This window comes from Solenopsis invicta, chromosome 2 (assembly GCF_016802725.1).
Source record: "Solenopsis invicta isolate M01_SB chromosome 2, UNIL_Sinv_3.0, whole genome shotgun sequence".
Classification (NCBI taxonomy): domain Eukaryota; kingdom Metazoa; phylum Arthropoda; class Insecta; order Hymenoptera; family Formicidae; genus Solenopsis; species Solenopsis invicta.
In genome coordinates this window covers 14,556,532-14,700,710 of record NC_052665.1, presented here as the reverse complement: position 1 = coordinate 14,700,710, position 144,179 = coordinate 14,556,532, and the positions used below count along the sequence as shown (strand labels likewise).

At 36.0% G+C, this 144,179-nt stretch overlaps 6 protein-coding genes and 3 long non-coding RNA genes across 10 annotated transcripts in view; 5 read left to right on the top strand and 4 right to left on the bottom strand.

Annotated features, from left to right (window-relative positions):
• LOC105197536 (cytochrome P450 6k1-like) overlaps positions 1–8,923 on the top strand; it is an 11,438-nt gene extending 2,515 nt beyond the window's left edge. The window contains exons 2-7 of the mRNA XM_039445820.1: positions 3,942–4,126; positions 6,292–6,661; positions 6,812–7,143; positions 7,605–7,835; positions 8,119–8,370; positions 8,721–8,923. Of these exons, the coding sequence (XP_039301754.1) occupies positions 3,961–4,126; positions 6,292–6,661; positions 6,812–7,143; positions 7,605–7,835; positions 8,119–8,370; positions 8,721–8,887 (1,518 nt within the window). The 5' untranslated portion in view covers positions 3,942–3,960 and the 3' untranslated portion in view covers positions 8,888–8,923. The remainder of the gene's footprint in view (positions 1–3,941; positions 4,127–6,291; positions 6,662–6,811; positions 7,144–7,604; positions 7,836–8,118; positions 8,371–8,720) is intronic.
• Positions 8,924–12,818: 3,895 nt separating this feature from the next.
• Positions 12,819–14,313, top strand: LOC105206318. Its single transcript, XM_039459682.1, has one exon. It carries the CDS (start codon positions 13,411–13,413, stop codon positions 13,909–13,911), a length of 501 nt encoding a protein of 166 aa, XP_039315616.1. The 5' UTR covers positions 12,819–13,410; the 3' UTR covers positions 13,912–14,313.
• A 2,650-nt stretch (positions 14,314–16,963) lies between these two features.
• On the bottom strand, positions 16,964–18,005 carry LOC120356918 (putative cytochrome P450 CYP13A1). Its single transcript, XM_039445819.1, has 2 exons — positions 17,698–18,005; positions 16,964–17,468 (listed from the first exon to the last, which is right to left on the bottom strand). Exons 1-2 carry the CDS (start codon positions 18,003–18,005, stop codon positions 16,964–16,966), a joined length of 813 nt encoding a protein of 270 aa, XP_039301753.1.
• Positions 18,006–22,143: 4,138 nt separating this feature from the next.
• Positions 22,144–25,902, top strand: LOC120360064. The gene is made up of 2 exons (XR_005576718.1): positions 22,144–22,624; positions 25,593–25,902. It is a non-coding gene; the product is annotated as an uncharacterized LOC120360064 (long non-coding RNA).
• Positions 22,649–25,594, bottom strand: LOC120360063. Its single transcript, XR_005576717.1, has 2 exons — positions 25,226–25,594; positions 22,649–24,854 (listed from the first exon to the last, which is right to left on the bottom strand). It is a non-coding gene; the product is annotated as an uncharacterized LOC120360063 (long non-coding RNA).
• Positions 25,903–37,675: 11,773 nt separating the features above from the next.
• On the bottom strand, positions 37,676–41,298 carry LOC105197535 (cytochrome P450 6k1). The gene is made up of 6 exons (XM_039459678.1): positions 41,072–41,298; positions 39,780–40,311; positions 39,310–39,678; positions 38,972–39,156; positions 38,574–38,862; positions 37,676–37,995 (listed from the first exon to the last, which is right to left on the bottom strand). The coding sequence occupies exons 2-6, from the start codon at positions 40,297–40,299 to the stop codon at positions 37,820–37,822; spliced, it is 1,539 nt and encodes a 512-aa protein (XP_039315612.1). The 5' UTR covers positions 40,300–40,311; positions 41,072–41,298; the 3' UTR covers positions 37,676–37,819.
• Positions 41,299–46,431: 5,133 nt separating this feature from the next.
• LOC105197403 lies at positions 46,432–57,173 on the bottom strand. The gene is given in 13 exon segments (XM_039445817.1): positions 46,432–46,871; positions 47,455–47,743; positions 48,476–48,660; positions 48,801–49,169; positions 49,271–49,722; positions 49,724–49,795; positions 50,623–50,776; positions 53,559–53,738; positions 54,274–54,562; positions 54,672–54,856; positions 55,009–55,377; positions 55,479–56,010; positions 56,516–57,173. Coding segments are annotated over 12 exon segments (3,240 nt in total). The 5' UTR covers positions 55,999–56,010; positions 56,516–57,173; the 3' UTR covers positions 46,432–46,695.
• Positions 57,174–93,576: 36,403 nt separating this feature from the next.
• Positions 93,577–101,151, top strand: LOC113003131. 2 transcript variants are annotated; one of them, XR_005574194.1, is made up of 3 exons: positions 93,577–93,835; positions 98,117–98,377; positions 99,499–101,151. It is a non-coding gene; the product is annotated as an uncharacterized LOC113003131 (long non-coding RNA). The 2 variants fall into 2 exon arrangements; XR_003268272.2 differs by lacking the exon at positions 99,499–101,151 and having other exon boundaries at positions 98,117–98,800.
• Positions 101,152–120,566: 19,415 nt separating this feature from the next.
• On the top strand, positions 120,567–135,568 carry LOC105197402. Its single transcript, XM_039459359.1, has 2 exons — positions 120,567–125,775; positions 127,932–135,568. Exon 1 carries the CDS (start codon positions 122,603–122,605, stop codon positions 125,702–125,704), a length of 3,102 nt encoding a protein of 1,033 aa, XP_039315293.1. The 5' UTR covers positions 120,567–122,602; the 3' UTR covers positions 125,705–125,775; positions 127,932–135,568.
• Positions 135,569–144,179: the final 8,611 nt, after the last annotated feature.

The following is a 144,179-nucleotide window of genomic DNA, read 5'->3' as shown; positions in this document are numbered from 1 at the left end:
GCCCCTTTCTCTTCCCCGCCGCCCCTTTCACATGTCCTCACGAAATCGTGAATGTAATCAATGAATTCTTTACCTTCCCAACATATAATGCTCCTCTCCACCCGCATGTCTTCCGCATTGGTCCCGGTCCTGTGAACCTCGAAGAACTAAGGGACACCGTTGTTCGGGCACCACAGGGCGCGGCTATCCCATTCTTTTTCCCTGGCCATCCCGACCCCTTCTTACAAGAAAACACAGGGAAGTGTATCTTTTATACTGCATTTATACAATTCAATTAATGTGTTTATTAAATTCGATTAGTGTAGAAATATGTATAACCACGCTACTGGCGCGTGCACTTTGGGTCATTTCCTTACTGGTACGTAACTCTTTCTAGGAAATGACCCAAGTGCACTTTGGGTCATTTCCTATCTTGAAATAGAATGTTTACGTCTCGGCAGTATTGACATGTATAGATTCAAGAGTTGTAAGGAAATGACCCAAACGTATGTAAGGAAATGACCCAAAGTGCACGCGCCAGTAGCGTGGTTATGCATATTTCTACACTAATCGAATTTAATAAACACATTAATTGAATTGTATAAATGCAGTATAAAAGATAAAATTTCTAACTAATTTTTTAATTAGTTTTATGTTAGTTCTCTTGTTGTTAGTTAATGAGCTGGCGTTAGATAGTGAAGGTATGAAATATGTGAGTAATAATTTTTTGTAATCCAAGTCTCCTTATCTGTAAAATGTTGAAGAAAACAAATATTCTAGTCGAATCATGTAGACCAGTAAATAAATGTTTAACTTATATTAATTACATATTATTTTCTAAACAAGAAATTAATGTCTTACATTACACCGTAATTGTTGTTATTCTTCAATGTAGTGTGGTTTTATTTGGTAGTAAATGTTTTTCTTGATGTCTGCGTTTTCATGTCAGACACAGACTGTCCTCGAAATGTTTTTGTCATCTTATGCGAGAAAAACATGCATTCAACTTTTATTGAGAACATTTTTCTCTATCTCTTATAATTTTGACGATACACGCTTCGAAAGAAAAAACCCGATTTTCTTCAAAGAGGTGTTTCACCTTTAAAAATGTATTAGGGCACATGTAAAAAAATACGTCCCTTATTTTAATCTGTACAACATATTAAAGGCACGTCGAAATCGGAGGGAGTCACTTCCATAGCGCACGAACACGCGGACGGGTGCGCGTACCGTGCATATAGAGAGGTTTTTAATTATTTTTAGAAAATGGGAATGTTGTATCGTAACTTTATCAAATACCGTTGAATTCGTAATAAAATAAACTTTATTTTGCTTATAAAAAAAAATAAAAATTTTGAAAAAAATAAGTAAGTGGTGGGAGAAAGTATTTAAAAAAATTAAAAGAAAAAAAATTTTTTTTTCCTGTTATAAATTATTCTCCGAACCATTCAACTTTTATTTAAAACATTTTTTTCTATCTCTTATAGTTTCGACGGTATACGCTTCGAAAGAAAAAAAACGATTTTCTTCAAAGGGGTGTTTCACCCTCTTAAAGTGCGTATGGGCACGTATAAAAAAATACGTGTTCCTTATTTTTATCTGTACTACAACATATTAAAAGCTCGTTTTAATCTGAGGCGGACACTTCCCTGTGTTTCCTTGTTAGTTCCCGTCACCAGATTCCATTCCATGTTTCCCCCTCCTACGGTGGAGATAGAGGAACTGTGACTCACCCACACATGTACATCCGCACCAACACAGTCATCTGGGTTCTCTGCTCCCGAGCGAACTCCATCACACACCATGAATCATACATTCATCAATACACACACTGCTGTACATATGTTAATGATTAAATCAATGTAACTTAATTTGTTTAGAGAGTCAGTCGAGCATAATGTTAATCAAATATAATATTTTAGTTAAATATAAAATTCTTTTATAACACTTTTGTGGAGTGAATTTCAACGATCTTCGCATATTTGACGTCAGCTGACGAAACCTCTGCCCATAAACGATGATCGCCGTTCGATCAGTCTTTCTTTTAATAAGTTACATATAAATTGTACAGCAATACTGATGATGTGCAACTGCCATACTGATAATGTGCAACTCTTCAAAATCATCCGTTTCTTAAATGCACGCATTAAGCACGTAAAGCACTTATAGAATACGGAACGGTTTCCTGTGCGACATATGAGTTGAGTGGACTCTTTATAAGGACACACTATTATTTAATATTAAATAATATTTCTGAAATATTATTTAATATTAATAAAAAGTGGTTCTATCTCTACTTTTGATAATATTGTAAAAATATTATAAAAATATTATATATTAAAAGTAAATAATATTAAAAACAATTAGTAATTAAAATAGGCTAATGAGAGTCAGTGCGGGTAAAAGTGCGCAATCACAAGTATTTGTAATACAAATTATTTATTCATTTCTAAAATACAAACATTCGTTTCGACTCGCTTTGGAGTCATTTTCAGCATATCAAAAAACTAAAAAATAATATTATTATAAAATAATAAATAATATTATTTATTTCAATATTTTAAATTATCGAAAATATTATATAGTTTAAACGTAATAATTGTAGCTACGCTTAAGTTTAGTCACATATTTCTACTAATCGTATGTGTTATCTTTATCGTAAAATTAAATACATAAATCTTCCACAATCTAGCTTGTTTATTACTTTTTCGTAACAGTTTATTGATGAATTATAAAGTAACACAGATTTTATTAGTTCTGATTAATCAATCGAGTATTTTGAAGTATTAATAGTAGACATTTTTTATACATACATATATCAAGTTGTTACATTAGAAACGGTCAATTTTTATGTTAAGTAAAAACATACTAATTCCAACTAATTTATATGCAATAATATAACAATTTAGAGAATCTGATATTATAGTTATTTACATTTTAAATTAATATTTTATATTTTTAACGGTTATATTCACCAAAATGTTGATTAATAGATTCTAGACTCAAAGTTATTGTTTTTTAACGGGGAGAAACTTAATCTCCTCACTACAGTTTCGTTTGGTTTAGTTTATTTAATAACATACATTCGACAGTATAATAAACGTGTGAATTCTTAGGAAATGCTACAATCGCAACAATGTTCTATTTGTCACATTTGTGTGTAAGATGCTCGTACATGTTTCGGACGTTTTGGTCGCGACAACATCTGGGGTGGCTGTCCTGAGTCGCTCATGTCACCTTGATCACGCTTGATGATAGAGGAGTAAACGGCTCGGATCTCCGTGTCATAACTCGAAAAGTTTTCAACTTTTTTGCGTTATTTACAGTTCTTGTAAAAAAGAACTTGTAAACAGTGTTTTGGAAACATCTCAATGTCAACTACAAGGATATGCTATGAAAAATAGTTCAGGAACTCCGAAACGGAGTCCTTTTCAGAACTTTTATCACGCGCTATAATACTCAATTTCTTGGAACCTATGACCTATACCGTCTCGCTTTTTTTTTTAATTTACATTTTAAGCTGTCAACTATTACTGATTTCAAGGATTTTCATTAACTTGTTGTACAAACCAAAACAGTCCCCAAAACTTGTGAGTGTAACTACGCCGTAACCAACCGTGAGACAATTACATTTATTATTTGAAACCACTTGGACTCCTTCTTTTCTTAACCTTCTACGCCGGACCTCGAGATCCCTAGTGTCCGCGAGCTTAGACTCGCCTCGTGCGTTCGCACAACATAATTTATAAAAATTTTATGACACTGAATAATAAGTCGAAGAAAAAGAGGAGTAGTAATCCACAAAAATAAATTTAAAAGATAGTTTTGTTTAAAAAATAAAATATATTGTTACAAAATAATGTATTTTTAATATTCTATGGGTTATATTATAAGATAATACTACATTTTGTTTTTAATTATAAAATTTTACGAAAACAACAATGTTAATTGATATGTTTTAGATAAAGATATTCATCCGACATGTTAAGTAAATTAATTGGAACTTTAGTTACCGTTTTCTACGTTTTGTACATTCTTTACAAGTATGTGTGCTTTAACTTATGGACAAAAGAGGAAATTTCTGATAAAAAACCCGTTGCACCTATAAATGATTTAATATCTCTTTTGAAAGGAAATTTATCAATCGGTGAGTACCTTTATAATAATAAATAGTTGTACTTGCAATTTGTTTTACCCCTTTCTTTCTTCATCCCCCCTTCCCCGTTCTGTTTATCTCTCTCAATGTTCCTAGTTATCAATTATTAAACAGTAAAGATGCGACAAATATTCGATATTGTGTCTATTCAGTAATGTTTTTACTATTCAACCAACAATCAAATATTAAAGCTATTATTCGACCATATACCAATTTTTTTACTTTTAAATAATTTTAAAAGTAAAAAAATTGAAAGAAATTTAGAAAATAATAGACTTATTACCTCAACTATAAATTTATTTTATGCTAGAAATCTTTGTATTTTTATATCTAATAAAATTAAATTATGTAAAGCACAATTTGTTATACATATAATGTATATATTTATTTAGTACAGTTTTAAAATAGTAATATTAATTAAAAAAAAAACAAATTTAAACTTATCACATCAATCAAGTAAGATTGCAAATTACAAGACAAATTTTTTATACAGCGAAATAATCGCTATTCATTCTAATACATTTTTTCATCTAGAAATACAAAAGTTAAAATTTCTTTAACAATAAATGTTTAAGAATAAAATTTTCTTTTTAAATAGAAACAATAGTATTCAAATTAAATATAAATTAATTTTTATTTTTGATTATAAAATTAATCATATATTGTAATTAAAATTAAAAAGCGGTAAATTATGATGCATAAAAAAAAACAAATTTCTTTGAATTGGAAGAGAGCAGTCTACTTCTTTTTTTCCCATAATTTTTATCCGTGCCAAATATTCGCCAAAAATTCAGCTATTCGGTTTATGACTTTGCCAAATGTTCGGTATTCGTTTAAGTGCCGGATATAGATATTTGTCATATCTCTATTACGTAGTCAATGACGTTAGATAATAACTACAATCTTTGATCTCAAACCTCTTGTTATCTATATTAGTTTTATTTTTCTTATCTATGATTAGTTTTACGATAGAATAAAGTCACCATGTAGCTATTAAAATGTTTCTCATAAGTATATAAATTGAAAAATATATTTCAATTATTTCAATTAATTTAGATTAACAATTTTTTGAAAATTGGTTAAAGTCAATCTAGATAAAATCCATAAATTTTTTGTATAAAGATGTATAAAAATAACTAAGGATTATGCATACATGAAATTTTTTACATGAATTACTCTTACATTTTATGAGTATACAAAATATACACCGATTTTTATCAGATCGATGATTTAATAGTTATCGCTACATTATTACATCTTTAGAGGAGAAAGGATATTATGGCCACTGTCGACAATAGGGCTATCCCTATTATCTCAGGTTATCAAGTATTCTAACAATTGCTTATGGAGTTATTCGTTTAGTAGCTCACCTTTTTTTAGTAATGCTAATATGCCAATACATAATAACTGACAATTATTATAAGGCATTTTTACTTTTGAGCACTTCTAAATTTTTTCAAGGTATACTTTTAAACTTTAATTACACATATTTTCTTGTTATTCTTAAACTCGAGCGTATTATTACACGAACGTATATACGCTCAAATATTTTTTTTATATTTAACTGTTTATTCGGCTGCACATATTTTGAATTATACAAAGTTAAAGCGATAACATGGAATTTTGTTAATATAATTTTTTTAAGCAAAATTTTTATATCGAAATATTTCTTCGATAAATCGATTGTCATTGTAAAAAGCACTGTTCAGAAACATTAGAGACATCATTTGATGTTTATTGTTTAATGATAAAATGATATTTCGAATAAATTTTCTAATGGTATTTCTGAAGTTTCTGAACATAGGAAAATTCTAAACAATAGACAATTAAAAATATATAACTTTTTAACAAGGTATTGTGTTTTTTTTAAACTAAACTAATTTTTTAAAATTATTTTTATAAATAACCACATTACAACCACATTTTTTCTTTCACCAATTATGCAGTGCATTATTTTTATAAATTACGTTCTAAATAATAAATATTTCACTTTCTAGAATCTGTCAAACAACACTCTGATGAATGTAATCGTTCAAGTTTCAATAGAAAATATTAATTATAAACAATCTTATTCAATAAAATGCAAATGGGTGTGCCATATTATCTTTTTCTCCTCTATTTAAAAAAACGCGCATTAATAAAAGATTTGTCAACAGGTGAAGTCTTCCAGAATGCATATTTAAAATATAAAGCTTGTCGCATTTTTGGGATGTACGCATTTTTCAAACCTACTCTGATCATTACTAATCCACATATCATGCAAACAGTGCTATCAACAAAGTTTAAGTGTTTCCAAGATCGCGGAGTGTTCTGCGATGAAAAAGTCGATCCTATGTCGACGCACTTATTTTCAATGAGTGGCCAAAAATGGCGTAATTTACGATCAAAATTAACTCCATATTTTACATTAGGAAAAATAAAACAATCTTTTATGATTATAAAGGAATCCAGTGAAGAACTTCAAAAAAATTTAGAGGGCAAAGCGCAAAAAAAAGATTGTATAGATATTAAAGATATGTTCGAAAGGTACTTTTTTTATTCTTAAGATTTTTTATTCTTAAACAATAAAATCATATTTTTTTTATTTAATTTTTAGGTTAAAGTTATTTTTAACTACATAATTTTAAACCACATAATTTATACACGAGCATTAATTAAAATAATGTGAAAAATTAGGTATACAATGGATATTATAATGGCCACAGCATTCGGCATTCAATCAAATTGTATAAAACAACAAAATAATAAATTTAAGTATTGGGGAAAACAAGTCTTCGGAGAGGAAAGCATTTGGAAAACTCTCTTCATGTTCACACCTAATGTAATGAAATTTTTTTCCATACCCTTTACGGACAGAAAGACGAGTAAATTTTTTATGGAATTATTTCAAGAAAATGTGAATTACCGACAAAATAATAATATTATCAGAAAGGATTTCATGAATGTGCTTATACAATTGATGGAGAAGGGATTTGTTAACAACGAAAAAGACGTTATCGGCGATTTATGTTAGTATTTCAATCATGTAATATTATTTTAAAATAAATCGCTTTTTTTGCCTTGAGAAAAAAACCTTCAAGTTTGTATATTACACTCACGAAGAATACTAAAATTTGAGTGTTAAACTCTTAAAAAAACGCCCAAATTTGGGTGTGATTTCGGACACCATCAATTGATGGTTACGCTCAACATTAAGGGTTAACGCAAAGAAAGAAAAACCGTTACGACAAAATACACCCAATTATATAGGTCTTGACGGATCAAAACGATAAATTGAATGTTAACCCTCAAGTGGAAATCTATTTGGAAATGAATACTCAATTTATGTGTCATTTCGGACCGCGAATGCCTAAGTTCTAATCTGAAAAATTGTGAATATGTGTAATAATCATGTAATTAATTTCTTTTAACGTGTCCATGTAACATTAAAATAAAAAAATTGTTGAAAAACCGTTTTATTTGTCTACAGCAGACGTAAATAAACTAACCATAGCTGAAGCGGCTGCACAAGCTTTTGGTTTCTTTTTGGCTGGCTACGAAACGTCAGCCACAACAGCTTCGTATTGTTTATACGAATTAGCTTGCAATTCTGATATACAGAATAAAGTTCGCACAGAAATTGATGAATTATTAGAAAAACATGGTGAGATATCGTACGAGGCTGCAAATGAAATGATATATTTTCAAAACGTAATAAATGGTAATTATATTGATCTGAAAACAATTACTCGTTTATGTGAATTTTCATACAAAAGATATATCTGTTCATGTTTATGCGTATGTATTATATGTGCTTTATATATTATACTCTTTCTACTATATTTATTATTTTGATTGTATCGAACAGGTATCTATGTGTTCAATACAAACAAAATAATAAATATATTAGAAAGAGTGTAGATAATAAATGCATAAAGCACATATAACGTATATGCATACACATGCACACGAATAATATCTTTATATGCTTTTACTTATTGCAGAAACTTTAAGAAAATATCCCCCACTATCCATTTTATTTCGGAAGTGCACTAGAGATATGGATCTCTCAGATACAGATATCCACATTTCAAAAGAAACTATAGTCATTATACCGGTGCTTGGATTGCACCGCGATCCAACTATATATCCGGATCCGGATAAATTTGATCCGGAACGATTCACCGAAGCCAATAAAGCAACAAGGCACTCGTATGCATATTTACCATTTGGTGAAGGACCACGAATGTGCATGGGTGAGAACAATCTTATTTAACTTGTACATATTTTCTATTAAAAATTTTTTTAAGCATACAACTTAATTCTAACAGAAATTTTTTTTACAGACATACAGGGTGTTCATTAATGGTTGTTACACCTTTTACCATAAGAGCGCGCCTTAACTATGACTTACTAATTTATGTGAAGTGAAGTCGTAAGTTATTTCTTATGGTAAAAGGTGTATACTACCATTAATGAACACCCTGTATTTAATTAATAATCGTCTAAGGTATTTTGTACCTAAGACGTTTACACATGTACGCTAAGACATACGTATAAAATCTGGAATGTGTCTGTAAGTTATATCATTATTTTTTGTTTTCAGGTATGAAATTTGCCTTCTTGCAAATAAAGGTGGGACTTGCAAAACTGTTGTTAAAATATAAATTCAAACCACATCCAAAAACTTCAATCCCGTTAACGTTAGATAAAAAGTCAGTTTTAATAGTTACGGCAAAAGGCGGAATACATCTAACAATTGAGCAACGATAACGGTCTTTGTTCATTTCTCCTAAAAAAGTTTGAAATATAGTTAAAAATAATATTTACAAATGTTTCTTGTAATTAGTTTTAAGTATTACTATATTATAGTATAAATAGTATTACTATCTATACTAAAATAATAAAATGTTTCGTAAATATATAAATGCAATTTACTTCCAATTTACTTTAAACCTATTATATGTAAATAAATAATAACAAGATTTTTAGATTATTAAATACCTCAACTGTTTGAACAGCCGACAATTAAAGTTATTTTTTTTTTTTTAATTTTGGAATATCATCTTTAAGATAAAAAAGTATTATTCTTTAAGTCATTTTTATATTCTTCTGAAGTAATGGCGAATGCCGGTTCCGGTGGGCGGCCAAATGCTATAACTATGCAAATATTTTCTAGAAATGTTAAAGTATATGCAAGAATTGTTGAAGAATTTATTTATGTGTGTAAAAGTAACAAAAATTAATTTTAACACAAATTCTCAGTCGTACGCAGAAGATAATGTGTGTATAAATATGAAGAAGGTAACACCTAAAAATACTATGATGGACAGTTAATATACACCGAGAAAAATATCTAGAGAACGAATTATAAAATTAAAATTATCCCTTTAAAAGTAGCGTATAAATTTTTATGAAAATTTAAATCGGATAATTTTTTCAATGTGTGAAGATATAAAAAACAGTATGATATTTGAGTAATTTAATATAAAGTTTAAATAAATCTTATTAAAGAGTACAATGTTATCTTTTCATACTATGTTTTTTATACGATGTTTGCATACCTTATCATATATTATATATGTGATTTTAGCATCAGTTTTGTAAAACGCACCAAGAATTTCTTTTCTAAGTCTTGTACTTTCGGATGTATCGAGATTTCGTAGAACGCCATTACCAACCAAGAAGTTTCGTAACCAACCGTGAAAATAGCTGCTTGTGGTACTACTAAAATTGCAATTCATACGTTTTCAAAAGTTCCCATTTGTTATTATGATTAATTTTTAACTATTAAATTTATTGCTTTAACAAATTAAATTCTGATCTTTTTAAATACAAATTGAACAATTTATGCATTAAGAATGTTGAATCATTTTGCTTACTAAATCCTCTAATGTTCTAATCTTTATGAGTGTTTCTTAGTTCGATAAGAGCAGGCATGGCCCACAAACTATAGTTCGAGTTTCTCCGCTTTCTCTTCCACACGCGCGAGTCACGTGCACATACTGTAGCATAGTAGGGACTGAAAGCGGTCGTATGGAGGGGATAGATGGATCGCGGAGTCAGAAGGAAAGACGGGAAGAAGCAACCGTGGAAAGAGGAAGCATGTTCTCCTCCTCGCATGCTTTTTGGGCGCCCACAGGGTCATGCCTGGATAAGAGTATCGATGAGATCATTCCTGTGATTATACTGTCAGTTAATAAGTAATTTTCTTCTTTTAAACGGTACTTTTTTTACGCAACTTGTTTTATGTTGTCAGGAATTATATCTTTTTATTAAAATTATTTGATATCAGTCAGCCAAAAAATTTAATTTAAGTATTCCTGTTATAATGATTCATTGCTATTGAATATATTACTTACGGTTACACATAACAAATCAAATTCAAATTTACTTAACTTTTATCAATATTATTAACTTCTTAACTTTTATTAATACTGTTTTTGTGCAAATAGAAACATATATAAGATCCTGCTCGCCAGAAGGGCTTCTAAAGAATTAATATTATATATTCCGCCTTCATGACTATGTTTCAAGTCCAACGAATATGCGGCGCTCAGTTTGAATAAGTTGAAGATTGTAAAATTTAAAAATTATTATTCAGTATTAAAAACCACTATAATTGACATAATAGGTTTTTCCATTTTATAGTTTATAAATGTAGCTACGTGTAAGTTTAACCACACATTTCCACAGAGTCGAATTAGCTCTCAAGCCTAATTTAGGTTATTGTCTAGAAGCCGTAAATTTAAAAGAGCGGCATTTTGTAAAACAATTTTTATTAAACTTATTTTGTAGTGACGCGATTAACTAAAATTTTTTAAATAAAATAAAATTTATATTAACTTTGGGTCAAACCTGACATTTGCAACATGTTACTATATTATACATTAAAATATTAAAAGACTGTATTAAAATATTGTAATAAAACTAAAAAAATTAAAAATTTAAATTACATAGTTTTATTTATACGTGGTCTACACGTTTAACATTTTAACATTCATAATTATAATTAATCCTTGCAATCTTTTACATAAAATAATGTAAGAAGAAAACACCATCTACAGAATATAAAATTTGATTAATTTAAGTCACACTTGAGACTTGAATAAAGGCGGCAAAGATTTAATAGAGATGTCTAGGGGCGGCATGAGTCTTAAATCGGTCTTGCATTTCCACCATCGCGGCGTCCGAATGATCCCAATGATATTGAACCTCAAAAAATGCTGTGTGTGTCCAAATTACCGGTATGCTCGAACCGTTCAACCGATCTCCGCCTTCTATTCGCTTATGCTATGTAACAGTTATGAAATATTTATTACTTAGGATGTAATTTATAAAAATTTGATGACAGTGAATAATAGGTCAAAGAAAAAGAGGGGTAGTAATCCACAAAAATAAATTTAAAAATTAGCTTTGTTTAAAAAATAAAATATATTGTTACAAAAAAATATATTTTTAATTTTCTATGGTTTATAATTTTTCTATGCTCAAACACGTTAGAAATTTTATTTGATTCTTATTATTTAATAATATTAAACAAGTATAAAATGGTATCTTATGTTTACAAAGTCTTTTAGATAATAACCAATTTCTTGAAAAATTATTTTGACATGAAAATTTTAATAATGCCCATGTAGGCACTACCAGCACGCTTCTACGCCTACATTAATAAAATATTATATATTGAATAACTTTATCGTTATATAACACGAAATGTGTATTGCCAAATATTAAATAACAAAAAATCACTCGAGTATACATACGAGTACATTAATATGATAATACGTTCAAGTAAAAACAATTTGTAATTAAATATTATAATGTATTTTGAAATACACAAAAGTAAAAACGCATTATAATAAATTGTCATTATTGTGCATTGGTGCATTAATGTCACTATAAAACGGAAAACTACTAAATAAATGATTCCATAAATAGTAATTAGCAATTCGTCACCTAATAACGGAGATAATATGGATGCTCATATACACAATCTAAAATATGTGCTTTCTCCTCTATAAAATAGCATTAGTGATGAATAAAATACTTTTAAAATGTATTTAGGTACAAATACAAAAACATATAGAAAAATATATCATCAAGTGTTTACTATAAAATTTTGAGTACATTTGATACTCTTCGATAAAAGTTATGCTTCAAAAATCGAAAGGTAATATAATTTTGGCCAATACTTAATTTATAAAATTGTCAACGACAGTATTCTTATGGGATTATATAGGTCAGTGATAGATACTGGAAAACTAAGTCTTGTAGGAAGGAAAGAGACAAATGCGGAACGACAGAGAGGGTAAAAAAAACACACCCACATAAAAGATAATTAGACATATCGATATACATATATTGATCAGTAAGTACACTTTTTCTGAGTAAGAAATTGCACAAGGTCCAAGCACATTTTTTTGTATACAGTCTATTAAATTTACAATTTCTAAAAAACTAATAGAAACTTGAAGAACAACAATTAAAAGAGTGCAGTAACGTAATTAATACTTTTACCTTCGTTTGTTAGCGATATTAACATTATTATAACAATGGAAAGTGTGGAAATTGTTTTCATCAATCAAAAGCAAAAATTATCGGTAATCAAAAGCTATTATAATAAAAAAAATTATGTTTGTTTATAAATAATCCTGAGATTTCTTTCACAATAGAGCTGTCTACTTTATTTCTGACTATTTTAACAGCGAGTATTTGTTTATACCATTTTATTTTAAACAAGTTAAATTATTTCGATCGACTGAAAATCCGGTATGTGCAACCGATTTCAGTTTTTGGCAACATGGCACGAGTTATTTTCCGACGTATGTCCATGGCGGAACATATACAAAGCATTTATAATCTCTTTCCGGACGAAAAGTATGTTGGATTCTACGATTTTACCAGGCTCACCTTCATTATTCGTGATCCAAAAATAATTTCAAAGATCACCATCAAATGTTTTGATAACTTCTGCAACTACCGTAGCGTCGTAAACGAATCTATTGATTTGAGAGCCAGTAGAAATCTGGTCAGCTTGCAAGAACACCGTTGGCGCGAAATGCAAACGCTGCTCAGCCCTACTTTTTCATCCGGAAAAATAAAGATGATGTTAGTGTGCCGAAAATACGATCAATTTTGTAATAACGGAATCTAGAAAAACTGGCGAGACGTTCGACATAAATGATTTATTTTTGAGATACGCCAACAATACGTTGGCCACCTACGCTTTCAGCATCAGTATAGATTTGTTCAAGCATCTGAAAAACGCATTATTTGTGTTTGGTAAAGAAGGAATGACGTTTAATGCTTGGAAATATTTAAAATTTTTTATGAACAGAAATTTCCCACCATTTGCGAAACTTTTGAAGCTGAGAATGATTGGCCCGAAGATAGTAAATTTTTTCAAAGATATCGTTACCAACGTTGTAAAGGCCAGAGATGACCAGGGAATTGTTCGTTCGGACATAATACAGTTAATGATGAAAACCAGAGACAAAAATAGTGGCCCTGAGTTCGATATCAACGAAATGACTGCCCAGGCATTTGTTTTCTTTGTCACCGGATTTGCTGTGGTAAATGAAACTCTCAGACTATATCAAGAAGTTGCATTCATTAACAGAATATGTGTCACTAAAACCGAATTGCCACCAGGAATTCCAAATGGCGAACCGATTATTATAAAGCCTGGAGACACTGTACAGTTCCCGAGTTTTCTTTCCATCGTGATCCAAAATACTACCTGCATCCACAAACCTGCATCCGCAAACACAAGTTCTATTCAGAAAAATTTTTGAATAATATTGTGGATAAGTTGGTCTATATCGGCCCATTTGATATTGGGCCTAGAATCTGCATTGCTAATATGTTCGCTCTAATGGAAGCAAAAGTAATACTATTTTATCAACTTTGGATTTACGATCTCAAACCCGATGTTAAAACTAAAGTTCCTCTGGTGATTAACAAGATATCATTCACCATAACAGCAGAAAGAGGCTTCTGGTTGAAATTACTTGCAAGAAATTTGGAGGCTACTGTTATATAATGTTTACCTATTGGATACAAAAATGAAAATCAAACATGAAGTTGTAAGTTGTACGACGTTCGACATAAATGATTTATTTTGGAGATACGCCAACAATACGTTGGCCACCTACGCTTTCAGCATCAGTATAGCATCGTTCAAACTGGTTGTCCACACTGCCGCTAAGAATCTTTCAAGTTTGAATTTTCCTTGATGCAGATATCTGGAAAATTTTTCAAACAAAATAACATTGCAATTAAAATATTTATAATCAGAGTTTAATATAGATAGAGACAAAATATATTTGTTTAAGTTATTGTTAGTTTATTTATTTTATAGATAGTTATAGTGATATCACGTAACTTTACCGATGTAAAGATTTAAAATCTCATCAAAAATTTGAAATCATGATCATTTTCTTTAAACATTTTAAATAAATTTTTTTATACAATCGTTTTTTATATTTATTTTAATCATTAGATTTAATTGAAAAATATAGCATTTATATATATATATATATATATATATATATATATATATATATATATATAAAATAACTATTTGCAGCGTTGGCAAAATTACTTTATAAAAATAATTCGTTATTGTTACCGTTCTTCTATCTAAAAAGTAACTCGTTACAGTTACCGTGACTCAAAAATTAACAAATTGTTACTATTTTCGTTACTTTTTTTACATTAATAAGATGTATACAAATTTCTAAGATAAATATAAATAGAATTTTTTTATTTCCTAAAAAGAAATAAGGTTCAAAATATATGTATACTATTATACTGAATACACGTATAATTTTAAGTCAACGTCTTTTTATTATATGTACTATAATAAAATTATATGTACTTAAATGTCACACATATTTGTATCCAATATAATCACAGATAGTCTAGCTTTGATTGCATTTTTGCATCGAACTTCATTAAAAACAGATCTGTTAATTATTTTTAAAAGAAGTTGATGTTTTATAGAATTATTATTAAGATGATCTTTTTGTTAATACAGTATCTCTTACGCTGAATAGTTTTTCTACACTTGCACTACTTGGGAGTGCAGTATTGTATTTAATAAAAATTGATTTAACTTTTGGATAATTATTTAGCATCTCAATATTAGAATTGTTTGATCATAAAAATCGTTTGCTATCATCGGATTGCTATTATCTAGTAAATTAATACACTCCATCTATACAAAGTAACGATAAAAGTAAATTCAAATTGTTACAATTTCCGACGAAATGTAACTCGTTACCGTTACCGTTACAAATTATGAAATGTAACTCCATTACTCATTTGTTACCATAAAAAGTAATTGTAACAGTAAAGACGTTACAAGTAACGCGTTACTTGCTAACCCTGACTATTTGTAATATCAAGTAAAGTAAATATTGTGCATTTTATAATATTTTTTGATATGTTGAATTTGAAATTTAACCAGAAAAACCATTCAATATTAATTTGGATTACTATGTAAACTTCTAAATCAAATCATATTTTAAATTTTCTTTAGATACGTTATTTATAAATTCAAAATAAATTCTTACGTCTTGAAATATAACTCGTTACAAAATATTTCCGTATGCGGGCCATTCCTCGCGGCTGGGCAATCCACCAGTTTCAAAATCAAGGAGCATTGTTTCGCTAATTAGGCAAGCTGACTTTCCAGTGACATCTCCGTCAAAGGCGGAATAATACGTTCACTGTGTTAAAATTGAACACAAGGTGTAAGTAGACTTGATTACACTGTTCCTTCACACGCTGAATCACCAAAGAGAATCATGCACGACGTCAAATTACCAATCACATTATCAAACTTTATAAGTTTGACTGGCAATAAACCAAAGATTACTAAAACAAATCTAAAAAAAAAGAAAAAAAAACGTGTCTGTTAAATGACGCATTTTTTCAGCCAGCTTATATTCAATCAAAATAACATCGAAATGGTACTTTTAAATTGTCAATAGATTGGAAATATAAAAGCTAATAAAAGTATATCACGGTTGTTAATGGGCAAATTCAAACAATTTATTTACTTCTCACAATGTAGAACGCTTTGACTCCATTCGAGTCTTCCTCAGCTACCAAACTACATTACAAAATATTTCTGCATGCGGTCCACTCCTCAAAACATTGCTCTTTGATTTCAAAACCAGTGGATTACCCAATCAAGAAGTGGCCCGCATACGGAAATATTTTGTAATATAATTTGGTAGCTGAGGATGACTCGAAGTGGAGTCGAAACTTTTTACATTGTTACAAGGAAATAAATTGTTTCAATTTACGCATTAATCGCGATATACTCTTATTAGCCTTTAGGTTTGTTCGCTTTTATTTAATTTTAGAACTAATGCTGCGATTGGTGATAAAAGTGATCCAAGTTATCTAAGTGCTCTTGGAGCATGCGACGCGAACCAATCTTTTATATTTTCAATCTGTTGACAATTTGAGAGTACCATTTCGGTGTTATTTGGATTGTTATATTTATGTTAACAATATTACAATTATTGTGTCTTATAAGAATATTATTAATGTAAATAAATTTTAAATAAATTCGCTTTTTTAAAATGTAACGATATTTATTTAAAAAACAATTTTACTAAAATTTTTATTTTTAATTTTTTGCGTATTTAATATGATTGAAGAAAAAGCTGAATTTATACAAATATATTTTGGAAAATAAACTTTATGTATCTAGTACAATTGCAATAAATTATGAATATGCTACTTACAACTTCATGTTTGATTTTCATTTTTGTATCCATTAGGTAAACATTATATAACAGTAGCCTCCAAATTTCTTGCAAGTAATTTCAACTAGAAGCTTCTTTCTGCTGTTATGGTGAATGATATCCTGTTAATCACCAGAGGAACTTTAGTTTTAACATCGGGTTTGAGATCGTAAATCCAAAGTTGATAAAATAGTATTACTTTTGCTTCCATTAGAGCGAACGGGAACCGTACAGTGTTTCCAGGCTTTATAGTAATCGGTTCGCCATTTGGAATTCCTGGTGGCAATTCGGTTTCAGTGACACATATTCTGTTAATGAATGCAACTTCTTGATACAGTCTGAGAGTTTCATTTACCACAGCAAATCCGGTGACAAAGAAAACAAACGCCTGGGCAGTCATTTCGTTGATATCGAACTCAGGGCCACTATTTTTGTCTCTGGTTTTCATCATTAACTGTATCATGTCCGAACAAACAATTCCCTGGTCATCTCTGGCCTTTACAACGTTGGTAACGATATCTTTGAAAAAATTTACTATCTTCGGGCCAATCATTCTCAGCTTCAAAAGTTTCGCAAATGGTGGGAAATTTCTGTTCATAAAAAATTTTTAATATTTCCAAGCATTAAACGTCATTCCTTCTTTACCAATCACAAATAATGCGTTTTTCAGATGCTTGAACAAATCTATACTGATGCTGAAAGCGTAGGTGGCCAACGTATTGTTGGCGTATCTCAAAAATAAATCATTTATGTCGAATGTCTCGCCAGTTTTTCTAGATTCCGTTATTACAAAATTGATCGTATTTTCGGCACACTAACATCATCTTTATTTTTCCGGATGAAAAAGTAGGGCTGAGCAGCGTTCGCATTTCGCGCCAATGGTGTTCTTGTAAGCTGACCAGATTTCTACTGGCTCTCAAATCGGTAGATTCGTTTACGACGCTACGGTGGTTGCAGAAGTTATCAAAACATTTGATGGTGATCTTTGAAATTATTTTTGGATCACGAATAATGAAGGTGAGCCTGGTAAAATCGTAGAATCCAACATACTTTTCGTCCGGAAAGAGATTATAAATGCTTTGTATATGTTCCGCCATGGACATACGTCGGAAAATAACTCGTGCCATGTTGCCAAAAACTGAAATCGGTTGCACATACCGGATTTTCAGTCGATCGAAATAATTTAACTTGTTTAAAATAAAATGGTATAAACAAATACTCGCTGTCAAAATAGTCAGAAATAAAGTAGACAGCTCTATTGTGAAAGAAATCTCAGGATTATTTATAAACAAACATAACTTTTTTTATTATAATAGCTTCTGATTATTGGTAATTTTTGCTTTTGATTGATAAAAACAATTTCCACACTTTCCATTGTTATAATAATGTTAATATCGCTAACAAACGAAGGTAAAAGTATTAATTACGTCACTGCACTCTTTTAATTGTCGTTCTTCAAGTTTCTATTAGTTTATTAGAAATTGTTATAGATTTAATAGACTGTATACAAAGAGATGTGCTTGGATCTCGAGCGATTTCTTACTGAGAAAAAATTTCTTCCTCCTCGATATATATATCTAAATCTCCAGTTATCTTTTACATGGGTGTGGTCTTTTCCCTTTCTCTCGTCCCGCATTTGTGCCTTCCTATAGGACTTAGCCTTCCACTACCGCTAACCTACACAATCCTATAAGAATACGCAAGGCTGTGCGTAACATATACGTCGAGTTATGACGCAACACCATAGCCTAGTTTACACCGAGCACTAGATACACGTACTAACTCGTAAATTTCTATTAAATTATCTTACTTTCGACGATGCGTGTATACATGATACATATATTTAATTATCTCGATTCATATTGTACCAATTTAATATACTATTAAATAGATTTAAGGCCAATAAACGAGCAATAACGGTTGTCATATATAAAATATTTATTCTGTTATAAAGTCAATGGGACGTTTCGGACTTACTTGTCCTTCTTCAGCAGTGTACAAGTTATTTACATGATTTCGAGTCGAGACAAATTAGATTCCTCTGTATTAAGCGTGTCCGGATGTTGCAATCTGTTTGTCGTTTTTATCAAGGTCCGTGGATTAGGGTTGGAGGTCTTGGAGGGGAAGGAAGGTCGTTGCATCCACTTCAACGATGTGGAACGAAAATGGCGGCCATACTTTTACTGCACACTCGCTCACTCACACAACTAATAGCTGTAGTACCTTACTATCTACGTACATACACTAACACTGACTCGCTGTCTCAAAAATGGCGGCTATGCAATGACCTTCCTTCCCCTCCAACGCCAATCCACGGACCTTGGTTTTTATCATGTTGACATGATGTAGATGTTTCGTAACGCTAAGTCATTGGTGAGACGACATTTCGTAAATGTGTGTCTCTGTGTGCAAGTTTTAGTGTCAACCGATCCCATGATAATAATTTGGACAGACTACAAAGGTTAAAATAAATAATAATTTAGACGCAAAAATGGTTGTAATAAATAACATTGATATAAAATTGAACGAAGAGCGGAGAAATAAATAAAATGAATAAAACTCACTCAACACAATGCGACCGTTTAAGAATATATAATAATACTATGGCAGAAGTAACGAACACAGAACAAAGCGTGTCCGTTTTGCTCGACGTTAAATCTAAACTGAGTTCAAGGAGACAGTGGATCGAGATCAATACGTTACAATGTGTTTTTAAACTTAGCAAACCAATCTGTTCAGTAATTCAAAATAAAACTTATGTAGAAGCTCAGTTTGCAAGTTGAAACCGTTAGTTTATTCTTTTATGTGTATCATTTCTGAAATTAGTCTTTTGTAGTATCTGGGTTCTATATCTAAGATTGTTGCATTATTCCAATCTATTGAATGACTATGTTGAATGATATGATCTGAAATTACAGAATGCTTCGATGAATCCGATTTTAAGTTACTCGTGTGTTCTTTGATTCTCGTGTTCAGAGGCGCCGACTTACGAATCTATCAGGTGTGGAGTAACGGCGAAGAGATCGTTGCGCGGTAGTCTCGCAAAGTAGACGGGATCTCTGCTGTTCCCCCCTCGGGGGAGCGGGGGATTGGGAGAATATCTACAATAGATTTCCTTATGTAAAAGAAAGTGTGGAGTAGCAAGAGGGGGGACATTGGATCAATACTTTAAAATATATAAGGGAAAGTGGAGTAAATCGGACCTCGGAAGGCGCCCGTTGGTTGAAATGCTTGAGATTCCGGAACGCCCCTCACATCCCCCCCTAGGCAGGATCACAATGGGGTTTTAACCGGTAAGTGTCCAGTATAACCTTTCCATCTGTCCCGGGATAGGAGGTATCCTTGAGAATTTCTCCATGAGAAAAAAAACGGTAAATCGGACCTAACAGTTTTTGCTCTCTATAAGGTGCAAATAAAGTCCGATCGTAAAACTGAAGGTGCCAATGGAAAGATAATTTAATTTTCTTCATTTTTGCTTTAGATTATTTTGATGTATCTCTCATCTGTGTTGAACTATAATGGAAAATGTAAAAATGCTTTATCCGGTCTGATTTGAAACTATTGGTCCCAAATCAAACACTCTTATTTTTATGAACTTTTAAATAAAATTTTAAAAGATTATAACGTATTTTTTTAGTATTGAATAAAAACAAGCAATTTGACAGTAAAAAATAAAAAAATTTATTACAAACAAATTAGTATCAGTAGTAAACAGTTTATATTAGATGTTTCCCGATTATGTTATGATATTGTTACTATATAATTAAAGTTGAAATTAATAAAATTTAAATTACAAATATGTTATTGGACCAATAGTGTAACAACACAATAATAGTAAGAAAGCCTTCATCGGTCGTAGCTAGGTCTTAGTGCTTTTATTTTTATTTATGTGATTTTATATACTTCTCCGAACTCAACCTTTAATAAAATTTAATTATTCCGAGTCTGATGACTTATAATATTTTACTAATTTAATATTTCTAGGACCAGATTACCAGTGCTACGATCAGGTTGCAATCCGATGTAAAAGTCGGATTTGGACACAAGTTTCTTTCAAACTTTGGAACAATTTTTACAATAAACCGCAAAAGAGATCCCGTACAGCGCAAAAGCTTGTAGCAATATTGCTGCAATGTTGCAATGCTTGCATGTTGCAATGCTATTTTGCAGAAACATTGCAAAGATATTTTTTTGCAATATTACTTCAGCAATATTGCAACATTATTTTAAAAAATATTATAAAAAATATAATGACCTATTCTATTGTATTATAAATGCATGGTCATTATAATAAGAATTACTGTTATAATTTAATTATAATTATTTTTATTAGCTCCAAATTTAATTGAATTCTTAAATGAAGCACGTTATGTTACGAGTATTATACATATAAATTGGCATATTAATCTTAATATATCAGTAATACTAAAACTTCCCATAACAGATTGATACGTTTTTTTAGAACAATTTTAATTACTTTGTGTGTTAAGAATATTATGTCAAGTTGTATATAATACATGAGTAAGGTCTTGCGTACAATGGAGGAATAGAAATAATTATTAAATATTAAAAAATTAGAAATACAGATTAAGGAGGGAAGATCAGGAAAAAGTAGAAAAAAGTTGATGTTTATAATTTTTTTTGCGGCACAAGACTTTCAATGAACTGTCCATAACTTTTCTCACATATTTCTCATAATTTGTAGATATAGAAAAAAATTTTTTGAACCAAATTAGTTTCAATATGGCAACATAATGACGCTCTTTCTCCAAGACCTAGTTTTCGAGGGAATCAAAACGGCGTACAATATAATTAAAAAAATATTTGATCAATACAGCTGAGACAGTGCACGTTTATTTTTTACTAAATTTTCTACCAGGTGAGCCTATAAAACTTGTAAGAATAACTATTTAAACGTTTTTTTTACAAGATAAAAATAAAAGTTTTTTGCAAAAATTTGATATTTTTTTCAAAACTGCGTAGAATTTTTATTTTAGTACTTTTTACTATCGGATTGAGGTTCTTCCAGTTTCATCCAATTTCATCAAAAAGACAGATTTGTTCGATTTTTTTATTTTAGAATGCGATAAAAAAAGTACTACATTGTACGCCATTTAATCCCTTCGAAAATCAGGACTTCGAGAGCGAGCGTCATTACGGCGCCATATTTCAATTAATTTGTTTCAAAAAAATTTTTCTACATCTACAAATTATAAGAAATATCTGAGAAAAGTTATAGACAGTTCATTAAAAGTCTTGTGCCGCAAAAAAATTAAAAAAAATCAGCTTTTTTCCGCCGATTACGTGACTTTCCCCTCTTAAATGTAAAACGCACAATATAATATTTTATGCCTTATAAGAGTTCGCAACGATCTGCACATTTCGAGCCGATTCCTGAAACGACGCCCACTTCTCCCCCCGCGACCGCTCGCCGCTCGAAGGTCGAGCTCGCAACACGCGAGCGGTGCTCTGCCTCAGGAGCGTCCCTAAGTTGAAAATACGCTTATACCTTTGTTGTGCGCTCGAACGCACGATGTTGGACCTAAGTCCGATTGACGCCGGGTAGGGGGAATAAGGACCGGTGAGAAGACTTACTGAAGGAAGAATCCGTTTGGAACAAAGGCGTTTATTTTAGCACTGTCCATTATCACTCACGAGCGTAAAACTCGTATAACAACGCAGGGACGCGGACTTCTGATGTTTCTGGGTGTGGAGTACCTCATTGAAGCAGGGGTGAAGGGTGTAGGTAGTTTCAATAATATCGCTTTTGTTATATATATGAAATATATTTTCTGTATAAGTTTAAGATATCACAAGAAATCTTATCCTATTTTTTAGATATATATATTATTATATTTAACGCTATAATTATATTTTAGCAATATCTACTCGTAGAAATAAACTTTGTAAACACAACAGAAATATTTGGTGTACGTTATAACATATTAAAAGAAAGTAAAGTATACTTAATGTTACATAATGAACTTTCAGTCAAAAATCCAGTAGCGTATAAAAATTTTTTAAGATTAAATAAAAAACAATTTAAAGATTTATTTAAGTAACATTTTAATTTAAAGAAATCTTTTCTAATGTAATAGAGGTAAAAAAATTTCTCATGTTCAGTTCAATGAAGAGAAATGAGATCTCGAGCACGAAATAGGCACGCACGATTAACAACAAAAGTATGGGAAGTTTAGGTAAGATATGTAAAAAGTGGGGGGATACGAGATATGAGAGTTGGGTAAGCAGAGCGGTAGCATGCAGCGTGGGCACCATAGTCAAATATTGTTTTTTGTCAAAAATTCTTGAAATTTATTAAAAAATAAAATATTTTTTTTAAATACCCCAAATTCTGGGTGTGGAATTCCACACCAACGGGAGCTCTGGGTGTGGAATGCTCCACACCCAGCATAAGGAAGTCTCCATCCCTGTAACAACGTTTAGGTCTCAAACGGGCGAGAGTGTACGCTTGAAGCTGTGACTGGAGTGTTGGTGTTGGTTTTTCATACGTGTGGTTCTTGAGGTGGTTGACTACTTCTTGTATATTGCTTACGGATTGGTGCGTAACGTGTAGATACGTAAAAGCTACTCCGCTGCTCGATTTTCGGGCGCCCGTACAGTACAAAGTTGCAGCAACATTGCTGCAGTGTTGCAATATTGCACGTTGCAATACAATGTTGCAGAAACATTGCTAAGATATTTTTTTGCAATATTACTTCAGCAATATTGCAGCATTATTTAAAAAATATTATAAAAAACATAATGACCCCTATTCTTTTGTATTATACATGCATGGTCATTTAATAAGAATTACTTCTATAATTTTTAACCTTTAAGAATTCTTAAATAAAATACGTTATATTATTATACATACAAATTGACATATTAGTCTTAATATATATCAGTAATACTAACTTTCCATAATAGATCGATGCGTTTTTTTAGAACAATTTTAATTACTTTGTGTGTTAAAAATATTATGTCAAGTTGTATATAATCTATTAATAAGGTCTTGCGTACAATGGAGGAATAGAAATAATTATTAAATATTAGAAACAAAAAAATTAGAAATACAGATTAACGAGGAAAAATCAGGAAAAAGTAGAAAAAAGTTGATTTTTATAATTTTTTTTGCGGCACAAGACTTTCAATGAACTGTCCATAACTTTTCTCACATATTTCTCATAATTTGTAGATATAGAAAAAAATTTTTTGAACCAAATTAGTTTCAATATGGCAACATAATGACGCTCTTTCTCCAAGTCCTAGTTTTCGAGGAAATTAAAACGGCGTACAATATAATTAAAAAAATATTTGATCAATACAGTTGAGACAGTGCACGTTTATTTTTTACTAAATTTTCTACCAGGTGAGCCTATAAAACTTGTAAGAATAACTATTTAAACGTTTTTTTTTACAAGATAAAAATAAAAGTTTTGCAAAAATTTGATATTTTTTTTCAAAACTGCGTAGAATTTTTATTTTAGTACTTTTTGCTATCGGATTGAGGTTCTTCCGGTTTCATCCAATTTCATCAAAAAGACAGATTTATTCGATTTTTTTATTTTAGAATGCGATAAAAAAGTACTACCTTGTACGCCATTTAATCCCTTCGAAAATCAGGACTTAGAAAGCGAGCGTCATTACGGCGCCATATTTGAATTAATTTGTTTCAAAAAATGTTTTCTACATCTACAAAATATAAGAAATATGCGAGAAAAGTTATAGACAGTTCATTAAAAGTCTTGTGCCGCAAAAAAATTTAAGAAAATCAGCTTTTTTCCGCCGATTACGTGACTTTCCCCTCTTAAATGTAAAACACACAATATAATATTTTATGTCTTATAAGAGTTCGCAACGATCTGCACATTTCGAGCCGATTCCTGAAGCGACGCCCACTTCTCCCCCCGCGACCGCTCGCCGCTCGAAGGTCGAGCTCGCGAACACGCGAGCGGCGCTGTGCCGCAGGAACGTCCCTAAATTGAAAATACGCTTATACGTTTGTTGTGCGCTCGAACGCACGATGTTGGACCTAGAGACCCTATAATAAGAATCGTGCCATCAGGCGATCTTGGCAAAATCCAGTGAGCGAGAAGTATATATACTCTTATCTCTTTCTTTCTTTAATCTAGGTTAAAGAAAGAAAGAGATAAGAGTATATATATTTCTCGCTCACTGGATTTTGCCAAGATTGCCTGATGGCGCGACTCTTATTATAGGGTCTCTAGTTGGACCTAAGTCCGATTGACGCCGGGAAGGGGGGATAAGGGCCGGTGAGAAGACTTACTGAAGGAAGAATCCGTTTGGAACAAAGGCGTTTATTTTAGCACTGTTCATTATTACTCACGAGCGTAAGCTTGTATAACAACGTTTAGGTCTCAAACGGGCGAGAATGTACGCTTGAAGCTGTGACTGGAGTGTTGGTGTTGGTTTTTTATACGTGTAGTTCTTGAGGTGGTTGACTACTTCTTGTGTATTGCTTACGGATTGATGCGTAACGTGTAGATACGTAAAACTACTCCGCTGCTCGATTGTCGGGCACCCGTACAGCACAAAAGCTTGCAGCAACATTGCTGCAGTGTTGCAATATTGCACGTTGCAATACAATGTTGCAGAAACATTGCAAAGATATTTTTTTGCAATATTACTTCAGCAATATTGCAACATTATTTTAAAAAATATTATAAAAAACATAATGACTTATTCTATTGCAGGCATGGCCCACAAACTACAGCTCGAGCTTCTCCGCTTCCCCTTCCACACGCGCGAGTCACGTGCACATACTGTAGCATAGTAGGGACCGAGAGCGGAGGGGATAGGTGGATTGAGGAGTCAGAAGGAAAGACGGGAAGAAGCAATCGTGCGAAGAGGGAGCATGTTCTCCTCCTCACATGCTTCGTGGGCGCCCACGGGACCATGCCTGTTCTATTGTATTATAAATGCATGGTCATTTAATAAGAATTATTTCTATAATTTTTAACCTTTAAGAATTCTTAAATAAAATACGTTATATTATTATACATACAAATTGGCATATTAGTCTTAATATATATCAGTAATACTAATTTCCTATAATAGATCGATGCGTTTTTTTAGAACAATTTTAATTACTTTGTGTGTTAAAAATATTATGTCAAGTTGTATATAATCTATTAGTAAGGTCTTGCGTACAATGGAGGAATAGAAATAATTATTAAATATTAGAAACAAAAAAATTAGAAATACAGATTAAGGAGGGAAGATCAGGTATATAAATAGACTCAACGTTCTGTGAGGTTTCCCTCATCAATGTTATCGACGTTCCCGCTCCAAACCGACAGAGTAACGGAAACAGCACTTGTATCGTTCTGTCCGTTAGAAAATGCGGACAACTCCTTTCAGACAGAACGTTGGGTCTATTTATAGATATATAAATCTATGGGCACAAGTGTAATGAGATTTAACAATATATACTATGATCTTCAAATTTTTTATTAATTTTTTCATAGTTGCACTTTTGTGTTTTCTTCATTTTTCGTGTCGCAATTGTTTTTACCATCATAATTTAGTTTTAGCAGTTAGATTTAATATTCCACATTATTTATACTTGTTATAATTCAAAATTAATTATGATTAAAATTTTACATATTTTGGAAATTTTAAATAAAAATAATTTTTTACAAGTTGTTGTTTTCATTATTTGATAAAAGTTATTATTTACGTAAGTTATACTTATCATCAAAATATATTATGATTTAATAAACATTTGTTTTTGTTAAAACAAGTTATATTTAAAAAAAATCGAAAGGTGATATAATTTTGGCCGGTACTGTATATAATAGACTTATGTGAAAAAGAATAATTATAGACCTCGTTTTGTCCCTAAAGAAGGTGAACCTCACTTTGTGTGGAAAGTCGTAAAACTTTATCCGTAAATATTTTATAATAAAAAATTTATACCTCAATCTTTTTGTTAATAATTTTTTAATAAAGAATAAGCATTATTTAAAACCTTTTGTAAGTCACTCGGCACCATCTCTTGAATAATATATGTCAAGATCAAGATTGTTAAAGGCTGTTTTAATTAAAAGTATCTAAACATTATTGGAAAGCAATCGTCAAAGTGTACCAAATGGCTCCAATAAAGTAAATAAACGCATATGTGATTTTTTTGTGAAAAGTAGTTCTCAAAAAGCGGTTCCCATGAAATGACGTTGGTTCTACTACTTATGTCAAATAGTTCGTATAAAATATAAATAAATAAGAATAAGAAGGGAATACACTTAAGCAAAATAAAACATCAATTTATTAAAAAATATGTATAAATTATACCAATTAGGGACGGAGACTTCCTTATGCTGAGTGTGGAGCATTCCACACCCAGAGCTCTCGTGGGTGTAAAATTCACACCCAAAATTCGGGGTATTTAAAAAAAATATTTTAATTAATAAAATAAAATACAAAATAGAAAAAATTCCCGAAACTTATTTAAAAATAAAAATAAAAATGAAAAAAATAAGTTTCGGAAACTTTTACTTATAAAGTATGAACTAAGAAATGTGTATTTCTTAGTTCTCTTTATATTAATAAAGTATTTTTAATATAAAATAGTTTTTTATTCAGTTTATTTATTATAACGTGAATTAACGGAAAGAATCTGTAGATTCTGTAGTAAAGTATTTCATTTATAAAAATAATAAAAACGTCTTACATTTAAAATTCAAAATATGCAATCGTTAAAAATTAATTAAATTGTTAAATATACATTGAGAAAAATATTGTTCAAATATATTAAATAATTATTAATATAATTTATTATGTAATATAATTTTTATGTGCTTTAACCTTTAGACGGCCGGAAAGTCTAAATATAGACGCTACGGAGGACTCCCTATTATATAGGTTGTATCAAAGATATAAGTACAATATTTCGGGAATTTTCTAAGGGAATTATAATAGATCCAATGCCGGCCGTTTAAAGGTTAAAAAAACTAGAATGTCAACCAAAAATAAAAAATATATTATAAAAAAGATCAAAAGTAATGTATAGTTATTTTTACTTTTAGATGACAAATCACCACCATCGTTTAGTCGTTGGAAAGTTACTTACGAATGGTTGATACTAAATTCCTCAAACAAAGCTCTATGCACAATATGTACAGAAGCAATTAAAAGGAAAATGCCTTTGCCAAATTCTACAAACTGCAAATCTTCTCAGGAAGCTTTTGTAGAAAAAGAATTTGATTGCTAGAAAAACGCTTCTTCAAGATTTAAAAACCACGAGAGTAGTCAAATGCATCGACAAGCAATCTTATTATTAGCAACAGTAAAAGGAACAAATGTTGTACAGAAATTATCCAGTGTAAAATTGAACGAGATGAAAGATAATCGGACAGCATTACGAAAAATCTTCTCAACTATTTTAACATTGGCTAGACAAGGCGTAGCACTGCGGGAAACCCAAAATGATGAACAATCAAATTTCCAGCAAATTTTAAATATGCGCGCAGATGACGTGCTTGAGCTGAAGAGATTATTAAATCAAGGAAGTTATAGTTTCACATCTCATCATATTGTAGATGAAATACTTACTATGATGGCCGATGCAGTAATAAGGCAACAGCTTCAAGTCATCAAAGCTGCATGCTATTATTCTATATTATTGGACGAAACTGCAGATATACTACTGTGTCCAAAAAGTAAGGTGACATTGCATTTATTTCGAAAATTCTTTATTTATTCTTGCAAATCAATTTCGTCCCCTTCAAAGTAATCCCCCCCTGATATAATACACTTATTCCAACGGATTTTCCAATCTTCGAAACAGTTGTAATAATCGATTTCAGGAATGGCCTTTAGCTCCTTCTTCGCAGCGGCTTGAATCTCTTCTATCGACTCGAAACGGTGATTCGTGATTTTTTAACCAAAAACTCGACTAATATCGTTCCACAACCACCGTATTCACCTGATTTGGCTCCATGCGACTTCTGGCTATTCAGCAAACTCAAGCGGCCGCTCCGGGGACACCGTTTCGCTGCGAAGAAGGAGCTAAAGGCCATTCCTGAAATCGATTATTACAACTATTTCAAAGATTGGAAAATCCGTTGGAATAAGTGTATTATATCAGGGGGGGATTACTTTGAAGGGGACGAAATTGATTTGCAAGAATAAATAAAGAATTTTCGAAATAAATGCAATGTCACCTTACTTTTTGGACACAGTAGTATCTTGATCAGAACAGGTCTCCGTTTGTTTGAGAATAGCTTCCAATGATTTAAAAGCATTTGAAATCTTTCTGGGATTTTATAAAACTAAAGATACAAAGGCAGAGACATTATTGAAAATAATACAGGACATCTTAACGCGGTACGATTTGGATATTAAAAACTTGCGTGGACAATGCTATGATGGAGCAGCAAACATGAGTGGACGGTTTACTGGACTACAATCTCGGATAAAAGAATTGGAACCTCGAGCCCTTTTTGTTCATTGTAATGCTCATAATTTAAGTCTTGTAGTCCAAAATAGTGTTGATAATGTTCTGCAGATTAAAAATTTTATAGGGATTGTTAAAGACTTGAATTTGTCACCGTTTTGTCCAACGAAGTAGGTATAATATACTATAAATTATTATTAAGGTTTGTACTTGCCCTCATTCACTGTGCTTTATTTTATGGTGCATGCGGATTAAGTCATTAAAAACTATTTACAAAAACTACAAATCAGTATTGAACTTCTTGGATGAAATGATGAACGATTCGGAACTTGATCATGTAGTATCAGCAAAAGTTTCAGGATTCTTTAACCATTTATTATCATTTAAATTCTACTTCTTTTTAATACTAATGATAGACATTTTTGAAAAAATTGAAATGTTAAATGCATCGTTGCAAAGTTCGAATCTTTGCGTAAATAGTTCGCATGAAAAAGTGAATTGTTTTGAATAGTCTATCAAAAGCGCGAGAAACAAAATTTGAAGAGTCCTGGAAAAAAGCAACTGCAGGTGCTAAGGTATTGGATCTGAAAGATCCTAAATTGAAGCGGCAAAGAAAAATTCCTAAACGCCTGGAACAAAAATCCATTGATAGTATCGGTCATGTTTTTCAATCTGCAAAAGAATATTATAAAAAAATATTCTTTGAAGTTTTTGATTATGTTTTGTCATCTTTAAATCATCAGTTTAGTTCGGACACCATAGATTTGTTAAATAATTTTAAAAATTTTGCAACGGGAAAAACTAAAATGAATAAAGCCAAAGTGATACATTTTTTTAATAATTCAAAGCCTAAAAGTTCTGCGACACCGTCAGTTGGTGATTTCAACGAAGATAAGTTAATACTACATCGCGATATGTTTCTGGACATAACGAAAACCAAAAATTTAAAAATGAATTCGTTGAAAAACGTCGTTAATTTTTTGAAAGAAAATAAATCCGTAGCTGACCTTCTGTATAAATACAAAAAAATTTTATTAAACTTCTCTTGACAATACCGAGTTCAACTTGCACTTGTGAGCGCTCTTTCTCGGCATTGCGACGTCTCAAAACGTACCTTCGAAATCTGATGGGACAAAAACGACTAAATGTGCATGTGTATAAGCATGTTGCTGCGAACTTAGACATTAAAGTGATCATGGATGAGTTTATATCCAAAAATAATGTTAGAGCAAGTACCTTTGCGAAATCATAAAACAATAACATCTAAGAATAATACAAGCGCAAATTCCTCTGTGATAAATAATAATAATAATAATGTATATATATATCTAAAAGGTGTAAAATCATGTAGTCATTCTTTAAGCCCATTCTACACGATCTATAATTTGCGACAAAATTCCATTTATAATTTGATATAGAAAACGTGTGAACAAATGAAACGTATAAAATAGGTGCATTTTAGTGTATAAATACCCGTGAATTGTAAATGACATAGACTACAACTTAACCTACTGTCATCTCTGATCATCATATGTGGCAATGTCTTGGTTCTGGGAGCAAATGACTTGTTCATTAACTAAACATAAGAAATTTTTTTACCTTCACTACATTAGAAAAGATTTCTTTAAATTAAAATGTTACTTAAATAAATCTTTAAATTGTTTTTTATTTAATCTTAAAAAATTTTTATACGCTACTAGATCTTTGATTGAAAGTTCATTATGTAATATTAAGTATACTTTACTTTCTTCTGATATGTCATAACTTACACCAAATATTTCTGTTGTGTTTACGAAGTTTATTTCTACGAGTAGATATTGCTATAATACAATTATAGCGTTAAATATAATAATATATATATCTAAAAAATAAGATAAGATTTCTTGTGATATCTTAAACTTATACAGAAAATATATTTCATATATATAACAAAAGCGATATTATTAGAACTACCTACACCCCTCCCCCCTGCTTCAATAAAGTACTTCACACCCAGAAAAATCAGAAGTCTCCGTCCCTGATACCAATATTACATTAATAAGTGATAATAAGTAATAATTAACTTTTTGTATTATCACTTACTGATAAAATATTTTTATTAAACTTATGTGTCAGCAGCTAAAGACAATTAAGTAAAAATGTATATATAATATTATAGGGCATTAAATAGTGTGGAATGATTTGCTAATTACGAGCGTGTGCGTGTGGTGTGTGAACAGGCACGAATGTCTTAGATAGCAGCGAGAAAAATCAGAGCAACGCGTCTAGAGCTTGTGATGATTATGAAAATTAGGAACTACAACTCAAGATGCTAAAGAAAACGTATCTTTCTGACCACTATGTCAGGATTCTGATAGGCATGCGCTTAAAGGGAAAAACTGCCGAGTGGCTTAGGTTAAAACCTGAGCATATCGAGTTATCTCTCGATGATTTCCTTGAAGAGCTTCGCGGGAATACGATCGTCCAAGTAAAATAAAATTGCGCAAGCGATTTGAGGAGCGTGTGTGGAAATCAAGTGAAACATTTCATCAATACGAAAAGGTTATATTGGCCAACCAAGTACCTACACCAAAGAAGACGAGGTGATGGAATACCTCATAGACGGAATACCAGAGACAAATATGCGAGATCAGGCGCGTATTGGGCAGATTTCGACGAGGGCAGCGTTACTGAGAGCGTTTGAGAAGGTGACTCTAAAGGACAAGGTTTCAGTCAGCAATACCGGTGACAGTGCGGAGCGGCAACGACGGAATGACGGAGATCATCATCGACGAACGGACGAGAAAACCAAGAGTGAAAAGAAGGAGGCGGCGAGCAACGAGACGGAGAGACGGTGCTTTAACTGCGGTCAGCGAGAACACACGGCTGCAGATTGTCCTATGAAAGCGCAGGGTCCAAAATGTTTTCAGTGTGGTGAGCGACACATTGCCGCGAAATGCAGTAAGAAACAAAATATTGTGCAAAGCGTAGAGGTAACCGTGAGTAAAAAATGTGAAAAAAAATGTTAGCGTAGGCGGGTGCATGTTTACTGCTCTTATAGATACGGGAAGCAACATTTGTTTAATGCGAGCTAGTGCATATGTTCGATTAGGCTGTCCGAAATTAAAGTTAAAAGAGATTCGATTTCGTGGCGTGGGTGCGACCGGAAATTCAACGATGGGCGAATTTGACACGAAAATAATAATAGACGATCACAAATATCCCATCCTTGTGCGCGTCGTGCAAGATACGTTATTAAAACAAAATTTGCTTGTCGGCACTGACTTTTTGAATTCAGTAGAGTTAATAATAAAACCGGGAAAAATCGTTATTAATCCGTTACCGGAGACAGAGTGTGTCGATGATTTTCCAGAGATCTTAAAGATAGATATAGATGTCAATGATAGTGATATTGATTTATCCCACGTCCCGGAAGCGAAGCATAGAGGAAAAATTGTGAAACTCGTGCGTAATTATAAACCGAATAAAACGCGAGACATAGATTTAAAGATGTCGATAACAATAAAAGATGACGAACCTGTCTATCAACGAGCGAGACGTCTAGCGATGCCTGAAAGAGAGATAGTCAAAAAACAAATGAAAGAGTGGGTGCGTGACGGTATAATTCAGCCATCGCTATCGGATTATGCGAGTCCGATTGTATTGATGAAAAAGAAAAACGGTTCCACAAGACTGTGCGTAGACTATCGGCAGTTAAACAAAAAGATAATAAAAGATAGATATCCGTTGCCATTAATAGAGGATCAAATTGACGCGCTGCAAGGAGCAAACCTTTATAGTACTCTTGATTTGACAAATGGTTTCTTTCATGTCAGAGTCAATGAACAGAGTCGTAAATACACTGCTTTTATCACTCCTGATGGGAATTACGAATTTTTGCGTGTTTCTTTCGGATTGTGTAATTCTCCGGCTATTTTTCAAAGATTTATTAACATTGTATTCAAAGATTTTATTCAAGAAAAAATTGTATTATCATATTTAGATGATTTAATTGTGCGAACAGTTGATTACGAGAGTGGAGTACAAAATTTGGAAAAAGTTTTGCAAGTTGCAAGCGAGGCTGGTTTAATAATTAACTGGCGAAAGTGTAGCTTTTTGAAAAAGCGTGTTGAATTTCTCGGACATGTCATTGAGAACGGATATGTATCTCCGAATGAGCATAAAATTGAAGCGATTAAAAATTTTCCTGAGCTCACGAGTATTAAGCGAGTACAAAGTTTTTTGGGTCTTAGTGGATATTTCCGTAAATTTATACCGCAATATTCACTCATCGCGCGACCATTAAGTGATCTTTTGAAAGCGAACGCTAAATTTAAATTCGGAGAAAAAGAAAGACAAGCTTCTTTCTTCAATTAAAAGAAATATTATATACAAAGCCTTTATTAAAGATATATAAGATAGGTAGTGAGACGGAATTGCATACAGATGCGTCTATGCATGGATTGGGCGCGATACTGTTGCAGAGAGATGAAGTTGACAATACATTGCATTCTATTTATTATAGCAGTCATAAAACAACGTCTGCAGAACAGAAGTATCCGAGTTACGAATTAGAGGTATTAGCGATAAGCACTAAAAAAAGCACTAAAAAAATTTAGACCTTATTTATTAGGGATTCCATTCATCATCGTAACCGATTGCCGCGCCTTTGTAGCGACATTGAATAAAAAAGACTTATGCGTACGAATTGCCAGATGGGCATTGTTGCTTGAAGAATTTCAATACCGCGTCGAGCACCGTCCAGGAAAAAGTATGAAACATGTAGATGTCCTGAGTCGTTACCCGTTACCGGAATGTAACTTAATAAATAGAGAAAGAGATAGTTTAACAGTACGGTTAAAAAAGGCACAATTGGAGGATAGTGGTGTCAAAAAAATATTTGAGTTAACAGAGTCAAATAAAATGACTGACTATGTTGTCAGGGGTGGATTACTTTTTCGCGAGAATAACGGTGAATTATTAGTGGTAGTACCGAAAAATATGCAGTCACAAGTAATTAGACAAGCACACGAAGTAGGACATTTTTCTGTAGCAAAAACTGAAGCAATATTGCGTAACGATTATTGGATACCAAATGCGAAAGTAAAAATTGAAAAAAATAATAAGAAATTACGTCGCGTGTATCTTAGCGGAGAAAAAACACGGTAGGCAAGACGGATTCTTAAATCCAATCGCGAAAGGGGAGGTTCCTCTCGATACGTATTACGTGGATCATTTAGGGCCTCTTCCTTCTACGAAGAAAAATTATAAATACATTTTCGTTGTAGCAGATGCGTTCTCTAAATTTGTATGGCTTTATGCAACTAAAACTACGAGTACGAGTGAAATCTTAGATAATCTTCGTAGACAGGCGTCTATTTTTGGAAATCCGCGTAGAATAATTTCTGATAGAGGCACTGCCTTTACCTCCAAAGACTTTTCTGAATATTGTACAAGCGAGAACATTGAACACATTTTGAGTACAACTGGAGTGCTGAGAGCAAACGGGCAGGTCAAGCGCGTGAACCGTACACACATACCATTGTTAATAAAATTAGCTGATCCCAAGTGCGATAAGTGGTATCTAGAGCGTGCGTAGCAGTATATGAACACTACTGTACATAGAAGTATTGGTACGGATCTGTTTCATTTATTATTTGGTACTAAAGCTCGATTACAAAATAATCCTGAAATTCGTAGATTAATTGAAACTGAGTGGATAGAAGCATTTCAAGGAAAACTTGATGAATTGAGAGAGCGTGCGACAGAAAATATGTTAAAGATACTACAAGAAAATTGGCGAGTATATAATAAAAAAAGAATTGCGGCGATAGTTTATAAAGAAGGTGATTTAGTAGCAATCAGACGAACTCAGCAAAAACCAGGTTTAAAATTAGCAACAAAATTCCTTGGTCCTTACAAAGTAACTAGAGTTTTGCGAAATGACAGATATCTTGTGCAACGAGAAAGTGGAAATGAGGGACCATATACACTTCTTCTTCTTGTGATAATATGAAGCCCTGGATGCCAAGTTCGTCAGATAATGAATTAACGATAAAGAATAATGATATTCGGGGTCAAATATCATTGCATATCATGCAGAATGGCCGAGTGTGGGATGGTTTGCTAATTACGAGCGTGTGCGTGTGGTGTGTGAACAGGCATGAATGTCTTAGATAGCAGCGAGAAAAACGCGTCTAGAGCTTGTTGTAGCAACGATATAATGTGTGTGATTTTTATCATGTTGCATTTTCTTACGTTGTCTTGTGCGATTTCGTTTTAAAATATTGTGAGTGTGAATTTAGTGAGACTTAAGTTTTGATTTCGATGCGCATTTTCCAAATTTGCACTAAATAATTTAATTTCCTACAATAGTGTATATATTTTGTAACAAAATATCTTATTTTGCTATTTTATATTAACCTTTTTATTCTTATTTATAAATTTAAGGTGAAAGAAAAGTTATTACTCAAAAAATAAAACAAAAATACAACACAAGATAAGAAACTTTTTACTACAAATTCTCAATTTTTATTCAATGAGAAAATGAGATATTTTTTCTATACTCACAATTAGAAATAAAAGTTTGTGACAAACCAAATTTGAGAAGTTAAAAGATAAAATGATAAAATCATGTTTTATTTAATTTAAAGGACTTAGCTTTAACAGAATATTAAAATACATATAATTATATTCAATATAAGAACATTAATTAAAATAATGTGAAAAATTAAGTATACAATGGATATAATTTTGTCAACGGCATTTGAAGTTAAAGCTGACTGGCTTGGATACACTTTCTATTTTTTTACGACTAATCTGATTCTTAATTTTCTTTTTCGACTCGCATAGTAAGTCGAAATAACTAGATGGATATTCGTTGTTTGTAAAGATTTTTATCATTCGCAGTTTTCAATATGTACAATATTTAGTAAAAGAAAAGTGTGGTAATTTAAAAAATTACAAGAAAGTAATGTATAATTAAATGGTATAACTATAACTTTTTTTAAACGGAAGATATAGTTTATTATTGTTTATAATTTTTTACATAATAGTAATTAAACTTTTTGTTTTAAAATACAGCATACAACGAGTATAATAAAAAAATAAGAAAATACGACCAAGAAAATTTTCTTTAAATGTATTTGTATATCACTGCATATGTTAGTGCGTGTACTTACTGTAAATATGTATAGTAAACAGAAATCGACAATTTCTTATCGGCATACTTGATAATATATTACATACTTGACATGACTCGACAATTTTATTTATATTTATCATGATACGCTATATCGTCAGCGTATAATGCTAAATACAAATAAAATTGAAATTATCGTTAATATTATTATCTTCACGTTATACGTTTCTTATCTGTTTTTTTTTTTGCATTTTTCTTTATCATATCATCATAAATTTATAATTACGCAATATAAGAAAAATAAGAATAACACTTGTACATCTTTACGATAATATTAAAATTTTTAGATTACATTTTTAATCTCGTTTATCTAATTTCGTACGAGGCAAAGATTAGACTATTAGTTTCTCAATAAAAAGAATCAACAATCAAAATCATAACAGCTGTATTTATTTTTGCAACGACGTACACAGTTGTGATAAAAACAACACATTTGCTTCTTATACATGTCGTCTAAGCTAGATGCGCACGATGACATGCATAAAAATTAAAATAAGTTTTTATTGTTCAATATTTCTTCGTGTGATAAGAAAAGATTGACACAATCTTATTTTTGAATCGGGTTTTGATAAAATTTAAAAAGATATTAAAATTGTCATAACTAATATCAATTATAATAATTCAATTCAAATAGAATTTTTTACATCCAAAATAATATAAACAGTAATTGTCAATTAGGATAATCTCCGTTCATGTTATTTTTCTTGCTTTTTTTTTTCTTTAAAATAATATAAGCAATAATTATCAATTATGACAATTTTCGCTTATATTAATTAATTGCATTAGAAATAATATAAGGAGATATTATGAATTATGATGAAATCTGCTTCTATTACTTTGATCGCAAGAATTTGAGTGACCAGGAAAAAAGTAAATTAATTTTTTATTTTATTTCATTAGCTTATATATTTTTTAACATACTGCGACAGAAATAATTAAAATGATTATATATGTGTGTGTGTGTGTGTGTGTGTGTGTGTGTGTGTGTATTTGTGTGTATTTGTGTATGTTATTAATAAAAATTATTTATTATAATTACACTTTTCTTAATTCTTACAATGGACAAAAATAAGGCATTAACAATGAATACATTTGCAAACATTTTTTTATTTATTTACAATTAAACTAAAAATATAAATCGTACTTAAAAAATAAAAAAATAAAAGAAATCTCTACATAAATGTTTTAAAATATAATTAAAATAGAATAAAATCTTTAAAGTTATATATTATATGTATGTAGTTTAATATGTACACAAAATATACAAATTTATTACAAAAATTTAAATATCAGGCGAGTCGTATGTGACTTCCTTTGACTTAAAAAGAGTTCAGTGACTACACATTTTAATAAGTGTTAATTTTTCTAATATTGAGACATATGTCTCCACCCATTGGCGACGTTAGCGTACCTTTCGGATCGAGAACCATTGGTATTAAGGTTTTCTCGCATGGTTCCACCTCGTATTTGCTCAAAATAGTAATAATTCCCAGTTTTGTTTGTAAAAGCCCCATACGGGCACCTGTGGAATAATAATATATGAGATGTCTCACAATTCTAACAAAAAAAAAAAAAAAAATGAACGGCATTAATAAAAATCAAATGTTAAAAAATTAATTCTTTGTAATATTGTAATTAAGATTGTAAAATTCGTAACTGTAAAATTGGACAAAAGGTAAATTATTCAGATTGTTGTGTATAGCATAAATGTAGGCGTGGCGCACCGTAAAAAGGTATTTAATAAATAAGTTAATTAACTCATTAAAGAGAAAAACACTTGGCCGACGTTTCTTCGCAGTTTTGATCGTAGAAATTATTTGCAGTTTTTAAAACACCTTTTTGATAAAAAAGGAACAGTAAAAATTATTAGTGGGTATCGCCCCTGCAATAATTGTATTAGAAAAAAAAGGAGCCAAAAAATATTCTGCTCTCTCTCTCTCTCTCTCTCTCTCTCTCTCTCTCTCTCTCTCTCTCATAAGTCAGCGACATATACAAAGTAAGTATTTTTGATTTATGTACACGGGAAAATTAAAAATTCGAATTTGTACATTACTCTGTTGGTTCTGTTAAAATTTCTATAATTACTATTAATGTTCTCACCTATACATATGCGTGGACCCTCTCCAAATGGAAAATAGGTACATGGCTGTATGATACGTTTGTTTTCTTCGCTGAATCGCTCCGGATCGTATCTTTCTGGATCAGGGAAGAATTCCGGGTTATAGTGCATGCCTTGCATCGAAATATAGATTGGCGTGCCCTTTTCGATAACCAAATCGGAATTTGGCACCTTGTAGGTATCAACCGCTACGCGATCTAGAAATGCCAGAGGCGGATACATCCGCAAAGTTTCGGACACCACCATGTCGAGATACGGAAGCGACATGACCTGAGAGCAGACAAATAAAATATATACTTTAAGCTTGACAGTAATATTAAAATAATTCGTTTTATTCAATTTTTTAATAATAAAAAAATGATTTATGATGTTTGCATACCATGTCATATGTAATTTTGCCATCAGTTTCGTGGAGCGCATCAAGAATTTCTTTTCTGAGCCTATTTTGTATTTCCGAATGTATCGCAATTTCGTACAAAGTAAAAGCCATAACCGATGAAGAAGTTTCGTAACCAGCTGTGAAGAAAACAGCTGCTTGCGCTACTAGATCATCCCCGTCAAACTCTAAAATTTTAAATTAACTCATTTTACAAAATTTGTAATTGTTATGATTAATTTTTATCTATTGAAATTATTTAAAACAAATTAAATTCTGATCTTTTAAATGCACAAATTGAAAAGTTCACGCATTAAGAACGTTTAAATCATTTTGCTTACTGAATCCTCCAATGTTCTGATCTTTATAAGTGTTTTGTAGTTCAATAAGAGTATCAATGAGATCATTCCTCTTTTGACCAGTTTTTATACGTTCAGTGAGAGTCTCCCAAAGGACACTACGTAAGAAACCGGTGGCTTCCTTGCCGAACGTTCTCATACCGGTCCAACGAACTATCGTTGGAAAGAAGAACATCGAAAGTAACTCAAAACCACGGATAATGTTATACTCAAAAATCTTTTTGCCGTATTTTCGGAACTCGGCGTCTGGATTATTCAACGAGTTCACATTGAGTCCGTAAGCAGTAATACCAATTATGTCCGTAGCAAATTTGGCAGTTAAATCTTTCACTTGAATGTTCATTCCTTTATCTGCCGCCAACATTTCAATTTAATATTAACAATGTTGTTCCAGTTATTTAGTAGTAATAATTTTTCTTTCAACATTTGTAATTCCATTTTAGCGCACTTACCTTCCAATATCAGCAAATCAAGATATGCATCAAGATTTTTACCGCATTCTGTCATTAGCTCAAACATCTTTTTCAGTTTGCCCGATGTGAATGTTGGTGTCAACTTCGTCCTTAAAAATTTCCAGACTGGATTTTTTATAAAGAAAAGATTAGCATAACCCAGTCGATCATTTGTATCTGGTGAACCGTATCGATCAGAGAAATAATTAAAATCCTTCACTAAGACGTTTTTAACGATTTCCCGATCGCGGATCATCAAGCACGGTTTGTCTAATAAGTAGAACCCGATATAAGGCACTCCTTCCCCTTGATCATATAAATCTTTCATAAGATGTGAAGGATTTTTCTTCATAAGCATGCAATCCGTGAAATTGCCAAAAAATGGAGTCGGAGTCGCTTCTCTAACACCTCGTTTCCTCCAGTACCCAAATTTTCGTGTCATATAAAGATACAGAGTTATAAGGAGAGTCGCCAGAATTATTATGCCATCCAAACCCCAGTAAGCCGTGATGAGTGCCATTTTTTACTTTGCCTACAAAAACACATTTTTGTATTGGTCTAAAAAAAATAGATGATAATTTAAGCAGCTCGTCACTAATATTTATTTGTTTAGTAATTATATTACAAATAGCTGAAGATTCGATCAATAATTTACACAAGTATTGAGAATTAATATAAATATTAATTTATAAGATATGATTACAAAGCAGATTTTTATTATAAAGCAACTTTAAGTATATTGTTGCATGCCCGCCCTGAAGAAGAGACTAATATCGATTCGACTAATATCGAGACGATCGCGATGTATGTAACAGGAAAAAATTGTTCCCTATCAACGGTTGTTGTGATTGTCATCATCTGGATCTTTCTTACAAACTGTCACATTCTTATATTAAAGTTATTTTTTTAAAAGTCTGTCTTATTATCTCTCCATGAGTGCGCGTGTTATTGAAGAGCATTAGTGCGCGAATACGAGACGACCTTCCCGATCGTAACAATATCATAAACACAATTAGATATTAATACTCGGTTAATTTTATACTCAAAAATTCGTATTAATTAAGAAAAATACCAACTCCCGAGTATTTAACATCTTTTTAAACTCGAGTCTGTGTCATTAAAAATAAATACTTAATATTTAATAGTCACTCAATAAGTTATCGCAAAAAAATATCACGTTGATGAAAAGATCGTAATAATTTGAAGTCGTAACTATAAAAATAAGAAATTTAATAATGAGTTTTCGCATTTTCAAATTCGTCACCACGTTATATAAAACTTAGGATACTTACGTAATCAAACGTTGCGTATCACTTGTAAGAACTGAATGACACTTTTCTACTAAAGTGCGTTGAATTTATACTTTTGCAGCAGTGTCGTTTTCCAATAGCGGCTTGGTCTCTCCTCCACTGCTCCTTTCAAAGTGATAATTGCCAATATAACTCACGATAGCGTGTATTGCGCAAGAAAAAGAACAACTTCACCGATTGTTTATCCGCTATTCCTTTTAATTGTTATTGAGAGTTGGTGACACGATAAACATACTGTCCATTTAAAAACATTATATTTAACTTCGCTTCTATAACTATCGTAAACAGTAATTAAAATCTTGTACTTATTTGTTCATAAAAGTGCATGTAAAGTTGGACTATCATTTGCTATACTTGATAGAATGTATAATTACACATTATGATCCACGTATATCAAGAAGCGTCACGTGTCGGTGCCAAGTCCAAGCGCAGCTAGCAAACCGCCTCTGTTTACGCGAATCAATGTTTTTCATGTACACAAGATCTGATGATCTCAATAAATTTTAGTAACGGCAGAATCGATCGGGTTCCCAGTAGTCTCAGGGTGCTTTCCAGCTACGACACAAGTCGACACTGTGTAAGACAGTGTCCATTAGCATGAGTAAGACAACTAAAATTTTCTCTCTTACACTAATGGACACTGTGTCACACAGTGTCGATTTGTGTCGTAGCTGGAAAATACTTTCAAACGATAGCTTGCGGAAAATTACATTATAAAATGTTTTATTCTTTCTCTCCGTGCCCTACAAGCGAAGAAATCGCGTGTATAATTACACCAATTATTTGACTAAAAAAACTATGATACGAAATTGAAGGGCTCATTTTTGTTTCCAATAAATATGTGCCGCTATAAAAGCACCTATTAAAGTTAAAATATAAGATTTGTTCGCATCGCATGCTCCAAGAGCACTTGGATCACTTGGATCATTTTTATTACCAATCACAGCATTAGAACTAATGCTGTAATTCGTGATAAAAGTGATCCAAGTGATCCAAGTGCTCTTGGGGCATGCGACGCGGACATACCTACATTGTCTTGCTTTCAAATAAGATTAATATTCTCACACCATGGAGGTATTGTATAGACTTTTGTATTGTGTGGACTATTGTATGACGGAGCACAAAATATTAGTGTATTAATAAAATCAGCTTCACTCGTAGATATTAATTAATGTAAGCCAACTGGGAAATAATAAGGTTTCCTTGAACAAATTGTTTATTTTATCAATTATACATCTTTTCTCAAAATGTATCCTTTTCCCGAGACATAAAAGAAATCTTTGTAATAAGTAAATCAACTTCTTATTAGATTTAATAATCAAATAATTGTATTAATAATAGCGGAAATGTTTAAGACGGCTTTTAGTCGTCTTATGTTCAGATTTTAGACAACCGTGATGTCTGTGTACTGAGTGTTGTGTGTATCGAGAAATAAAGTCCTTAAAAATGAAAATATATTACGGGAATTGCTTGAGACTCACCGTCAAATATAAAAATAGAATATTTATAAATATTATAAATATTAAAAAATATAAATTATAATATTATAAATATTTATAATACAATAGAAAATATTCAGTGCAAGTACGAGTTACAAATTACAGAAGTAGCAAAAACTTCAGCATCATGCACGTAGCTGTATTTATAGGCTGCAAATTCCCTTCTATTTCCACTTCATTTTATCTTATTAGTATAAACATTTTTTTATCATTATCAATGTAGGCTTGAGATTGTACACGCAAGTAGTAATTATTTTTCTTGATTTTTAAGATGTCTATATCGTTATCATATCAGAAGTGATGTCATTTTTATAATTATTCTTAAATGCTTATAAGCATAACATTAGTAAACATTAACTTGAATCGCGTAAATAATTTAATGTGTTTTAATATCACTGAACAACGATACTTGAACGTTTTTTCTTTATTACAAGTGTAAATAGTCATTTTTGATGTACTTTTGCCTGTTAAATACAAATATAAATTTAATTATTAGCTCACAATTTTTTTACAACTTTGTGAAAAATGGCGTCGAAGAGACTAAAAATAATGAATTTGAGAGTTCTCATAATATTATTTTATACTAATCGGTATAAAATTTTTTGTCTGAATTTTGTTAGTGCCACGTGAAAGTATCAATTTTAATGATTTTTAGTTTTCAAGATATAACTCTTTTCCTATGTATGTACTACATATACTGCTCAACAAAATTTGACCCTTTTTATGTCACGAGTGTAAATATCATTTTCAATATTTTTAATTGCTACACACAAATCCGTTGTCGAAAGTATATTTTATTCTTGAGAAAAGTGACGATTTGAAGAATTTATCATTTATGGCTCGACAAATACAAATAAAACATTATTTCACGAGACAAACGTCGCAAATATAAAGTATCAAATACAAAACAAATAATTGAAAATAAAAATATAAGAACAAGTAATAATTTCTTGAAGCTCTCACCGTCGAATGGAAAAATTACGGAATGTTAAAAAGTACAAAACACATCTGACAGAATATAAGCTTTAATTTATGTCTCAGTTATCAATTATATACATACGCGAAATTATTCATTAAATTTGTTTGATTTTTCGTAAATCGCTTGCACACTAAATTCCGCACTAACTCACATTTCCTACCTTTTTTTATAGTTCTTTTCGTTATATCTTAGAAACTATACAAAATTTTCAATGCGAGTATGATTTGCCCGACGAGATCTTCAATGCGAGACAATTTGCCCAAGTTACTGAAATGAAATAAACATCAGTGTTATTTACGTAGTTGTATTTATAGATTCCGATATCTATTTCACTTCGTTTGCTCTCATTGCATCAATGTTTGTTATTACTTCAAAATGTAGATTCCAGATTATAACACGTAATTTTCACTGCTTTTAACATTTGAAATACATCTACCGCTCAAAAGATGTCATTTTCATAATTATCCTTAATTGTTTGTTAGAAAATCAAACATTATCTGGCATGTGCGAATAGCTCAACATAATTTTAATAATCGCTTTGCGATACAGGATGTCTTCAAATTTCAATTAATTCAATTACTGATTTATTGCACATAAAAAAAAGATTCAATTACGGATGAAGGGAAACCATGCAGCCTTCAATTTTAATGTAAATAATTGTGTCGTGGAATTATTTGTCGATTAGGGAGTTAATTCGTTAATCTTAACGATGTCGTTATGGTATCGTTGCGCTTTACGTACCATGTAATATCTACGCAACGATACCTCAACGATACCTCATCGTTAAGATTATAGAATTGCACCCTAAGTTAACCGGATTTTGATTCAAAGTCATTCATAGATATTCGTCATAAAACGTTAATGTGATATACAAATATTACTAAATATTATTTAAGCACGTGTAATACCTTTAATAAAATGTGTTTAAAAATTCTCTAAACACATTTTATTAATAGTATCACACTGGCTCGAATTGGCACAAAAATTCCCTGTACCGCCAATACTAAAAAAACACACAAATAAAACATTATTTGACGTTTTTTTAATAAACAAATAATTTTTTAATAAACTTTGAATTAGCTTGTTGTATTTGTACATTCTATTTTAAACTGAAATGCTTCCTCTTTTTTTTGCAACAAATTTGATCCTCTTTTCTTTTTTGAGTTACCCAATACCAGTAACTGGGTCGATATTTGTAGTTTGCAAACTTTTTTATTAAATTTTTTATCATTTTCAGCTTTCAATATGTACAATAAAAATTTCTTCTGAGAGATTTATTATTTAGCAAATTAATTCATTATTCTTCTGTAAAGTTTATTTCTGAAAAACATTCTAGAGCTTTGCAAAAATGTTCCAAAAATAAAATACTGTTTTCTCTTTTTAAATTTGCATCTTCTCTCTTGGTACGTTCAGTGTTTAGAAAGATACCATTTTGCTTACAAATCACACTGCTAATTTAAAAAATTACAAAGAAGTAGCGTATTAAATGGCATGACTGTAACTTTTTTTAACGGAAAGATTAATTTACAATTGTTTATAATTTTTTATCATAATTGTAAATAAACTTTAATGTTTTTCCGTTTTAAAATACAATTTATATCAAAGAAAATAAAAAAATACGATCAGAAAAATTTTCTTTAAACGTGCTTACGTATATAACTGTATATGTTACCACATATATACATGTAGCAAACAAAAATCAACAATCTCTTATTGGTATATTTGACAATATATGTATATACTTGATATGACTCAACAATTTTATTTATATTTAGCATGATATACTGTATCGCTGGGGTAACAAGATAAATATAAGTAGAAATAAAATTATCGTTAATACTACTATTTTAACATTGCATGTTCTGTTTCTGGTAAATATGCACAAAAGTGCATCAGCCTTTGATAACCTTGATTTTGACGTACTATATGCTATCACGGAGATGATCCTGTGTGACTTGCAAAAGGTTTCAAGTAATGCGCAGTTCTCATTAAACAAATTTTTACGGATAAATGCATCATTTATATTTCAATGATAAATAAAAGTGTATATTAAATCGTCTTTGCGGAAAGTAAATGCTTGGGCGGGGATGGAGCTTATCAGAGGCTGCTCTCCTTTTGTACATATTTATACCCTGTTTTCTTACAGTTGGTTATACATTATCATATATTTTATATTTTACATTACATGTATGCAATTGCGTAAAATAACAAGAATAAGAAAAACTTCTGTATATTTTTACGACGATAACAAAATTTATAAAATATGTTTTTTAATTAATCTCGTACGAGACTATTGGTTTAGCAATCATAAAAACAGACAATCATAAATCGTAAGAGTTAAATTTACTTGTGCAATTACGTACGCAGTTAAATAAGAAAAACACTTCTTACATATATGACGCTTGTATAAAATAGTATTTTGGAAACTATTAATAAAGTACTCCTTGGATTATAAAGAGCCAATGTTTATACGTATCATCTAAGCTAGATGCGCACGATGACGTGCATTAAAACTTTTAATCCAAATAAATTTTTATTTTCCAATATTTTTTCGTGCGATAAGAATAGATTGACACAATCGCAGTTTTAAATCATGTGAAAAGAAATAACACTAAAAAAGATATTAAATTTTTTGAAACTAATATCAATTAATTATCATAATTCAATTCATATAAATAGAAATGCTTACATTCAAAATAATATAAGCAGAAATTATCAGTTATGATAATCTCTACTTATATTATTTCAAACACCAGAATTTGGGTGACCAAAAATGTAATAAATTAATTCTTTATTTTATTTTACTAGCTAATATATTTCTTAACATAATTCGACAGGAATAATTATATTAATTATACACATTATTGATGAAAATTATTACAATTATTCTTATCCTAATTTTTGCATTAGACAAAAATAAGGCATTAATAATAAACAGAATTACAAATATTTTTTCTATTTATTTATAATGCAACTAAAAATCATAATTAATAAATGAGAATTTAGAAGAGATCTCTACATAAATGTTTTAAGATACAATTAAAATAAAAAAAATCCTTAAACCTAATATATTATTTTAATATGTGTTTACACAAAATATACAAGTTTGTTGAGTGAGACTACACATTTTAATGAGTGTTGATTTTTCTAATATTGAGACATATGTCTCCATCCATTGGCGACGTTAGCGTACCTTTCGGATCGAGAACCATTGGTATTAAGATTTTCTTGCATGGTTCCACCTCATATTTGCTCAAGATAGTAATAATTCCGAGTTTTGTTTGTAAAAGCCCCATACGGGCGCCTGTGGAATAATACAATAATATATGAGATGTCTCACAACAATTTTAACAAATAAGAAAAATTAACGGCATTAATAAAAATTAAATGTTAAAAAATTAATTCTTTGTAATATTGTAATCAAGATTATAAAATTCGTAACTGTAAAATTGGGCAAATTATTCAAATTGTTGTGTATAGCATAAATGTAGGCGTGGCGCACCGTAAAAAGGTATTTAATAAATAAGTTAATTAACTCATTAAAGAGAAAAACACTTGGTCGACGCTCCTTCGCAGTTTTGATCACAGAAATTATTTGCAGTTGTTAAAATATCTTTTTGATAAAAAACGGAACAGTAAAAATTATTAGTGGGTATCGCCCCTGCAATAATTGTATTAGAAAAAAAAGGAGCCAAAAAATACTCTGCTCTCTCTCTCTCTCTCTCTCTCTCTCTCTCTCTCTCTCTCTCTCTCTCTCTCTCATAAGTCAGCGACATATACAAAGTAAGTATTTTTGATTTATGTACACGGGAAAATTAAAAATTCGAATTTGTACATTACTCTGTTAGTTCTGTTAAAATTTCTATAATTACAATTAATGTTCTCACCTATACATATGCGTGGACCCTCTCCAAATGGAAAATAGGTACATGGCTGTATTTTACGTTTGTTCTCTTCGCTGAATCGCTCCGGATCGTATCTTTCTGGATCAGGGAAGAATTCTGGGTTATAGTGCATGCCTTGCATCGAAATATAAATTGGCGTGCCCTTTTCGATAACTAAATCGGAATTTTGCACCTTGTAGGTATCAACTGCTACGCGATCCAAAAACGCCAGAGGCGGATCCATCCGCAAAGTTTCGGACATCACCATGTCGAGATACGGAAGCGACATGACCTGAGAGCAGGCAAATTAAATAAATACTTTAAGCTTGACAGTAATATTAAAGTAATTCGTTTTATTCAATTTTTAAATAATAAAAAAATGATTTATCATTTCTTTAATAATAAAAAAATGATTTATCATTTTTTTATTATTAAAAAATTGAATAAAACAAATTACTTTAATGTTTCTGTCAAGCTCAAAGTATTTATTTAATTTGCCTGCTCTCAGGTCATGTCGCTTCCGTATCTCGACATGGTGATGTCCGAAACTTTGCGGATGTATCCGTCTCTGGCGTTTTTGGATCGCGTAGCAGTTGATACCTACAAGGTGCAAAATTCCGATTTAGTTATCGAAAAGGGCACGCCAATCTATATTTCGATGCAAGGCATGCACTATAACCCAGAATTCTTCCCTGATCCAGAAAAATACGATCCGGAGCGATTCAGCGAAGACAACAAACGTAAAATACAGCCATGTACCTATTTTCCATTTGGAAAGGATTTCTAACCCAAGATAACTAAATCGGAATTCGGCACCTTGTAGGTTTCAATTGCTACGCGATCCAGAAACGCCAGAGACGGATACATCCGCAAAGTTTCGGACACCACCATGTCGAGATACGGAAGCGACATGACCTGAGAACAAACAAATAAAATAAATACTTTAAGCTTAACAATAATATTAAAGTAATTCGTTTTATTCAATTTTTTGATAATAAAAGAATGATTTACGATGTTTGCATACCATGTTGTATGTGATTTTGCCATCAGTTTCGTGGAGCGCATCAAGAATTTCTTTTCTGAGCTTATCTTGTATTTCCGAATGTATCGCAATTTCGTACAAAGTAAAAGCCATAATCGATGAAGAAGTTTTGTAACCAGCTGAGAAGAAAACAACTGCTTGTGCTGCTAAATTATCCCCGTCACACTCTAAAATTTCAATTAACCCATTTTCAAACATTTTTAATTGTTATGATTAATTTTTATCTATTGAAATTATTACTTTTTCTAACTAAATTAAATTCTGATCTTTTAAATACAAATTAAAGAATTTATGCAATTTTGCTTACTAAATCCTTCAATGTTCTGATCTTTATAAGTGTTTCGTAATTTGATAAGAGTATTGATAAGATCATTCCGCTTTTGACCAGATTTCATACGTTCAGTGAAAGTCTCCCAAAAGGCCGTACATAAGAAACCGGTGGCTTCCTTGCCGAACGTTCTCATACTGGTCCAACGAACTAGCGTTGGAAAGAAGAATATCGAGAGAAATTCGAAACCACAAAAAATGTTATACTCAAAAATCTTTTTGCCGTATTTTTGGAACTCGGCGTCTGGATTGTTCAACGAGTTCACATTGATTCCGAAGGCAATAGTGCCGATTATGTCCGTTGAGAATTTAGCAAATAACTCTTTCACTTCCATTTCCATTGATTTATCTGCCACCAACGTTTCGATTTAATGTTAACAATGTTGTTCCAATTATTTAGTAGTAATAATTTTTCCCTTGACATTTGTAATTCCATTTTAGCGCACTTACCTTCTATTTTCAGCGAGTCCAGATATGCATCGAAATTTTTACCGTATTCTATCATCAGCTTGAACATCTTCTTCAATTTGACCAATGTAAACAATGGCGTCAACTTCGTTCTTAAAAATTTCCATGCTGGATTTCTTATAAAGAAAAGATTAGCATAACCCAGTCGATCATTTGAATCTGGTGAACCGTATCGGTCAGAGAAGTAATTAAAATCTTTCACTAAGATGTTTTTAACGATTTCCCGATCGCGGATCATCAAGCACGGTTTGTCTAATAAGTAGGACCCGATATGAGGCACTCCTTCCCCTTGATCATATAAATCTTTCATAAGATCTGCAGGACTTTTCTTCATAAGCACGCAATCCGTGAAATTGCCAAAAAATAGAGTCGGGTTTGCTTCCTTAACACCTCGTTTCCTCCAGTACCCAAATTTGCGTGTCATGTAAAGATAGAGTTATAAGAAGAGTTGTCAGAACTATTATGCCATCTAAACTCCAATAAGTCGTGAAGAGTGCCATTGTTTGCCTACAAAAACACGTTTTTTATTTTGATCTAACAAAATAGATGATAATATGTGTTAGAAATGATAATTCAAAGTTGAAGCCAACGCCCTCTGTGGGCACTGATCCGAGCCTTCTGCTCAACACACACGCACACACACGCACACACACACACACGCGCGCGCGCGCGCGCGCGCACTCTCTCTCTCTCTCTCTCTCTCTCTCTCTCTCTCTCTCGCATTGTATCAAGCCGAACCTTTGTAACAAGGAAATACTGTATCATAATAAATCTTTTTCTTCATACTATTAATCAAAAGCGCGTGTAATTATTCTATCGCCAGCAACCGCATGTATCAATAGTTTACAATTTTCTATCAATATGAGTAACCAATTGCTAATATTTATTTGTTTATTAATTATATTAGAAATAGCTAAGAATTGATTAATTATATGCACAAGTATTGGGCATTAATACAGATATTAAATTATAATATTTAATTACAAAATTTGATTACAAATTTTTATTATAAAGCAAATTTAAGTATTTTATAAATACAATTAATACTCGGTTAATTCTATATATAAAAGAGTATATTAATTAAAAAATACAAACTCCCGAATACTTAACATCTTTTTAAACTCGAATCTGTATGTCATAAAAAATAAACACTTAATCTTTAATAGACATTCAGCAAGTTATTGCAAAAAAATATTACGTTGATGAGAAAATTGTAATAATTTTAAATCATAACTATAAAGATAAAAAATTTAATAATGAGTTTTCACATTTTTAAATTCGTTATCACGTTATTAGATAAAACTCAGATACTCACTTTATCAAACTTAGCGTACCACTTGTAAGAACTGAATGACACTTTTCTACTACAGTGCGTCGTATTTATGCTTTTGCACCAGTTAATTATGTAATAGCGGTTTGGTCTATATTTCTTCCAGTAATATGTCCAGTAAGGGTCTCTGCCCACTGCTTCTTTCAGAGTGATAACAGCTAATATAACTCAAGATAATCATGTAAGAAAAAAACAGCGTTACTTCGCCGATTTTTTATCCGCTGTTGCATTTAGTCGTATTGAGACACGATGAACACACAGTACCCTCTCAAAATAACGATGATAATTTCGACGGTAATTATGACTTTGAATCAGTTGACTCGAATCTGTTTAAAAGCACTATATTCAATTTCACTTCTATAACTATCGTAAATAGTAATTCAAATCTTGTTATTAGTACTTATTTGTTCATAAAAGTGCATGTAAAGTTAGACTGTCATTTGAATATATTTGGTAGTCTAAATGTATAATTACAGCATTACGGTTTACGTATATGTATAATTACAATAATTTGACTAAAGAAACTATGATACGAAATTGTGGCGCTTATTTTTATTTCGAATAAATATGTGCTGATGTAAAAGCACCTATTAAAGTTAAAATATATTGTCTTGCTTACAAATAAGATTAATATTCTTAAACTATGGTGGTATTATACTGTTGGCAGAGCACAAAATATTAGTGTATTAATAAAATCAACTTAACTCGTACTTATTAATTAATGTAAACTAACTGGGAAGTAATAAGGTTTCCTTGGACAAATCGTTTAATTTATTTATTATACATCTTTTCTCAAAATGTATCCTTTTTTCGAGACATAAAAGAAATCTTTATAATAAATCAACTTCTTATTAAATATAATAATCAAATAACTGTATTAACAGTAATAGAAAGTTTAAGATGGCTTTAAGTCGTCTTATGTCCAGATTTTGGGCAACCGTGATGCCTGTGTATTGAGTATGGTGTATCAAGAAATAAAGTTCTTAAAAATGAGAATATATTGCAAGAATTGCTTAAGACTCACCGGCAAATATAAAAATTTAAACTATTAATAAATATTATAAATATTAAAAAATATACATTATAATATAAATATTTATAATTACGAAATTTTCAGTGTGCGAGTAAGAGTTACAAGTTACATAAGTGGCATGAACTTCAACATCATGTACGTTGCTAAATTTATACATTGCAACTTTTGTTCCATTTCTATTTTATCTTATTATTTTTAACGTTACTTCATTATTATCAATATGGGCTTGAGATTATACAAGCACGTAGTAATTATAGTTCTTGACTTTCGAGATGTCTATATTGTTATCTTATCAAAAGAGATGTCATTTTTATACTTATTAATTCTTAATTGCTTATTAGCATAACAATGGTAAACATTAACTTGGAACGTGTAAATAATTTAATGTGTTTTAATAACACTAAGCAACAATACTTGAACATTTTTTCTTTATTATAAGTGTAAATAGTCATTTTCGATGTACTTTTGCCAGTTGACCACAAATCCAAATTTGATTATTAACTCACAATTTTTTCACAACTTTGTGAAAAATGGCGTCAAAGTGACTAAAAGTAATGAATTTGAGAGTTCTTATAATACTATTTTATACTAATCGGTATACATTTTTTTCTCTAAATTTTGTTAATGCCACGTGAAAGTAGCAACTTTTAAATTTAATTTTGTTTCTTTTGACATGATTTTTAGTTTCCAAGATATAACAATTTAAACATAACTTTTTTTCCATGTATGTACATACTGTCTAACAACATTAGACTTTTTTTATGTCACGAGTGTTTTTATATCACTTTTAATACCATATGTTTTTAGTTGCTACACACAAATCCGTTGTCGAAAGTATATTACATTGCAATCTTGAGAAAAGTGACAATTTGAAGAGTTTATCATTTATGGCTCGTTGGCATTATTTTTTTCAAAATTATAATTGTAATTGTAAACTAATAATCAAGCTTGGACAACAGATTCATACTCAGCAGGAGGAAATACATAAGAATAGCATAACATTTTAATATTATACTAGCTTATTAATATCGAGCGTACTTCATTATCCGTATGTACACCATCAGATTGTCTTTAGAGAGCACATCTTGTTATGACAACGGCAGTCAGTCTCGTACGAAATATCTTAGCATAAACATCTTAATAAACGTCTCTCTTCTAATTAATATTGAACCTGGATCTTTTTTCTTCCTTTTCGACCTTCCTATCTACTACAAGAATTACAATTTAGTTGTTGAAATATAAAAAACTTGTTGCTCATAATGAGTGTAATCGCTCCACAATATTAAGGGTGACTTCGAATTTCGATTAACTTAATTGGCGATTTAATATACATTATAAAAAGGAAGATGAAATTAAAAATGACAAATTATGCTGTTGAAAATTTTTATGTAAATAATCTTGCCGGTTGAATTGATTGCCGATTAATCAAAGTTTGATTAAAGTCATTCATAGGTGTTTATCATAAAATATTAATGTGTAACTGCACTCAAGAACATATGATTTTTTAACAGTATTGAAAGAACTGTTGTGTCCTGTCGGTACAAAAATCCTTTGATCGAAACTCGGCAAATACATTCACAAATAAAACATTATCTCACGAGACAAACGTCGCAAATATAAAGTATCGAATACGAAATAAATAATTGAAAATGAGAATATAAGAACAAACAATAATTTCTTGAAACTCTCACCGTCGTATGGACAAATTATGGAATGTTAAAAACTACGGAATGTTAAACACATTCGACAGAATATAAGCTTTAATTTATGTCTCAGTTGTCAATTAAATGTATACGCAAAATTATTCATTAAATTTGTTTGATTTTTCGTAAATCGCTTACACACTAAGTTTCGCACTGACTCACATTTCCTACCTTCTTTTATATTTCTTCTCGTTATGTCTTAGGAACTATACAAAGTGTTGATTTTTCTAATATTGAGACATATGTCTCCACCCATTGGCGATGTTAGCGTACCTCTCGGATCGAGAACCATTGGTATTAAGGTTTTCTGGCATGGTTCTACCCCGTATTTGCTCAAGATAGTAATAATTCCCAGTTTTATTTGTAAAAGACCCATACGGGCGCCTGTGGAATAATGAGATGTCTTACAACATTCTAACAAATAAGAAAAATAAACAAATTGAATTAATAAAATTTCAATATTATAAAATTAATTTTTTGTGATATTGTAATTAAGATAGTAAAATTGTAAGTGTAAAATTGAACAAAAGCTAAATTATTCAGATTGTTGTGTATGACATAAGTATAGGCGCGGCTCAACGTAAACAAGTATTTAGTAAATAAATTAGTTAACTCATTAAAGAGGAAAAAACTTGGCCGACGCTTCCTCGCAGTTTTGATCACAGAAATTATTTGCAGTTGTTAAAATATCTTCTGATAAAAAACAAAGAAGTAAAAATTATTAATGTGTATCGCCCTTGCAATAATTATATTAGAAGGGAGAGGGTCAAAAAATACTCTGCTCTCTCTCCCTAAATCAGCGACATATACAAAGTAAATATTTTTGATTCATGTCAACACAGAAAAATTAAAAATTCGAATTTGTAATTTACTCTTTTAATTCTATTAAAATTTCTATATTTACAATCAATGTTCTCACCTATACATATGCGTGGACCCTCTCCAAATGGAAAATAGGTACATGACGGTATGTTACGTTTGTTCTCTTCGCTAAATCGCTCCGGATCGTATCTTTCTGGATCAGGGAAGAATTCTGGGTTATAGTGCATGCCTCGCATCGATATATAAACCGGCGTGCCCTTTTCGATAACTAAATCGAAATTCGGCACCTTGTAAGTTTCAATTGTTACGCGATCCAGAAACGCCAAAGGCGGATACATCCGCAATGTTTCGGACACCACCATGTCGAGATACGAAAGCGACATGACCTGAGAGCAGGCAAATAAAATATATACTTTAAGCTTGACAGTAATATTAAAGTAATTCGTTTTATTCAATTTTTTGATAATAAGAAAATGATTTACGATGTTTGCATACCATGTCATATGTGATTTTGCCATCATTTTCGTGGAGCGCATCAAGAATTTCTTTTCTGAGCTTATCTTGTATTTCCGAATGTATTGCGAGTTCATACAAAGTAAAAGCCATTATCGATGAAGAACTTTCGTAACCAGCTGTGAAGAAAACAGCTGCTTGTGCTACTAGATCGTCCCCGTCAAACTCTAAAATTTCAATTAACTCATTTTCAAACGTTTTTATTTGTTATTATTAATTTTTATTTATTTAAATTATTGCTAAAGCAAATTAAATTCTTATCTTTTAAATGCAAATTGAAGAATTCATGCATTAAGAACGTTTGAATCATTTTGCTTACTGAATCCTCCAATGTTCTGATCTTTATAAGTGTTTCGAAGTTCGATAAGAGTATCAATGAGATCATTCCTCTTTCGACCAGATTTCATACGTTCAGTGAGAGTCTCCCAAAGGACCGTACGTAAGAAACCAGTGGCTTCCTTGCCAAACGTTCTCATACCGGTCCAACGAAATAACGTTGGTAAGAAGAACATCGAAAGAAATTCGAAACCACGGACAATGTTATACTCAAAAACCTTTTTGCCATATTTTCGAAACTCGGCATCTGGATTGTTCAACGAGTTCACAATGAGTCCGTAAGCAGTAATGCCAATTATGTCCGTAGCGAATTTGGCAGTTAACTCTTTCACTTCCATTTCCATTCCTTTATCTGTTGCCAACGTTTCGATTTAATATTAACAATGTTGTTCCAATTATTTGGTAGTAATAATTTTTCCTTCGACATTTGTAATTCCATTTTATTGCACTTACTTTCCAATTTCAGCGAGTCAAGATATGTATCGAGATTTTTACCGCATTCTGTCATCAGCTTAAACATCTTCTTCAGTTTGCCCGGTGTGAATACTGGCGTCAACTTCGTTCTTAAAAATTTCCAGGCTGGATTTTTTATAAAGAAAAGATTAGCGTAACCCAATCGATCATTCGTATCTGGCGAACCGTATCGGTCAGAGAAGTAATTAAAATCTTTCACTAAAATGTTTTTAACGATTTCCCGATCGCGGATCATCAAGCACGGCTTGTCTAATAAGTAGAACCCGATATAAGGCACTCCTTCCCCTTGATCATATAAATCTTTCATAAAATGTGAAGGATTTTTCTTCATAAGCATGCAATCCATGAAATTGCCAAAAAATGGAGTCGGTGTCGCTTCTCTAACACCTCGTTTCCTCCAGTACCCAAATTTGCGTGTCATATAAAGATAGATAACTATAAGGAGAGTTGTCAAAACTATTATGCCATCTAAACTCCAGTAAGCCGTCAAGAGTGCCATTGTTCACTTTCCCTACAAAAACACATTTTTATGTTGATCTCAAAAAAATAGATGATAATATGAGCACAACCCGTCGCTACTATTTATTTGTTTATTAATTATATTACAAATAGCTAAAGAATCGATCAATTATGTACGCAAGTATTGGATTTACATTATTACAGATATAAATTTGATTGCAAATCAGATTTTTATTATAAAGTAAATTTAAGTATTTTAGAAATACAATTAGATATTAATACTCGGTTAATTTTACATAAAACTGCTATACAAAAAGGCGTATTAATAAAGAAAAATACAAACTCCCGTATACTTAACATTTTTTCAAACTTCTGTATCATTAAAAATATACACTTAATATTTAATTACACTCAACAAATTATCACAAAAAAATATTACGTTAATGAGAAAATCATAATAATTTTAATTTTCATAACTATAAAGGTAAATATTTAATAATGAGTTTTCACATTTTTAAATTCCTCATCACGTTATTAAATAAAACTCAGACACTTACGTAATCAAAGGTCCCGTACCACTTGTAAGAATGAGACTTTTCACTAAAATGCATCTTATTTATGCTTTTCCAACGGCGGTGGAAAGTCTTTTTAGACTGATAACAGTCAATATGATAACTCAGGCACGATAATGTGTATGGTAAAAGAAAAACAAATAATACACGTTAACTTCTCTGATTTTTTATCTGCTTTTCCTTTTAACTTTTAAAGTTAAGTACACGATAAACGCACAGTCTCCTTTCATAATTGCATCGTAATAACAATGATAATGTCAACGGCAATTATGGCGTTATGTTATTTGTGCGCGACAAAAGCGTTAAAAGTGAGCGAGCGAGATAGTGTAAGAGAGAGTTGGAGCGACGGAGAGAGCGATAGCCCAGCAATAAAGAAAGTCTCGGGTTGCGAATAGCGTGATTTATTTCCCGCACTACAGTTGTGTCGAGCGCGCGCGAAATGACTACGTTTAAAGATATACAGAAAGTACCAAGAGAGATGCCAAAATCAATGTCTAATCATAAAAGCCGATTTGATTATAATTGTGCGTATATGTTCTTTCTCTATAATCTCGCAAGTGACTGAGGCACACGCTCGATGCTTGTGCCTTATAAAAGCTGTGATCCTTCTCGAAAAATCCAGGCGGGAAAACAGTAAATGGACAACGATCTCTTCGTCCTACAGATCTTTCGAAAAGGCTCGTTAATTGCTGTTAGACAAGTATTTATTTATTTCAGCCTCGCGCTCTTCCGCTCGCGCGCGTCGACTCGCTGAAAGAACGGAAAGAGCGTTACAATTACAAGCGCGATGTTTTTACATTGCCATCGTCCCAAACATTATTTTTTATAAATAAGAGTCCATATAAAAGCATCTGTTCAAGTTAAAATATTTTGTCTTGCTTTTAAATCAGATTAATATTCTCACACCGTGGTAGTATTATACTGTCGGCGGATCGCAAAATATTAGTGCGTTAATAAAATCAGTTCAACTCGTAATTATTAATTAATGTAAACTGGGAAATAATAAGTTTCCCTTGAAAAAACCGTTTATTTTATTAATTATATAACTTTTCTCAAAATGTTTCCTCTTTTCAAGACATAAAAGAAATTTTTGTAGTAAATCAATAAACTTTTTATTAATTTATTATTATTATAAGAAAAATATATTCTGAATGAAAGTTGAATGGTTCAAGAATTATAGCAACAATTTGGAAATTTTTTTTTTAAATTATTATTTATATTTCCCCCGACTTTATTTGTTTTCTTTTTGATTTTAAATTATTTTAATGACAGAATTAAAGCTTATTTTTGTACAAATCTAACCATATATAATAAAATTTCTTTCCGCTATATTATTTTTGAAAAATAATTACGAACCCTATGTGTATATGTACGCTGTATGTATGTACATACCTGTTCATGCGCTCGATTCTTTTGCGCTGGAACGGATTCGTCTCATGCGTTATTACACGCAGAGAAAAGATTAGCCAACAAAGCTAAAATTTAGTTGTAGCAACTAAGATGTGTCTTTAAAATAGGGACAGCTAATATCGTTGCTGCCGGAGCTAAATTTATTAGTTATTAAAATTAGCAGTTACAGCAAGAAATATTCACTGCCAGAATCAAATAATGTTTAGCAAATGCGTATATAGTTTCACGCTCCTAAGTCCCGGTCTACAACAGGTGTAGTAAGCCTTAAGCCGTAAGAAATTGACCAATCATAGTTGAATATGAGGAGAATAATCGACCATGGTTAATTTTTACGATTTAAGGCTTGCAACATTAATTGTAGTCCGGGACTAAGATATTGAGGAATAGCTGCCACTTTTTTAGCTACACGTGTTAAAACACACATTTTATTTTAGCTAATAAAACTGTGATTCACAGCAAATATATTTTATCTTTAATAGTCAATTTTTAGCACTGATAGAAAATATCGAACTAGCTACTAATATTTAGTTACCACTTCTAAGTCATTTTTTTCCGTGTAGGCGAGAGAGCACAAATTGAAGGCGAATCAGTACATAGTATTGAATGAATACTGAATTAAAAGTTTTCTAAGTATATAATAATAATAATAATTGAAATAATAAAGTAATAGTGAATTTTTTAAACTCGAATGCCAAAATTAGTCAAATATTTTTGGTGATGTCAAAGTATGTAGTCTGTTAAATAAGAACGTGGTCGCCTTATTCACTACTGGTAAATGTATTCCTCTCAATTTTTTGTTGCTGTTAGTCTTTTGTAAGAAAAACACATTAAGCGTCATGAGTGTCAAATACACGACGCGCTACGAGGTTGCGTTTCTATGCAGCTATCCGAAAATGTCTCGAGATATTATATGCTTGTTGAGATTGACCAAATTTGTTTGACGCTACTATACGCATTCGTATAGAACATTCGTCAGTAAAAAATACGTCACTAAAATCTCGATTGATGTTCTAGCTCGTCGAAGCGAGTCACTTGTTCACATGTTTTTCACGCAACAGAAGTTTATTGTACTGCGGCATATCATGTCATGAGCACGGATATGGGTTTGAATAGTTACATACGATATATCAAACCTCTTTGAAATTGAATCTTTCTTCAAAGTGCATCGAAGACATAGGTTTCCTCTATCGGCTCACAAAAAATTAAGAGCGATATTTTTACCAGTTGTGAATAAGACTGACCACGCTCTTATTTAACAGACTGTAATACTTTGGAGACAATTAAAAACAAGTTATGAATAAAAAAATTATTGTATTATTTTTACAAAATATCGATAATTTAATTTTGACTGTAGAGCAGCTAATTGCAATGATCAATGTATTCCATTGACGAAGGTTAGGCAATCCAGAAATTCCTATAATGCCCCATACCGACAAAGCATCGAAGCGCGTTTATTTAAACAACGTATATGAAGAATAACAATAGCAACATACATTACTTCAATGCTATTTTATGCAAACCGCACGATAAATAAGATATTGAATAAAACTCTATTTTTTAATTTTTACAGCAGCTCCAAAGCATAAAATCGACTTAAATGATGACGTGATTGGTTAAATTGCCATTCGTGAGAGCTCGCATTTTCCAAACCTACATGCAAGTAAATCCTCCGTACACGAATCAGTATACACAGGGTGTCTCGAAGCTGTTTCTTTCGATTAGATATTAGAAATTTGTGAAATTTAACGGTCAAAGCTTCACAGTTTCAAAGAATGCGCAAAGAATTTCTTCTTCAAATGACATGAAATAAATCTTATTTTGATAAAAAAATATAATTTTGTCTTAAACATTTAAAATATTTAATATTTTAATATTTAAGATTCAAAATTATACAGTTTGACTTTATTGAATCCATTTTCATGTGAAGTAAATGATAAGCAAAGCTAAGTGTGTTATCAGCTCATAATCTAAGAGATAAAAAATACAAAAACATCTCGATAATAGCGATTATCTATGGAAGATTCAAATCTAAACTAGAAAGAATAACAACAGCTAAAAATAACTGTGATTTGGGACGCCTTGTACATACGCACGTAGCCGCGGGAGAACAAACTCGGATACACATATTTGGTAACGTACTAGCAAGTATTAGTAATTTCTGTTACCAGGCGATGTATACTTATCTTACGGCACGTAATGTGCCGTGCTGTACGTAAAAAAGTTAAACACGCATCTCGTTAATTTTAGAGCAGAGGTTGAGTTAATGACGATAAGAAGTGATGTCGACTGGAACATGAACGATAATCAATACACGATGCATGATAATTGATAGAAAGTGCCAACGTTAGCGAACAGTATTCTATTTTGCGGATTTACGAGTTGATTGATACTAAGACGCAACCTGTAAAGAAATCTAGTAATAGCAAGATTATTAGAAGGTAGACAGAGGAAGAGAAAATCATGTCCACTTTTGACATTTAATATAACTTTAATACTAGATATAATTCTGCATAGAGACTAGCTAACTGTAAATATTTAATACATTTAGAAATGCTGAGAAACTCGAGCCAACATCCCAGCCGGAATTGATATAAAATTTATGCCAATTCGATGTTTGTTTGACAATTGTTTGTTTCAACGTCGATTTCGTTATCATTTTCGGATAAGATAGTAAAGTTAGCCTTTTTTTTCTTCGCCAGATAATATTACACTCGACCATTCAGTTTCTACTTTAATATGTAATTCTTTGAATGAAAAAAAAAATCTTACAAATCTTTTCTGATATATTAATAATATAACGTTTTTTCTTTATAAGAAAATCGTTTTGTAAAATATTACTGCGTTGTTTTATTACTTGTTACATTATTTGATAATATTATATAATTGTGTAAGATACATATATTACTTTATTTTAAAAGTTTAGAGTTAATTATTTCATTAAAAAAAATTAAACTTGGTATTTTCATCAATTTTCACTATTTTATTTTACTTTTTTAATTAAACAAATTGGGAGAATCTCTTAATTATTATTCAGTTGGCAAACATTGATTTTCAAATGTACGTCAGCATTGTTTTTTTCGAGAGAGCAGGAAGTTTCGCGTTTGCTATCATTATCTTATTTACGCAAGTAAGCTTGGAAAGTTCCGTGCAGCCTAATAAACGTACAGCTCTGTCATTTTCTAATCAAATATAATAGCACACTGTAATATGATTCGTGTCCGCGCGGCTGCAAGATACACGCGCGCGTCAAACAGTGCCAATATCCTCTTGCATATATTGCGACTCGCAATCTATAACGCGAATACATCAACTACAGCATGACAAGCACATATAATAGCACATATAATCTATAATTACATAATTTTTTTTTTTTTCATTTCAAAACCGGATCATGCTACTGGGAGTTACGTGTTTATTATCGAATTCCTATCAATGAAGACGAGGCGAAGATGGGAGCTATCTTCCCCTCTTCTGATAGCAACGCAGTTTATCATTTAGGTCTCGTGAACCGTGTAAAATAATATGAGCTTGAAGAGAGATTGCGGGCCCGTTCTCCGGGAAAAGGCGGCAACTGCAATCCGCCACCGTGAAGCAGCGTCGGGTATCCGCGTCGAGTCACGTGAGGTCACCTGAAAGAACCCTGGCTACTGTTTCCGCGCACGCGATCGCCTTGCGCGGCACGCAGGGCCCTAATTCCTCGCGCATGGAATCTCCCCGTCGCGGCCGTCGCCTTCTCGCGGGAGCAACCCTTCCGCGAACGGACTCCCGGCGGCGCATTGCGCGATCAGCAACAAAGTATCTTGCTAAATATATACTCCGTCTCCTCTTTCGCCTCTATCGAGTCCCTGTGTATTATGAACTTCTAAGAGAAGAAAGAGGACAGATAAGAGAGAGAGAAAGCGAGAATGGAAAGAGGAGGGAATCTTCTCGTGCAAGCTGGCGCACGCGAGAGGTCCCGCATACCCGCGAGGTCCTTGCGGACCTTCACCCTCGCTCTCACCCTCGTTGTAATGAGACCTGTACATTATATATCCATTGGTGCACGCAGGCAACGCGCGAGAAGACGAAATTGCGAGAAGGCCGATGCGCTTCTGACAAGTGAAAGACGCAGAAGAAGATAGTTGCACGAAGAGACGAAGAGCGAAAAGCGAGGAGGTTGCGGTTTAAGTAATTCGCTAATGATTATCATTTCGCGACTGATGCTCTTGTTTCTATCCATCAAGATCGATACTCTTGTTTCTATCCACGGACGAAAATCATCTTCATGTAGGGGGAAAGTAGGGTTATTGTACGCTTCGTGGTTTGGCATCTTCCCGATGAATAGAGATTATATCACGCCGATATTTATAGACTGAAGGTATTTTTTAAATATATAACCATACGTTATATCATTTAAAAACGTAGTTAATTATGAAAATAAGAAAAAGTAAAATTATGATTTTTCTTGCAATTTCGGCATTCAGAAAATAAGGCAATAAGTCCGTATTTTTACTTTATTCATTTAATCTTGTTATACCTATCAAAAGTACGTTTTTTTCCTGCGTTTTTTGAGCTATTGTTTATTAAATTTACTTAAATAGTCATCAGATAATTGTTTTTTTATCAAATCAAGTCCGCCGTGGACAATTTTACACATCCATCTTGAAAGGCGTGAGACCACGTGAGACCAACTATAGTGCAGTGTAGTGTAGTGTAGTGCAGCTAAAAGAATGGACTATAACCTCTGCGTACATTTATCCCATTATCCAACTGCGCGTACAATTATCCAAGACGCGAGAAATTTTTTCGTTTATTTACTTGCCTCTTTTTGCTAAATATAGCATTACCAAATGAAAAATTGTTCAATATGACAATACATAATGATAAAAAAATGTTTAAAGTTTCTACTTCTGTACTCGTATTGATTTCAACTTCAAAAATCATTTTACTGCGATAAATTTCCCTTAGGTGCGTGCAATTTCCCTACTTTCCCTTACGTGGTGTCGATAAAATCACGCTCTACCGTCGCATAGGTTGCGAACTGTAATTTTTGTCTTGATATCGTGGAAATCTTACGATTATTATCTCGATCGCGCAAGACGTCAATACGTGGAAGGATGTCGGTAAGAAATTGCAGCTGGTATTGAAGTCCCATGAAAAAGCTGTTAGTTGAATTCACGATGAATAGGTGGCGGGAAAGAAAGGATTCTAAAGCGTTGCTGCTAAAACCGGTTTAAATAAATTTCTTTTGTTTAATCGACGCATTGTCTTGTTATCTGCATTTATAACCGGTATAATTAAATGTTGATAAGTTTTAACGACAACAAACTCATGAAAGATTCATTAAATTTTTTTCACACAGATAATTCTTATAACAAATCTCTTTCTTGAAGATTTCGGGGAAATAAATAACGATTAGTAAAGAAAAATTAATAAGCACAATGCGTGTGCCTATGTTTTAGAAAGAATTTAAAACATTAATGATACAAAGAATTCATATTTTATTTAAGAATTTTACTGACACGATATTTAAGTAATTTTAAAGAAATTTTGAAGCAAAATGAAATAGCAATGATTGTTTTTGTAAAATAAAAAAAAAGGCAAAATATTGTTTTAATTTAAAACTTACAAATGCACAGAAAAAAATTAATATCAAATCAACAATTTTTGTTGAGAAAGAATTTATAATCTTAAACAAGCATAATTTGCTTATATGAAGAAAATTTTTCTCTTCATGTAAGCAAATTATGTCTGTTTAAAGTTATAAATTTTTTCAAGAAAATTTTATATTCTTGTTTATATATGAAACAAAGATTGTTAATTTGATACTAAATTTTTTTCTGTGTAAGCTAAATGTATTAATAAATATTTAATTTATCCCATAAGCGCTTGAGCACGTCGTTTCAAACAGACTTTGAAAATGCGAACGTTTGACCTGAATGAGAGGAATAGACATCTGATCTTACACGTATATGAGCCAGTAGATAAATGTTGAAGGAACGAAACGATAGTTCCTACACGCGAAAGAATTAGATACCGTCAAAATGATGATTCGGAGAGCATATCGGGATGAAAACGAGCGATTTCACGCGTCAGTCGAATTTCAATTCCAGTCGTGCTTTCGCATCCGCAGCCGAACGCGAGATCATCTTTATTTCATTTCGTACCTCCGAAATCATTTCGCCGATTGTCCCGGCCCTCCCCCTTCATCCCCCTTCAGCTGCCCTCTCGCCGCTGCGCCGCCCGCGGAGCCTCGGGCGCGGATTATACGGTATCGCGTCGGTCCGTCTCTCATGAATTAGGCATCGGACAAGTTAATGAAAGTTTTCCCAGGCAATTTCGTGTAATAATAGAGCAGACCGCCGCGCCTCTCGGATAGAAAACGATGCGCGTGTATGCGTGAACGGGGCGCCTACCAAAATGTGTCCGGAGTAATGCGACCTGACTGCAGGATCGATCAAAAAGCAAGATTCTTTATTACCACTGATTTCTAAATTTGCATTAGGTGTCTGTAACAACTATTGAAATTGAAATAACCGATTACAAATTCTATGCGGTAAGTCCTTATTTAAACGAGAGAGTTTCACACGTGTACCTCTTTTTTCTCTGTCTAACTTTATTTTCATTAAAAATAATTAATTGGAACAACTCAGAAGATCAGAAAAAAGATTATTAAATTACAATTAAAATGAAATTGAAAATTAAAAGAAATTTGATTATGCAAGCGCTCTTGATTCGATACCTTATTTCAACGAAGATCAACGCGAATTATTGATAATAAAGTATCAAGTCGTATAAAATCGTGAAATTGTATTCCAATTACGTTTGCGATTCATTGATGTTATTTTATAAAAATAAATTTCATGTATAAGAAAAGAGAGACCTATATTTAAAACGCGCTTATAAAGATGTTAGCGCGTTTTCTTTCTGTCATTCTATCCTTATGGTTCATTTTTATGTAAAACAAGAATAGAATGACAAAAAAGCGCGCTAACATCTTTGTAAACGCGTTCTGAATACGGGCCAGAGTTTTTTTTTTGCTTCGAAATTTATCGGCGAGAGCGGTGTTTTAAATGCTGCATTATTTCAATTAGAATTTTGCAGTCCCTTGACAACGTCGCGCGATACCGATATTGAAGCCAAAGTGATAAACGGAAGATAAGCACCGATAGAGACCCCGATAACGTCATAGTGTTGCAGCTATCCCTAATGTCGTGTCCCGGTTGACGCATTTATGCCCGACGTCGCCGACGATGGATCAGTGCGCCGGCATGCGTGATGCACGATGTTTAATGCATGCCGTTTCGCCGTTGCGCTACGTCGCGTCGGGGGCGTAGAAAATTGAATCGGGATTCGGATCGATACGCGACGCGACGGTAGCTCGAGGAGATGTCCGCTTATCTCTCCTACCTGGACCCTGAGAGAGCGCATGCCGTTGCCTCGAATAGAAACGACCGATTCGTTTAATCGACTGCGCTCGATCACCCCGCCAAGACTGCGCGCGCCCCACGAGCCGTCTCTGCAAAATAATGCGGACGGACAAAATCGTATTTCCTCCATTGCGCATTTAATGGCGAATCTATCGCCATCTGATTCTCTCATTTCAGAGGAATCGAATGCACGCCCGAGCAGCAGCGTTTAGCGACAAACGAGAAGCGTTTGCTCCGCTTAATTACCGAGATGTTCTCTCGCTTTGCTTAAATCTCCGCTTGATCGTGAGATTTTTGCGCAAAGACCGCGGTAAACGGAGTAAGCGATAATAAGAATAATAAACGCGATGCCTCCGAACAAAACACGACGCGATAGTAAGAAATTAAAAAGCAGCGTAACGCGCTCTTTTGCGAGTGGTTACGATATAAAGGAATTGAGAATTCCTATTTACAGCGGAAGTCGATGAAAAACAGATCAACGAACGTAAATGGTAATGTGTTCCTAACGGACTCCGTTATACGGGTCGTGTGTACGAGAGCTGAAAGCTCGAGCGAAATGTAACGTGTATGTGATATATCTCATTGTACAATTTCGACCTGACCTTTTCCTTCCTCGTTTCGTGCGTGCCGATGCGCGCAAAGAAATTTCGGTCGACGCTTCATATCTCTTTTCTCGACCTTATTGTAATGCAAGATCCTCTTGGGCCTTCGGACTCGCTCGGGGCAGCCCTTTCGCGCGGTAGGGTTTGTGCCTGAAGGATTTATAAGGGAAAACACACGCAATCATACGGTAAACGCCGTTAACGATTCTTTAAGTTTCGCTCCTGACAAGTTCTTATTGTTGCTATTCTAACGGATCACCTGCAGGTAGATGCACGCGAAGACAAACGCGCAGAGTTCATTGCAGTATCGCGAGACCTTATTTCATTTTCAAAGTGTGCCACAGTAATTGTATTTGAATATGTGAAGAAATAAAAGAGTGATGTCAAAAGTACAAAGTGTAGAAAGCTGTATGGAAAGATATTAACCTAAGGAAATACAAATATACAGAAAAAAGTTAGGTATTAAATCAGCAAGTATATATGAAACAATGCATTGTTTCATATATGAGCAAGAATATAAAATCTTCTTGGAAAAATTTGTAATCTTAAACAAACATCATTTGCTTACATGAAGAGAACAATTTTCTTTGTGTAAGTAAATTATGCGTATTTGATTGCGTATTGTTGATTTAATATTAATTGTTTTTCTGTGTATAATTAAAAACAGAAAAAGTATATGAGTAGAAAAAATTACATCACTTCTTCTGAAATAAGTGCAATAAAATGAAAGATATGAATGTTATAAGAGATCCTGATTTATGTAAGGCCATACGATAAATTCGTATTTTGCTTGCGTACACAGTGATATCGCTTTGTGGACGTGAAATAATCGCAATAACAAGTAAGATACTCATGTATATTGACATTATATAACAGTGTTCATTATCTCTCAGTTTAATATTACTTTTGAGACAAGTCAATGTTGTAAGATTAAGAGACAGTAAACAAAGTTAATCAAAAACAATTCGATAAACTAATCTGAAAACAAGCTAGTCAAAGATCAAGGCAAACACGAAATGCCATAAACATTTTTTAAACGTTATCTCTTTTTTTACATGTTTCTACTCGGGTGTACTACGCATCTATTTTTCTGTTGAAAATATGCGTACGCAATAAAATACTTCTTACGTAAGCTGAGCTCGTACTTGTGTGACACAGTTTTATTTCACCCAAGTTATCGCGATGCTACCGTAGTACGAGAGTTAAATGTGTAATATGAATTACGGCCTCAATTTCGCTTTTGAACGCCATTGTGTTGCTTTTGGATACAAAGCACAATGCGATTCCGACATACCAATCTGAAATCCTCGACGGGCGATCTCACGCGGTCTCATACGCGCACTTTGCGCGCATAAATAATTGACAGAGCACATAAATAAATATTCAGGACCGTCACCGTGCGAGCCAGCGACCAGCCGCGTCCGTTTTCCCGAACGTCCCGGCTCGGACGAGGACTGCCCATGGATGGCAGGGTGAATTTATAACAGAAAATACACGCAATAAAATCGGCCGCGCACCGCGCGGCACCGTGACACCAATACGCACGCAATAAACTCGGCCGGACAACGCGTTCGCAGAACATGAAGCACCACCCTTTCGTGAAAGAGTGGCGTGGCGCGCGCGGGGCGTCCTTTAACCCGTCGGCGCGATTTAAATATTATCTTGTAAAGGGGATGGATTTAATGCATTTATAATTGTACACGGGAGTATAAGGGCGGGCCCCGGGTCATCGGTCGGACATCACTGACCCTTCCAGCTGACCCCGGGGCCGTTCCGGGGTCATCGTCCACCTCCGGCCATGTAATCTTTTCTACTTTCTTTTTTTTTTCTCCCCGGAAGCTCGGACACTTCACTCGGAAACTGCCGAGTCGATCGACCGAAATTTAGGGCACGGGCCCTACCGGTTTTACCGTGCGGCCCTTTCGAGCTCCACAATCCTTGCGCCGGTCACGAAGGGTCCTGCTTCCGTGATCGCCCGCAGGGTGGAACTTTGCGCCTCGAAAATCAACGTGGCTGATTTCTTCGTGAAACTCTTATTGTTAGAAGCGCAGTCTTTTAAGATTATAATATTTGATGAAATAATTAATTATCAGAAACAGAGAGAATTTTACACTAGATATTCGTATTTTTTAAAACTTGGATTAAACTATCCAAAGCAATATGAAAATCCTAAAGATTTCTGAAAGATAGCTTCGAAACATTTTGAAAGAGCATCTTAAAGATATTTATATGTCATGCCGATCAATCGTCATATTTTTGTATTGTTTGAAGAAATTAATATCCGGCGCAATTTTTTTCTTAAAAGAGAAAACAGAATGCTGAAAGCTCAACTTTTTGCGTTAGATACGGTGATCCAGAAGCGCGGCCATATGGTGCAATCGTCGACCATCGGCCGGCACCGTATGCATGAGAAACGGAATGACGGGACGACCGTCCGGCCGTCCATCCGCGCGCGTTGGAAACAGTCCAAGCGTTTTAATTTCGGAAGACGTTGCAATATAACGGTTCCCAGCGAAATGGAATCGCAACCCCTGGGCTATCCTTGGCGTCCCGGTGTTTCCCGGCACGCCGCCGGCACCTTCTCGCTCACGAAGACAACGACGACGACCGGGAACCCTTTCCTAATTGTTCGGGAGGGCAACGGCGGCGCCGGTACCGGCGTCCCGGCGCATTGCACACACGCCCGTCGCATGCATTACGCATAAATCTCGATGTCCATTCTTGGGCCTGCGGAGTTTAATATTAGATTGATTTACGGTTATGTGAACATTTTTCAAACGTTTTTTCAATAGTTGGCAAATCTTCCTGTGTAACGTTGTTTTGTTCATGTAATGTGAGATATACTTTACAAAATATTAATGCATCTAAGAGAACTGCCGTACACAACTGAATAATGTCTTATAAAGAAAAAAGAAAAAAAAAAGAAATTGAAGTCGCGCCGATATCGGGTTCACTAATGTTATCTTCCAAAGTAAGTCAGAAAACAGTCAAACAGGCATTGCTTCAGTTATATAAAGTAAATACCAGAAATCTCCCCACTTTTGTTAAGAAACCATTTAAAGAGCCGATTGTCAGCTATACGATACAAAGCAACCAAAAATTGGATTTCATGTTAAACATATTTTTTTTTTCAGTCGAACCAAAACAGCATTTTCAATGGAGTCAATGATCTCTCAGAAATTTGACAACGGACCATAGATAGCGTAAGAAACTACTAATTATTATTTTAAATTATTTTACTGAAAATTATGGAAATCTAACCCTTGAGTGGGTGCTCCTCCGGGCCAAATCACAAATTTATTATTTAGGAGTTAAAATAATTAGATAAATAATTGTAAAATCGTTATAAAAGCAAGTAAAATATATGTATAATAAAATATAATATTAAAATTTGGTATCTATTCTCTTATGAAATTAATTTGGTTAGAGGTTAAACGTAATTAAACAATTAAAAACACGTTAATTGTTTCAAAATACAGACGCGTCTACTTAAAATCAAACATAGAAAACAATAGCAGTGCTGTTACTATAATAGTGATGCAAAATTAATTTTTTAAAACTTAAAAAAAATAAAAACAGTAATTTATAAATAATCTAAGTTGTTTTCCTTTATATATCCAAGTACTTACTGTCAATTTAGAATATTTTTGAGAGGAATATATTTATGACAGAAAAAAAGGAAAGATTTGTTCAGGATGTCTCTAAAATAATTCATTTATTTTGTCTAGGCTGTTAATAACATAATCTAATGTAACCAAACTTTAATCTAATTTATTCAAAATTAGCGCTGAAAAAAGAGATATTAAACAGTAACGCAAGTGAATAATAAATTAAAATGTAGTAAAAAATTAACATCTCGCATTATTACAATTATTTATATAAGCAATTTTACTTGCTTATATAAGTTTTCACAGTAGATAAAAGGCTAATTACTCGAGAAGAAAAATACGACAATTACGCTATCTTGTGGTTAACATGTGGAACAGGGAATCGGTCCAGAAGGTCGATAATAGAAGAAAGAAATTTATTACCAATAATTTTTCAGGAAAACAAATTTTGCTGCACTCAGTGCTGCGGTGCGTCCACTCAAAGGTTAAAAAAAAAAGAATGTTCACAAAAAGTATGAGTCAATCTAATATATCGTTAGTATTTTCTCTATGCTCATTCAATGCATAATTTAGTGATACATAAGAAACCACTGGATGAAAAAAAATATGCAATTTTTATGATAAAAAATTGTGAGTATTCACAAGTAAATGAAACAAACAGGAAGTGCAAATCGTGATTGTGTATCATATTTCCATTTTTATTACTTAGACGATCATTCATATAGAGTCTCAGTTCTCTATTCGTCGAGAAGATAACTTGGGTGAGAGATAACTGCAGACGTGGAGATAACTTGCGCGAAGTTAAAGCGCTCGGTAGGAAGAAAGCAACGTCGGCACCAATTACCACGTGCGCCGCGCTGGACACGTGATATGTAACGCGCATGAATTTCGGACGTGTCCGTTTCTTCCGGACGTAGAGTTCCCGGCGGCTTATGATATTAGTGTCCTCCGCGGTGCCCCTGTCCGACGCCATTACGCTCGTCCACCTTGGTCCCGCGCATTGTTCTTCTAATTTATGCCAAGGTGGGGTTCTCTAGCCCGCGCACTAGCTCCCCCTTCCCACCCTCCGCCCTTTCGCCCTTTCTCTTTCTATTTCTACCACTCTTCGCGCGGCGCGCCTTGAATTATGGCGGTAACGCCACTAAATCCTCCAGGCTAATTGAATTATTGCTTGAATCACGGCGCGGCGTTCGCCTTACGAAAAAGGAAAGGAAAAAAGGGGAAAAAATCGAGGTCCCTCCTCCTTACGCCTTCCTCCCCCTTCATGGCCTTCCTCCCCCTTCATGCTCGCCTTTGTCCAGCCCTCGCTCGCGGGAATGATCTCTCATCGGCGCGAATTTCCGGGAAATAATTTCGAGTGCGTGAGACTCTCTCGATCTCGCGCTAGAGGTGAGCTCGAATCCGACGATCGAATAACGATCTCTAAATTGGGGTTATCCCTCGAGAATTCTTCGATCGCTCTTCTAATACGAACATTCCAACCGTGCGCTTATGTTATAACTTTCTTCAATTTATTTACGTTTTCGAGAAAATCGTGCTAGGCTGCAGCCTGAAAAAATAACTAGAAACAACGTACGAAAATCGAAGAATCAATATCTGCGTGTAGATGGACGACGATTTTTCGCTTAGATCACTTCGGAGCTTGTAGGGTGGAGCTTGAAGATGTGTTTCTACGCGGAATGTAAAAATTGTAAAACACGCCTGGATCCCCTCCTTCAACAGTGGCGAACGTAAAGTTTAAATGTCATCGATTTCCATAAACAGTAGTGCGTCACGTACACGCTCTATGAAGAATTAACCGCCCCTGTTTCTGGAAATCGCGCGAACGATCGCCTCGCTGCGAAATCGCAGATTTATAGTCGCTCTGGACGTTTATGAGATATTAGCCCGGCATAAATGAGTAATGAGACGATGACGCGTCGGTATTAATATGATAATTCGATTTAGCTGAGCGGCGACCGCCGCGACGATCCATGAATTTACCACGTGTCGGTTCTTTTATAAAAGCGGCGACATAAGAACTGAAAGGTGGGAGGGCGGTGGGAGGGGGAGGGAGAGGGGGAGGGGGGAGGGAGAAGGGGGAGGAAGAGGGACATAACTCCTGACTCAATCAATTTCGAGAACGTTAATTTCCCCCGCTGTCGCGCTCAGAAGTCGGACATTGTTATTACGACACTGCGATACTACAGCCGATCGCCGATCGCCGATCGCCGATACCGATGGCGATGGCGGTGTGCTGTTCGAAAGCGGAATCCTTAATTCGCCTTTCCGAGAACCGAGCAATCAGATCTGCCGTATTCAGTCGCCTTGAGACCAACGAAAGGCCCGCCGACCACGTTAATACCACGTTACTATTTATAGGCGCGCGATGGATCATTGATCATTAGTATATCAGATTCGCCGACGCAATGTACCGATCACGGTGGTCAAAAGTCTGGGAGTAATTAATGGCTGCACGTAATGCGCGACTCCGCTCGGATTCTCCGGGCCTCTTCTCCGCGAGGTTACTACGACCTTCTTGATTTGCAAATTGTTGCTCCCAATAAATCGCGACACTAAATGTCACGATGCATCTTCGGAGAATTACCGAGAAATTATTACGGGGCCGTGGAAGATCTGCGAGTATGTAAAAAAAGAGATATGAATCAGATTTTTTGGAAACCGCGGTATGTTTTATTGGACGTAACGCGATTGCATCGGAGGTTTTGATCTTAAACGGTCGCGAGGAGAAAGACGTTTAACATTGCAATAAAAGCGACAGGTTAAATGAACGTTAAAAATCGCGTTATAATTATAGAATAAGTAGCAATATTATCAATCTATAAGTTAAAAATTAGAAAAAAAAGACACCATTCGATTTATCTTTCAGCAGACTTGAATCCTAAGACCTAAACTTATCGGAAATTTTGTTTCTATTTTGAATCAACTATTTTCGATTAATTGCTATTATTACGTTATATTATTATATTGTGATATCCAGTTTGGCCAAGTCTGGTTAAGAATACACGAAACGCAACGTGAATTATTAATATCGCAAATGGATCGTAATGAATGTTCTCACCGGAACGCTATAATAGGTTGAAGGAAACTTCTACTAGAAAGTAGATCCTAATCATATGTATTATCCTATTTATCCTGAAGGAACCATGATTTCTAGTCGATTTCACTCATATAAATCTCGTAGGAACGATGACCAGATAATATCCAGGTCATAAAATAGTCCGTTACATAGCAACCTTAGGAACCAGTAGACCCAACTTCTCCCGTCGAGTACGTTATACTGTCTTCTTTTTTCATCGGTAATACGTACATTTGTTCATGAGGAGAGGCGTATATATCGCATATAAAATATGACAGAAATAGATTCACAGTGTCTTAATTTATTGTGTTCTACAGCTAATCATTAATGTCCAGACGAAAAATATCGTAAAATCATGTTAAGACGATAATCCTTTTAAAAATTTTCAATCTATCGCCACACATATATTATATATCATATATCATAGTTACTAAAACCTAGTAATTTAATATCGTGGAAAAAGATTATCCAGAGAGGAACGAAAAAAGTATCTACAAGACGTTTGAAGAAGATACGGAGAAAGTCCGCGAAAAAAACATAGAAAAAAGAAATCAATATTAAATCAACAAAATTCATTGTTTCATATATAAGCAAGAATATAAAATCTTTTTGGAAGAATTTATAATCTTAAACAGAAGAGAACATGAAGAGAACAATTTTCTTCATGTAAGCAAATTATGTCTGTTTAATAAGATTATAAATTTTTCCAAGAAGATTTTATATTCTTGCTTATATAGGAAACAATAAATTACTAATTTGATACTAAATTTTTTTCTGTGTACTTAAAAAATCACGGAAAGTCTCTCGGTATTAATTTTACATTTTATATATTTTTTTTCTTTGTATGAGAAATACATGGGAGTTTGTTAAAGATTACGAAAGTATAAGAGAGAGTGAGAGAGAATATCTTGGTTATTGGTTAACACGCGTATTGATAAACGCGATACTCTTTGCTGTTATTCGCGGCATTTCTGAGGCACGAGCTATCTCGAGATACGGGACTTTAAAATAAGTCTCGGCCTTAAATTCTTGATTAACCCTTTCAACGGCTCGGCCATCTTACCTAGCGTCAAGACGCCTCTAACAAAGTAACGACCGCGTTTTACCGCCCGTTACATAATTTTACCTGGCGGCTCCGTTCCGCCGCGCCGCGAGGAAGCGCCTCGTCCGTTACGCAATTTCTTCCACGTACCTACGGGCATAACGACAATATGGGCAAGCGAGTCGACGCACGGTCCGTTACATGGTATCACTATTCCCGCCAGCGAGACAGGGGTGGCGGCGCTTTATTAACAGGCTGCAGCAACGGATAACGAGGACACAGGGATCCTTCTTCCGTCGGACCTGCCGCTGACCCCGGGGCAATATCCTTCGTCGCCCCGTCGACGACCCTAAATTAATATTCAAATCTGTACACGAACGGTTCCACGCGCCGCCTTGCGAGGATCTTCCTAACGGACGAACGAACGGACACCATTGTCGTGTCCTCGTGCGTCCTCAAGTGTCCTCGTTCATCGTCCAGCTCGTCCTACGATTCGTCTGATTCGATTCCCCCTATTCGCGACTTTCCCCCTTACGATCTGCTGCGCGCTGGCCGAGGTCCTTCCGCAGGATCATTGTAAAGAGCTCTCTTTCCTCCTTTCTTTTCCCCTCCCATTTTTTTTAACGAAGCGCCGTTCCTCATTGGTCGACATACGCTGGCTGACGTTGGCGAGCGATCCAATTATTACGTTCGCGGCCGTACGATTATCTCTTTGATGCGATCGATGTAATTCTAGATCTACATTCATGAGAAAGTTTCGCCCCGAAGAAATGCGTCGATTGGTCATGCAATGTAAAAATTGTAAACCATTACATTAATTCGCGATTTATCTTGCTCCGCCTCCTCGTCTTCCTCGTCCACCTCCTCGTCGAGGATGAATTAAACAGTTTCAATAATCTTGCGTACAATAAAGACGGCAAGGCGAGAGAAGAGATATCGCAGCCTCTGGAAGATATTACGCACCTCCAGGATCAGCTCCTCGTAATGCTGCACCTCTTCCTCCTTCTCCTCCTCCTCGTCTTTGAGGAGAACGTCCTTCTTTTTCTTCTCCTCGTCCGGATTCATGGCAAAAACTCGCTCACTATTCACTTACGATGCGTTAATTCCTCGCGGACGCGGCCAAGACTGATGAAGGACCGCGTGAGAGCATTCTTCGCAGCGCGTATTTACACAGCGGTTAATCGCAAGTATAGAATGACGGTCCAATGATAAGACGAAATGACTGAGCGTACGCCGCGCTTTTTATAATTAATATATTCGCTTATTCTATTATCTTTTTTTTAATTGGGCGCGTTCGAGCCACAACTAATATCGCCAAAATAATTATGCTAGATCAGTATGCATACGAGTACGTACACGCAATACAGACGTACATACGTGTCCACCCTCACCGCGTACATCTTCGCCTTGAGCCCTACGAATTCTGTCATTATCATATCATTATTTTCATCTTCCATTAGCTCGAGTATTTTTTTATTCGCGAGAGGCATACCGTATGCGTGGTCCGCCGAATATCGATATAAAATATCAGATATAACTTATATTGAAACAATATAATAATAATGAAATTAGATACTGTGTTGTAAGATAAATAGATTCATCTATAAATACGTATCGTAGTTCAAAAAGAAATTTTCTATCGACTCTAATTTAAGTTTTAATCTTAATTGAATTTACATTAGACGAAGCAGAAATTGATTATCTTTTATGGAATAGTTATAATAATCATTTGCATTTGCTTGCCCCGCTATTATCGAAGAAAATTGTATTCTTTTTATTTTATTCCCGCAGTGTTCTATTTTATTTTCGTTTCTCGTTTTTGATATGGCGAGAGAACTACATCACGAAATTTAACGTATATTTGCGCTTCTCATGCTTTTTTTATTTCGCTATAAGCTACGTTTTTTCGCGAGGTCGTGGCCCGCAGCGAATCTTCCCGCTTTCCTACATTTTCCACGGTGCGTGTCATTTGAACCCGCCGCGATATATCGTGCGCTCGCGAAACGAGTGTCACCGAAAGGAGCATCGAAAAACGTAAAAAAACAAGAGAGAGAGAAAATCGGACAGAAGGGAAGAAGATCCGAGGAATTCAGCGCGACAAGTAAACATCCCTCGTTGAGGGCTTCATTTATGGTCAAATTGCGGACAAATGACCGCGTCTCAATGCGCTGTTTTTCGGGAAGGAAAAAAAAGAAAAGAGGGAAATGGAAAAAAAAAACGAGAGCGTGGAAAGAGAGATTGTCGTTCCCTAAGTCGAGTTAGTCGCGCGTCTCGTGAAAACGAATTTGGAAGGAACGAGGGAGCGGAGGAGAGGAAATGAGAAAAGTAGAAGGGGAGAGAAATGGAAAACGGCACGCAGGCGCATTGTCCTCACGACGAGTGGAATCGTGAAATACGATCGGCTTTTAGTAAAATGAGACCAAAATATAGGGTGTCGGGCTGCACCGCGCCCTCTTTCTCTTTCTCTCTTTCGCTTTATCTATCTTTCTCTCCCTTTCCCCGTCGGTTTGCCTCCTGCATTCCAATATGGCGCATATTTTTGCGCTTTTCACGCGAATAATACGGAATGTCTTTGAAATGTGGTCATTTCACCATTCTTCCTCCAAATGACCAGGTCTACTTCAGAAAAGTCGCCGCATTGTGGCAACGATGTGAAAAACGATGGCTTGTCGAGGCCGGCCATTCAAAATCGCAGCGTCATTGATTAGGTTTACCATTTTTTGCATTGCAGTCAAATTTTGTACAGATAATGACGATTCATTGAAATCATCCTGATATCCGTTAATTGACAGTTTATCGATAAACGCTTGATAAATACTTTGTTACTATATACTCCGTTACAAGCAAATATTATTATTATTATTTAATCTAATGGAACATCAAGCATGTATACACATATGTCCGAGTGTCAAAAGTTTCTTGAAAAATTTAAGTTCTTAAAATAAATTTTCCAAGAAGAATAATACAACAAAATTGTAAAGATTCGATACACGTCTGAATACATTTGACCGTGACGAAGTTTCATGGAAATATCTTCGGTACACTGGTTCTCAGTTGAAATATGTATTTAAAGTTTCCGAAAAACTTGGCTGGCAGTCCAACAATTAATTCTATTAAGTCTCATTCTTGTTTCGTTTCTTTTATCTTAAAATGATATGTATACCATTCAAGAATGGCTTTTATTACAAGAAATATTCACTACAAAAATATATTACAGTGGTTATATGCTTATAGATATAAAACAAGTTTACAATTTAAATTTTGTTTATTTAAATCCAAAAAAAAATATGGAAAGTCTTAAATTATTATTTTGCATTTCCGTATATTTTTCTAGCAAATTAAAAATCTTTCTATTTTTATCGTAAGTGCTTTTTGTTGCATGTATTCATATCTTCGAATAATACAATGGAGGTATCGAACTTGCATAATTAAATTCCGATTTTAAATATATTAAGATTTTAAATGCACCAAGATTGAGCACCTTTAAAAAACGGTTCTTGCGTTTCTTCTTTCTCCCCGCGTAGCCACCCTCACCTCTACAGCCAGAAAAATCTTTTTCTCTGAAACGTACCGTCGGCCCTTTTTCAACCGGCGATGGACTTGGGCATTGTTTGTTCTAGTCCTTCGTTGAAGTTTTCTTAGTCTCAGTCCAGCCAATTCACGATTTGTTTCAAGAATGTTTAAAAATATTTCGAAAAGAAGATCATTCATAATTTCTCGTTTCTTTCAAAGGAATGATTATCCGATCTGACATGTCTGTACTAATAATTTAGATTTCCAAAGGAAAAGATATTAACCTGATCTAAAGAATCTTGTAAATCATAAGCGTACATTTTACTGCGCATTGTCTTCATATATTTTAGAAAATTTTTAAACAATAAATATTCACAAATATGTCCGGGATATTTGTTCGAGTTTTGAATTTAAATATTATTTTCATGTGGCAATGTTATTATTTAATTGTATTTAAATCTATATATACGTGTAGAGTACATTTAACAATCGTGTATCTTATATAACGTTATATTCAAGATAGAAACTACGGGAACAATGCCGATGAATCGAAATAATGCTGATGAAACACGAAGAGGCGATGCGAATCGCAAAAACTCGGCAGATTTTAATATTCCGCCTTTTATTAAATCCTAGAAGCCAAAAGTCAATATCGACCAAAGGAAGGAGAAAGAGAAAGAGAAAGACACGAATCCTATTTACGAGGCAAATTGATGGCCCGGAGTCTCGCTGAATGCAGTAGTTCTTTTTTCAGATATCATTACACCAAAGGGGCAGATGCAGCAGCAGCATCCCTCTCAGTCACCCTTCGCGAAGCCACGAAGAGAAGACCCTTCGCCTCATCTATCCCCCCGCGAGCGGAATAGAGCCAGAACAATCTTCTCTTTATAGGAGACATACGAAGCCATTCGAATCCTGGGAACCGTTTTTTCCCTTCCTCCCCCTTTGCCATCTCCTCTTCTTCTTCGCTCCGTTCTCCGCGGTTTTTCTGTCTTTCGCTCGGCTCACAATTATTTTCACAGCTTGGAATCCTCGCGCAAACAATACCTGCCCGGTCGTGTGCACGCGCGCGCGCGAGCCGATGCACCGAAAGCCGGAACCTCGTCGAAACTTGCCGCCATTCGCAGCCATCAAGAACGTGACGTCGGCGTTATCGTAAGGCTTAACGCGGGAAAGTCCGCAGAATGCTTTGGACGAAGCGCGACGGATGACTGGGCTCGGTTTAGTTGAAGCTCCAGCGAAGTTTACAAACAGGGTCGCTTTTGATATGGAAAAGATACCTTTTGATATAAAATGGATGATATCGCACGATCAAAATCAAATCAATTATACTCGAGAAAAACCAATGAAGTTATTAATTATATTTATTATAATTATAACATCAATATTTGTAGTTTAATTTTCTTGTTAAAATAATTTACCTTAAATGGGTCAATCTATTCGTACATGTAAATAAGTAACAAAGAAAACTTTAGAAACTTTTCTAGTTTGCTAATATATAGTGTATTGTAAGTTATAAATACCTCTTTCAAAGATTTCAAGAAAAAATTTTATGACTCCAAAATTGCCGCAAACACTATAACTTTTTCTGAAACCCATTTGTACAATTTTTTTTTTCAAAAATGTATAGAATAATGAATTTAAAATAATAATCTCAAAGTCTAATGTATAGACACAAAACTTTTTTTTAACCACATACTTTCCGTACGTGCGTTTTGGTCAGTTTCGCTCAAAGAAAGGACAAAAGATTCCACTAGACAAGAAAATACATTTCCTAATAGAGTCGTCACGCATCGACACGCATATGTTTATCCAAATTTTGTTTCTCCTCGTAAGAACAAAATTCGCAGTTACTTTTAGATAATCTCAGAAAATGTATCCCATTTTGTACGCGTGTATCGCTTGCATATGTTGTGCCTTCAGAGAGGAGCAATTCCCAGAGACAGCAGTAAACGCTTCTTTCCACCTCTTTTTCTTTCTCATTCTTTGCGCTAATGTAATGAAATATTTTCACCGTCCGTGATGCACTTAAGCCCGCGGCGGCCGCAGCTCGCGCGAAACACGACGAAGTATGTTAATGCTGCACATAAAGCTCCGCAACAGGTTCATTTCTCCGAAAGGCTCGGCGCTCGCGAAAATCCACGTGGAGATGCGTTCGCACGTACGGCGACCGTTTATCACCTGGACACCTGAAAAATCTTACGAAACCGTGAGTCGTATGCGGCTTCGGAGCAGTTTTGTTAACGAGCAACATCGTTGTCTCCGATGGCGGCGGTTTTAGAAGACGATTCGTGTTTGTCGGGAATGCGAAGTTTAAAGTTTTCGATTTTAATCTCTGCGAGACCAACTTTGTAGCATTTCGCTATTGCAGTATTAATTCAAGTTCGAGTTGAGTGCAGAGTCCTTTCAATTCTCGCACGATTTATGTTACAAAAATCTTCCGTAATTGTAATCTCAAATTTTTAATACAGTAATAATGATTTAATTCTTTGGTTTCATCGCCTCTGACCTTTTAATCCTCAGTGCTCGATTAATTGAAGACTTACACAAAGTAGAAACTAAAATACTTCGAATGGATAATAAGATTGCATTTTGCGCTAGCGGAAGTGATCGCGAGACAAGTATTAGTTCGCCGGTTCGGACATCAAGCCAGAACCCCTTCGTTAGCGAAGATACTTGGATTAATCTCGCAATCAATCTTGGGGTAGGCACGGTCAGAAGGCAACAGCTGCCACGTCGGAGTCGATGACGTCACTGAACGCGAAAGATCACTCCCTTGCAGCATCCTATTCGGAGAAAAGGCTAAGGGCGACTCTGAAGCACGTTTCTATTTTCCCACCCTTCGTCAGCTGACGGTATCACCCCCTGTCTGCCATCTGAAACAGCTGCTTACTTTTAATCGGTCGTATCGTCGGTGAGATAATGACTTTGTTTACCTCTTTCAAACTCATCCTTTTCCGCATCGGCACGAAAACTCATGTATTCTTAACCCTTTCGATACTGTTAAATTAAGTAACTATTCAATATTGATATTTTATCATTTTTTATACAATTACAATTTATACAATTACAATTCTTTTAATAAAAATTCATTTAGAGCAACCTGTTGAAAAATTATGATCTTATGGACCTTTATGGTTCTTATTACATAGTCTTGAGATTTTCCTTGTGACATTTTAGTGAAAATATTCAAAAGAAGCAAATCGCTTGCCTTTTCGTAGAGTTTCTTATATTTTTGAGATATTGCTAAAAATGCCATAAATTTGGGTGACCCGTCGCCCGTCGTAACGGTGCTGCCGTTAATTTACGTCGTATTTGCAGTCACATATCTGCTTTTATTACTTGTTTGGAGAACGAAAGACCCTGTCGCAGTGACCTACAACCCTGGCCAGCGTTGCGGATTACACGCTCGTGTCTCACGGGTCAAGATCATCGTACAGCCATTAGCAGTGCTGGCCACCTCATAATCCGTCGACACATGACCCTGACTGACCGGAAAGACACCCGGAAGGACCGCCCGTCTCCAACCGGAAGACCAGATCACCGGCCATCAAACGAGGAACGTGCCAATCCTGTCTTGCAATGATGTCACCCTATAACCTGGGACATCAGTCACATTCGACTCTGATGTCTTGTTTTGTTACACAATTTCGATATTAAAAAAAAATCTAGCAGTTATAAAATATTGCAATCGCAATTAAAAAACTAAACAAAATTTTTTAAAGCACTTGTAAAATTCAGATATTTTATTTTGTCTTATTTATGTTATTTTATTTTACATTATAATTTAGATTATCATCATTTTAATTCTTATTTATTACTACTATCCTAATGAAAAATTTAAAAATTTATATCGAGATTAAATGTACGCCGGGTAACGTATGATTAATGCGAGGATGTGAAATGTCTACTTTCACATGGAAGGCGTCTACGTGAACTACATTACGACATTCTTGCAAGAAGCGTAATGTTACAAGATAGCAAATAATACAACTGTTAACAATAGGAATAATTTACATTACAAGTTTCCACTTTCTCAAATCTCGCTATCTGTACAATCTACCGTGGTCCCTTGATTATCAGCAACACTTTTCAACCGGTAGTTCGTTGACACATGACCCGGAGCGACGAAAGAGCGGGTAACACGGGTAACTAGCTCGAAATGAAGAGGTCACCGGTACGTGCCGATCCTGTTTATCTACCCGGACCAGATTTTGAAAAGCTTCCGCCGAATCGTCCACGCGCTCACCGTTGACCCTGACCGATCCCGGAAAAGTGACCGTTGACGAAGCCTCCACCTTGACGTGCGCGACGTTCTTTCGGTCGTCATTGAAGCGACTCGCACGATCGGGCAACCTGCGGTGCACGTGCTGGACACCGATCGCTCGCGAAGTGGAACGCGTTTCCGGCCGGAGGACGAGCTCGGGAAACCAAGTTCTCTCTCGTGAGCCCGGTTGATCAGTCTTCCCTCGACTGCGATGACCCTCGTGGGTCTCACGGGGTGACCTCTCCGATTATCACCGGCCGCTCTTTTAACTCACGGTAACCGCCTCTATCGCAAAGCGTATCTCGTACTGCAACACGGATCGGGGCTCACGATCGAGGGATCGGATTCGGCGAGTAATTAGTCCGGTTATTGCGAGAGGCCTTTTGTCGTGGTATTTATGGGCATTTCGAGCACGACTCTGGCGGCGTTGCGAATTCATCCGCGGCGATCAAACGGATATAACTTTATTAGAGATAGAAACGCCGAGCGATAAGTAATGGTGGATAAGATTGGATCATAGGGAATAAATATTATTACAGAGACAAGTTATCTTGATTGCTGCTTCTTTTGCCACTATTTATGCCGCCGTTTTCGTCGTTTGACCTCTACAGTTTGAGTACTTGATTCCTAGATAAAGATTTTAGTGCAAAGATTTGCGCACTCCTGTTGGCCGATTATCCTAAAAGTAGCAAAATCCGACCTGGATTTAGCTAAATTTAGTCCCCCTTTGAGTTTAATCTCGTGGACGTTTTTTTATCTAGTCGAATGCCGAATTCATGGGATTATGTGGGATTATTTAAATTTTCCCATACATGTGTACGCTCTCTATTATTTGCATAGGTCCTGGCGCTATGTCCATATCCTGCTGAAAAGTAAATGGTGCGCCAGGCGATTTTGACAAGCAACGATTTCAGAAAGCTGAGGCGAGATGCCATCCGGCCCGTGCACGGATACCAGTTTGAATTAAGAGACGACCTCAGAAACGTGACACATGGGCGAAATCCTCTGACAGAACCCCTCGCATTTTGCATCCCGGCTGTGTAAAGCTACATCTGTTGACTTTATTGTGACCAATTCCACGCGATTTTTCATCTCATTCTCTTCGAATGACTAAATCAACTAGAATTCAACCTTTCACCTTCGGAAAAATCGCAATTCTATAACGCGTAAAATGTTGCTTTGTGAAAATATCAGAATAGATTTCGAGGAAATTTGTTTCACATAATTATATATCCATTGAATTTATGAAAACTCTCGCCTTCTTCGAGAAAATTATTTTTGCGAGTTGACAATAACTGCAACAATTTAGAAGATAAGAACTTGGTTCTTATCACAATTTTTACAACAATTTAGTTGAGTAAATTATCAAATTATTTTATAAAATAATAAGACTTGTAATTTGTTAAATTTATTTCTAACTCCAAGAAACTTCATTAAATATCCCAAATTAATTTTATGTATCCATTGCTTGTTAATAAAATCATGTTTCAGATACTCGGGCATTTGTTAACGCGGTTCTCCTCTTTCTTTCACAAATTCTTACGAGTTTTATGAAATATAGAAAATAATTCAAATTTTATTCGCGTCATTTTCAGAGTAATCCGAGTACTATCCGGACTGAAAGAAATGTCAAGTTTCGCTTTCTAAGAACGGGGTACGTTCGTCGTCAACTTCTTCTTTTTCATATGGCCGTTATGAAACGATACCCTAATGGGACTTTGACAGGGACCTGTTCGATGGTCAGAGGTCCAGACCGGAAGTCGAACGCCTAGGGTCAGAGCGTCAGCGGTCGTCAATTCGAGTTCTGGTTCCGAAACGAGTCAATTCTTCACAGCGATCGACCTTTGCGCCACGCAGAAGGGATCAATTCACCCTGACCGATGAAAGGGAAAATCTGGCACCACCTGTTTCTTCTACAAACGTCCGCGCATTTATTTATACGAAAACAGGTCTTCGCGATTGAGGGATTGATAGTGTTGGAGCGGTACCTTTTTGTAATTTATATTTATTTCATTACAAGAATCTGGCATTGCATGTTTCTTTGAAAAACTTGTTTCATATGTGAAAACAAGAGAAAAATTTCCACTCGTTATAATAATTTGCATTTTTTCTACTTGTTATAATTAATGAGCGTTGTTCAAACGGATCATATTATGAGCTTTTAGATTGTTAATATATGAACAGTAAAAAGAAAGAATTAATGGCAGCGGAATACAAATTGTGATGTTGGAAACCTCTTGCTGACAGCGCAATTAACATTGGACAATATTTCAGGCAGTGATCCGAGAGATACAAAATATACACACGTCAAAGAATATTTGTAAACGCATGTTTTCCAAGAAAATAGCAAAATTGACGGCTAATTTGAATTTTTATTCTTAATCTATGTATATCTATGCATATTGATATCTGCTTTTTACTCGTTAAAACGAATGCAAACAAGTTTCGCCGATCTCAATAGTTCTTCTCTATGCCATGACTAAAAGACCGCCAATTAATTCCGTAGAGTCGTACTCGCGCAGAGGACGCAAGGAAAAAAAAATCACTAATTCTGTTATTAGAACGGCGTGAATTCGCGGCGTTTCTCGCTTCCGATCCTTCAGGTAAAGATGAGCCGAGCCGAGGATGGCTCCTGTTGCCGGTCGTTCTGTCTGCGGCACAAAGACGTCCCGCCGCGAGCTGTGCATTATGCCGCCCAATGTTTCCCCGCTTTCAGCTCGCGTACACATGTGCACGCACTCGAGCGATATCTCGCAGCGTATAACCCGGAAGAGAATATATGCCCCTAACCGTCTTCCCCATTATACGATCCCCGCGCCGATCGAGGGGCGAACTTATTTGAGCCGCGGCGTCGATCCCCGGAAGGGGTGCAACCGTGCACTATAGCACCTTCCGCTCCGAGATGCTTCGCAGGGTGAACGAGAGGGAGGGGGGGAGGAAGGGGGAAGAGTCACTGACAAAAAGAACCAAGTTTACTGTCCGGGACAGAGGTGGAGAGAAAGGGGTGACAAGTCGCAGGGATGCTGTGGGAATGTTCTCACAGGCGAAGAAGATCACCTGTAACCATTGTGAACGACGTTCCTTTCGGCGGAGGAATACACTTACCCCCAGCGATCGGTGTCATCTACAGTCGAGATAATCCCAGCGCAGTATCGGGAAGGAGCACTCGTTCGAGAATTTTCTGAGAATACGATACTTGTTCGTATTTTTCGAGCGAAGAACTTCCTCCGGGACACTCGATGCTCATCAACGAGCTTCGAGAAGATTGCGAAAAATCAGGAGAAGTTGTTTGGGTCGGTATCGGAGAGAAGTAATGTGAGTAGAAGGGTATACGAGATACTGTTATTATTTCATTTTATGATTGGTCTTGATTTAATTAATTTTATAAAGTATCATTTAATTAATTTATAATTCTGTATCTATTACGTTTCCATGTAATTCTTAAAATTTAAATTTTAAATACATTTCAGCAATATCCGATGTGAAATCCGTGACAAACGTGCGAATTTGTCGTAAGAGGAAAATTGAAGCCAACTTCTGTGTCGCGCCATGCACTTCCTGAATTTTCATTGTTCGAACAAACAAGGATTCGAAGCCTTTGTCGATTAAACGATCGACAATACTCGCAATCTGCTAGCTCAAATATTTGGTGTCCGCGCTTGCAAAAATGGGATTAATTGCTGGGTGAGGCGCGCGAGAATTTTGCGTGGGTAACTGCGTGGTGCGGAGCGAGAATATATCTGACGAACCGAGGCTGGCGTATATCTTTTCTCGCGCACCAAGAAACACGTAACCCTTCGGCCAACGACGGGCCGCCCCTTTTAATTTTAATTTCCTAGCAAAATCCCCTCCTTTGTAAGTGGAGCGAGCGGGCTAGTCGATTACCGGAGAGAAAACGGGACCGACGCGGGCGAGACGAGGAAGAATGGACAGACTGGAGAGAGTGACGGAAAGGGAGGAGTATAGCCGGCGGAGAGGAAAGATGGGGAAGCAGGCTCCGTTTTCCACGCACATCATCCCTTTTACATTTTAATTTCTCCCCTTTTGCGCCGGCTTTCCGAAGCGTCTTCCGTCTCGTTCTCGCCCTTCCAGAACTAGGTAGCATCCCTTTAACATTATAATGTTCCCTCTCTGCGCTCAAGCCCGCTATCTTTCTCTTCCTCTGGCACTTTTATACCGCCTCTGCGTCTGCGTCTCTCGATTTTTTTTCCTACCCCTTCGGTGACGGTGTAACGTACCGATTTATGGGTTAGCAGGCGAATTCTAAGGAAATGTTATGCCACCGACCTGGAATCAATGCGAAAACCGTTGGAGGCGGTCGAACGCGTTGCCAAGGTGCAATTTCACGTGTGTCGTTATGTTTTTGAGCACAAGCAGACTTTCTCTTTTTAAACACTGTATCTCTGCAGCCACAAATGAGAGAGAAAGTAGTTTAGCTAAAAGATATTAAAATTTATGAGTTACCATTCTGTCATACAGTTACGTAACGTATATGAATGGAGTCTAAATGCAAATCTCTACATAAATTCCGTTGGCACCTACCAGTCGGTTAAACAATTTTTGCCACTCTAAAAATTTTAGTGTGAATTTCATCAAGCTCTGAATTCCAATTTTAAAAGATTTTATGTTTTCTTTCTATTTCTTTTTTAGTACAAATATAGAATTTTGTCAAGTTTGAAACTTTTTATTTGTCATGAAAGAATTCTCATAGATATCAAAAGTTTATCGATGCCCACCGTGTATATGACATTTTCCTCTCACGCCGATCACCTTGCTGAAATCCAGCGTGACAATTTCTAATATGCATCCCCTCAACGTGGAATCAATAACGGAACCGTTGGAAACTCAAAATCGCTCGTGAAATGGCTCGGATTATCGAGTACCCGAGAATCTATCGATCATAACGAGAAAAAGGGAGCGAAGAAAGAGATGCAGATCGTACGTGCGTGCGTGTATGTCGGGTCGGCATACATTAACCGCCACGGCGGAAACTGGATTAAAGTGCTGGAATTATTTGCAGGGACTTTGCATACGTACGTCCTTGCGGCGGAACATCTCGCAATTGTCCCGCGACACAATGCGCTTTTATTCGGTTGCAATGCGCAACGGAAGTCCTTCTACCTCATCGAAGAAAGGCTTCTCGTATCGATGGAATGTCGCGGATCCGACGGTTGAAAATGTTATCCGATTACAGTATTCTATGTAAACGTTAAGCTTCTCTCTCCTTCGAGACCGCGCAACTGAAATCGTGGAGCGAGCTGTTCTACGCGAGAAGAGAAACTCTCGGAGATCTCTTTTATATACCTCTGTCTATAATTGTACATCTGGAGTTTGGGGATACACTTCCCTTTAAGAAAATTTAATCTCGAGTCACTAAAGTTTTAACGCTAAATACTTTAGTAATTTGACTTGTCAGTATGAAACTTTAATTAAAACTAAAACTGCTTGAGATATAAATTTCCCAAAATAAAACCTTGTTGCCCAAACTAATGGTAAATAATTTTGAAATGTATTTATAATTACAACAATAATAATATTGATTATAGGTTACTATTTAAATACACATACGAAAGAAAATTATATTAAAAATTTAGCATCGTGGCATTTGCAAATTTTTAATATCCTCTTGCAATCAAATATAGAAATATAACATGGATAAAAGTTTAGGTAATTAATAAATTAATAAATTTCGAAAGTCTGTTACTACGTTAGTTGTTCTGATAAGTAGTAATAGGCTCATCTTTTTTATGTGCCTCAAAAACGCGGTCTGAAAGGGTTAACGTGTCGTTCGTGAAGAAAGTTCCGTGATTAATGATTTACATGACGGACCGCCCGGCATCAGCACGGACACGTTGGTTGGGGCCAGCAAACGCAGAATAGAGATGACGTACGACGCTGCGGTCCGGCGAGCGATTTATTTTACAAGGTGTAGAAGTGCAACTCTTGACCGCCCATCAAAGTAACGAGTAGCCGGGAAAGGCTCTCGGGGAAGCTTGATGGAATACTGACAAGAAGAGAAACAACACATCGGTCAGCATGCTTACGTCGAGGGTCGACGAGCGATTTGCATTTACGATGCAATTGCGCGTCCCGGTGCTGCTGATGATAAACTGTCACTCTATTATCTCTAATATTGCCCTGTTTGCTAAATTTTGCTGTACGTTAGATCTCACGATTTCACAGCACGGAATTATACAATTACATTATATATATGTATTTGTTTTACGTAGATAATTTATATTATTACTAATTCTTGAAAAAATAATACAATAACGTATCTCACGAGGCAAAATATCGACATATTTTTATATAGATGAAACACGCACTTCCATAGATAGACAAACATTTTTGTAGTCTCGTCATCGTGATAAACTTTTTCTTTCTTACCCTGATATTACTGTGCAACATTTATACGGACGCACATTATTATTCATTATTAAACGAGCAGCTACCACGTAAGCGATTCGCCGGTGTTTTCCTTGCAAATATGCCGGCTCTCTCAGCACTTCGGGAACAGCTAGCAGCAAGATGGAGCAGAAATTATCCTTTGCCAAATATTGTCCCGCGCCAGAATCTACGATCGGGAACCTCGCATTGACCGCGCGCGCGCGCAGGGAGTAGAAGCAAAAAGAGGACGTTGGGGTCCTGGGACGAGCACAGTCGCCGTCGTGGATCTTTGGATTAAGACGAGCTGACGTGGCACGTGCTAGATCTTCTCAATGCTGCTTCTGCGGCACAACTCGAGTGACCATTGGTCATTGTCGCAGGAGGGAACGCAAAAAGGAAAGAGAACCGGTTGCCACCTGCCAGGACGAACGGCAGGTTTTAACGCACGCGTGGTCCAGCGATCGCTTTAAGAGGGACGTGAATAAAAGGCTTTATTATAAGTGGCGCTTGATTTAGAAAAATTAAAAGTAGAGTTGGACGCCTTTTTAATTTTATACATATTTGAAATTAATAGCCGATTACGCTATTCTGGACGGATACAGAATAAGTTATTGTCATTTAAAGTATAAATTTGACCAATTTAAAAAATTGTATATTTAAAGGTAAATTGTTCAAGTATCTAAAAAATTTTTGGCAGGAGGGGAGATCTCCCCCCGCTCCATTCGGACTCGAGTGTTCTAGTGACAGCGGAAAAGAGTTCGTTGGTCACCGAACGCGGCGGAGACACCCGCGAATTAGCATATTATCCGTTACGGTAGTCTGCCCGCCCGTTTCTTCGCGGCACGATCCTTCCGGAGGATCCGCAGCCCTCTCCTCATTCTTTTTACGGTCATCAGTCGTTTCGGTACGTTGACCGGCCGCGATTCGCTACATGCTCGTCAAAAGACTGCCAACCGAATCTCCCTCTCCCCTTTTGACCGCGAGAGGTTCTGAAAAGCACGCACGCACGCACGCACGCATGTATGTCCGTGATCGGATCGTACACGCAACGCGCGCGTTACCGTCCATCTGGTAGACAATAGGAAATCCCAGCTAGCCGCCGTCGACCTGCAGTCGACTGAAATCGGATAGGATTGGCCAACGCCCCGGATCGTGACCTGCGCTGGTCCTGCCGGCAACACCTTCCTGGACGTGCCCGTGGAAGGGGTAGTTAGGAATTCAATTCTACCCTGGACGACGTCGGCGCCGGACGCGGCTTCCTCCTGCGCGCCCAGCATCGTTCTGGGAATTACCGTTGGCAAAGAAATGTCACTTTACAAAGCCTCGCGTCTCACAGTCAATTTAATGTAGATTACTCATCAAAATTCTGCAAATTTATTCCCTTCGAACAATTAAGATAAAAAATCATTAAAATTATCATACATCTTAAAAATGTGTTTGTATCATAAAATTTTTCTTTTTCGTCATTTTTTTTTTTTTTTACAATAATTTACTCGAGTTCACTCATACAGCTTCTATGGAAAAATACTATTGGATTTGCAAAAGGAACTATTGGAAATTATTGAAAAGCTCAAATCCAATATTGTACCGTTAGTTCCAATAGCTTTTTTGCTAGCCGAACAGTATTTTCCTTGAGAATAGCATATGATACAATTATGTTACACGTACCAAACCCAGTTGAGTTGGATTATTTAATTTCATCTACTTGTATTTAATTATTAATACTATATGTGACTGCTAAACAAAATCTCTGTCAATCACGAGCCTTCTTGGGGAAGGTCACAGTCATCACCACCGGTTAGACTAACGCGATTCCTACCGACTGCGCCAGGCGAAGAGCTTTTTGTCGATCTCGTTCAGTGAAGTCAATTAATTTCGTAGGATTTCGATCGGTCGATTCACGTGCCGCGACTTCACCGATGTGACCTCGACTTGACGGCAGAGGTACGTTGCTTACCCCCTTGACCTCTTGCCCGCTAGGAATTACACGCTCGTCAAAGTTAATGACATCGTAATGATCGTCCGGTTTATAGGCGCCCGCGACGATACCCCGAAAGGGCCAGAGGAAAGGGAGGGAAGAGGAGGGTCGCGGAGGATCCTCGATGACTGATGGTCATCGCACGACCAGTGGACAGTGCAGGGTTAAGGGTCAGATCTTCGGCTAATCCTGATTAATCGCGGGTCCTCGGTGTCTTCTTTCCTTCAAGTACGAAACGGTGGGACCTCGGGGAGGGGGCTGCACTTGAGAAATGTCGACGGCGGTTACGGGCCCAGGGTCGTCCCCCGTCATGTCGCGATTCGGACATTTGGGGATATGTCGGACAGATCGTGGAGTATCGCTTGGATAAAGGCGACGGAAAGGGGACAACCGTTCTGGTAGCATGTACCGTGAAAGAGGGTAACATCGACATGCTAATCTTTACCAGAGCGCAAAGATTTTCAAGATTGTGTCACTGTTGAAACAACGAACGATGGAAGTGTAGACATTCAGAGTACGTCTGGGATAATTATTATGACAAGCATTTTTTTGGTACTCTAATTTAAGACTGTTGTAACAATTCAGTTTTGCATTTACATTTCTGTAATATTAAAAATACCTTATTTTTATTAAACTTTGAAAGTTTAACAATATAAACTTAAAATCACAATTACATCAAACGCTCAAACTTTAACCTACAAATTGCCTTATTACATTAATAAAAGCCGTATTAATAAAGGTATAAATTGCAATATAAATATTGTTTATGTCTATTCGCATATAAGTTTGAAGAAATCATTGAAAATGTCGAAAATCTTTCATTGAAAAAAAAAGAAAAAATATATATATACAATATATTTATCAAAAAATATCGAACGGAAGAATGCGAAATTCGTCTCCAACAACGATGTTGAAATTGAATTCCAAGCTAGTCTGTAACTGCATTGAGAAAGGAATTTCTACAGGAAATACTGGTCGCAATCAACCTTACGAGATTTTCGAAAGCCAGGAGTACATATTCGAAGGATATATCATCTAATACGATAATACTGTACTTCACGTCAACGCAAACTCAATAAATAAACAATATTTCTATTACGACAAGCCAAACGTAGTTATTTCAAAATTAAAAAAAAAAAACTATCTCAATGTGCATTGCATTAAGTGGAATTAAACGTCTAGTTTATATAAATTCTATAAACAAGAGTTATAAGGAAATAAGGCCAACGACCAGCAGCCAGGATACAACATGTCCGAGTCTCTAATAGTCGTTTTGGACCAATTTGACTGACGGTAACGTCTCATCCGGTCGCGGGTTAGATGCAACGTATTACTGATATCCATTATAGCGACGCGATGCAGTCGGACATGGTCGTAACATATACGAGGAGCGCAAGAACGCGTCGCGCGCATTACTCGCGGCAAAGAAAAAGCTCCCGGCAAGACACAACGAAGGATTATGGTCGCCGGTAGGATGCTGCGGCGTGTGAGATGCAGGTCATCATCTCTCACGTCGCGCCCGTCCTCCCGTTCCCCTTGTAATGAAAGCCAAAAGAGAGGAGCGGCGCGGCGCGGCCCGAAGGACGGCGAGGAGGATCGGAGGAGGATCGGAGGAGGAGCCGTTGTCCTGCAGGACGTCCGGGCACCAGGTGGCCAGGATCGGGGCCCATTACGTTCGTGGATTAATTGTGATGCAAAAACTCACGGTGGCTAACGGAGTGATAGGAGTGTCCGTCTTCAACGGACCGCGTTCCGGGTTTAGCTCGGTCTTTTTGTTTCGCCGGCCGCGCGAAGAGAGAGTGTGTGCGGCATAAGTTATCAGCGTGATTAAACAAGGGATTGTCCGATGCGTCCTGCAGCTCATGGGTAACGGTCAGTCTGACCGTTGCAGGTGGCGGATTTAAAGATGCGGCAGGCTTCATTTCAGTACATATCTGCATACATCTCCATTCGAAGCTTCTTAATAATATATACGAAGAGACATTTATTCTCGACATTTATTTCGCGGACTTATTCTTTCCAAGCGTTAGCGTCGTATCTCAAATAAGAATTTAATGACCAAGCGTCATTTCATCTTACACAGAGCTGTCATTTTTTTAATACTTCAAAATTTAAGAAATTAATCACGAAAGAATTATCCTCGGTAATTCCTACGTATCTCACATCAACCGGCCATCCTTCGCGTTAACATTCTCGGGTCGTCCGTCTCGAAAGCTCGTCGTTTCGTTCCTCGCTCTAATACGAACACATCGCTTTAAAGCTGCGAAGGGTGAGAGTAGATGGCCCTGAGGGTGGTTGCCACGGCGGTGGTGGTTGCGAGGCTGGGTGCGGGTGGGTTTTGGAGGTTGGTGATTCTAAGAGGTCCGGTGCTCACACACGTGAGTCCGCTTTAGGGGAGGCGGCGGAAGGAAGGGTGGCTGGTGGTGGCTCTGGTCCATGGGGCGCCGGTATTGATCTCCTGGTCCACCCCCGCCCCCAAGAGTCTCCCCTCGACCACGGTAAAAGGAGGGCGGATAGGGTGGGTAAGATGTCAGCGTGCGTACATACAAAGTAGCCCACCAAGCTCGTCCTGCCGACCGTGTACGCGGAGTGGAGTCTTGTACATTGTCCGCGTTAAATAAGTTATCTTGCGGGACGCGCCGACCCCGGTTGTACCTGCGTCATAGTTTTTGGATGATACGAGACCCGCGGGTCTCACCCATCGGAGCTTCCCTTTACCTGGATTAGGTCGCACGACGTGCGTGCTATTGATTGGATTCGGTCCAAATTTTTTTTTTTTCTAGAGAACTTAATAAATCCGTAATGAATCTTATTTTAGTCGCTTTCCTTAGAACAGGTTAAATTTCGTGCGAGTTTTGTATTATCGGAATTTATTGCAGAAACTCTTAATCCTGTGACTATAAAATTAGGGCAATTAAATTAATTGCAATTGTTAACTTTGTCGAATTGAGCAATGCAATTAGTATGTTTGAATAGGTTTGAAAACAAGTATTCGTCAAGAGAAAAAGATCTACTTTTAATAATTTTTCAAACTACAATCTCACATTCTTTAAATATTAAAGCAGTAATCGTTTCCTACAATTTTTTAAACGTGTTGCTAATCGTCTGCCGTAATTAAAATCGTAGATCACGTTTTCCTGATAACCACGTTTGATAACAGCTCGCGTGTGATCCTTCTCCGTTAAAAGATCGAGACGCGTTTCTGGCAAGTTTCAAAGCGCTCTGTCTCACGATCCAAACCGCGTTTGCGATAAATCAAAGACCTTCTCTCCAAATCACGTGGCGAATCCAATGCATCATTTTCGAGATCGTAGAAGCCGATGCATCATCCGTTACTCAAGCGAGGTCCGTTTGTCACGTGGCGTACACGTCGGTAATGTCCGACTTATCGTTGCACCGCGCGTTCGAACGCGATACGAAATCCGGTCGATGATTTACACCTTGTCATCGGGTTACCCGGTATCCTCTGCTATTGTGTAACCAAGAGCCCTTCCCCCCCCCCCTCTTCTTCCCGCATGATCTGCTCCCGGGAACGTACGCGTGTGTGCGTGCGACCGCGTGCGAGTCCTCCCCTCTTCGCAACAGGAAGAGAGGACGGAGGCACGCATCAAGGACGCAAAACCGTAATTATCCTCCTGCTCGCGCGCGTACACCGTCACCGCGGTTCCATTATCCTTGGGGCGCCGATGCTCCTCGTTACGCTCATGCCGGCACGTAGCGTGAATAATGTAAGGAACGGAGGCTGGAAGGAGGGAGGCGAGAGAGAAAAAAAAGGGACGCGTGGAAAAAGCCAATAAGGGTTGTGTCCGGCGCGGGAAAACCCTACGCGCAGATACTCCCTCGGGTGTCGGAGTTATTCCTTACGGAAAGTCTGCCTCCCGCTTTTCTTTCGCCCGCTCCCACGTCGCTCGGCGGATTTTTCAAACGCAGGGGAAATTCATAATTAGCGTGTCGAGCAGTTTTATCCATGGACAGATTATCGACGGTTGCTCTTCAATAGGAAAAATAAAGTGAGTAAGTCTTACATCAAATCCTCTCGTACACATATCGTGAGAAATAGTCTACGAATATACAGTTTCATAATAATTGTAGAAATTACAAAAGTATCGTGTCGGGGGAGTTTAATCTTAATCTCTTTTTAACTTAAATACATTCTATGTAAAATACACTACTCAAAAGAAAATAGGGAACACTTTCCAGACACCAAAAATTAGGCTATTTTCAAATGACTGTAACTCGGTGAAAAATCATCGTAGATAAAAAATAAAAAAAGCATTTTGAAGCTTGAAAATCCAACTTTAACGCTCTATCAGCAGATTTTCAAAATTCTTTTAACTTCCTTGTCTTATGCAGTAAAAAAGCACACCCTGTTTTGTTCCTTAAAATTTCGTATTTTTGACACTTTGCAGCTCGACCAACAAATTTTTTTCGAACAATTCAAGTAAAGCTTCATAAACTACAACATTTTGCCTACAAAATGCTTTTCTTAAAATTTCTCTACGATTTTTTTTGACCGAGTTACGCTACTTTGAAGCTAAACCTGCATTTTTTACAAATGATATCCGTACTCCGTGAAAAATCATCGTAGACAAAAAATCAAAAAACCATTTTAAAGCTCGAAGTTCCAGCTTTAACATGCTGTTAATGGATTTCAAAAATTTTCTCAATTTCTTAGTACTATGCCCCAAAAAAGATACACTGTTTTTTCCTTAAAATAACGTATTTTTAACAACCTGTAGCACAATAAAAAATTTTCTCGACAAATCCAATGCAAGTGCCATAAAGTATGACATTTTCTCTACAAAATGCTTTTTTTAAAGTTTTTTCTACGATTTTTTTTGACCGAGTTACAAGACTTTGAAGATATACATTTTTTACAGTACATTTTTCCGAAAAATGACGTCTACCGCCGACATTAGCATTACCCAATGTGCACCACGTGGAGGTTGTCGGTCGGATTTTTGCACATCGTGCGTGTGTGTGTGTGTGTGTGTGTGTGTGTGTGTGTGTGAGTGTGTGTGTGTGTGTGTGTGTGTGTGTGTGTGTGTGTGTGTGTGTGTGTGTGTATCACAGCAGAGATAAGGACCCCGCAGTTCGTCACTTCTGCAGTATTTAATGACTCCAAACCCTCTCTGCTGTGTGTGTATGCGCTCGCGCGCATGAGAGTTCAATAGTGTGTATTTCCTCCTCTCTGATCAATTACTGCTTGCAAGCGTTCTCACATATTTATACATCTTGCAATACGATCTTGCGGAATGTTGTGCCAAATTTCCGTTAAAATTTCTCCCAATTCTTCTAAATTTCGCGGCTGTTCCTCGCGACGCCTTAATCGTCGTTCCATTTCATCCCAAATGTGCTCGATTGGATTTAAGTCCGGGCTATTGGCGGGATGATTTAACAGTCTAATTGCGTGTCGTTGAAAAAAACGTCGCGTTATATTCGCCGTATGAGGTCGAGCGTTGTCCTGCATAAAAATAAAGTTCCGACAGGTTCGATTTAATAGCAAAACGTGTGGTCGTAGAATATCGTTGATATAACGAACACCCGTCATTGCCGGAGGTGGCAGGATCACTAGATCACTTCGTCTTGTAAGTGATATACACCCCCACACCATCACGGAACCGCCGTTGTAGGATCGTATTGGCATAACGCAACGTCGATCATAGCGTTCATTTCGTCGATGCCAAGTACGTATACGAGCATCATTGCCATAAAGGCAAAAACATGATTCGTCGGAGAAATATACATTTCTCCAATCCTGTGAACTGTAAACATATAGTCGTCTTAGTCTAAAAAAAATCTCTTTTTAGACAAAGATGATCATATGTAAACATTGCATGCTCAATACAATAAAATTTTGTTTAGTACGCCGGCGATTCTCGCAGTGTGATAAGCGACACGGAATTTTCAAAATGCCGCGTAGACATTTATCGGCCGTAGAAGTTGCACGCATAATTGCGCTTTTGCAACAATGTTTTAGTATGCGTTATGTGACGCAAGATATTGGTGCATCTGTGTCCGTAGTGAGTAGAGCTTGGTTACGATATCAAGACACGGGAAATTACACGAGACGTGAAGGTAGTGGTCGTTCTCGATTAACGACAAATAGACAAGATCGAGCCATTGTTCGTTATGCATTAGAAAGACGAATAATTACCGCAAGAAACATTCGTAATGACATTCATTTGCGCCATGTGTGCGAACAAACAATTCGCAACCGTTTGAGAGAAGCCGGTCTTCGTTCTCGTGTTCGTGCACAAGTACCAAGACTCACACTCGTACATCGCCAAGTACGTTATCAATTTGCGCGCGATCACATAAATTGGACCGCTAGGGATTGGAGAAATGTATATTTCTCCGACGAATCACGTTTTTGCCTTTATGGCAATGATGCTCGTATACGTACTTGGCATCGACGAAATGAACGCTATGATCGACGTTGCGTTATGCCAATACGATCCTACAACGGCGGTTCCGTGATGGTGTGGGGGTGTATATCACTTACAAGACGAAGTGATCTAGTGATCCTGCCACCTCCGGCAATGACGGGTGTTCGTTATATCAACGATATTCTACGACCACACGTTTTGCTATTAAATCGAACCTGTCGGAACTTTATTTTTATGCAGGACAACGCTCGACCTCATACGGCGAATATAACGCGACGTTTTTTTCAACGACACGCAATTAGACTGTTAAATCATCCCGCCAATAGCCCGGACTTAAATCCAATCGAGCACATTTGGGATGAAATGGAACGACGATTAAGGCGTCGCGAGGAACAGCCGCGAAATTTAGAAGAATTGGGAGAAATTTTAACGGAAATTTGGCACAACATTCCGCAAGATCGTATTGCAAGATGTATAAATATGTGAGAACGCTTGCAAGCAGTAATTGATCAGAGAGGAGGAAATACACACTATTGAACTCTCATGCGCGCGAGCGCATACACACACAGCAGAGAGGGTTTGGAGTCATTAAATACTGCAGAAGTGACGAACTGCGGGGTCCTTATCTCTGCTGTGATACACACACACACACACACACACACACACACACACACACACACACACACACACACTACACACACACACACACACACACACACACACACACACACAGCACGATGTGCAAAAATCCGACCGACAACCTCCACGTGGTGCACATTGGGTAATGCTAATGTCGGCGGTAGACGTCATTTTTCGGAAAAATGTACTGTAAAAAATGTATATCTTCAAAGTCTTGTAACTCGGTCAAAAAAAATCGTAGAGAAAACTTTAAAAAAAGCATTTTGTAGAGAAAATGTCATACTTTATGGCACTTGCATTGGATTTGTCGAAAAAAATTTTTTTATTGAGCTACAGGCTGTTAAAAATACGTTATTTTAAGGAAAAAACAGTGTATCTTTTTTGGGGCATAGTACTAAGAAATTGAGAAAATTTTTGAAAACCATTAACAGCATGTTAAAGCTGGAACTTCGAGCTTTAAAATGGTTTTTCGATTTTTTGTCTACGATGATTTTTCACGGAGTACGGATATCATTTGTAAAAAATGCAGGTTTAGCTTCAAAGTAGCGTAACTCGGTCAAAAAAAATCGTAGAGAAATTTAAAAAAAGCATTTTGTAGGCAAAATGTTGTAGTTTATGAAGCTTTACTTGAATTGTTCGAAAAAAATTTGTTGGTCGAGCTGCAAAGTGTCAAAAATACGAAATTTTAAGGAACAAAACAGGGTGTGCTTTTTTACTGCATAAGACAAGGAAGTTAAAAGCATTTTGAAAATCTGCTGATAGAGCGTTAAAGTTGGATCTTCAAGCTTCAAAATGCTTTTTTTATTTTTTATCTACGATGATTTTTCACCGAGTTACAGTCATTTGAAAATAGCCTAATTTTTGGTGTCTGGAAAGTGTTCCCTATTTTCTTTTGAGTAGTGTATTTTTTACATGACTCATATTTACACATGTCTCACCTGCTTAATAATGAATTAACCCTCCCTGGCGAGAATTGTATCGCGTTGAAATGATACCCAAGTGTAAACTTTCAATGGAAACGTGCAGCTTTCGATTTAAACGCATCTCCCGGGCGCTTCTAAATTCTATAATCGCCGCGGTAATTCGCAGCGTTATCGGTCGACGTGATCTAAAACGCCGACGCTCCCGGAGCGGCCGCTTAACGATCAATTATATCGCGCCCGATAACGCTCTCGCCCCGGAATGACTGAGATAATGAATTTTCCCTCACCATCCTCGTCCCTCTGGCCTCCGCACGTAATAGCGTGGAGCTATGCTGTCCAGGAACATCCTCGCACGCTCGCCCACCTATCCAACCCCACCGCATACACGCGTGCAAACCTGGTAGTGCACACACGCGCGGATGTCGCGCGCGTCGAGCACTTGCGCGCCAACTTGGCACGGCTCTGGAAGCAATTTACATCCCGACGTCTCTCCTCACAACCGTGGGAAGGGGTTGGTCGAGGCCGGGGAGAGCGAGGAGGACTGGAGGTAGAGGCGACGGGGCGGCCCGAGACGGCACTGGAGCATTGTAATTCAAGTAATGTAAGCTTTATGCAAAATACATGTTAGTTAGGAGAGCACGAGAGATAGGGCTACCCTCCTTTCCACCTCGCTACTCCTCCCCCGCAGCCCTCTTCCCTCCCGCGCCTTGGTTCCGTACTTACGTGCCCCTCTGTTCAAGTTTACAACGTTACTGCGCTCTCTCTCTATCTCTCCCCCCTCCCTCTTTCTTCTCCCTCTCCCCCTTTCTCCTCTTTCTCTCTCGGTTCTTGCCTTTCCCTGTTTCTCTCAACACGATCCACCCTTAGACGTGGTGGAGGGACAACTCCTACGTAAACATAAACGCAAAAGCGCCGCGTGGACACGTGCTGATGTGTGCGCTATATAATATGTCAAAACTGCAGCATCCTGTTTATATTTATCAAGTATTGTACTGATACAAATAAAGATTGTTTGCGCATGGAAGAATTGATAAGCTTCGTGTATTATAAACTGTTGAAGATTAAAGGATTTAAACTTACGAAAGTTTAACAACACTGATTCATATCTGAAAAAGTTCGATCTTCTAATAAACGTCAACAAAGCTGTACATTAAGATAAATATAATTTAAAGTTTTCTTATATAATCCAATATTGAAGATCGAGTCTGTAATAGACCTGTAATAGACTGTAGCATATTGTCAAAAGTTTGCGTTAGAAAATTGACATAAAATTATTAAATACGCTATTATTATAAAATAGGTCTTTACAAAATATTAAATTATTTTACATAAGAACGTGTTGATTGCATAAATGCGCGTGTGGTTCACTATCCTTTCCTTCGAGTGTTAACACAGCCCTAATATCGAGCAGCACTCGAGCTCTCCAATGGCGTAGAAAGGAAAGTGTTTCAAAACTTTACTCGAATGTTTTGTTTACAAAAAAATCTTTTTCATTGATACGTTTTATAAATTAAATCAATTATCTTGTAATTTATATTATAAAGTGAAGCAATTGTTTTTCCCTAAGTTTATGCCACAAAATTTTTAGTTTAAACATTTTCTTTCACTAATATTAAGTAAATTTTACAATCTAATATTTATTTATTTAGAAAATCGAGATAAGGAGACTTTATACTGTTACTAACAATAAGTACTAACAAAGAACTATTAATGGGCATGCAGGAACTAATGCTGCACCGTAGAATCGACATTAACCGTGTGTGTACAGCATACACATATTGCCCAGCACCATTGATCCGAAAACAGCCTCCAGAGTGGCGGGAATCGGAAGGGGTTTGTGGACTTTGACTCATGCGAAAATTCTACGGCGTAGCACCCCTCCGAAAAAACGTCGGACATCCACATGACGGAGGACTTGGTAAATAATCAGTAAGACCACCTCAGTTGCTGCAGGAAATTTCTCGCTGTCCTAAAAAAAATCGATCTTTATGCTGTCAACGAAAATAGCTCGTTTTTGAAAGAATTTAAGAGAGAAGTTCTATGGAAAGTTAAATCTTTACATAGACGTACAGTTTCAGGGCAAGTGCACATTGAAACATATAATATGTACACTTCCTACATATTACACTTATCTTTTTTTATTCAATCTATAAGCTCAAGTCAATTGGAGACATACTTTCATATTTCAAATAACTTTCTCACACAGAACGATATACGTGACAAAACGAAATGTAGGGGCACATTTTTCTCACGAACGTACAATTACCGCGTCTCCCAGTATTATCGTTTATTTTGACTATTCTTTACCGTCTACCGACTTCTCTACCGCGACGTTGGAAAGAGATTGAAGGGAGAGACGGACAAGAAGAAGAGAAGAAAGAGAAAAAAGGTCAACGATTGGATCCATTTTCGCAGATCGCAGATGTCAAAACTCATTCGCGTCCTTGGCTCTCGGTCTTCTTCTCGATCATGCATCGCGAAGTCTTGCGAATGACACGCAACTTCAATTAGAATCGCAACGATGTTACGTTACGCGTCGCGGAGTAATTTGCCCGGCGCGGCGTGTAGAAAACAGGCGTGACAGGCGATGCCTGCCAGTCGGAATCGTTCTGATCTTGTGCTACGTCGTCATTATCGCGAAAGCCGCTTTTTAGCTCAGATATTTGGAATGTCACGCAACGCTACGCGATATGTTTTCTCGGTGCACGCACCGCATTTAGTTCCAAGAACGCTGCGTGTCGTCGGGGCCGGTATCGTTAAAGGAACCACGCATACACACACACGTACACACGTATACGCTCCAATCTGCTACAAAGTTATCTCGAAGCGGCTAGTAGAATTTTGGAGTGTTTCGATTCTTAGCTCTGTTTCTCGCATACAGAGAAAACGATTTAAGTTTTACTGTACCCAGATTTGGAATGTGGTCGAAACAAACTAATGTTTTGAATCAATAAATTTGTACGATTAATGACAGTGTTATTTTCGTTAAATATAATAGATATTGTTTGAATAAAACAACTCTCTTAATCTAAATCAGTAGATAATTACCAGTGCTGATAAATCAATGATTATTTTAAGCTAAAAACCAATGAAAAGTTACTGGCAATCATTGAAAAGTTCTTATTGATCAGTATATTAATGAATACACTCGTAAATACTAATAAATACGCAACAGTCATTAATAAATACATGAGACGATAAATTCATTGATTTCTCAGTTCAGATAATCACTAATTACCAGTGGCATACTTGGCAATGATGATCAGAATTATTCACTGATATAATCAATGATTATCCACTGATTTAGATTTAGAGAGAATATTTTTATTTAAATAAATAATATTTTGTATAAGCATATATTGTCTCAATCAAACAATTTTCAGTCAATTAAATATGAATACTAATTCCAAATCTTTTTCTCTTTGAACATCCTCTGATACGACTGTAATATAAGAATAAATAATTGTACTTTAAATATTTTTTAATTTTTTCGTTTTTTAAATACCTATCATTGAATTTTATTCTCAAAAGCGACTGATGGAAAATCTAATTGCCAAGCATCATTTTGTGACCTCGGTTATAATGTATTAGCATCAACAAAATTCTATAAAGCTCGACCAATGAATCATTTAGGTAAACCACGCGCTACCTACGACACTAATTATTAACGGCGCTTTGACCACCGCCCCGCTCGACTATCCCGCTGTCATGCCGCAGCATATCTCCAGCCATAAGATTCCGTATCTAATTTGCATGGAGCTTAAGCCGAGCCCTCGTCCCTAAGATCGTGGAAACGACTTTCGGCCACGGGGGCTCGTCGGCCAAGTGGCCACGGGGGTGGCACGTATATACGCTGCGGAGATGAGCTACGGGCAGTTCTGACCCCCTCGGCGGGCAGAAATTACCCCCTTATCTTCCCGCGGCAAGGCCGGCGCTATATACTGAATCCTAATGCTCAATCTCAAGATAAACGCGCGCAAACCAACCCCCATCCGCGCCACCGCTGTCTCCCCAATCGTGCGGGGATTCTGTGTGCCGCTTCATGTATCTGACCTCCTTATTCGATCGGTGGGAGCTAACAATCGAAGGGGTAATAAACACCGGAAGAACGCGAGCTATTCGCAGGATAAATATATGAGAAGCAACACATTCCGAAACCAGCAATTAACATTCTGATGTATAGCATACATAAATAGTTGGCATAAGAATTCACAAGCTTTAAATAATTTAAATGCAATATCTTGGGAATCTCTGTCGCGTTTTAATTTCTAATGATTTTTTCTCAAACGTTTCTGGAGATTAGAATAACTTTAAGGACACGACACATTTACAACTTTTTATGAATAATGTAACTCAGAATGAGATCCTTAATTTTCTTTATACTATTCAATCTCTCTCTCTCTCTCTCTTTCTCCTGCATGCAATTACAATGTTCACCGTCCACCGTGCTAAATTTTCGACATCCAGTATCGCTATCCTGCCAGGCATCTTCACTGCACCGTGCGGGATTTTAGTGTCTCATAAACACAACAAACCTGCGACCGACTTAAAACGAGGAGGACTGCAGTACTCTGTGAAAATTCGTTAATCTGGAAAATCGCACAATTCTGCAAACTACACAAAATTGGACGAGTAAACTTACGACATGGCAGGAGAAGAGAGGGAACTGGTATATGGCGTCACCAAGAAATTTCGGCGAATCGTCGATCGATGCAGGAGGGAGAGAGAGCGAGAGAGAAGAGAGAAGAAGCAAGAGGAAGATAAAGAGACCACACCGTCGAAATTCGACCCTGGGACGGACACCGGGGCGGATATTCCGTGACGCGAAGATTAAAGCTCGCGTGTTACAAGTGTGCACGCGTGTATATGTGTGAGCGAGCCAACTCTGTCACGCGCGAGCAAACTACGCTTACATTTACACCGTACAGATGAGTTAGACACGCGTTCACACTCACACACAAACACACACACACACACAAATACGCGCGCGCGCGCGCCACCGATCGATAGTTTTGGTACAGTACGCTTACGTTTAAAAAATTGTCGATTTCCTCAACCTTCCTGAATAATAAGATTGATATTTTATAATAATGTTGATAAATCAATCTCAAAAAGCAATAACACGGATGACGTTAAAGAGAAAAATATCTGACACAAACAAAATGACTTTACTCTTTCACCAAAGAATGGATTCGTTTTCGTTGCAAAACAGGCACGTAAAAATCGAACGAAGCGGTAATAAGTGAAATAATTCTTTTAGTCAGTTAAAATTTCAAAGATGTAATAATTTCATAGTATTTTTATCGCTGCAATGTTAATATATCGTTTGTCGCGGTGCTTTTATAATGCATGAAAATTTAATCTCACTAAAATTATATCGCCTTCAAACTCCCGACTTAAGTTTTCGCGTTCGCGAAAACTCTTAGAACAAAGTCCCTCCTTCGACTAAATATATTTTAGCAATCCGACTATTATGAGTAAACTTTTCCGCTCTCGCGTTTCCCGTAAGTGTATTCTCCGAAAATTCCACACGTCGGCAAAGAGAAGCATCTACGTTTCGACCACATCGTCGACGTGTCACCGGGCGTATATCCACATTCACGAGCGACACACGTGCGCTCGCGCGAACACGGACGCATGCCGACGCGCGTAGAATGTAATTAAGATAAATTAGCGTTAAGGGGAATTGGGCTGTGGAGCGCGAGGGTGGAGGAACGCGAAAGGGTGGCGGCGATTGTGTGCGTCCGTGTGCCTTATATACGGACGCGTGTGCACACGTACACACGTACACTCTTATTACATCCGCGCGCGCGCGCGCGCGCCATATACGCACACATACACACGTAGACGTACGTACAAGCATACGGACGCGCAAGAGTCCACGCGAAAGCTCGAGTATGTGCCGTACGAGTATGCGTGTGGAGGAAGGGGGCAAGAGGACACGTAGAAGGATGGCAGAGGGTGGCCGGAAAGTGCGGGGTTTCGAGGGAGGTTACGAGGGAATGTCGGGTGGTAGAGCGTGTATGTGGGCTCCGTGCTTCGTGCGAGTAAAGCCTCGTCGGCGTTACGGCACGCTGGAAGCTTAATGATGCATGCCGCCGGCGCCAAACGAGCATCCACTGATAAAGCGATGACCAGGAAGGGGTACAAGGGCGAAGAGGGACCGACCGACACGAATCTCTTTCCATGCATCGACTGAGGAGTTATCGAAGGAGATACATTGATCGCGATCTTCTCGCGTCAGGAGGAACGGTCGATTTGAGACCATTAATATGAAAGCAACACTAGAGATAATGAAATTTGGTAAGTGAATTTGGTTTTTAATGTAATAATAGTATAGACACAATAAAAAAATTGAAAAATTGAGTAAGTAAAATTTAAAATATTAAATTAAATTAATTCATTGACGAGTCTCAATTTTTAAGTATGATGCTTCTTCAGACGATTATAATGTGTCAACATTATTAAAACCTTACTAAAAATTATACGCAATTTTAGGTACTATTTAGAAGAAAGTATCTGTTGTACATAAAAATAATTGTGTTATATTAAACATTGTATAATTAATACCAGTTAATTTGCTATTTTATAAATATTTTGTCAACGTTGCAGTTTTCCATTATATCGCCACGCTTCTCCAAGCAGTGTCGGAGCGAGAGATAGATAAATAGAGAGAGATAGAGAGAGAAAGTGGTTTCGCTGTAACAATCGCATCGTAGCGATATCTTACGCGTTTGCCACGAGGTTTGGACAGCGAGGAGAAACAATGCCTCGGGGATGCTGGGGCTGATGGACGCTTCCGATACGCGAGAAAGAGGGCGAATCGGCTGGGGGTTGAAGAAGCATAGTAGCGCAAGCGATGGACGAAAAGGGAGGGCGGGAAAGAGAGAGCGAGAGAGAGAGAGAGACGGAAAGTGGTTATACCTCCCTAGTTTCGCCGGCTATTATATTATTTAATTAATTAAGTTCGCGAGACCCTTGCCAGGCCGTTCGCGTGATTAATAACATTGCATGGGCCGAGCGCTATTAGCTCGACCTCGGTCTGTGGATTTACGATGTTCCTTGACTATATGTATGTATACGTGTGTACATGTACATTATGTTCTTAGACATCATCTGGACCAGTCAACGCCAAACGCAGGATGTCGGATGTTTTTGCTGCATGGGCAACGTTAACGGCGAGCAAACATTGTGAATAAATATTCTTCCATATTTCCAGACGGGCCAAAGATCTATTTCCTGTTCTCTTATGTCACTGACGATTATGCATGTACATATGTACATCAAAACCTTCTAATTTCTTAACATTACGTTATCTCGTTAAAGTACGAAACTCCTACTTTAACGAGATAATATAATATTAAGACTAATCAGTATAAAAACAGCATCTAAACTTCAAAAAATTTGATATAAAAGTAAAGGACATTTCTTCGAACAAATGTATTGCGTTGAAGAACTGATGGATATTATTTAGAAAATCGATGATGGCAATGTTATGAAAAAAATGATAGAATTTCTTCCGACAAAATTCCATTCTCAATAATATAAAATAAAACGGGCAGTTAATATAGTTTAGTGTTCTTTCGCAGTGCTTTCGCGGATTTTCGTAATAAAAGTTGAACCATGCATTCTGTCCCGACGGACGCGTTGGACGAAGTTCTCTTTTATTGGCAAAGAAGAGTATAGTGCTCGTTAAAGACTCTTTATCTCGTTCCGCTCGAGAAATGGAACTGTCGCTGCTAACTCCACCGTGAGAGAAATACCACAGGGCTCACACCCCTTCGATAATTCGACAGCGATTTATTTCCATTACCGTCGGAAATCAATGTATCCTTTTCTGTAAATCATCGAATGCGAATTTTATCTAGTGACGACAAGGGTGTCAGGTCACTAACATAAAATATTAATGTTATTGTCAGTGGTGAAATATTAAAATTAATATTTCAGCTATATACTAACATTAATGTCACAAAAATGCTCGGGTTTCTTCCGAAGGGAAGAAGGAAAAAGACAAAAACCCTTTGAAAAATTCGTATTCAGAATATCTATGTATATACAAACGAAAAAGAGAATAAAAGCCAGATACTAACGAGGATTCTTTTCAAAAGGTACATGAAGAACGTTCTAACTGATTCCCTTTGACATGACAACTAACTGAAAAAAAAGGTAACCTTGCTTTTGACGACTATCACGTTTGTTACTTTTGCTCTTTTCATAAACTCAACACTAAATCATCTTTTATGATTCTACCTCATTGTTGTACGCATTATTTGTTTTCATTTATCTTGTACCAAATTTTTCTTGTACCAAATAGTTCCATAAAAAATCTGACGGTGACATAAGGAATGTTTAAATCACATTTTCTGTCGTATATAAAAAAAAATGCTCCTTCAAATTTAATCATAAATATTAACGTTACCTTATGTCTTTGTTTTTAAGTCTCTCGAAGAAGACACGAGTTAACTTGTTTAATTTCTAAATAGAGCTCACGCAAATGGTCGACCGTTAAATTTTAGCGGAGCTTGTTCGCGCGTTCGTTACGAAATGATGTGCGAACGTGTCGCACAGCGAATCCCGGCCGCATTAGATAACTGCAGTAAAACGCGGCATGAGATGTCGCGTACCGGAATGGAATACGAATAAGAATGTTAACCATTCGGACGTACGGGGAGGATGGGGCGACTCATTACCTCGCCGCGCGTTCTAGCTTCACACACACACACACACACACACACACACACACACACACACACACACACACACACACACACACGCACGCACACGCACGCACGCGCACACACACACGCGGCTGCATACATATGCATACTCGGCGATAACCCTTCCCGTATAATTCCGTCAAGATGACCCACTTTTCGCCGCGCTTTTTAAGCTCTTTGAGCTGTGCTTGTCTCGCGGTAATGAGAACGTTAAAGTTCGTTATTTAACTTCCTTCGTGCCTGCCGATATTAAAAAAGTTTAATGAAATTTAGAGAAACGTGAATAAAAAAAAAATGCAAACCCGACAAACGATTGGCTGTAGGAGAATTAATACATAATGTGAAAAAAAAAAGATTTTACATAGTTTGGTCCTTTTTAAATGAGTGTTTGGCGATTATTATTCATTTGGTTGAAACATATCTGTATAACAGAAAATTATGTTCAGTGAAAGGCATAAATTACGGAATGTCTTGTGTATGTATCTTTAAAAAAGAAGAAACGTATACATTACTTATTGTCTTTCATTTTGATAAATATCTAAACCATATTTTAAATATCTTAAAAATTATGTTCTAAGTTATAATTTATAATAAAATATTATACTCCAATCAAATTAAACGTATCAAAAATTATCTGCAATTAACAGAACTAAACAAATTGTCTTTAGCAATAATTGAAACTTGATTTCAATCTCAATTGTGCCCACTCTTTCGCACACTATTCTATTAAATGGGCAATGCACATACATGTATATATACTCGAGTAAAAAAATAGCTAGTATTATCTAAATCCGAAATTTCGAAGGCGCGAAAACGACCGGCGAAATCGTATTATCGAAATTGGATAGGGGCGGAAAATTTAGGAAAAATGCAAATGCGAGCAGCAGTTGTCGAATCGTAAAAGAGGGCGCGAAATTCCCCCTTGTCGGCCTTATCGTCGAAGGGGGTTGAAGTCCAGCCGCTCGTATCGTTCAAGATAACCCAGGTCCATTTGCAATATCTAATCTACGTTAGACGACGTCTAAAGAGCCTCCAGGCGACACTTTACAGTTGAACTCACTTCGGCTTCCTGACCGGACGTAGAATGACGTAGTCGATATACATGTTAATAGTACATGTTAATAGTACCTCTGTTTACTTGAAAATTAAGCAGCCGAGATCGATTACGGAAATGGATATCTGTAACACCTCTAATTAATAGTTTTCAACGTTTTTACAATATGAAAGATAACGCCTTGATAATTCAATAAGATCACAGTGACTGTTGAAATTTTACATAACTATAAAAGAAAAGTGTCACACAATTTTATAGGAACAAGCAATGTACTCATTATATATTATTAAAACAAATAAGATTCAATAATTAATAATAAGATTTAATAAAACTTTTAACAAACAGTTTTACGTTTATCGCTTCACTCATCTGTTACAATTATTTTAGAAGCACGATCCATTCTAGAAACAGATAAACTGATGAACAGATGATTGATCCAATTCATAACAAAGGAAAAATGCCGAAACATCACCGTACCATCACACTACCATCGATGACAGACTAACCACCCATATCAACCCTCTGGAAAGCTTACTCAGGGTTATTGACATGCACCCTCGTAAAGATACATATTTCGCGTTCTCTGCGTGCAGATAACGCCAGAATGTTTGCATTATTCTGGAGCTCGGAGGGGTAGCCTCTTTAAATTAACTCCCGAGAATCTAAATTGGCTCCGATCGTAATTGGTGCGTAGAAAAGTAATCGGCCGTTGAAGACCTGGGCATTTTTGGGTCACACGGAGGGTGAATTGGAGCATCGAATTCAACAAAATATTTTTCCATCGTATTATATATAAAAAAAGATCGACAACCTGTTAAGAAAAAAAAATCAGACATGCGTATCAATAACCTCCATTAAAAAAATTTTATTTCAAGAATTTAGACGTCACTGTCAGATGATACAACGTTCAGTTTTAACGATCATTTTTGCGTATTAGTCACGCGCCTTATCTCGAAATGAAGAAATATTGGCCCGTGGCAACGGGCCGCTTGAAATCCTTTCAGAAGCCGAATCGACGTCCCCGGGGGAAGATGATCCCGTCTAGTCACGTCAGCGCGAATAATTATCGACGAGGAAATAGCTCCGCGCGCCGGCTAGAGGCGGTACGCGCGCGGTACGGGGAACAGGAGCGCGCGAAGGGAGAAAAAGGAACGATCGTCGCGGCGGCGGCGACAATCGGTAATTTCTTCGGTCATCGATCATCGCCGCGCACCCATCGCGATTGGCCGAGCGGACGGGGTTGCGGCCGGAATACGCCGCGCCGATTGGCCGAGGGACCGGGGTGAGAAAATCTCTCGCCGCGGAGTTCAATGCCTGTCGGACGGGATGATTTATCGCAATGACGCTCTTCTCCTCCGCCGGCTACGCTTTCCCGCCGATACGATGACGCGCTCGCGAAACTCCCTGCGTCTCTGCGCATCGGCGATTTTCGAAACTGGCAACGGCCGTCAGATGCAGAAGCTGCAGCACATGGACGCCACGTGAACAGAATGCCGTCGGTGCCGGATACAATGGGATCTTTCTGCGAATTCCGATCTCTATTCTCTATTTAAAAAAAAAAAGTACTATTATTTTACCGTCCACTAACTTAAGAGAACAATATTATTCTGATAATTCAGGAAGCACGCATAACAGATGTCTGACAGGCACACCAAATTTCTAAATGTATCAATATTTCTTATTACTCTCGCACAGATTTGCCATTGCCAGAAAAATCTTTTTCCGTGCTGGAAAACATCTTGCATTTCTATCATAATTTTTATCATTTTAAGAAAGACAAAAAAAAGATTTTAATTTTTTATGTGCTTGCATGCATTGTCTCTCTCCTCTAATTAATAATACGCACATCGTTCAATTGATAACGCATACTTAAAAGAGAATTCACTTGGCTTCGACAACATCCAGCTACAGAAATTCTAACGTGCGGTCATCTCCCTGGTTTCTGTAGATTAATTAAATCCCCAACGCTCCGTATAATCACCGTCCAAAGGACGAAAATGATAGAAGGATGTATTTCTGGGCGGCGCAAGCACATGAATACCTGTGTCCAGCTTGACTGCTTTATCAAAATTTCTGAATGAATCCCGAATTTGTGATAATAAAGCGATCGAACGTGCACCGTCATGCATGCCACGCTGGCATGTCACGGGAAGATCTAAAGACCCCCGGATGTCGTTTTCCACCTGAGATTTCGCATAATGCAGCGCGGCTGCATACTGCTCGTGCTCCCCCTGTGCAGGTACTAGAAACACCCGATATACAACATTGTTCGCGAAACAATGGAGTTTGCGCTGGCGCCCCACTCTTTATTCCACCTCACCGAAATCCCCGTCGCCGTCGCGACTTCGTGAGCCCGGCTATCCCCCGCGAACAAGTGCACTTGGGCGCTTTCTTATCGCCCGGCCGATGCGCCGCGGCAAATTATGATTGCCCTAATTTCCTTTGACTCACGACTATCCGTTCTTTCCCGTGACATCGTGACTCACCAGCACGAAGGACAAGATAATTCTCAGAAGAACCTCTCAGCTGACGGAACGGATGAAAATTGATGTCGAAATAGAAGTCACGTTAACGCTACGTTACGCTTGCTGCTGTAAAAGCAGATTGTAGAAACGCTTGAAATTATTCATTTTATCATGTTAAAATTGACATCAATATATTTGTCACTTTTATTTTATCTTATTTGTCTATTATTTTGGTGTTATAAAATAATATAATAAACGTGCAAAATCTCAAAATAATATTCGGACCTTTGAAAAGTGGAATCACCGATCCAAAAATCAAGATTAAAAAAAAATAATAAGAGATTAACATTCTTATTTTGATAAAAATTTTATGCATCCAGTCAATATGTAGCTGATGTCATTGGTCGAACATTAAACAGCTCGCGATGAATAGCGCCAAGTGAAACATGAATAATAATGAACGCGGTGCTAAAGACGAACGATTGGCTATGAATATTAGATAAGAGGGAATATTGGATAAAGAAAGTTCCATGCTAATATTCGCGTAGCGGGGTGTACAAAACTTTCGAAGTGTAATACTTAGGCGTCATAAATTCATTTAAACCCCCGGTGACGTAATATTTTGCCAAGACGTTCAGAATGGAGTTAAACGTCCCGAACAAAGTTATATTATCTTCGAGAAAACTTGCAGCAAGCAAATCTGTGAGAAAAAACGGACAAGATTTCTTCTTGTAGATAAGCTAGGCCGACAACAATGTTCTAAGCAAATTATAGCAAGTATAACGAAAGTAATTTGAACCAAATTAAAACTTAATCAATTGTTAAACAAACTTTTATGATAGACAATAGGAAAATATGATACTTTTTAAATTAAATTAATATATTATTGCATGAAATTTTTGTAATCATATTTAAAAGAAAGTGAAATTAGTAAAACGGTGTGCACAATTTTATACTCAAATGATACATTTTTAAATGATATTACGATCCATAATTCATTTATCTTTAAAATCTAACGAGGCACAGTTAAATTCAACTCTAATGATATTTCAAATACAACTTTGAAACAATATTTAAATATCGACGGTAGACGTTGTAATATGAGATAACATAATCGGTTATACTTATTCATTTCATCTGGAAATAAATCGTCAAGAATGCGGAAGCCATTCCGTTGGAAATAAAATGTTTTCACGTCGACCATTATCGCTGTAATCTTTTCCGGGATATTAATAAAATTGAACGAGAGGCTTTATACTTTGTGTTCTACTGGCGAACAGATTATGCTTTAACCGATGCGACACGACATCTCCAATGTTCCCGTCTCCACGACGAAGAAATGAATCACTCGTCACGATTCATTAAAATCTTTTCTGTTAATAAAATAAAAACTTTGCCCACGATAAATTAAGAGGCTAACATCGAACGTAGATTTAATTATTGTTTACGACTTTAATACCGAGAAATAACAAATGTCATTTTTTGCTTTATATTCTTCATTAATTTTTTTATTAATTTTTTCTACATTTTTATTTTTCTCGCGTATTTATTTTTCTATTTCTCACTTTCATTATTAGTTTCTAGGATTGTGTAATTATCACAGTTTCACAATTCCGTTTACAATGGCTAAACAGATTATATATGTTCAAGTTTTTAATTATACTTATAAATGTATATTATAAATGCCAGTGAACGTCAGTCAAAGCGTAGTAATGTGTCGGCTTTATTACTACCTGAGAATATCCAAACGCAGTCCAATTATATATGTAGAAATCTAATATACCGTGTATTTTTATGTTCTCTCGTTTTATAGCGCATCTAACATAAAACCGTTGTAAACTAGAAATTCTCGGCAAGCACGATTGGTTACATATTAAAACTCGACATTTAAAACGTCATTTAAAACTTCAACATGTAAAATATATTTCAACGATATAGACAAGAATGAAATAATCTATAATACGTCCAATATTATTATTCCTTAGAACAAAAATTATATTCTTTGCTGTTATACAAATTGCTATAACATTTCCACTTTCTTCCCTGAAGTCAATTGAATTTCTCGAGTATCAAAGGTACCAAATTTTCGCGACAAGTCACACAGACATGGACAAAGGATTTTTACGCCCCGTTCTCGTCGGCGTTTCGCGTTCCTGCGCGCCGGAGGAACGAGGAACGAAGACGAGGAGGACTATAGCGGGGGCGAGAGCCGGATCGGGACGCGAGACGGAGAAGAAGAAGAAATCGAACCGCGGTCTCGCATGGCGGATCGACGACGCATCGAAAATTAATGTGAATACCACGAAACTGGTCCCCGCGGTATTCGCCCGCGGGAACGGTATTTCTGTATTTACCAATAGTATCGATAATAATTCTTCGTTCTCCGCCCTTCTCTATCTCTCTCTCTCTCTCTCTCGTGCGTCCGGCGATAAGATCTCCCTCGTGGGAGACGCGACCCCCGGAAATTATAGGTTTTCGCGGTTTGAATTATTTCCTGCCTCGTCTCTCGCGAGTGAAACCTTCGCGCTCGCTAAGGAACGTAGTCACGATAGGAATGGGACAGATTGGGGCTCGTTATGCCCTTCTCCCTTCCACCGTCGCGCGAGCGCAGGGGTCATGCGAGACGCAAGTGTTGGTCAAGAATTAATCCTTTCGATTTCGTTAACATATATCGCGTGTCAACAGAAGGTTAATGACAATCTTCAATTTAAAACGCACACAAAAGCGAATAAAAAGAAACATTAAGTACAATTTATTTTTATGGACTAACAGTACATTCGTACTCTAGGGTCAAGTAATTTATTTCAATTTCTCTGCATTAGAAGTATGTACGACACTGTTGAAGCTTGATTAAATGCCATTCAATTTTTTTTTATCACGTCTGCAATTAAATTGACAAATACTGTTGCCGCAAAATCACGTTCTTCTTCTTATTGCGGATTCGCAATATCGTTTTTGTGTGCTAGCGCTCGACTTGGCAATTATCTGTGCAGAAGACGGCGGGCGGTCACCTACGCGGCGGCGAATCGCGATTGAAATTCGTGGAAAACGTGTGAACGAACTTTAATTGTGCCGCGCAGCGACAAACAAAAGGAGCGAGAGTACCTCGGCTCCTCGGAGAGGTGGTTCCCCCTTATCCCGCGCGTACCTTCCTGAACCCTTCGCATCTCGCACGCTCTCGAATCGACCGGGGAGGGAAAGGGGAGAGGAGGGGAGAGAACGTTCAAGGTTAAGGCAAATCGCGCCGCGGATGACGTCAGGATGCAGTTAAACTAGTTTTAGTTTTGGTCCAGCCGCTCCGGAACCAGGCCCGGGACAAAGAAGACGCTGTGGGAACCATCGTAGAGAGAGAGAAGAGAGGGGGGGGGCGGGGAACGAAGGGGAAAAGAGAGAGAGAGAGAGAAGAGGAAGGGATAAACGCGGTGGAAATGCGAGATCTTTTCCGGCGGGATCGGGGCTCGACATCGCTGCGTTTCCTCTTAATCGAATTTCGATTGTCCGATCGTTTCGACAACGATAACGACGGGAGAAGGAAAGGAAAAAGGCCGCGGCAACCTTGAGACGTCAGTGTCTGGAGAACGCTTGATTAACTGGTTCTTTGTTGCTAACTAGACGCCGCTGTCGTAAAATGCCCGTTTGCTGAAATTACTATCGCCCGAGCAACTCTGCTCGTGATATATAAATATTAATGTCTACGGAAGGAGAATGAGAGAAAGACTGAGGTAGATAAAGAGCACGTTTTGAATGTTCCGATATTTCGTCCTTTAGTTCGAGACTCGTTTAGATCTTTGGTCGAAATATAAAATCGCAACTGTAAAATCTCTCATCGCCATGTCACGTAAAAATTATCATGGGTGGCCGCCGAAGAGAGAGAAATCAGCATTCATTTCGTACCTGATGTAGTGCCATGCAAAAATTGTTCTTACACGTGTATAATGGCTTTGGTATCCATTGTGCAAGTTTAATTCTTCCTCTTGCAAAAAAAGTGTTACATAAAATTCTTTCTTGTCAAAAAGTTGTCTCTTATATAAAGATGATTATTACAATAAATCTGTAATACATGTGTACAGAGTTAATTTATATGAGAAAATATTAACATTTTTCATTAATAAATGAGTTTATAAACATTATTACGACGTAAAGTTAATCCTCGTTTTATTAAGTTTGCCTTAGTAACAAGTTGATCTCTTTTATGAATTATAATTGTTCGCATGGTGTAAAGTTGGAAGATTTGCGAAAAATAGGCTCGTCAGAGATTTAATCGTTATCGATGGAGCATTCTATGTGGAGCGCGCAGAGCAAAATTGAATTAGCGCTGATTGACGTTGATACAATCGGCGCTCAACGTGCCGCTGCGTTCCAAGTCTCCTCGATTATTGATTCGTCGGCGCGACGCACTCGCGGGAAGAGCCGAAAGACGTAGAGTATTTTCGGCTACAACTTTAAAGAAAAAAAAAAAAGAACGCGATGCGACACGTGCCCGGGCAACATCGGGCCCAAGTCGTTGGCCTGTCGAAGAGCAGCGCGCGAGAAGAACAGTGCGACGGGCCGCGGGTAAACCAGCAATCATACGGTGGTCCAATTACCATAAGAAGGGCTCTAATTTCACACAATGCTCCCTTTTTTTTCCTCCCCAGGGCTGACCGCGATCGGACGGGTTGCACGTGGCCGAGAAAGGTCGTTCGAGCCTCGATCGACTTTCACGATTTCTCAATAAGTTTCTCAATGGCTTCGAAGGGTCGAGGCCTCTCCCTCCGTTCGGCCGCTACGCCTCCTGTGTGACAAAAATTTGATACGGACGCCCGGAGAGATGAGGCCGTCGAGATCCTCGATGACGGTGATCAGCCTTTCATTAAGTGCGCGGGATCAGCGCCATGCGTGACCCTATTCGCACCTTCTGCCGTGTCCTTTGGGGAATAAAACGGCACCTTTCAGCGAGAGGTGTCCGTTCGTCGTAATCGCGGCTTTCGCAGACACTTCCGACAATAGCATTATATTTTATGATAATCTCTCTGAGTCAGGCAGCTTTAATTCGTTAACGTGGCATGCGATGGACGATGAATTGAAAAATAGGTCGATACACAGGGATTTGCCAAGTAACAATATACTGATTAATTGCAAATGTTTTTACAATTTTCTCATTGATAATTTATGACGATTATACGCGCGACAATCTTTAATAATATAATTATTTCAAATATTTTTAAATGTTTTACGCGTGATATACAAAGACTCGAGATTTGTCGGCATGTTTGCTTTTTATTATTTCTTAACGCAGGATCAAATTGTCTGTCCCAATCTTAAACATTTTCATAATTCCAAGCAACGCGTCAATGCACAAAATCGACTCTCGAGTAAATCACGAATTGAATATACAGAGAAACTGCACCTGATTACTCCGTCAGTCGTCTCGCGGAACGCGTTCGCTGACGAGAAAAATGTCCGGTGTCGGGCGAGGAATAAACACGAGCTTAAAAGCGAGAGAGGTACATAATAGCGACGCGCGTAAAAGCATTTAGCTCGCGCTCGGAGCGAAGCGAGAGGAAAAAAAAAGGGAAAGGCGGGAAAAGGAGGACAGAGGTTAGCGAGGGTCGGCGTCGCGGAGGGAAAGAGGGAGGCTGGGTTAGAGCCGGCAAGGTGGCGGACGCATTTAACGCGGCGGGGCAGGGTGGACGATTAAAATTTCAATTCGTTTTCCGCGCGAACTGACTCAGCCTTTCTATTCGTCCTTCTTCAACTCCGCCCGCGTTCTTCTCATCCCGCGGACTCTCGGGTCTGCGCCGCCAAATGACAGCCCCCGACGTCGCGGAGGAGAACCACTTTGTTATAATTTCCTTTAATGATGCCCCCGGTGGTCGACCCTCATCCCCCTTTGCCGAGCTCGCGGAATATTTTTTATTACTCTCCACGATCTCTGGCGGTTCGCGACCAGACGGGCCCCCGTGTACCTTCGTGAGATTGGGGCCATGAACTGCGGCTCACGAATCCTTCTGTCATGCATTGAAAAAAATTGCGAAGAAGATTCTCTTCGCTAAACGTTTTACTCTTCTTGCGTTGTTATCGTGACTAACGAAAATCGCGTTGAATCGCAATAAAATTTACGTTGACAGTCGCTGATGGCTATAAATATAATCTGCTATACACAGATTATAATCGATATAACTTGATTGCAATTATAAATTTTCTTATGAAAATGAAAAAAATGAAAGGCAAAATCAGTCTGTAATATACACATAAATACACGAAAATTATTATTCTGCACCTATAATTCTTCTTAAGAAAAATTATTGCCGTAACTCTCGATTTTTAATCTAAAATATCTTAACAAATAAATTTGAAATTTTGTAAATCAAAGGTGAATCAATCTATGATCCTTTGAAGGTCTCTTCTCATCTTCAATAAAGTATTTATATATTTACGAGCGAAGCCGCTGTTTCTTACATGCGAGAAAAACGCTTAGAAAAAAACACAATTCTGTCGAGCGACAAAAAAAAGAAAAAGAAAAGAGATAGAAAAACCGTGCGCGGAAGGAAGAACGAAGGAAAGGGACGAAAGTGCACGTCGCGTCGTCGCACGTGTTACGAGGAATCCCGCGCCGTAGGACTTCGTGACATGAAGGCCTCGGCAGGGGTTCGGAGACTGCGGGGAGAGACTTCCTTAATAAAATGGGGCGCAAACGCCACGCCAGCGAATATCTAGCTGATAGTGGTTCGGTCAGCTCAGCGTCCACTTCGAAAATGCCGAGTGGAGGCTAAGGGGTGGCGCAGGCGGGGAACTGCGAAAGCGGAATCCGTAGAAGGGTGGCTGCTGCTTAGGCTGATTCAATCTACAGTCACCCTCCTGCCAGCCGACGGCTTTTTCGACATATCTTAACGCGCTGAAAGATGAAAATCGTAAAACAAAACAAAAAAGAGAAAAAGAAGGAAAAAAGGAAAAAAAAATAGCTAGTAACGATTCGAAAACATACACTGAGAAAAAAATACATAAAAATTTATTTGTGAGATATAGATTTATTTCAGTGAAATATTTATTTCATTTAAAAATCTTTATTTAAATATGACGAAATAAAATGTTATTCTTAGTAAATAAAATTAATAAGAAATTATTAAGAAAAAAGAAATTTCATAAAAATGAGATATATTTTACAAAAATGTATATTTCGTCATCACACACACAATCAAAATTTTTTGTACTCAATAAATATCCAAGAAAATGTCCATAGTAACGTTATTTGTTTCTTAATATTTTAATTTTTTTTCTTTAGTGTAAAAATCATCTAAAACTCGCGGAGTTAAAAAAGGAATATTTATTTATATAATATGTTAAAAAGAGAAATATTTATTTAGAATGCTACAGAATTCTTGCGCTTTTGTTCCAAGGTTTTTGATTTACTTGATATTAATTGTTTCTTGATAAAGGCATTTAATAAATATTAAGCAAAAATATTAAATAACCTGTTGCAACAAATGGAAACTTTAACTGTGGAACATTGTCTCTCTTTTAAAACTATTTATAAATCAAAACATACATTTATTAAGATATTATCAAGATGATATAATTATAATCTTTATAATTAAAATATATTCTCCATTAATTATTTCTATATCAATTAATGTAATGTATAACACAGTTACGAAATAACAGTGAGGATCACTTTAGTCGTACTAACAAGGGAACCTCGCGAGGTTCACACTTCTATTTCAATGAAACTTTATATAGCCGCTCTTTGATGTATCCACTTTTAAACCATGCATGTTTAAAAAGATTATGAAATTGTAATTTGATAATATTATTTCTGAAATGTAAATTAATATCCTAATTTAATAACATAACGCGATCACTGAAAGTTCTCACAACGTTCCCATTTTCTAAATCTATAAACATCAAGAGATCATCCATGTATAAAAGAAACTTAATTGAGAAATGATATCATCAAATTACAATCTTTAAGCATATACAATTATCTTCTCCACAATTTCATAATCATTTTAAATATGCCTGGTATAAAAGTGGATACATCGAAGAACAATTACACCACGCCACATTTCGAAAATTCAGTAGATTTTTGTTCTTCTGATAAGGACATTCAAGAAACCACTCTGCTCTATATGTGATGTATCTGCTACAATACGATGTTCTTGGTGCAAAAAATATTTTTGTATGCAGCATTTTTTTTTTGAAGAAAATCATAATTGCAAACATCTTGTCATATAATAATCATGTTAGTATTAATAGCAAGATTTACAATCAGTTATAAAATTTATGATAAATACATTCATTGTTATTTATAACAAAAAATGTGTTTACACATTACAGGAAATATGATACGGTAACGCAACTTGATACCATAAAAATATCGCAATTTATGCAGATTTAAAATTTCAAAAATTTCATTATTTTGTAGCATTATAACAAAAAACATTTTGTTATATAAAAGTTGGGTAAATTTTTATGTAGTAATAATACATCTTCTTAAATCTATTTTTTAAATATTATGTCTCAAACCATTCAAGAGAGGGAAAACAGTGTTTGAAATTCGTGCATTAAAAAATAAAATAGAATAGAGAGTGGAATAGGCCTACAGAGAAAACCAGTATAAAAATAACATGCAATGCTATCTGTCTCATGACAAATGGTGTAGAAATAATAGCACTTTTATTTTCTTAATAATTATTTTTTCTAAAAGTTCTGAAAGTTTGTTGCCAAAAAACAATTTTAAGAAGTGAAATCAGTTCATGTGTAAAATGATTTTTAACTTTCTCCTCTATATCTCGTAAACTATTCAAAATATGTTTTATATAAAAGTTTAACAATAAAATTAACTTTATTTTTTTACGTCAATAATATTTTTTTAGAATAATTAAAATTTTTTTTTAATTTTTAAAAATAATTATTTTTAAAAAAATATGATGCAAATAAATATAGCTAATTTTATTGTAAAACTTTTGTATAAAACATTTTTTGATATTTCAAATAATTTTCGAAATATAACGGAAAAAGTTGAAAACCACTTTACATATAAAGAATGATTGCACTCTTTCAAACTGTTTTTAGGTTGCTGTGATATTTTCTAAAATTATCTAATTATGTCACCAATATGTATATAAAGTTTCATCATTAAAATCAGAGTGACATCTCGCGAGATTCCCCTGTAAGACAAAAATTATCTTTGTTATTCAAATAAACATGTTATTAGTACTATTTAAACTATTTTATACCAAACTAGTAACATTTGCTTGTGTAATGTACAATAAATAAATTATTCAAATAATACTAATAACATATATTTATTTGAAACAAGTTATCTTTTATTAATGTAGTTGTTTATTGCAACATTCTCGATCCCAGCCAAACATATACATATACAACGTACATTTAAAGCGCAAAGGTTAATCGCATCGCGCTACCTGATCTTAATACTGATCGTTCAAAGATATCAGTCGAGTGACACTCATTCGTCTCGACATCCTGTACCTTGCATCCTGTCGCCCGCACATGCGAGGTTCTCTCCCCTGCATCAGGTGGCCGTGCAATGCAATAAACATATTCATAGTCGGAGTAAAGGGTTAGGTGCGCGCGGTGGTGGATACGACCGCGTTGAACAGAGAAGGGTGAGAAGGGTGAGAGACGGGAATAGAAAAACTTGTCGCATTCCGTAGGCAAAGTGCATAGGCCGAGGAGAACCGTGTTCGCGCGTGGAAAAAAAATATAAAAAAAAATGCAAGGTTACCCACATTTTTTTTTTTTTTATTCATCTGAACCGCTTTGCGAGAAGACCTGATGGGGGAGGGAGTGCGGAAAGAGAGAAGAAGAAAGACGGAGGTGAGAAGGGCGGATTAGGGGGCGGAGTACGAGAAAAAGAGTTTAGTTATCGCCGGATAATACTCTCTCACTTTTTACGCAGGCACCTACGAAGGGGCTCGTGGCTTGGATTAATAAAAAGTTAGACAAACTGTCGAGAGTTACGTTTATCACTCGGTGGAATTAGGTGATCTTCGAGTCGTTCGAAAAGATTTTTTGGCAAAAAAGCGTGGATCCCTGACACGTCGAAGTGCTATCAAGATTATATTAATATTTCTTTGCGTGATTTCCTTTATGCATAAAAGTCATAAACTTCTCAAAGCAAAATAATGAAATTCGATTAAAATTTTCTGTAGAGCTACTCGATAATTTCGATGATAAATTAACGAAAATGTATTAATTTTAATGACAATGAATACAATTAATTTGTCTAATTTATCGTTTACAAAAAATATCTTCTTGCACACGTTGAAAAACACAAAGAATTTACAAAGAAGGTTAGATATGCTTGCGAGATACATGCAAAATACGTTGCTTCAAAAAATCGGCACGTGTCTGATTCGAAAGATCCGTATCGGAAATCTCGAAAGAATCTCACTGTATAAAGTTGGTGAATAAGGACGAGACGCCGGCCGGTACGCGGGCGTGCAGACGAGCAAGGATTCTCGTGCCATGCGCACGTCTGTCCGTCGTGTTCTCTCTCCGAAGACGCGTTGCCGTAGAAGAGGGAGGAAGGACGTGGCGGAGCGGCGTCGTAATTGAAAGAGGACACATCTAAGCCTGAAGAAGATGGAACTAGCGAAGAGAGACAAAACGCGCAGCATCTCCTGCAGGATTCGTCGTTGGTCGAGAGTGAGCGAGGAGAACGAGTAAAGCCAGAGGAAGAGAACGACCAAACACTCGTTGGAAGGAACGAAGAGGGAGGACGAAAGCCAGGAGGGGTAAGGAACTCTCAATTTGGTTGGCTGTCGCTTACCACCGTTTTGTGCGTGCCTATCCCTCTTCAGGCGAGAATCGGAGAAGATCGACTGTAGTCGAAGGTGGTGGGGTTGGTAGAAGGACAGGAGTAAGCAAGCGAAAGAGAAAAAGGCCGAAGAGAGACAGACTCAGTTTCGGCCAAGTATTTGGACGAGACAGGAGGGAGAAGTATAAGCGAGAGGGAGAGAGAAAGAGAGAGAGTGAGAGAAAACATAACGGAGGAAGTGAGAAGGGTGAGAGTTCTTCCAACGAGCGTGATGGAACGATGGAGCCTTCGTGAGAGAAAGAGAAAGTTTAAACGTTAGACGAAGAGAAGCACGATTCGCCGGTGTTGGACGAGAAGGGAGAAAGACGTTCAGAGTGCGCGACAAAGTGAGTGGAAGAGAGATGATTATAGAGTACGAGGGGAAACACGTTCAAGTCGGAGAGAGAAAGGCAGAATTCGAAGAGTCGGCAAGTGACGACGAAGAGGGGGTGGCGAGTATTGGCGAAGGAAGCAGTGTGGGGCGGAACACGGCGAGGGAGGGGTGAGGGGAGGAGGTGCCTTGGCGCGAGCCCGAGGTCTCGAAACTACAGAATTCCAGTCGGCAGAGTAGTGCCGGCGTTCGTACCACACGGTTCTACGGTAGTAGTGAGCAAGTGTAAATCCGAGGAGAGTGAGAAAAAGGGAAGAAGAGAGAGAAAGAGAGAGCGAGCGGGGGGCTGAACGGAGGGGTGACGCAAGGCTGAGATGCCTGCGTCTCATTGTGTTCGCGGCGTCAGTTCTGTCGTTCTCGCAGTACCGGAATATGTGACGTCAGGTGATCACTTTTGAGACGCCCACGATCAATTGTGAACAGAGAGAGACTCCGAGTGAGCTGTACTACACAGAAGAAATAGACACCGCAGATTGCAGTGAACAAAGTGCAAAGTGAACCGCGCTACTAACAATTTTCAAAATAAAAATCGTCGGGAATTCGAAACGCGTTTCCCTCCGGAATTTTTCTCTTTCGGGACACCGTGTAATCGTCTCGCCGAACGAGGGTGACCTTGCTCCGAAACGAGGAATGTAGATACGAGAGCCGCTCAACATGTAAATCATGAGCGGTACGCGCGTTCGCTTCTGTTTTGTTTCGTTCGTCCCGGCGCCGAGGTAACCGGCATCGTTTGAATCTCGTTATTGAAAGTCGCGTCCCCGGCGCCACGGTGGGAAATAGCAAGTGGTACCGTCTTGCTGTCGTCGTCATCGTCGTCATCACGTCGTCCAACCGAGGCCGACGATGTTGCACGCGGTGATCGCGATTTCTCGAGTGACATTGAGTTGGACATTCGCGTCTGGAGTCAGTGCGATCATATGATAAATGTAGAACACGCTGTATCCCCGGTTTCTTTTTGTTTTCTCCTTTCTTCTCGTTTTTTTGTTTGATCCTCTTCCTCACCTACCCCCACCCGCCCGCTACCAGCTCAGCTGTCGCAAGGCGTATTATTTCGTCCCCGCCGAGACTGGGCCCACACAAGTGACTTATCTCACGGTGCCATTTCGCGCTATCATCGTCGTGCCCATATGACATCTCGTGTGATTCTGCGTCACGAGACGCAATTTAGGAGGTGGCGAAGTGAAATAATCGAAAACAGAAAGAAAGGGAAAACAGGATTACCTCGTTTGAGCGCGCGCGTACGAGCGCGTAGCAAGTACTCATGTATATTTCGTCCAGTTTTATTCTGTTAGTGTTGTGTACAAGCTACTATTTGATCGCGTATATCACGCGTGCGAGTAAACGACGATTGAAGCGCGTGACTTGACGGCGCGAAGACGGAGGGGAAAGGACAATATGAGTGAGATGACGAGTGCCGTCGAGACGCAGCAACAACAGCAACAGTACGTAAGCGGTAGTTCTAATGCGGAGCATCGTTGCAAAGATTGCGGTCTTAACTTCGAGAGCGATAAGAGCCTGGAGGTACATCTGCGGTATCAACATCAAAATTTGCTAAACCAATGGGCCAATAAGGCACAGCAGGAAGAGAGTAATAATAATCATAGCAAGACTGGCAATCACAATAGCCACGTGAGCGCTAGCCGGGACAGCGTGCCGGCGGATTCGAGCGAGCGGTCATCAATGTCGCCCTCTCAGGATCTAACGCAACAACAAACACAACAAACACAGCAACAATCGCAACAATCTCAGCAACAGCCTGCCATACATGCAATTGTATGTCAACCATACGATTTTGTTAGAACGCCAATGTTTAGCGAGGGCGGCTACTTTATGCAGAACGATCAAACTTACATCATGCCGCATCACTTTTCGCCATCACAGGAAGACGGCCAGAGCAACGGCGGTCGCGACAATTACGTACGCTATTCGTATCAACCGTATCAACATCAGCAATTGTTTCCCTCGGAAACAATTCATGCGACTTCTAATTCTACCAGCCCACACAGCCCGCCTTTCCATTGTGACAAATGCGGTGCCGCTTACGAGGACGCGAATCAATTAGGTGAGCACATGAGAACAAATCATTTAGACTCGCCTACCGCGTATCCAGCTGCACCTCAATATCAGCAGCTGGGTAACAGTCCTCAGCAACAGGGCCAACAGTTGCACTCCTCGCCGCCTCTCTCAAATCAACCGCAACAAGCCGGCTACGAGTACAACGGTGGACAAACAATCAAGTCCGAGATGAAGCAAGAACAGCCCGAGGAACAAACTGAAATCCTTGACTTGGATTCTCATAAGGTGCAAACACACAGATACGAGGAGGAGATCATGAGGATGCAGCAGCAACAACAACAGCAGCAACAACAGCAGGGACTTCAGATGCAGATGCATCATCAACAAGTGATGCAACAGCAGCAGTCGCAGAGAGTAGAATCGCTTCCGGTGAGTTCCATGTTAGGTTGGCCAACTATTCAAACTCACGACTTTCATACTGGACACCCACCAATGGGTCCCATAAACAATGTTCCACCTATCGTTGATCAGGATCAATTTATGCGCGGTCAACACATTCCTGTGGAGCACGGGCATCAGAGCTCACCAATAATCACGAGCACGCAACCGATGTCGGGCCATCAGATGTCGACTGGATTCGTGCAGCAGACACAGAAAGCGCCGTTGGGAAATCAAAACTGGAAAAGCAACGAAGCGCGCCGTCCAAAGACGTACAATTGCACTGCGTGCAACAAGTGGTTTACAAGTTCAGGACATTTGAAGCGGCATTATAATACTACGCTGCACAAAAACGCTGTCAAGAATGGAAAGGATCCTGATCCGGCAACTCTACCGATCACCTCTCATCATCATCCCCCTAGAGAGAATAGCGCTGGTCATTCGAGCGGCAGAGGTAGCGGCGCTCCCGCGCGGTCTCCACCGGAATTATCTTCGCGGAGTCCCCCAAACTTGATGGCAGGTCCCTCGGGCGAGGCGACGAGGGGCCTGCTTCACACGCCCACCACGCTCTGCAACAACAATTCCAGCAGCAGCAACAGCAGCAGCGAATCTTTAACAGCGGCGGCCCTGGCGCAGCAGCAGCAGCAACCGCAACAACTGGTCCATGTGGGAATAATCAATTCTCCGGTGTCATCGCCGTTGGCGGGGCACCATCAGCAACAAATGGGTACTGCGCCTCACCAACTGGGCCTTCAGCAGCAGCAGCAGCAGCAGCAGCAGCAGCAGCAACAACAGCCTCACCTGTCAACGGGTTCGTCGGGCCAGCCGGTGCATCATTCCACGATTTCACCCACCATGCCCCCAGCGTCGCACACCCTGAATTGCCCTTCACCAATGGGTTCATCATCCCACCCGGGGGTTCATCTCATGAACTCGCCGCCCGGCTCGGGCCATCCGGCAATGACTTCGCCCACAGTGATGGCGGGTACTACGATGCCTCAGCAAACGTACCCAAACGCCTTGCCCCCCCACGTTACAATTACTACCAGCACCCCGGTCCCGCTGGAATCTACCCAAACGGCTACCCTACAACTTACTATTGGTAACGAACAAAACGAGCAGCCACGAAATATGTTGCCCAGTTTTCGATCCATTCTGAATTTCCCGGATACATTCGGGTTCGTGGTAGATCAAAATCAGACACAAGCTATTAACGTGGGGGGGCTAAATGTGGAGGAGAGCGCTCCTCAAGAGTCCTTTGAATCTTCAGCATCGACTTATGATCTATATTCGTCAACGCGTTACGTTAAGTTCGACAACGTAGACACAATGGCGTTGCAAACGAATGTAGACGGTGTGATGCAAGATGAAAATGCAGGAGTTACGTTCTGCTATGCATTTGACAACCATGTCGTCGAGAAGAACAATAATCATCTACCGCACCTGGGATATGCAAAGGAGGATGTAGACCCAAACGTCTGCTTGCAGCCTAAGAAAACTCGTAAGGGCAAAAGCAGCTCGAAGAAGGTACCCAAGATTCCTACCACCACGGCTAATATCATCTCGAACGGTGACATGCAGAAATGCGTCGATTGCAATAAGGTTTTTGTCAAGGCCTGCTATTTGACGCAACATGTCAGGAGTTTTCATTCGGGCGATAGGCCGTTTAAATGTTCCCAGTGCGGCAAACGGTTTCCGGACGAAGAACAGCACAACAGACACGCGACAATGCATGCGATGGCGAGAAAGCATAAATGTGAGTCATGCCCAAAGATATTCGCTCACAAAACTGATCTTAAGCGGCACCTTTGCATCCATACTGGTAAAAGGCCGTTTAAATGTGATAATTGCGGAAAGGGATTCATCAGACAAGATCACATGAAGAAACATCAAGATACACACAACAGGAAGGCACGGGTAGAAAAACAACGTCAAGCTGCCCAACGGTTCGTCTCTCAACGAGTCAACCCTAACAATTTCCAACGGATCAACATTCCACGATTGCAACAAAATCTCAAGAATTTGAAGTTAGATAATCCATAAAGACATGTCTTTGCTCGATTGGACTATTCGATGCGCGGCCTCGAGATCGTCCTAATGACAAAAAGCGCGAGGTAAGATTTACTGCCGATCAACGGACATTGTTTCTCTACTCACAATACTTTTTTCTTTTTTGCCATTTTTCAATTTGAGATTCGGAACTCAGCGCGTAATTGATAACTTAATTAATTTTGTGCTTACTGTAATTTTATAAGCTACTATAATAATAATCTCACAATCAGTAAAATTGATAAGATTCGATGTATATGATTTTTCGAGAATAGCTTGTGTATATCTTCCTTTGTATATATTTTCTAAAAGAATAATACTTTCCTTTCTCTCTCGCAATAGTTCAATACATGACATAAACGCTTAATGTCTATTAGAGTCGAAAAAATCCAATATTTTCCAAGCCAAAATGATATCCAAGCGAAAAGATCAAATCGAGTTTTTAATATGCCAAAATTACTGATGTTTCTAAAATGTGAATAAAAGACAAATCAATATCTGCGACATGCTCACGATAGTAGTATGACCAAAATCGTTGCGAAGCCAATCCCGACGAAATGGTATGAGATCTTTTTCTATTATTTCCGTCGCATCAATTGCTTAACTCAACAGATCACAATTTTAATTTAATAATTCGTTTTTAATGACGATCTCGAGAGAAATGTCACCTTTTTAAAATAATTATCAAGAGATTAAGTAATCAAGAAATTAAAATATCGACGCGATATTAAGTGTGTAAACTGTACAAAGTATATTAAAAATATATGTAAGTGTATATTATCATATTATAATTAATACTTAAGTGTGAATATAAAAAGGCTCTTTAATAAATTACAACAATAAGAAAAAGGCCAATAAGCTAAAAATGCATTTGTTTGCCGTTTTTATACATTTTTGCATTTGGTATTAAAGTTACTATTAATAATTATACAATTACAATTGCGTTTTGTATTTTCTCAGCATAAGTATCTACGTTTACTGAAATTGATTCTATTAACCAAATCTAATTTATCATTATGCTTATTTGTCTTGTTTTTTTCTGTAAAATATGATATACATACATGTACATTTTCAGTTTTAGAATGCATGCAGTTGTTATGAATAAAAATGTAACAATTTTTTAAATAATATTAATGATTATACTGTATTATAATCATCAATATTATAATTGTAAATACATATTATTATTTATATTATTAGTATAAACTGTAAAAGAAAAACTTCTAAAACCACAACAGCAATAGAAGAGCTTCTATTGCTCTTTGACTGAAGGAAAACACAAAATTAAACATGAAAAGCTTTTTATAAAAAAAAAAAATGAAACATTTTGCATACTTAACATGAAAACCAATTGCTAAAGAAACAAAAGTTTATTTTATTTTTAATAGTTTTTGTAAATGATATTTTCTGTACATTTGTAAATGGTATTTTTTGTAAATTTGTAAATGATAGGTATTCTCTTAGTACTGTAAAATATTTTAAATACTGAATTTTCTTTCTTCTTTTGTGTGTTTAAAAAAAATAGAAAATTCCATTAAAATTAAAATTTCTCTATTAAAATTTAGTATTAAAATTTTCTATTAAATTTAAATCTCTTTGTTTTTTAAAATAATTTTGATATGTTGAGATTTTGATAAGAATCTCTAAATAAGGTTGTATTGAAGAATGTATTTCACATTCCTTTTGATATACATTCCAATTGTTGATCGGGCACGTTCTCACGCCAGTGCCTCGTTTGTTTATTTAAAAGCCTAAGATAGCCTAAGTTACGATTTGTGCGTTGCTCGAAGGAATTCGCTCGCATTTTTATATTAATTCCGTAAGAAATCTTAATAATGAGAATTCCATCCATCATTTTAGAAAATATTAAATTTTTTAATATATTATATATAAATTAGAAAATTATTAAATTTTAAATTATGTATAAGCATATATATGTTCCATTTGTATTCTTATTTACTCCAAATTTTTGTATTGTGTCCAATATAACTATAAATTTTTGCTTCATTTATCAACAAAATTAACTATTGATTTAATATTAGTAGTTTACATTCTATCAAATTCAGATGAAACAGGGTATTTTCGATATTCTTATTTTATCAATTAATATTATTTTTTCGTATTAAATATATTGAGGTACTAATTATTTATTAGTGACATTTTTTGTTGAAGTATACACATATTTCCTGTGTTGAAGTTTGTTGATTACATATTTTCGCAGCTCAATCGTTCCGCATATTGACGGCACTAATTAATCGATGCCTGATTAATTACTGGCAAAACGAGCCAATCACCGAGGCTGCGATCCGACCCCTTGGAGCGAATTTCCCTTCGAGCCACGCGTCGTTCGACGCACGCAAGCATGCAATTGTGGGTAAACGTTCTCGTCGTTGTAACGAAATAACGCCCAGGTATGCATAATTGTTTCCTTCGGTCGTTATCAAATCGAGCGACCGATTTCAGTGCGTTAATAATTTTTCACGTGATACTACATTAATTATTTTAATCTTCATGCAACTGTTGTTAAAAAGAGTTATCTCTAATATGTCGAATATGTTGATCTTACGATCAAGTTTGTTTAATTGTTCTTGATTGTACATGAAAATAAGGGAATAATGAAAATGTTTTATAATTGTTTCATTAAGTACAATATGTGTTAACATAAGTATACATATTTTATATTTCGTGTATTAGGTTTGTGTTTTCATTATGACGGTACGCATTTTTTAAACATTTTTTTTACTTTTTAATGAATAACAACAATAAAAATTTCATGATTTCTATTGCTCATACGAAAATGTTTCTTATAACATTTTCAACAAATTTATTTGTATGTTAAATATTAATAATAATATTTATACAATAATATTAATAATATTAAATATTAATAATATTTCATATTAATTAATATTTAATATTAATATAACGATAACGTAATTAATAATTTATTAATAGTACATTTATTAATTATTTTGTAAGTACCTCAAAGATCGCATGACCGTTACAATGAATAACATAATACAGGATATTTCTAATGACGTCATAAAATTTAGCATTGTCATTCGTTGAAAATTTGTGAATCTCGCAAATATGATTCGTTTGCTTTTCATCTTTAAGATATAACCACATTTTACATTACAGACACATTAAAATTGTATTACAAATAAACTTCATAGCGAGTGTCTGAAGCTGGCTTTCACCGCCAGCTACGAAATAATATCGTTTTAGAAATATCCTACATGAAACAACATATGAGTGTGTAGAGATAGAATCAGACGTGGAGAACGTGCGCGCGCACAACGGTGCATTACGTACTTACGCGACATAAACAAACGCGATATCCTTTCCAAGCGCTGTTTTGTTTAATTGTATTAAAGAAGAGTAATATCAACGTAATAGTATCGACGTATAATAACACGGTCACACGGTAATTATATAGCACTCTTGCCATTTTTACTATGTAATGTCACACCCGGAACAAACTACCTCAGAGTTCAGGAATTTAACGATGAATGAATGGAGGAAAGAGAAAAGAGCCAATGCAATAATAATAATAATAATACTGTAAAAGTAGCAAAGAGACCGGGCGGGCGAAATAACGTGTGTTTCCACACATTTTATATATCAATGGATAAATGCTTGAACGTTTATGTGTCGATGCAGGTCATTCCTTCATCCGAATCTCAAGTTGAGAAGACAAAAAATTGTATAAATTGTATAAATTGTATTATTTTTGTAAATAACTTTTCTTTTTAATTCTTTCGCGTTTTTTAGATCGCCCGCCGGTTAAATCAACTTGTAATAAGACGTTATAATCTAGAATTTAACATAAAGATGTAAGAATGATAAAAAATGCGAGAGACAAAAAAAAGTGAAAGAGAGAGAAAGGATAAGGAAAAAAAGATGATCTAATAGCAAATTTGGTTGGGTGCGCCAATGCGCATTAATGTGAATTAGTTATACATTATGAAGGAATTATAGAGGAACATTAAAGGCACATAGAAATATACACAAATTGGCGAAAAGACTTGTGCGCAATACACTGTGTGCGCAGTATATTGGGAATTCACGTTTTTGACGTAAACTAGCATAATATTTGATAGATGTACACTTGACATTTTTATTTAATCAATTAGGGCATCTATTCTATGTTTTTACAACTAGTATGTTAGTGTGCAACCGAATTCGCTATGAGATGCGAAGACTAAAGGATATTGGCGTACGTTTTCTAGAGACATATCACAAACAGTGTTACTGCACACTCAATTTTAGTAAAAAAAAAAAATAATAATAATCGTAAATGAACGTTTTCAGAAGAAAATGTGCGTTCAGAAAATTACGATTAATTATACATATATCTAACCATATCAATGTTTTACGAAACGACTGTGCGTCATGTGAGAGGCCGAAATAATGTGACACGATACGACATTTTCACTCGTCTCCGTGTAAGACGAGTGAAAGATAGATGCGAGAAGAGCATAGGTAACGACATTTTAACGGCTATATTTTTAGTATGGTTTTTCTATGTGGAGAGATTTGTGTATAGTAAAGTTGCTTCAAGAGAGAACTGAAAACTTGTTTTCCATATTATGGGCTATTATGCCAACTATTATATAATATTATTACCTATTATTATTATTGATAAAAATTATTGTATTACGTAATTCTGTATACATTTTATATTCATTTCAACGCCTATTGTGAAAAGTGATGATCACCCGGCTCGTACATGTGCTATGTATAACTCTACGCTTATACGTGTGTGTATACACTGGGGAATTTTTTTTTTTTTAATCGACTATCTGACACATTAGGCCAGTAGGATAATGATATCTTAGGTTTCGAATAATAATCTTTTAGCAAATTGTTGTATGTTTTAAGTTTTTTAAATGATGGATTTTGAACAGAACCGTAAGATTTCCTTCAAAAAGTTAAAGAGAAAGTTCCTTCGCGTACGAGCCCTCTACCCCTTAGATATTTTATATTCTAAAGAGTGACCCCCTCACCCGCGTAAACATTTTATACAGTGTATATCACATATGTAGAGATTAATGTAGAACATCTAGAAACAATGTCCCGAAATGTTTGAGATCCTAGGAAACTATAATTCCATTAATCAACTAACAAATCAATATTTTAACGAACTTGGACACATAATGCGTAAGTCATAACTTCTGTAAACATATCATTATTTTTGAGGGAAAGAGAAATAGATTATAAACTGCAAAATTTCTCTTTATCTTTCTCTATTTTTTCCTATTTCTAGATATAAGAATTTCAAGAGAAGGATTAAAAGAATTTTAAGAGGGAACTGCATTCAGGGACATTGTCTCTACATATACTATAAGAATAATGATAAGGCATATGTAAATAAGATAAACGCGGAATAAACGTTTGAATTACAAAATGGGCAAAATATCAATGATGTTGGGATATCCCTCAAAAAATGTGATTCTGATTTCATGGGCATTTTCTCGAAGGGTATATTACACAAGACTATGAATTCACGCGAGAAAAGTGTAACTCGAGAGAGATTTTCTCGTTTCGTAAAACTGTAATTTCGCACACACCTCTTGTTTATATCTCCCTTGTGCCATAACCATGCTTGTTGGTAAATTATAAAGTTCCAGAGAGAAGGCGAAAGAGTGTGCGGCGACTGCGACATAATGGATGATAAATAGATTTCGATTATATATATAACAATTGTATACTGACATTAACTTCATTCCAAATACGAAATGATGACATTATGCGTTTTCTGTTCCTCTTGATGGGCATGCGAAGTCCCGAAAGAAACCTCCACGAAATTAAAAAAATGGGACGAAACAGTTTGAAAATTAATAAACCTAATAATATTATCAGGTCATGCGAAATTTTTCGAGTTTGCACACCTTCGAATATTACGGGAAAACCGTACTTTGTTACATATTTACGCTCATTTCGAGATCATAATTTTTTGAGTTAACATAAAGCCATTTTTTGTGTTTCGTAATAATGACTTTTTAGGATTTTGCATGCTTACGATGCTGTTTTAAAGATAATATGCATAACATAAGATGCATAAGCTCTCATGACAAAGAATTGCAAAACTGAAGATTACATTTCTCACAAAGATATGCAAGATGTTGCAGAAATATAGCTCAGATTATTTTTCAACATTATGCACAACCAGATTATCTTTCTCAAAAGGCAACAATGTAAAAGTAATATAGCAGGATTTTAAAGAGAGTTTCAATCCTGTTTATGCATCTTATGATTCAACTGGTATCATGGGCTTTTCCCACATTGCAGCTAGTCATTTTAATATTTTAATAATAGAACATGAAAGAGATATTTGTCCATATTTGTGTCTTCAATGTATAAGATTTAATATTCATTTAATTCCTTTCTTCAAGTAAACATGTAACACGTCGTCTACAATGGACAGTAGCAACAGTGAATGAGACTGTAACGTCGGAGTAAGCGTGGAATTCGTTCGTAAGCGAAATGGTCGAAATCCATTTCCCACAATCTGTTCTCTTGTTCTCACCAATGAGAACTCCTACTGCTCTTAGGGTATAGTAAACGTACGCGTTTAGCTTATTATAATCTACACGCTGTTGTAGACACTCGGGCGTAAGGAGACCATAACCTGCAGTCTATATTTAATGGTCTACAATACGCGCAGTAGGCCTTAAACTATAAGATCAATCAGCTGTTAACCACAACCGTATGTGAGAAAAATTATCAAGTGTGATTAGTCGATTTCTTACAGTTTAAGGCTCGCTGTAGATAGGCCATGACGCTCACCCCTTAATTCATCACCGCTACCGCTCATTGTGGACGACGAATGATGACGCGTCTGCATCTATCAGCACCGCGATTTGTATTATATAATAATGCTTTCCTGAAAGTAAGACGAAACAGAAGCAAAGGATAGTAATTTCTATTTGTTTTTATAAGTTTTAGTAATATGGATTAGTTTTGTTTTAAATTTTTATAAATAGTTTATATTTCGCAGAATAAAATAACTTTTCTCTTAACTATTTATTTTCTTTTTGTTTCCTTTTTGTTCCTTTCTTTTCCTTTGTTCCTTACGTATTAGTATTATTATTTTTTTTTTTTTTCATCATACGCACTGCGCTTTATGGATTATATAGTGTATATACTGTGCATGTATTGTTTGATGTATGGGTATATCGTACTATTAGCAAAATCCAATTACACTTTATATCTGTAAGACGAGTAAATTCGCATTAACATTGTTATCTCATATTTAAGATTATATGTATATACGTAAAACGGAAACACGTGAGAAACCTTACGAGATTTATGAATTACTTTCTCGAGTGCTTCGAAGATATTTTTTTCTTGCAATACGAAGTTACGTATTGTGTTGGAGCAATTTAGCCTTGCCTTACGATATACCGCATTCAGCCAGATTTGAGATATGGCGTATGATACATGGGTACCGAACGGGTTAATGCACGTTATATTTGTTTCGCGTATTCGTGATCGAGCTTCATTAATTCCGGCGAGCAGAACGTTTTCAGCCGTTCTACGTTCCAAAATCCGTGGATTCCGTTTCGTTTTATATACTGTTTGCACGGGCATTTTTTCTCGCGCTTTTATTGGCCAATTTAGTTAATATCAGAGTACAGACACGTGGGCATGTACGCGCCCGCGAGATTCCATGAAATATCCCGATCGTGGCGAATCGCCCATCCTCCCGATCTGTACCATTACACCCACCATCTCCCTTCTGTAATCCTTTCCCTCCCCCCCCCCTCCTCTTCTCCCACGCCAGCTTCTCGTCGCGTACTCGTAACCTTGGGCATTCTGTAATTTAGCAAATTGTTGCGGACTCGACGAAAGGAATCGCTCGATTCGCGAGTGCTTCGCCAATAGCGATGATGGTATCGCTCGCCGCGCTTGGACGACTCGAGCGCGAAAAAGGATAAACAAATAAATAATCGGAGAATCGAGACGAGATAGGGATGTCCCGCGAATTCCTTCGGATGAAGCGAAATTCTGATCTCGCACGCGACACTCGATCGTTTCGGACGGTGACAAAAAGTTTGTTTCTTTAAAATTCCTCAAATAATCGAAAACATTTAAATTCGATAGTTATTATAAATAAAATAAAACAAAAATCTTATGAACTTGTGAAGTACTTTTGGATTTTATACTTTTATATTGTAGAATTACATAATTATATTTCGTATTGCAACGTTGCATGTTAATTTAACTTTATAAAAAACCTTTATTTTAAAAATTATAAATATTACAAAATTATGAATCTTCTTTCACTTCTAATTTGCAATGTTGTACAATCAGCTTTTTCGTGTTGGTTTGTCGCTAGGTGAATTAAATACATCGTCGGTTTATTTCATCGCTATTTAAAGATCTATAATCAGCCGATACGCATATCCTTATGGAGAGCTAATCAACGTCAGCTAAAAAGGCTCGGCGAAGCAAGCGCGAATCGAGGGAGGCTTGCGCGGCAATACGGCGGGGCTGAGAGAAACAAAAATGAAGAAAACGAGGGATCAGACGACCACGACGACGAAGATCGATAGTCGTGTGGATTTAATTGCGAATTACGCGGTAATGATTGCCGATCACCCTTTCCTTGTTTCGCAGCAATAATAATTAATGGCCGATCGGCCCGTCGGACGCCGCTGCCCCGCCGCTATCGGCGAGTCCACATCGTTGTTAGACTTAGACAACATCTACCTGATGATGAAGCAATATATTGACGCGATTTATAAGACGAAAGAGGAAGAACCGAGTGAAAAATAGAGAGCGAAAGAGAGTGAGAGCGAGAGAAAAAGAGAAAAGTACGAAAGAATACCGAATGAGTGAGCGGAGCAGCGTGTATGGCATGAGAAAAAAAGTAAGTCGAAAATGAAGCGATGTTAGGTGTAGTCCACTGTACTGTATTATGCGTCTTCTAGCTAAATTTTTATGTTTTCTAATTCGTTGTGAACGAATGTTTTTTGGTATAAATATATATATAAATAAATGAATCTATATATATATTATATATTTAAATTCTAGATTATACGAATTCTAAGTGAGAAATCAATCAACGAGCTGCGTGTGGCGGCTGCTATTATATCTCGCTGCGATAAACTCACGAGCGACCGACGATGTATATCGTCTAAACGAGAGTGACAATCGAGATCCACGAAACGCGAGATGTCTGCTTGAATGCATATCCTGGGCGCGCATTTAACGCTGAATGCGACCGAATTATATTTGTCTAGTGCAGGAGAGATCGCGTTTGATGAAAAGGTGGCAAACCGCGGACGGTCGCGTTCCAGCGATAACTGCGCGATTCGATCACGAATCTTACGTGTCTCGCAGAGAAGTAAATATTCCGAAGAGACGCAAGAAAAGTAAAAACAAAAAAAACCAAAAAAAATTGGCAATCGTCCGAGATTGCCGGATCGCAATACTTGTTAGACCGTTGCCGATCGGCAGCGTCGGGAAAGCCATCCAGAGCCGCGAGTCGTGATTTGCACGCGCGCGCGCGTATATAAAAGAAAGAAACTTTACAATTAACTCTATAACTACTAGCCCTTTCGAGAGGAGCACACTGCCGCCACGGGACAGATTCGAGGGAGTTGGAGGAGGCGCGGAAAGCCGTGAAGAGAGTTCGAGCGGATCTCGATCATGCAGGCCGCGTATAGAAATCTGTATACAGGTGCGTCCGCACTCGTGCATCCGACGCGACGCGACGCGCGTCGTGAGCCATTTACGTATATGACGAACGCCATACACAAGTACCTCATGATACAAAACACATGTACAAATGTTCATACGTTTTCAGAATAATATTAGCTAATTAATAAATAATGAATATCCAAGATCGGTGATCGACTCTGTGGTATATATTAATCGATCCTTCCCTCCCCCCTATTCCCTTCTCATGTTCCGCCTTTCGATACTCTTTTTCTTTTCCCGTAAGTATGTGTCTCATTATTATACATTCTCCCTGTTGCATCGTCCGAAAGATAGTGATTTACCACGAGGACAATCGTTGTACGCGAGCGAGACGATCGGCGAAGGTACCACGGTAAGTATTCGTGAAGAGGGAAAATTATAGTATAATAACGCACACACACGCACGCACACCATGGTGGAAGCTGTAGCATCACAATATGCTTGCATTATAACGCGCATAACAGAGTAATTTATTTAATGACTTGTGTCGCTGTTTACGACATTTAAGCGATGCGGCAAGGCCGTTAAATAATTATCGGCGTTTGAAACACGCAAGTCGCTCCATAATAAGCATTTCTCATGGCGTGACGAGGGGGTGAGATAAATCCATACACGATGTTTGAGGAAACAAGAATATTAGCAGAATAAATTTGATGCCGCTTTTTCTCTAGACGGGATTCAATTTATAGTTACGTTAAGTAATGCCCGTAATTAAAGAAACAAAGAAATTGCACGTGAATATACACGCAAATAAATATGTTTTTTTAGCTAGAAGAATTTTAATTAATACAGAGATTCACTATTGATATCGAATTATTAATCTCTATTAACACACAGATTTTAAATTCACATACGTGCCAAAGTCAATAATCGGTCGAACGTAAATTAACGGAATATTATCGTCTGGAATCACTTGCGGAGATATAACGGCTACTTTCGCATGCTCATTACGCACGAAAAGTGGCACGTATGCAGTTTTCGACAAAACGAGCGTCTCTCATATTTATACATTTAGTGCGATTTTCCTGACGTGCGTGACCAGCGAAAAAATTATCCTCTCCCTCCTCTCGGTCAACTCTCTCTCCACCATCGATATTTTTCAACCGATTACCGCGACCGGCTTAACGCACGAAGATTACCGCCGCGTTCTCGCATCCCGTGATAAATAGCAAGATTACGAGTCTGCGTGTCGGCCAATGAACGATGCCCTCAGCCCGTGGACCATATGTTCCTCCAAGGCTGTGAGATCCTCGCCTGTGCTTGAATCGTGTTAACGCGCAGTTTTGAGCGAATCGCTTCATTGAGAAGTGATCCGTTAATAAAAAAATACAAAGATAAAAATCGCAGGACCGTGTGCTTTATGGCATTAATTAATCAGAATTGAGAATTCAATTGTAGCTCAAGTCAACTGAAAACTCAATTAAAAAATAACTCAAAAATAATTGCAAAACTAAAATGTTTCTTCTGGCAAATAAGTTATTCTCTTCTCATAAGCGTTCTCGTGAATCACTTCTCATAAAATAGATCAAATCGATTTCTCGTGCAAGCTCCGTGAGAGAAGGCGTTCGATTAATGAAACGTATCATCCGTGCGATCGGACTGAGAATTTATATGTTACAAAGTAATTTTCTCAATTAATGAACTTCCGAAGTTCGAAGACCGGGATATCCCAGCTTCCGATGGATATCCGAAGGATTTTTCCCACAGCGAAGACAGCTGTCGTAATGAGTTGCATCCTCACGTCCGTCTTCCTGCCCGCTCCTGCTTCGCCCCTTCCCCTGGACTTTTATCTCGCCTCGTCCCACTATCTGACTTTTTTTTTCGTTAAGACGATATATGTCCTACGTGACAATGCAGGTTTCTTCCTTTATCGGTCGGTGCATTCCCGCGGGAACGGGCCCTCGCCCAATCCGCGTGAAAAGGAGGAGAGGGGAGGGGCCTCGACGAAATTTGAGAAACGAGCCCTTCGACAGGCATAAATCGTGGCCCGATAAGTCGGGGATAAAGACGAGCACGACCTTTTATTCGCGATTCTACGCTTCAAGCGTTTCCCTTCGTGCTCCTTCAGATATCCGCGTATCTTCTCGACCGGTCTCTTCAACGAATACAAATTAATCGTGTGTTCTCGATTGCGCGATCAATCCCTGAACTTCCTGCAACTTCTCGCGTGAGAAACATGCGAACTTATGCGAAAAGCAAATTGGTCGCTTAAAGGATTAGAATGTAGCTTACAAAGTATACTCTTAATGACAGATTGTAAATTTGCTAGGAGCCAAAAAAAAAAAAAAAAAAAAACAGTATAATCTTAAAGAAAAATTACTGTCTCGAAGAAATAAAAACGAGAATTTAAAAATCTGAGCAAAAATTAAAGTGATTATGTAATACATCTATCTTTCTCGAGTAGATTCTTCAGCTTCGAGATATCAGAACGCATTCAGATTACGTAGGTCACAGACCGAACGGAGGCTACGACGATGTTACGGGGAAATGCGTGAGGTAGGTCGCGCAGGATGAAAGTTACTGCATCAAGGTTCCCTTGGAAATTCTCAGAGATACTTCTGGCACGGGAGGTCAAATTAGAGTGTGGCCCGTGTTAGTGCCGCACGCTCGCTTTCGTTTCGATCTCCCTACAAGCGTTTCACCTTGGAAGGTTTTCGAAAGTAAAGAGATAGACTCACGTGTGTCTGTTTCCGTTACGACGCGTGACATTTGTCTAAGAATCCGTTCCGACCATTTTTCCCGTAGTGATAATGATACAGCAAAATTTGAATTTAAGTATTGTTGAACCAACGAACATTGAACCTAAAGCGAGCGATAAAAATTTATATTAAAAAAATTAATTGAATACAAGTTTAAAGAAAGTACTTTCTTGAAGTTTTTCTACCCTTCGTTGCTTTGCATTATCTTTACGAAATTTCAGTTTTTTCACTTATGCTACTTTCTATGTCAAGACTTCAATTATCACCTTTGCTGCGTATAATCTTAAAATCTTTACTTTCCAAAAAGAGAGACTTATTATACCTTTGAACATTGCTGGAATTTACTTAAAAGTTTTCACATTGAGAAAAAAAATTGTAAACTTGAGTACATTTTTCAACTTGTTTAAAGTTTTTCAAAATTCAAGTATTATTTATATATTTAAGTTAAATATATAAATACTTGAATTGGAAAAATTTATTTTATAACTGAAATATTTGAAATGAAAAAATTTTATCAAGTTGACAATTTTAGTAAGTTAACAATTTTTTGGGTAGATTTAATTTTTTATATTCTTTCCATTGACTGTATTTTCAATTTCTTTCTAATTAAATAATAATGTTGTGCTTTATAAATCAACTAGTTGTGTTGAACAAATAAACAATTAAAAAGATATAAAAAATGAAAAAATTGGTAAAGCAATTTAGTTCATTAAAAAAGTAACATACAGTAAATATGTTACGTGAAGTTAGGAGGGAAAAGAAATTAGTGTCAAATTCGAGACAAAAAAGATCTTGTGTCGAACATATGGCAAGTCGCGGTGGGTCGTTCTCAAGTCACGTCGTTTGATTCGTCATCGTGATGCTGGTTTCAAAATTTATAGACAGCGGGTCTCTCGACACATATGTCGTTTTTAATTTCATGAGATAGTGTACAAAGCGATTAGTAGAATTTTATGAAAATTTCAATAATTTTACGTTTATATGCATACTACGTAACAATTTAATACAAATAACTTTTCATTAATAACACATAATTATATCCAAATGACAAGAAACTGTCAATCAAAAATTTTTAATATGAAATGAGATACAGTCTTGTTCAATTTCCGCTTGATTAAGTAATATGATGCATTATTAAAAGCGACGTTTCCTGCTTTTCCAAGTTATTGCGTCGCTTAAATGGCCCACGTGATGTCGTGAAAGGAGTTCGAATGATTGCGTAATCGCACGAGTATACAGTGCAAATAATAAAGACGATCGTTCGCTCGTGATTGTTCGTAATGGCCACGGTGAAAGTTGCGGAGAAAGTCCGTAATACGTGACGAAACAGCGTGCGCGACCGGACGTAATGCGAAACGGCACATTTATTTTCGAGCAACACTTTCGATCCGCGACGAAAGAGGGGAACAAAATGAGGTGAAGAGAAAAAGAAAAAAAAATCTTGCAGGCCCGCAATCACGCGTGTGATGGACGGGCGTTTTGACGTGATCGAGCTTAGCAAATCCTAAATTCGACTATCGAAAAAAGGGACCAACACAATATGAATTTTTTTAAATCCGCATTGAGACACTCGAGCATAATTTGCAAATGATTTGCACTTAACAAAACAATTCAGAATTCGATTAAATCGTATTCTTCGCGCTGGTTTCAAACTCAACAATATCTCATGTATTTTGCACTAAAAAAAAAAAAAAAAAAAAAATTATTAATTTGACTAAATTTTTTCAACTTGAAACTTCTACAATTCAAGTATTTATGCAGTTAAGTTAAATATATAAATGTTAAATTTAAATACATAAATACTTAAAGAAATTTTATCAATTTTTTTCTCAAGGTGACAACATAAAGTTTAGCATTGTGATTTTACTAACTTATGAAATTAATAAAATAGAAAAAATAGATATATATAGTTCGTGCATAACAGACTCGGACAATTTAAGTACGGTAATGGTTTATCAGCAGGAATCGGAGCAATTTTCCGCGCTCGGGAGGAGAGGAAACGAATCCGGCGCTCGAATGCACCAACGCGACGCACTCGTGAGCAAACAAAGTCGGCGACGTTAGGCGGGATGCCTTGTGCATATATAGACGACGACGCGGAGGGCCCGTTCTCTCTCTCTCGATGCGGCTTGGTAGCATCTGCCGGCATTTCATTCGCCGTAGTTTGCGCTTCCCAGGCTCCCGTGGATGCACCTGGTCCTTACTGGTGCCGGTGCATTCGTCTCCTCTCCCTCGCGCTCCTTCCCGCTCCCTTTTCGGTACTCGCTTCACGAATCCACGCCACACGGACATGCTCCCGTGAACTTGAATAGATCGATGGATACGGCCCTGGAGATTGGCTCAATAGCAAAACACCCCGCCGTAGGTGCTCTGCTCGTCGTTTCGAAGATTTATCTACGTTCTAAGGCCCATACACAAGAGTCGTCGTCCAAAGGACGCGCCCGTGAAAGATACACTTTGAGATCGATAAACTAACGTTTGGCCGTATAGCAGAATATCGATATACGCTGATAATTTTGTGTAATACAGTTAAGGAACATAAAATAAGTTGCGCGACAATAATGTAATGTATAAAATGAAACAGAAGCTATCCTCGTAGAATAAGTGATTTCATTCGTGTTGCATTTTACGAACTTATCACGTATGGCAACTACATTCGCGAATTCAAATATTTAATCGCGTAAAATCGAAAAAGATTTTTGTTTTACATACACGCGCGGCTGCTTGACACGTGTGAACGCGAGTTTGTGATGAGAGTTCCATGAATTCCGTTTTTAATGATCGCTTTTTTTCAAGGGCTGACTGCCGCGTAAAGCCGACGTCAAATTGTCGCAATAATAGCAGAGAATGGAAGAGAGAGAAGAAGAGAAATAGTATATAAAGAAGAGAATTCTTGATTAGAAATTTTGTCGCATAAATAACGCGAATTTTCGTCCATTTTATAGTTTAAAATTATCGTGTAATACAGGTTTGTCGACGAATATCAATAAATTCCTTTATGCTAACAAATTTTTATATAAACAAATATACCAATATATATGTAATATATTCTTAATAAAATCAAATTGATTTTAGTAAAAATTAAATAAAGCAGAAATATGTTCAGAGATAATTGTAGATTTTGGAAAGTAAAATCTGTAAGAATAAATGTGTGTGTTAAATTCAAATTGATATTAGCAATCTTTTTGTGTATTATAGTTTAAGTAAGCATGATCAACATGGATCGAAATATTTATCTAGAGAAACAATGGAAACTTTGTTTTGTTTCGAACATGCCGCAGAGATATACAATAATAAGAACATTTATAGAATTTTATCTTAAGAAATATATTTAAGGAATTTTGTAGCACAATATAACGCATTATAGAAATCAAACTAATTAATATGTTTGCATATTCTGCTTCTCGATTACTTTCATTATTTAATGAAAAATGCTTTCTATATTTTATTTTAAGTATATTTAAATATATTATATAGATGGATCAGTAATATTATTAAATCGCTAATTGTGACTATAAAATTAAAAAAACTCGGCATTTGTCATCAAAGATGTGGAGTAAATCACAATAGTAACGATAACAGAAGAACTGAAATACATTGAGATATCTAATGTAATGTATTGCTTGACCATTATTTTTATAAGTACCACGTAATTTAAAATTCTTATTTCAAATTTAGCACAATGTACGTTTTTTCAAATTTTTTAATTATAGTTGCAATCAATAATTGTCTCATTTATTATTAAAATGTTGATTTTAATGTATCTTACACTTTATCAAGCGCCAACTAATCATTGTCAACTAATTATTCTTAAAAGTTTCAACCAAATTTTTGATTGAAATTTCTCAATAATCAAATGTTTAAATATTTTCTCTTATTATTTAAACACACGCATTTAATTACAAAATAATTCTGAATAATAAAGTGCGATGCTTATTAAGATTACATAAATAAAAGAAAATATTTATACATTGTGTAATATAAAAGTCACTCACCGACACCTGCAATGCTGCGATTTCGATCTTGCTCCTCTGTCTCCACAATTCCGATTCTAAAAAGTTAAATATTTACATTTATTTTTAATCGAAATGGAGCAAAGATATTATATTTGATTTATGGCAAATTTATTTATATTACGTTAAATTTTGTCTTTTAGAAATCTTTAAAGTTATAAAAATGTAATTTTATAATTTATTTATAAATTCCTTCCATTTAAATCAATAGCAATTAAACAAAAAAGATATAAAATATTGTATTAAATATTATTCGTTTTTCTTTTAACAATATTAGAATTAAAATAAAAACAAAACGCACATTATATGCTTCAATGATTTTATTAAGTTAATATTTAAATTAAAACAAAAATTTTTTTACATTATTTTGCCAAATTAATTTGATATAATTAAGTCAAATTAAAAATAGCTTCAATTTGATTCTAAAAAATAAATGTGACAAACGAGTCGTTACCAGTCGTTGCATCGCCGTCATCGTTCAGCTCCAGAATTGATGTATCCATATTGAATTGTAGCACTATTGAACTGTACACTATATCCACACATGCACGATGGTCGCACGATATTTTTTCGACACTCCCGTCGCGACATATTTATTTTATGCTTATGCCCTGTTCTATTTAATCATAAGTGATTTCATAATCGCAGCGATCGTACACAGTAGAAGACATTTATGTTAAAAATAGTTTTCGTTAAAACTTTTGCATTAAATTTTTAATTCACAATTGATTTAACATAATGTGATTGTGTTACTTAATTTATTTTGTGTTAAATTTATATTTAACATTTCTTAGTGACAAAATATAACTATTATGATAAATAAACAAATAACATAAAAATAAAGTAGTTTTAAAATATTAATAAAGATTTCTAAAATAAATGAGTAAAATGTCAACGTATTATAAATGTTAATTTTACTAAAGGAATATGGTTTCACGATTTGTTTCCAAATTGTATCAAAATGTTATATTTTTGTGTTAATTTTGTACATGATATTTGTGTTACTTTCTAACATAATCATCTTGTGTAAATTAAAAAATTTGAGTGAAAAATTTGAGACGTGCAACATATGTTTAACATAAATTTCCTAATTGTGTTTATTATCAATAATTACTACGGCATTGTATATTTTAATTAATCCAATCAATTAATTCTCATAATTAACATGTGAAAAATCTATACAAATAATATAATACTACGTTCGCATGGAGTTCACTTCATGAAACTGTCGCATGGTATAAATCATATCTACGTATAATTCGACAGTTTCCAAAGATTATATCTTTTTTGGCATTCTTGATAGGCATTTACTTTTACGCAATAATATTTCAAATATTGAAAGCTATTCAGTATCATATAACTATGATAACATACTGCACAGAGAAAAAAAAAGATTGCAATTACTATAATTTAATTGTAACATAAAATCACATTTATTGTTAAATATATTTATAGTTGTTTTAATTAAATTATAGCTATTAATTATTACTGCTATTACTACTACGTAAATAGTACGCAAATGTTAAACTTAATTAAATTCATTATTATTGCATTTACTACATAGAAATATTTATTTTACTTTTATTTCATATTTGGATATTATACTAGATTCAGATTTGAAATTATCATAATTTATATATATATAGTAAAATTTTTTTATACTGTTGATAGGACTACAACTTCAAGGTTATTATATTGAGAGAAAAAATATTTTAAAACAAAAAGATTCTACGTAAAATTGTACAAAAAAATTATTTACTCAAAGTCCTAACAGCTTATTTACTTGCAATCAAATTAAAATTTCTCAATTAAAATATTTATGTAAATAACTAAAGAGATAACTTTTAATAAAGTATTTTTTTTATTTCAGTTCTAGAAAATATTTACTATTAGATTTATTTTTATATTCAAAATAATCAGACTTTTTAATCTAAGAAAACAATTTAATTACGCGATACAAAATTATATACATATATAAGATAATATACCTATTTACTTAAAAGTATATATTATTATTTAAATAGAACACTTGCATCAAAATATACA

Bases quoted from the DNA above. Each gene is read 5' to 3' on its own strand.
- LOC105197402 (XM_039459359.1), top strand. From the start codon at position 122,603: ATGAGTGAGATGACGAGTGCCGTCGAGACGCAGCAACAACAGCAACAG.
- LOC105197535 (XM_039459678.1), bottom strand. From the start codon at position 40,299: ATGGCACTCATCACGGCTTACTGGGGTTTGGATGGCATAATAATTCTG. The intron at 39,679-39,779 runs GTAAGTGCGCTA...TGTTGGCGGCAG, and splicing joins TGATTTGCTGATATTGGAAG to ATAAAGGAATGAACATTCAA. The intron at 38,863-38,971 runs GTATGCAAACAT...GTCTGCTCTCAG, and splicing joins GCAAAATTACATATGACATG to GTCATGTCGCTTCCGTATCT.
- LOC120356918 (XM_039445819.1), bottom strand. From the start codon at position 18,005: ATGGCACGAGTTATTTTCCGACGTATGTCCATGGCGGAACATATACAA. The intron at 17,469-17,697 runs GTTAGTGTGCCG...TTTTATGAACAG, and splicing joins TCCGGAAAAATAAAGATGAT to AAATTTCCCACCATTTGCGA.
- LOC105206318 (XM_039459682.1), top strand. From the start codon at position 13,411: ATGACGTTTAATGCTTGGAAATATTTAAAATTTTTTATGAACAGAAAT.